Source organism: Channa argus, chromosome 9 (genome assembly GCF_033026475.1).
Source record: "Channa argus isolate prfri chromosome 9, Channa argus male v1.0, whole genome shotgun sequence".
In the NCBI taxonomy this organism is placed as follows: domain Eukaryota; kingdom Metazoa; phylum Chordata; class Actinopteri; order Anabantiformes; family Channidae; genus Channa; species Channa argus.
This window is the reverse complement of record NC_090205.1, coordinates 5707927-5852105: the sequence shown is the minus strand read 5'-3', so window position 1 is coordinate 5852105 and position 144179 is coordinate 5707927. Positions and strand designations below refer to the sequence as shown.

The 144179-nt window shown below is 40.4% G+C and overlaps 1 protein-coding gene across 3 annotated transcripts; it reads left to right on the top strand.

Annotated features, from left to right (window-relative positions):
• The first annotated feature begins 41882 nt into the window (after positions 1–41882).
• cntnap5a (contactin associated protein family member 5a) lies at positions 41883–135065 on the top strand. Of its 3 annotated transcripts, XM_067516688.1 has the most exons (24): positions 41888–42137; positions 63057–63167; positions 64216–64409; positions 74520–74667; positions 78907–79110; positions 79632–79816; positions 82842–82985; positions 85457–85724; positions 90462–90605; positions 90685–90844; positions 93954–94060; positions 95534–95653; positions 99726–99926; positions 104815–104971; positions 106055–106182; positions 108677–108847; positions 109756–109974; positions 113129–113368; positions 115870–116097; positions 121163–121296; positions 123393–123480; positions 123644–123844; positions 126844–126918; positions 130228–135064. In XM_067516688.1, the coding sequence occupies exons 1-24, from the start codon at positions 42065–42067 to the stop codon at positions 130425–130427; spliced, it is 3900 nt and encodes a 1299-aa protein (XP_067372789.1). In that variant the 5' UTR covers positions 41888–42064; the 3' UTR covers positions 130428–135064. The 3 variants fall into 3 exon arrangements, with proteins under 3 accessions (XP_067372791.1, XP_067372790.1, XP_067372789.1); XM_067516689.1 differs by lacking the exon at positions 78907–79110 and having other exon boundaries at positions 41886–42137; positions 130228–135065; XM_067516690.1 differs by lacking the exons at positions 121163–121296; positions 123393–123480; positions 123644–123844; positions 126844–126918; positions 130228–135064 and adding an exon at positions 118727–121156 and having other exon boundaries at positions 41883–42137.
• Positions 135066–144179: the final 9114 nt, after the last annotated feature.

Below are 144179 nucleotides of genomic sequence, written 5' to 3'. Positions count from 1 at the left end.
ACATCAAAACGCTAGTGGTGCATTGAGTTGTACTAAGTAAGCAACATGTGTAAGCTTTTTTGGGCACCCACCACAGACTGGCATGTTCCAGCAAGAATAAATACCACCGTAGACTAAGAATAAAGTCAGTATTATGAGGGCGAACAAAAATTTGCTTGACTTGGACACACACTGAGTAGCCTCAGTAGTAACATGCCCAGTAAAGCGAGCAGCCTTTTTAGCACTCGTGCATCACTGTTCTCTGCTGATCACAGCACGTTTATTGTATCAGATTATCTTCAAATCTTTCCCCCTCTGCCTCCCTGACAGCCCAACTCCACCACTGGTTACAGCACAGCAATGCATCCATGTTCAGAGCAGTTTGTGCCAGATATTAAAAGATATATTACTTTGTAAATAAAGAATATGCTATGCTACGCTATGGCAAATCGCTGAATGAAGATTGGTAGAAGCTTGTAAATGCTAATACATGTATCTGTTCCCCAACATGCGTGGGTTGCCACGTCTTGCGTTCTTGGCAAAATGACATTTAACGAAGAAAGATCTGGGTCATTCTTTAATCCATGTCTTGGGCTGCATGGCTCTGTGGGGCCATTCAAGTAGTGGAGCATTACTGGCAGCGAATAACTCCTTTAGATGCTCACTTTTATAGCGAGTAAAAAAGGCTTCAGCCCACATTCCTTTCAGGTAGTTCAATTATGGGTAAATTGCATGTCTGAGAGTGTCCTTCAACTGTTGTGCATTTTTCTCTTTTCCCTTTTTGACAGGTGCAGCGAGTTGCTTGTCATCTGTCTGAAGCAAGTTTACAAGGTCTGTTTCACTGGCTCCACGATTCAGGAGTTTTATAGATTTACTGGTCTGTGGTGACCTGGATGGCGACTATAGAAGCCTGTGCCCTGTAACTCTGAAACTTTATACCTGAACTGACATTACCTGTATTCAGTGCAGGAGGAGGCTGTGAAGAAATGCACTCTGATAAATTAAACTGCATTTTGTTGCATTGCTTAAACATTTCAATGCACAGAAAAATACAAAACCTTACAAAGTATGTATATTAATGAATGGAAGAACTGATAGTTTGTTGCTGAACACATTTCAAGTCTTAGGAGACATGAACAACTACAGTACGAAGCAAGGAAAACACCACATTGCTGACTCAGTTCATGGTGTGTTTAGTTGTCTTTATTATTATGCATGTGGGTTCATCTAAGCAAAGTGTGCTGCGTTGCAGAATTATGGAAAGTGTGCATGAAGTGCTGAAAAAGTCTGGGACAGGGCCCCGGAGCCTTCAAACACTTTGTCGATTTCACAGTGGGACAGCTTTGAACTGGCATGGGCATGCGCACAAGTCTGTGAGTGTGTGAGTGGGGACATGGGAAATGGGTCTTCAGTTGGACAGTACAGATCTTTGCTGTCAATGTCATTGATTGTAGTTCTATGTGTTGGTTATTGCACATATTCTTTCCTTTGTATTACATATTTGTGTTCGTGTGTAACTGCAGTTTTATCTCTTCCACAGGTCCCTTTCAGGCCTGATAAGGGAGAAAATGTCTCTAAATGTGTTTAAAAACTGTATTTTTAGCAAATTAACAACAACATCAAATACAGGAAGTTGTGTCTTGTGACATTTAGAAGGGAAAGTAATGATACTATGAACAATGTTATGTATGAGGACAAACAGTAAGAACAAGATGTGCTTTCCCAGTTCTGTTACCAAATGTTTGGGCATCTAGGTAGATTTTGTTAGTTTAGTGACGTAAAAAAATGTCCAACCATGAACCTTCATCAGAAAGGTGAGACTCTGTAATGTGAAAGTCATTTGCTGAATACACTTTTCACATTTCTTAGTTTTCATCCATAAATATAATGCTACATTCATTCAAAAAGTATGTTTCCATAGAAAATCGTTTAGTTGTATATGTATATATGAGTCATGCCAAAAAGATCAACCCGCTGGCATCACTTTATTGTTATATGACCAACGTGTTTCAGCCTGTAGCCTTCATCAAGGTCGACTAAAAGCACAGAGTAAAAAGACATTTAAATAGAACTGGGTGCGGAAAAGAAAAGGAAAAAAACAACAACAATAGAAACATATACACTCCCCTCCAAAAGTATTGGAACAGCTTTTTAGATTTAAGTGAATAAGACTTAATGTTTAGTTGGTCGTGTAACAAATAAGTGAATTGGAGCAAATTGCACCACTACGAGTGCAATTTTAAAAGGCGCCTCGCTATGTAGATCCGCTATTTGAACAAACATTCCTGTCAGTCATATGAGAAGGAAGCGACAAGTAATCAATAGAAGTGTCTCGTCAAAAACTGGTTTATTTATACAGCGAAGAACAGGATTAACATGTGGAGCAGTGGAGACTGTGCGGCTTGTCACTTGTTGTGCTATCGGCTTTTTTCACAGCCAAATGATGCACCAACATGTTTAGAACGGTTCTCAGGTGAACTACGACTTAGCCATTATTACCAGTTAACACATGTGAGGGTCATCAGAATGGGTCATTAGGGATAATACCAGATAGTGGAGGACTTTCTTTGACAAATTCCCCCCAAAAAAGAAATTAGCAACAGATTAATATTCCTTTAGAGATATAAATTCTCTGGGCTTGTTTGCTTCCTTTCTCTCTTTTTTTTTCTTTTTAGTGCAGAAAGTGAAGGACCTGAACCCTTGAAGCTGCACTTCGGTGGAACCAATATTCATAAATCATACTGCGATTTTAAAATGGCTCTATTTACGAGTCATTTGGTGCAGCTGATTTGATGTGAGTGGCTTGAGCTGTTCTGTGCAGAAGCCAGACAATAACAGCTTCAGTGTCAAAGTGCAAGTGAGATAAATGACTCACAAGCATCTGTTCTCGAGCGATCCTCCTCTCTCTGTCGCCAGGTCAGGGACATTTCCTCTTTGTTGGTTAAATCCGGTGATGAGGCGAATTGTTTCCGCTACTGTTTTTGATGCACTACTAACAGCACACTACAGCTCTCTCCAAGGCAAAAGATATTTACTTTATAAATCTCTTTTATTACTGTAATTTAGCAGCTTATTTGTGCTCACACACTTGCATTGAGTCACTGAGGTGACTCGATTTTGGGGGGGGGCTAGTAAGTAAATTGTCATAACCAGCAGCAAGAAAATAAAGCCAGGAAAAACCGGCACAACAAATGAGCTCGGTTTGTTTAAAACATCCAGCAGCCGAAGAGATACGATCTGTCAGGAGCAGCTTGGAAACCAAAAGAGAGCTCTAAAGACACTCAATGTTGGATGTGCTCAGCTGCAGAGAAATACTAATTTTGCAGGATGTATAACGTTTTTTCTGCTGACAGATCAGTTTCATAAGACGTTAATGTACTGTAGGCAGAATCTGAAGCAGAACTTCAGACTTTGCTTTTCAAAACCTAACTTCAAGGATAACTCTGGGTTTTTGAACTCTCCGTAATTCCCCTAAAAGTGGGCGTTGTGATTGTATAGTGGCGATTTTGCCACCGCTGCCTCTGTTGTAGAGATTCAGGAAAACAAGATCTTAGCTTAAACATCCGTCACTGGAGCGGAGTTGGGTTGTGGTTAGGTTTCCATCAAAGTTAGCTGAGTATCGTCCTCATAAACAACTCCACCTCCTAAAAGTGATGTTCCTGTACGACTAAACTGAAAAGGCAAATATGTGTTTGTAACAAACGTAATGATAATTTTTGAATGAATGAAAATGTCCTTTCAGTGACGGAATAAAGCTGCCAGGAGGTGGTTTGGGAATGTGGAGGGTGCAGTACAAGTACATTGTACTGAAGGAGGCAGAAAACCCAACAGGTATTTTGCTGCATGGGATATTTTGGCAGACAAATATTTGTCATCTGGTAACATTTAATTGATATGTTCCGCATCAACGTATTTGCAACTCACAATTTTCATCACATGTCAACATATAGTAATTACGTTCACAGGAAATGTAATGTGGTTTAAATTACATTTCTCGGGAGACAGCGTTGCTCATATTAACACATTCCACAAAGCTTCTCAGTTTACTTACAAAGCACAGCTGTAAAAAAAAAAAAAAAAACTAAACAAACCACGGTTGATGGAAAAGTGTGAATGAGAGGAGTGGCTCCCCTAACCCCATTGACGAACGGGGGATGAGTTCAGCCCACACGTGGCCTCAGGTCTACATTTTTAGGCTGCTGGCTGTAATGGCTACGTCAGACAATATATCGTGCAGTCGCCTTCCATCTTACTCAGGGATAAGTATGCAAATGTAGATTTGCTCACCACCTTCTTCTTTTGCTGTATTTCCTCTAACACACCCTCAGGGATCTTTGGCCTTAAGGAGTTAGAATTCTTACCATGCTACATCCACCACAAACCTTCTCATCTCGCAGCCCCCCCACGTCACCACTCCACTGGTCACTAGTATGTAAGAAATTCACAGGGTATGAATTGGCAACGTTACCGAAAAGTTCCCAAACCTGCTGTTTGGTAGGCTTTCCCCTTTCAAAGGTCAATTTGGAGCCGTAGCTCTTAATGTCACCCACTCTCAATGCTACCTCAAGACAAATTATATTTTTCTCCCTGGCACATGTTGATTGCACTTCATGACATGACATTTGTTTCCCAAAGCTCGCAAAATGGCTGCTGGAAGTTTTCCACAGGACTTTATGTTTTGGTGGCTTTTACTTTATTGCGAAAAGAGTAGGTTAATGCACACCTTGGTAGTGCCAGCTGTCGTGCCTATTGTCAGAGACTGAAAAAGAATAAGGTCAGCCTCCCTGTGGCAGACAAGAGACTGTGAGTTGCTGACTCCTAAGAGCTCAGAGAGTAAAGAAAACCAAGAAAGTGGCTCTAACAGAGGCAACAGCGAGAGAAGGTCAGGCGGTTTTTAAAAGGTTGCTTCAGATCAGGGCCATGTAGGTTTAAAGCTAAAGCTGGAGACATATAATATTTCTTTTACTGTCAGCAGAACCACATAAAGACTGATCTTTCTAGCATTTCCGTGACACTCAATCTCATCGCATTTGTCGTAAATTCTTTATCAAATCATTTAACATAAGTAATGTGCTGAAATAAACTGGGCACTGTATTTTTTAGCAAACATTACTCAAACCAACAAGAGGAAACAGTTGATTTTCATTCGTGCAAGAGTAGGCTCAAGTGAGTTTTTATGACAGCAGGGCAGCATATGTGGGATTGACTCATAATAAGCCACAGTGCCCTTGTTTATCATCATAATGAAGAAGCATGTCAGCCAGTGCAACGGTGCTGCTCACAGACAGTATTTTTTACACTGTTTTGGTGCAACAATGGAGCTGAAGCTCTACAGCACAGACAAAGAAGATATACAACATCAGGCTTTAGCAACACAAGCACAAGTAAGATAAATTCATTGTTGGTTTTGGTCTTTGTTATAGGATTTGTTGACATCAGGAACAATACCAAAGTCTCTCTTTTGTCTCTCTCAGCCCCCCAACCCTACTGCAGGCCTATTGTTCTCCGTCCCGCCAGCTTCCCAGACACACCCACTCACTCACCTGCAGCTTGTTGTGTCTTCAGCCCCAGTGTCAGTTATCCGCCAGCCTCCCACAGTCCTTCCCTGCCAGATTATTCATCGAGCTGCACGTCGTCGCGACTTTGCAGCCCTCGCGTCGTGTTGATCTGTTTGTTTGGACTTGGCCCCTGCCTGCCCTCTCTTGTATTTGTAAGACTCCCTTTGTTATGAATCTTGCAACATGTTCTGGGCCCTCAGACATGTCTTTACCTTACGCTGTCCTTTCTGAAAAGATGTTTTTGAGCTTTCTGCTGTGAATGAGCCTGCTCACGGAAGACATTCTGCAGCATCACTTACCTGTGTTAATCCGAACGAGCGGTCTTGAATTTCAGTTATACAGATGTTACAGTGGTAGCCAAAAGTGCCCAAGTCGCACCGTCACAAGGTTACACCTGATGTTTCAATTCAACTCCTTGTACAGCAGAAAAAGCACTAATATATATATATATATATATATATATATATATATATATAGCAACACTACTTGTGATAAATATCAAACAGTAGTCATCATCAGGATAGGTCAGTGTAAGGATGATATGAAAGCAGTAACAGCCGAATCACCAGCTCCCTTTGGCTTTATAATAACTATGAAGTCATTGTCTGCTTCTCTGGCCAAATCATAACTCTTTTTGTTTGCTCAAACCTTGTGGCAATGTTTTCTACTCCAGCAGGCAGCAGCACACTTCCTGCTCATCACATTTCAGTCTTAAAAACATTCATTTTATCATTATGAGACTTTAATAAGCCATAAGTGTAAATTGTGAGGTGTTTTCCCAGGTGCACTTTGAACAGTTTGAATGCTGAAACTGGTTGAAATATGCTAACGTATAAAAGACTTTTTTTACATGAAGTACTAATGTTAACTTACTGAATCTTGACCGGATTGAATCTGACACACCTGCTCAATAAGAGATGAGACAGTGAAACACATTAGGACTAAACCCTTAAGATAAACTACTCAGACTTGCAGGTGTCAGCCAATTTCCTATCAGCTTCCGGCCAGTTTTGCCAGCCTGTCTTACGAGAGCAAATCTTGGAAATTGGAGCAATGTGCATTTAGAAAGTTTACAAAGTGTTGCTCAATGCAATATTACGTTACATCACACGCTGCAGTGTAATGACATTCACCCAAGCAGCCATTACTATCATCAATAAACCTGTGTGTGTGTGTGTGTCTGTACTAACACATTTGCATTTCCAACTTTTCTAATTAAATTCTCAAATAGATTTAAACAACCGACATAACCGACACAACCCAATCAAGGATTAGAAGATCCGGGATTATCCATTTGATCTGGGACATGTTTTGCCGCATGGGGCCCAGTTCCATACCTGCCAAAAGAGGCATGTTTAGATTCCAAAGCAGACACACACCCATTCAAGTGATATCCATTCAGTTTGCTCACAAAGACACATTCATACGTAAACATATTCATATAGATTTATTTACTGTAGACACTTCAGAATCATGTGTCTTTGTTTAAGCATCATAACAGTTTGTTGGATGTTTTTATTCAACCTGAAAATTGTAGTCTGACAAAAACTATGCTGACTCGAGTGAATGTCAAGCCAAGCTCCTTTATTTCATACAACTGCAGCATTTCCTTGTTAGATATAATGCACAAATCGAAATGAAAAAGATGGCCAGTGTGCATGACTCACACATGGAGCCGGTTTGAGAACCAGTGCTGGATGGATTGACATTAACTCTCTGCACAGATATCGTCAGCTTGATTAGAATTTGTCAGCAGCAGAACAAACACTTCACAACACTCTCTCTTGCATTAAGTGATAGTCTCCAGAGACACAGGCTAAAGGTCCTTTTCTATTAAGCTGTCATGATTTTGAGCTCACAGATACAAACAGGGAGAATGCAGTTTATTTCATCTGGCAAATGAATTTGGTTGACAGATAAATTTAATTAAGTGAGCTCACTGGCAGATCAGTCACAATATTGAACCTGATTAACTCACAGTTCCTCTAATTGAGATGCTATGTGAATGCATTTTAAATCAAATGATGAAAACCAGCTGAATGAAATTAAGATGCAATTTGGACCAAGTCCACTTACGATGTGCTGATTGAACATCCTTGAAGCTGTGGATCTTGATAATTTCAAGAAATTGCTTGTCGGTTATTGTATTTATTTACATCAATTTCACTTGGACATTTTTTAAACTTCGCCGCTGGTGTTTTTTTTTCTCAGATAAACTACACAACGTAGAATAAACAGCAGTTTAAATCTTGCTAATACAAAAACAATGCATCCATTGTTTTTTGTTTCTTAGAGCTCTAAACTTTGTTTTCTTCATAGCACTAACTTCTAACACTAAGATATTGAAGCACAGGCATAAACAGCAATGACAGAACAAAATGTGCAACTGCAACAAAATACCGTCTTCATGGTTTTAGTAGCGCTTGATTAAGCACATGCCGTCACTGAGTGCGTTCAGAAGCCCAGCTGTCGCTTCTTTTTTTCAAGTTGTTGTTAGATCAAAGGTCAATCTTGTCAAGCTCTGCCATTTGTCACTGCATGTTTTGTCTGCTGGCCATCTGTCAATCTCATTCTTTTCCTTTTCCTTGTAAGGCTCAACGCTCTAGTTGGTGGTTGCTGATCCATTTCTCCTGACATGTCGTTGTCACCTTCCTTTTATTGTTTTGTTTAATGTTCTATGGTGGCTGGAAGGTGACTCGTTGCCAACACGCTTTTATGTTCACGTTAGAACTTTTGTTCCCATGCTATAGAAGCTTTGGGGACACATGGTAGTTGGGAGTGGCTGTAGCTCAGTGGGTCGAGCAGTCGTCCTGCGATCACACGGTCAGTGTCTGCTAGTTATTTCCAAACTAACGGGAATAGTGTCACTATAGAACTTCACTTCACTGCTTGGAAATACCAAGGTGGTATTACGTGCATCCTTGTGGTTGCATAACAGAAATATCAAGCAATATCTAAGTAATAACAAGTAATGGGCTAATATTTCTGTCATAACAATGTAACAGGTTTATATCAGTAATAAATAATGATATGATAATATTTAATGTAATAAGCAGGTATTTTATCTGTATGAGGATTCGTCTACTATAATAGGAGGCCAAACGTGCGCGCACACACACACACACACACACACACACTCCCAAGTGAAGCCATATTAAGCCTTGGTTGCAGCAGCATCATAGTGTTTCTTTTATTACTCAGATATATCTCTTGTTTGTGTCGAGCTTTTTCCTGGTTATTACTTTAATCTGCAGCCTGTTACACTGTAATCACAGAAATATTACCCCCACTCCCCTTTTTGTCACTAAAACATTAGCCCTTATTTATTTTTTAAAACTTACCCCAAATGACCTTAATATTTCTGGAATATCACATCAATATTGTACATTATTCGATGTGCAGGTAAAATGCTACTGTTTAGGTCTGAATAAACTCTTTTGCTTCAGGTACAAGACTAGTGAGTTACAATGTTATTAGACAAAGCTGCCATTTGTTTTCGGTTCATTTTGAGTTTGGATCGATGTAGTTATCTATAATATCAACTGCACAAATCAAATGTGTGCATTGACTCAGAGATGTGCAGTCCAGCTGTCCCCATCACTACAACCTAATGCAGGGCAGCAGCCTTATGAGTCAAAAGTGGGAGGCCACTGTGCGGTTCCAATCCCAGCATGACCATGGTGTGACAGCCTCATTTCCACGATGAAAAAAACAAAACATGGATTTGATCACAGTGCAGACAACGAGCATGTAATTACCATGAACAAATGCGAGACGTGGTCAGAGGGGTCATTAAATTAGCCGGGCTGTAGATTATAGGGTAAAGAGTGAGCTTATTCAAATGCTGTGTTTGAAACATATCACATTTCAAATTGAGGAACATAGACAACATCAATCTTGGTCACAACTTATTTTCAATTTGATATTCAGGTTTAATCGTGTTAGAATGTGTAGCAACGATCTAAAGCGCAGCTACTGTTTGTATTCGTAGCACAGTGGTCAAAAGGCAAAACACATGCTGTCAAAATTAGCATATTAACTGTGGTGCATATTTTAGAAAAGCATTTCCTGAAAATGTGACAGCAACGTTGAGCAGAGTCCAGGACAATAGCAGAGTAAAAGAATAAATAATAGATTACTCAGAGCTGACTTTTAAACTGGGCTAACCATTTAAAGCATACAGAGTAGACACAACACTGACGGGTTTGAATTATTCATCGTCCACACACACATGCTGCTGCAAAGCCTCAGAAACAGAGATGAAGAGCATCTAGGCTTGAATATTTCTTATTACTGGTAAAGACAAGAAGTGGGAACAACTGAAGAATGATTCATGTGAAGGAGAAGGAGCTGACGTGTCGATATAGTTTTTATAATGGGCCATAACATTTCAGTATTATCTTCAGGATCATTTCTTTGTGCTGTCTTTTCATACACTTATCACTGAAGGTATAAATTGATATAACAGCTTCTTTAAAAGGCCTCAACTAAAGGACAACAACAACAAAAGTGTAAAATAAGCACACAGGCTGCTTCAGATATCGATAGCATCTCTGTAGGTAAACAGATTGGCTGTTAAATCTGCTTGATGTTGATCTGCTGGGGGATAATGGGAAGTCAAATTACATCCTCAGTCCTGTCTCTGTAATGTTGCTGAAGAACACACTTTATTTTGGACTGAACTACTGGACGTCGACCCATCAATCAGCACCACGGACAGCTCTCATTCTGGGAGAAAGACGACTTTCACATTGCTTTCTATTGTTTTCTTCTAAATCATGTGTCGAGATTGAAATAAAGTGGCGTCAAATTCATCTCAGTTCATATGCTCAATGGGAAACTCGAGAAATTGCAGGCAGCGTGGTCTTGGATGCAGAAATGCAGATGTGGCTTTTGTTTGGTTTTCTGTTCTAAATTCACATAATTTGTTTCATTTTGGAAGAAAGAAAAATGGAGTTGTGTGTCTGCTTGTTGTCTTTTTAATCATTTTTGGATAAGAACACAGGCGATTAAGCCAATCCAGGCCACAGGCTAACGAGCGCTAAACGTTAGTAGACGCAATTTGTTGTTGGTTTTAGTGTCTGCGTGTTGAAAACATGATTAATAAAAAAATTTAAATTTCCATCTGAGAAATTACTAATGTGAAATGTAAAAGGATTTTGTGTTTAAACTTTTTTAGTTGTGCAGCTGCTTTCACTTTCTTTCAGAGCACAGAATGGGCTTTAATTGAGATAATGAGCTTCTGTATTTCACGGTCTATTTAAGTGTGATACTTAACGGAGTCACCCGTCCGTGCCTTTAGACCAAGAAGCATTCCTGGAGAGAAACAAAGACACTAAAGGAACGAGCTCTGCATATAGCGGTAAATGTTCAGTAATTAACACATTGTGAGATATTAGGTAATAAAGTGGTAGCAGTACAATTATAAGAAAATGTTCTCATTACAAAATACGTTTTTATTTAAAGTTTAACCTGTAAAATAGTCAACCTGGGAAAAGTCATGATTAGAAGAAACAATGTGTTGTTTTGAAATTATAGGGTAATTGTCAGCTTGAGGTGTCAAATATGTTGGGAATGAGCAACCGTGTTAAAATGAGTCGAAGTTCACGCAGCTTTTAATTTGTGTTGCTTTCCTTCCCATCAGTTTATGTTTTGTCACTGATAAAGTTTTGAGTCACACCATGAAAACCTCAGCCGACTTTTACCAACCCTGTTGCAAATGTGACTCTGCACAGTCTTGTCTGATGTCTTGTACCAGGATGGATTGAACAGGTGCCTGAAAAACTTTATGCAGCCAATTTATCCTCCCAGACATCTGCTCAGTGGTGCAGCAGTGCCAGTTTCTTCCAAGACACTTTGCACATGAACACAGCCGCTTGAATTTAGCCTGACAGTGTTTGCAAATCCAGGTCAGGGAGGACACGGGAAAGTAGGCTCGCACTGAAGTAATGCGCTTGATCGGATGTGTGAAATTAACCCTTAAAGTCCCGATTAGTGCTGTAAAATTGACGTCAAGTGTCTTTAAAATAGGATTGGAACGGTTTCAAAGACATCACAATTAGCTTTTATATATGCTTGTTTCAACACTTGATTAAACCTGTGTGACACACAAATAAACAACACAGTTTTACACCATATGTATCTTTTTGGACATTTTCCCATCTTCTTTGAGAAAGGAAGTTATGTTTCAAGCATTTTCCAATTAGCTACATTCTTAAAAAACCACTGTGTTGGCTTAACATAGAAAAATAAATTGAGACAAGAGTAAGAATTAAGCTTTTTAAGTTATGACAATATCTGCTGAAAATAAATTGAGCCGACAAATCGATTTCCATAAAACAAATGCTGTTTCCTTTAACACGTAATTATTGGCAGCGTAAGAACGAGTAACAACTAAATATAAAGTTTAAAATGAAATACATTTAAAGTCATATATTCCTCATTACGAGATTGTTCAATCAGTTGAAGTAGGTCAAGGTATATTTTACCTTTCAGTTTTTTTCCCTTCTACTAGCTTAGGAATTAAGCACGAATTCAAATTAAGTGGTAAACTTAAGAATTCTATCATCATACTAACCTAACATGTCATAATCTGCAGTGGCAAAATAATACATATACAGCTCCTGTAAAAGTATTGTAACAACAAGGACATTTCATTTGTTAGTGCTCCACACTGAAGACATTGGGTACAGGGTCAAAGTACATTACAAGTTCACAATTACAACTTAATGGTATTTACACCGAGTAGCTACCGTATTTTATACAACATAGAATAAAATAACATGTTTTATTCTTTTTCTTCGGTTGCTGTTGGGTTTCTCCTTTGAGTGTGCTCTTCAGGTTAAATGCAGTATGTTGATGTATTGTGATACCTTCAACTCTGCTCTGTGGAGGTTTAAACAACAATGTGGACTTGAATGTAGCTGGCTGCTGAAAGCAAAACCTGAAACATACTTTTTCTCCCCATGGCACAGATAAAAAGCTCTCTGTAGCTCAGCAAATCTCCCAAATGGCATTTTATTTCATGTTTATCCACTGGTATCTTAGATACCTGTATTTGATGAGCACGATATGGAGATGGTGAACAAATGACTCTATCACCATATTAGAAATTCCACTTATAGCATTTATTCTGTTGGGGAAAATATGAGTTAGTGAAAAACAATTATATTACAAAACCACAATCTACATTTCATTTACTATCTGTAAATTACCAAAATGGGAATTTTAATGACATGTTAATGTAAATACTTCATTATGTCAACACAATTTCTGGATATTTTCACAATTCGAATGTTTCATTCTGTGAAGGTTTAATAAAGTGGCGGTAATAGGTCAACCAAGTTCCTGAACAGTGTGTACAATCTTTGTTTTTTTTTTTTTTTGTTTTTTTTTTTGTTGTGGCGTGTGCAAACAGTCCTCACAGTGGGACGTCTGTATGAGCAACATGACGCATAGTCTCCGGAAACTCCTCTGACAAAGTTACAGTATATAGACGTATGAGCTGAGTGCAGCGGGAGGGTGCTGTAGTCCCACCAGTGTGCAAACACTCTGATAAATATTGATGATGGAAAGCAGGCCTGTTGACATAGCAAGTGGCTGTGACACAGTTACAGCTGGCAGTGAGCTGGGGAGAGCTGCACTCTTGGCACTCATCATTCTCACCGATTGCTCGGAGTGCTGAGCAGTGCAACAAACCCTTCTATTAGATCACAGTAACACATAATAAAATCAATCTCTATTTGTGCCTGCGATGTAAGCAGTTTCTATACATGTAATGCACTTGGAAATGTATGTACGCTACACCTGCATAATATATAGTCCTTTGGACTTTTATTTTGAAATACTGGCAAGTCATTTTGTACAGAATTGTGCAGAACTATGTGTTTAATCCATTTTTTAATTGGTAATAGTAAATCTAGATTATACAACATGTATTAAAAAGTATAATTAGGTTTTTCATATGCAGCATTAATTAATTCTTTACAGATTTACAACTTTTCCACCTTCACTTTGCTGAAAAGGTGACAAGAAGCTTGGAACCGGGTTAGTTCAAACCTTAACCTGGAACAGAAGAGCTCGGGAAATTGTTAGCGTGTGTTTCATGCTGGCACTCGGCGCGCACGAGCCAGCAAAAGCAAAAATACTAGCACTGCATTCATAATTGCAATAGGACGCAGACCTTGAAACATATGCTGCTGCCACCGAATGGCAAGACAACACATTAGAAGGATGCAAACTGAATCATATCACTCAACAAAGCGCCCCCACCTTTTCCCGTGTCTGCCATAAGCACAACCCTGGGGTTTCTCCTTCCAAAACAGTCAATGAATCAAGAACATACCATTGGCAGCTCAGTCAGTGAGTTTCTAGCTGACAAAATGGTGGTAATTATGTTATCCACAGGCCAATAATTGTGTGTACCATTATTGTTATTAAAATATTTATTTTTCTGATACGGAAACAATCATGTCATGTTTTCGTGCAGGGCAGTGGCGGTTCCCTGTGTGATCCAGCTCAGCAGCGGTAACCCTGCAGATGCAGCTTCCTCCACTCGAGGGAACAGCTTGTTTACAAAAGCACTGCCTCTCTGTGCCTTTGGTGTTGTTACGCTGAGATTCGATTTTTTATTGTTCAAAGAGGTCTGATATTGCCATCAGGGTTTATATCTCATCACAGAAAGACATCAAAGGGAGATGAAGCATTCTTGTGATTCTTTAGAGTGTGCCTTCTGGAAGAAAAACCAGCTCCATCTCCTTGGTAAGAGGGACTGCTGAAGGTCCCCTTCCTCCATGAGCCAGTTTTTTTTCTTTGCCTGTTTGGCTTTGCTTTCATTACTTTATTTATTCATTGTGAGTTTGCAAGGGAGAATACAAGTTGTGCAAAAAAATTAAAAACCAGAAAGAAGCCACCATATTTCAGCTGTGTAATATGTTGAGGAAAATGAAATCTCTTGATTTTTGATGGTGATGTTGATCCTTATCTCCCAGCGTCTCTCGGTTTGCTGCACCGTGGGGGCGACGAAGCTCTTCCTCGATGCAAAACGACGTAAACATTTGTGTTAACAGCTCACAGCTTTTGTTGAAGGTTGATTCTGCGAGATGTGACAGAAGTTGCCAGCTGGCTTGAGAATGGTTTTGTCTGTTAACCAACACATATTTACATAGTTTTTATGAAATTGTGACACTTCTATCCTCCAGATACAGATGGGCGATACCCACATTTTTCCTTTTGATCCAATACCAGTAGTTTATGGCACTTTTTCAGCAATACTGATACAATAAAGGAAAAGCACATGATTGCACAGCGTCTCTTAATAACTTTATTGCAAGGGCAATATGAAATATGAATAAAACTCACGAGCACAATACTTTAAAGAAATGTATATACAATGATAATAAAATAGATCAATGAGTAAAATATAAGATGAAAATAAATATTTAAAAAAATATAATAAAATAATTAGATTACGAATTAAGACAAAAGATCCATTTATATTAATTATACTTGTAAATTGAAAGATCAACATAGTGCTAAAGAAAATGCATTAAACCAGTAAAACATCATAACACAGCATCATCATCACCAACACTAGCAGCAACATCCTCCTCCTGAACATCAGCAGTAACATCGTCATCCTCAACAACAAAATGCCAAAGGATAATTTCACTTGTTTTTATTACACGGAAAGAGAATTTGGATGGATTTCTGCTACGTGGCACCACTTTATTGCTGACGGAGCACATTGCTTTACTTTGTGGTGAAAAATAGCTGCGGACAAATGAGGATTGATGCGGTGCTTGACTGAGGCTGCGCAGCGAGCCTTCAGCTCTGACATTTGATAGGCTGCCGTATCATCATGTGACACGGAAGATGCTCTAAAATACGCCCAGGCAAGTTTTCACGCGGAAATATAATGCCTGAAACTCTCAGAAGTGAAAATATTGCTTATGTAAGGCACAACAAAACAACTTAGTTAAAAAGATTGTAGCTTGACTTAAAAAAAGTACAACATTAGCAGAAAAAGCTTCTGTTTAGTTTATAAAAATAATTAATTGTATTTATAAAGCACTATACATTTGTTAACAAATCACAAAGTGCAAAGTTTAATGTTGTATTTAATAGGATGTGGCTCCACTAAAATCTATATGGTGAACAGCTGCCTATTAATCATCATCATCCACGTCATAAGACATTGTACAAGTCTTTTCAGTTTAGTTATCAGGTTGTGTTAATACATAATATACATAATACATAATATAACGCAGCATGTTACTGGACCTTTTCACTTTGAATACAACAGTACGTGACCAACTTTCTCCTTTACCTTGTGTATATTTAAGTGTAACATGTTGCTTTAAGTAAAATGTAAAATGCCACAAAATAATAGCACGAGCCTCAGCTTCCTGTCTGCCTATTGCGAATGACCAAAGTTTCACCACAAAACTTTGTATGACTTCTTTGTCTGCGTCTGAAATAAAGTGTTTATACCTGCTCTGAACCTCAGCCAGCACACAGAGAGAAGGCGGAAACGCATTATTGTCTAATGGTTATTTAATTGTTGCACATTTTCTCTCCTGGAAATAATTGATTGTGTTGCATTTAGTTGTCCACTTAAAAAGTAACGAGTCGGGGCAAAAATGAAAGAGCGAGGTTGACGTTGAAGCCCTTGTTTTGTGTTTCGGCTCAGTTCAGTCGCTCGTAAAGTAAAGTGGGAATGGTCAGTTTCAGAGAAGCAGCGAATGGTCAGACACAGCGTGACAGTCATCCGACACTGGGTCTGTGTGTGGGGAAGCAGTTTCCAAAAGCTATTCATCGATGGAAAATGCTGTTTGGGGGAGTACACTGGCCCCTTTAGTCTTGTTTACTCCCATCTGTGATCTCCATGTACACAGTGTTTGCGAGTTATTTTTGTGAAGCAGGCGCCACGTTTGTGCTGCAGGCCCCCACAACCAAAAAGGATGAAGTAAAAGGAAGATTGCTGAGCACACTCACTGTCAGTGCCTAATTAACCATGCTGCCTCTGGGGACCGTTAGGCTTTAGTTTGCTTATCACCAGAAATTAGAACAAGGCTTTCTTAAAACTGAGTTAATAGCACACAGTATTTCATTCCTTACTAGAAGCCGAGTGCTCGGCTTTTGTTTTTTTTGCGTTACCCCATTCCTCGTCTCATGGATGACTGAACCTTCATACAATCACGCGTCTCAGCGTTTAATTGCCCCCTTTTTTTTCTCTGTGTTCATCAAAATCTGTGCTGACATCCTTCCTTGTTCAGGGCTAAACGCCTTAGAAATGCATACCGCAAAAACACCACAGCCTGGAAGATCAATAAACAAGCATGAAAAAGAAAATGGGAGGGAGAGGAGCAATCAAACGCCGATTTGGAGTCAAATGAAGTCAGCGTGACACCAAATTGAATTGTATTATGCACAGTTTTAGACCCTACTTTCTTTGTCTCTCATTAGCTGGCTTCATTTCTGCTGCTCTTTATCAAATGTGTGTCAATAAATCCCTATTTAAACATGACCTCATTCTTGATCTGATTAATTATTTTCCTTCTTTGTTTTGCCACTGTCTATGGTAATCAAGCCCTGAAAATAGAAAAGCATTTGCTGTAATGAGGACAAAATCCATCTGGGCATGTTGTATAAGTAATAGAGATCAGATGCTCCTTGTGCTGCTGTATGGCACTCTCTTTCACAAAGCAACAGATGTACTGAGACAAGGCGTCGATGGTGATGTTCGCAGTGTATAATCACGCTTAGACTTACAGCATTTCTCCACACGGAGCTGTGTTCGGCAATATCACACACCTAGACAAGTATTAAGCAGCTTCAGAAGTGGCGTTATCGGAATAGACATGTCCTTAAGCTTCTACCTAGCGATGACCCACTGTGCCGACGTTTTAGTAAAGACGATATGCAGCAAAAGCAGCTGGCTACTCAATCACAGGGTTCAAGATCTCATATCGTACCTCTCAGTGTCACAGCTTGAGACGCTGGAAATAGTGTGGTAAATTCATATCAAGCCTTAAAAACATGGGCGTACATGTACAACATGTCACACCAATTAATAAAACCTTTGCACCCTCTAACTTCCAGCAGCTGACAGCCGTGCAGCAGGACTTAGTGACATGAAACAAATTCACACCTTCACTTGGTTGCTTTCTTAAAGTTAACTATTGCATGTCCGGAGTTTTATTAACACCACAGAGGTTTAAGACTCTGCACGGAAATACTACAGAAACTGGGGGAAGCAAGTAAAGCTTCATATTCCAGATGGCAGGAGACAGACTTAGTTCTATACAACGTTCCACCAATAACTGACACCTCAGTGAGAACAAGTCTGCATCTTTAACTTACAACTTGATGGTCGTAGTGAGGAAAAATTGGGTTACAACTATGGAAAGACAGCTGTTAGACTGGTGTTAAGTACTAAACTGAACATGATTGGTTGTTCATAATGTATCTTGGTTTTGCTTCACTTCAGTGATTTCTCATATGACTCGCAACATGTCCTTGGCTTTGTTGACCCATCCATCCAGCCTAACTTCCTCCTTGCAAAACTTTTCTCGGCCTAAACACTAGATGAAATACTACAGCTGCTACACATTGCTTCTGTTGGTCATTTTTACCTGCTTGTACAAACCATTACCGTTTTTTTATGGAGCGGTCTCCTCCCATGGCAGCATTTCTCTTGAAATAAGAGAAGATAAGATTAACTTTATGTCTGTCCCAACCGGTGACATGAATTCATCTTTGAGAGGCTCCACAATTCACATGTACTACATACAACATCAATAACAGTTGACACAGTTAAAAAACAACCATGCAACATAGCAACATAGTAAAAACAACAACCAGATAAAATGTCTATTTATGGCTGTTTAGAATAGTTATTGCACTGGTGATGAATGATTTCTTGTAGATGTTTTGACGGTGCCAGTGGGACTTTGTAACACCTTCCTGATGGCAGCAGTGTGAAGGAACTATGTAGAGGATGCGAGGGGTCCTTAATAATCTGGGTGGCTTTCTTATCCACTGATCGGCTAGAAAGTTCAGATAGAGGAGTCTGTGCTGATGCGGTTATCTTGCTGGCCCGGTTGATTATGCGTGAGAGGTTTTTTTTGTGTGTTTAATGGTAAGAAAATTATAGCATTTTGTAATATTGAAGATGAGGATGGATTTGATAAGTGACCTGTAAATCAAACTTAAAATGCCCTTGCTGACTTATAAGATCCTTAACTTCCTCAGCAGGTGGAGACGGCATTTTGCTTTTTTGTAAACTGAGTCAATATGTTGTGCGAAGGACAAGCACGTTTCAATCTGTATCCCTAGATACTTAAAATTGCAACTCATTTGTCACCAGGCTTCAAATTTGCATCTTCCATGTCTTATAATGGCACCAAAACCAGATTGGTTGGGTAGAGAGACATATGGATTATGATTAAAAACAAAAACATGGTTATGTTCAGTTAAAATGTTATTTTTGGCTTAAAATCACTGCCTATTCAATATTATGTGACATAATTCATATCTATAACCTTAAGTAAAGTATGTTACATCATGGATGTCGTTGTCTTTACTGATTTGAAGTCTGGTCTCCCGTAGGAGAATTCTTTGCTTTGGTAACCATCCACCCCCCACCTGAGTTCATGCTACAGTAGCTACTCAACTGAAATTTGTCTGTGGGTTGTCATATTTTACAAGAGGAGGAGGTTCCCCAGCATCAGCAACAAAAGACAGATCCCTCTTCCAAGATGGACAAACATTCAAAAGATGTTGTGTGCACAGAACGATACAAAAAAAGGAGACTGACGTTATGGACAATCAGAACATTGTTGACCTTTATAGACATTCAATAGAGCTGATTTACACAAGCTCCTCTCCACCATGAAACAGAGCAAACTACACAAACATTCACACATATGAAAGAAACACACACACACAGAAAGAGGAAAAGACCAGAGAGAAAACCAGGGACACAGAAGCAGAGAGACAATGAATAGGTTGAGATTAGCGCAGAAGTGACGATCCATATCCAAACCATCTGGAAGGAGGCACAAGCAGCCAGGAGAGGTTAGACGTCCTAAGAAGGATGTGCTGGCAGGACAACATGGGCTATCCTGTGCTTACTAGGTTCAATAGATTTGTGGTGAGTAAGACCGGTTTGTCAGCAGCAAGGTTATTCCATGAAGTTCTTCAGGCTGAAATAACGATTGCTTGTAAAGAAGTGGCTCGTGTGCCACACTCTATCATACAAACACATTTTTAATTAGCCAGTTTTATTGCATTTTAATGAGAATTCACAACCCTTCCATCTCATCTGTATATTTTAAGGTGTTGAACCTATTAAATTGTGAGATATGTAAAAGGTGGAACATTTGGCAGGGGAAGTTTTATAGAACCTATACACTGATAGAAGCATCAGTATATAAATATCATCTATGTTGCATTATTGACGTGAGACTATGAATCTGGTCTTTATTGCAGTTCACTCTTAGGTGAACAAATCTCCGGTCTAAAGTGACTAAAGTGTCTTTATACTTTTCTTGGTCTTTGCCCATTTGCTTTTAGCCTGGTTTGACCAGGAAATAGTAGGAGTGAGAAAGGGCGAAGGCCACTAAAGACTATTAGCAGGTGTGTATCGATAGAAACTAACTCAACTAGACTCTTGCATAAAACTCTGAGCTGAGAAACAAATGTACTGAGAGACAAATGTACTGAGCAAGTGCATCTGAGTTATCCCAAAGAATGTGCAACATGACACATTCAGTTGGCAGCCTAGATATATCAAATTACCAGCAAAGATTTCTGCAAAGAATATTTTGCAGACACTTCACTGATGCAGGTAATCACCTTTCGAAATAGATTTTCTTCAGCAGTGAGCAACACTGGTGGATGAGAACAGGAGAAAGCAGGTTTAGGTTACAAAAGCCACAAAACAAAAAATTTTGCTTGGAAATAAGACAACACAGAGCCGGCTTTAGTAAACAGTAAGGCGGGGAAGGTAATCTGCAATGTCAATATTGGATGTAAAGCATGATTATGGGAAAAAGGTGCCACTTTTTGTTGAATGGAAACCAAATTACAAAGAGATGTGAAGAGGGAGGGGTGAGAGAGTGGGCTTATAAATCATGATGCACATGAAGCACATGATAGGACTGAACGTACAGAAAAAATATCTACGGGATGATCGGCATCGAGCAATGTAATTCAAATCTCAAAATTTTGGGTAAAATATGTGTTATTTGTGGATGGAAATGTCGCTGTGAGTGAACTGATGTGGCCAAGGTGTAACAGGCACAAGAGTATCTCTTCGCAAAAATGATGGTGAGCTACTAACCTTGGCAGGTAGTAGATACTAGGAGGAAGTGGCTAATTTTGGTAGAAGATGGATGTTAAGATGGAACGTGTTAGAGAAAGCCACTGGTCAAGGCGATAAGTCCCAGAAAAAGAACTTAAGGCCGCGTTTAAAAGTCAACTATCACCAGGACTCTCTGATCTTCGTCTGCAGCCCGGTGCCTCTCCTCACAGGTGAGCCACACAGCAAGTAATCGAACTTAAACAACCATCTGCGGTAGTTTGTGCCTGTGTAAAGTCTTGGTGGGTTATGCATCTAGAGTCAGTCTCTGATTTTTTTTATATCGCCTGCTTTGGAGACCACTTCTGAGAGATTCCATTCAGCAGCCATTAGTAACTAGTATTAAATCAAAGTTCCAGGAACTTGCAGGGAGGAGGGGCAGATGCTTGTGGGCCTGTCTTTCCCAGTTGGCTTGAAAGTAACAGTTGTCTCCTCTGAAGCATTAGCATAACGAGCACATTGTTAAAAGCTGCAGACAGATGCAAACGGAACCAACACAAGAGAAGAAAGACAACTCAGCTGAATAACAAGCGAAGTGATCAACTTCACCCTAGAAGGTCATGGATGGGTCAAGTTACTGTGGTGGAAAGCGCATTACTACATTTGTGTGAACGTTCAAACTTTGTGGTCCTTTGGGGTCTTTACAAAAATCATCTGGTTTACATAGACTTTAAAATACTCTTTGAAAAGATGTATAATTTCTTTTTATTAAAATATTTTCATCTTGAAAAATTTATTTCTTGTTAAAACACATGATGTAAAATTCTTTCTTTTTAATAATACTTCCCTTGTGGGCATTTTGCATGGCTTTAATTCATGGTAATTATTTCTGCATTTTGGTCGCCTTTAGTTACATAGTAATAATTATGTCACAAATTATTAAGTCACATAACAAAGATATAATAATATCATATATTATAGGTCTGACTTGAAGCATAAGGGCCTTAAAGAACCAGATGTTGTAATGTGAATCCACATTAACAACATTTCTGTGTGTGCTTACTCCGGTAAGAGCTCTATACTATGTTTGTCTATTTTAATGAGCCCATTGACCTTAATTTGTATGCACAGTGCAGGCGTGGCTGTCATCCTCTGGTGGCTTTTATCCAGACCTGGTTGTCAATATACTAAACAGTTTATGATGCTTTGTTTTTTTGCCAGATGAAGGTCTGAGGCCTCAAACGTTGTTAACAAAGTGACCACAGGTGAAGGGCAGTGTGCAGGCTGAGAATCTGCCAATGACGAGGGAATATCCATAAGGTTAGTAATGTTTGATAATCCTACATGTACTGCATTCTACTGTTCTCTAAATAGGAAATGGCTGCTTACGTAGTAACTTGGGGTTCTCAAGGACACTTCGACATCTAGCCAGGACCAGGGATCGAACCACTGACCCTGTGGTCCGTGAACGACTGCCTTACCAACTTCATAATAATAGGAGTCTTTCAAATGTCTAGACGTGTGAAGGTAGATTAATATTTTTATCCAAATTATCATGTCTGTAACTGTGTGGCCCAATTATAGCACTTGAGATATAGCAGGACTAAACCTCTAAAGTCCTTTGGCAACAACACTGACTTGAGGTGAAAAATGACAACGCTAGCATAGGTTGAAGCCGCACAACTGTTTCTCAGTATCTGGGATGTTCAAAAGGGAATAATTATCTTCGCCCATGTAATTGTAACTATAAACTGTTTTTTTTTTTTTTGTCTCAGCAAAAAGAGACATTCAGTTATGAAGAGTTGGTGTAATTTGCTGGTGTCAGCTGGCCTTGGTGTAGAATCCCCAGTTGGGAGCTTAGCTGCTCTCAATTAAATCCACAACTGAGCACTTTGATGGTGGAGGGCTGCACTGTGAATTAGCCTCTATATGAAGCTTTTGTAGCTTTGCCACTGGCTGAGTGCACTCACATTGACCTCTTTCGTGTCCTCAAGCGAAGACAGGGAAAATTATAATGAAAAGGAAGCAGTGGCACCGAGAAAGTGTTTTATTATACGCTAACATAAGAGAAGACTGTAAAGTGAAGTAAATTACAGGACACTGTGGTCCATCATAAAGTCATAATGTCATCTGAAAAGTTTTCATCAGCAAGTAGGTTGCGGAACTCAGTGGTGTTCAGTTTTTTTAATTACCATTATGACATCCCAGGGCACTCAACCTTTATAACCACAGTAAGTGAACAAAGCCAGAGCACATTTTCTGTGTCTGCAGATTATTTACAAATTGAAAAGGCTTTGGGGGTCCAGGAGTAAATCCTGAGGCTAAAGTAAATTTAGAGGTGATTAAGCAAGTAAAGAGTTACAACTTAACTACAGATAATCTGAAATAGTTGACTTGATTTGACTGTTATCATACCTATAGTTATGAATCAGTAGGCCACCTACTACCTACTAGTAGGCTGGTAGGTTTATTATTATCAGTATTTGTGGTAATTTGGTGACAGCTGTAGTAAATATCACAGCATCTATACAGGAATGAGGTGGGAGAGAAAACCCAGGACTTGTTTTCCTGTTTCCTGGTTCCTGTGTGGTGTTTTGGCTTCCCATGCTAATAAAGAATAAAAAATAACCTTTCTAACGTGTGATAATGACTTGGAGACAGTCTGCTGCACGATGATTCGAATTCACAGCAGGTTGTAAACTCCGGGAATGTAAAACAGCAGCCTTACGCTTCTCCTCTATTTACTCAATGTAGATACACAGGATAATGCTAATGCTAAACCCACCACCATACTCGCGTTCTGCCCACCCCCCCTGCATTAAGTGATTGGTCAATTCAGCATGAATCCTATTGGTTGGAGTATTTTGATAGTGCCGGCACAGTTTGTCCACAAAAAAAAAACAAAATCTGAGCGCAAGGGCAGACATCCAACAGCAGAAGGTTGGTAACATAGCAGCAGCAGCTGATTGCCGTGTGAGCAGAGTAAATTTGAGAAGAGCAGAGACATCTGAGCATAAAACCATTGAAATATGCTCTCAAATTAAAAAATATTCTCTTGATATTAGAAATCAGTCAATGACCAACAACCTGGACAGGAAGTACAATCACTATTGGCTGGCGGTTGTTAATTTTGGCAGATGATTGTTACAGGCAATAAGGTCGAGTGTTCGGAGTTGGCAAAAACATTAACTTCCAACCAAGTTTCAAGATCATATTGTCGACAATTTCTGATCTTTGTGTGCAGCCAGATGCATCTTAACCTTGAAGATAAATGTAGATTAAACGTTTCGGTTTAAAACCCAGATAAGCAAGATTTGCTATTTTTGCTGGTTGGATTCCCGCAAAGTTACCAAGTGCAATTTACTTTTATACTATTGATTTAAATAGTCGTCACTTTGAACCTTTTTACTGTGCTACACAATTTACTTACAACCTGTCTACAGGAAATGATTCCAAATGATACAGTGCAGCAACAAAGATGCCATTCACCTTAATAAAAGTTAGTGTGCTATCAAATGATGCCGAAGCTGTAATTTTAATGTAAAAAGTTACATACTAGTCCTTTAACACCATCTAGCTACAGAGTCTAAAATCATTATGGGCTCATATCAACAGAAAAAAAACTCAATCAATCATTTATGGACTGTCACACCACAGTGGAAATAAATGTTGATCGCAACAGAACTTTTAAAGTATTCATGAAAACAGTGGTAAACATCAGCTATTATTTGATCTGTCAGAATCAAAGAGAAAAGCCTCAGAATGTTACATCAGTGATAATTATAACACAGGGACAAACTCATCAGAGAAACTAAACTAAAAGAATGCATAAATAGACCGGAATACAATGAAAGGCACCTTTCATGCTACTGTGTGAGTGTAGAAACTAACTGGCATCAGTATTGGCAGTGTTGTTCCAAACGGTTCAGACCCAAAGCTGAAAGTAGCATCGAACTCCCAAAACTACTGATCTTGCCCGTATAGCTTTAAGACTCCTTGGAATGTAAAGCATGTCAACGTTAAACCAGATCCTAAGTGTGTGAGGAGTTAAAGATCAGTCAGCTGCTGTTGCAGCATTAATGAGCTTTTAAACAGGCACTGCCTCAATCACAAAGGCTATTTTTACGGTGGGGGATGTGGTACCTGACCCACAAACAGATATAGCAACACGAGATCACGATTTGCATAATTCTCCACTACACGGCCACGGGCCAAAAACAGGTCAGTGTGTATTTCCCCACACGTCACTCAGATAAAGTCCACCTATCTTTACAGCCTTTAGCATGTGCAATCATCTCAAAATTACATTTTCCAGCAGCTTTAAGAGACTCTTAGCCCAGAACAGTTAGTGTCACTCAGATTTGTGGCTGTAAGATAAAACACTTGCGGCCCCACATTCACAGTGTGTATGTGCCTTTGTCGCCGTCCCCACAATGCAGGACCACACACACACACACACACACAATCTGCTTCTCCGACATGTTCAGCTTTGTGTGTGTTTTTTTTTTTCTTTCAGTCTTTCCACTTCCTCCCTCTCTGTTAATGTATGATGGTAGGAGCCCAAGTATGACAAAGAGTATATTTCTCTGTGTTTGACAGGGTGACCCAGTGGGCGAGGAAAAGCTTCTTCAACTGGGGGAACGCATCTGGCTGGCTTGGTATTATGACAAATCTCCCTCAGAATGAGAGTATGCTTGCAATATATTAAACTGCTGGATTGGAGCCTTGTGGCCCAGAATGATACCAGCAGCTGTGTCCACTTTCCTCTTCCATTATCCGCTCGAGAAAATGACAGTTTCTCCCGAACTGAATAGGTCATATGAAAATGACATTATTTTTAACAAGGATTGTGGGTATTTTTTATTTTATTTTTTTGAAGGTGGGAAGCACATTTAAAAAAAAAAAAAACTTAATCAAAAGAAAGACCGAAGCCTTTGCTTTTTCTTTTTCAACTTTCTGTTAGTGGCGTGAAACATGACCTTGGGTATTCAATACCAAGCAAACATTATGACGTCATGTTGCCTGGTAACATCAAGTCAAATGCAGCTATAATTGAATTTAAAGCAGTTTAAAACAGACCACTTCCTTTTCTTTTAATTCAAATCCGGGTGTTTTGGTAGAAACCGAAAGATATATATTATATATTAGATATAAATATATATTTAGGAATTAAGGGTAAAATATCATATCATTTCAATAACGTGCACACCTGACAGTTTGATATTGAAATCTAGTAATCAATGCAGATTTGAAACTGTGTCTAGTCTAATTTGACACGGCCATGTCGGTTTTTTCATAACGCCTCTTGTCTATCAGATTTGCATTAACACTTCAGATCATCCAGGTTCATGCAGACTGTTGTCAGATGGGACTCTACCAGGGGATTGCGCGAACGGATGCAAACGGGACTTCGTTTTTTTTTTTTTGTAGTGAACGTAATGAGTTAATCATTATGTTACCATGCAACTTATATTCTGAATGGATGAAAGCGTATTTTTATTAAGGGAAAAAGCAAGTCACTGTCAAGCAAATATATTTGCAACTCACCATTTACATTACATTTCAACATACTCTGATTATGTTCAAAGAAACTGTAATCCCGTTTGCAGTTTAGTTGTGAACATAGTTTTTTAGGAGACAGGGTTGGCATAAAGCAACCAACTGAGACATATTAATGCTGGTGATGTCTAGTGGCTTTAGTGAACCTGGTACTGTTACATGTCACATGTAGATTCACAAGCTGGGTCGGGGTGGATGGTTGCTCCCATTCTACCTTTGGAAATTCTGGGAACCACAAGTAGGCCTGCATTCTGAGATCGAAGTGGTCTACTGGGATGATATGGTGCTACGAGGTCTTATATATATGATAGAGCTTGACTGTTCAAGGCTTTACATGTAAGAAGCAGGGTTTTAAATTCTGTTCTAGATTTAATGGGAAGCCAATGGGGAGAAGCTAGTGAAGGTGAAATATGATCTCTCTTGCTAGTTCCATTCAGCACCTTTGCTGCAGCATTTTGGATTATTACAGGCTCTTTAGGGAGTTACTTGGACATCCTGAAAGTAGGGAATTACAGTAGTCCAACCTAGAGGTAACAAATGCATGGAGTAGTTTTTTGGCATCACTTTGAGACAGATGCTCCTAATTTTGGCAATGTTTTAATGTCAGTGTTAATATATTTCACACTAAGACATTAAGATGAACTCTTTCCATCGGTTTGCTAAGGTTTACACGACAGCAACCATTTTAAATACAATACTTTGTTTGTGTGTAAAGTCCTTATTGAAATTAGTTTTTACTAATCATGTTATGTATTTATAATGGGGTCATCATCCAAGTGTGTCCTCATCTTTGCTTAATCAAGTTAAAACAATAGTCACGCAAATAGTACAAAGAATGTGTTGCTGTAAAAGCTGAAACAAACAAACAAAAAGGGGGAATTGTCCAAATCTGAGATGTTTGGGGTCAGAAGGGGTAAAGGCAATATTACTTTTGGCTCTTCTGGATGACATCATCGTGTTGCTATTTGTTCATATAAAACACATTTCTTCTCACTGTTGTACACCAGGTGAGTCATATCGTGATGGGGGTGTGATTGTGGGAAAATTACACAGATTACACAAATGTTGCAAGACTGAGAGGGGGTGTTTTTTGTGTTTTACAACACATAGTTACCCCATAACCATGTACTTAATAATTTTACTAAACATTATTTGGATGATATTTTAGGTGTATTGCAATGTTTTTGTGGGATCCTTAAATCCTCAGTTTCCGTGAGTTCAATCTGGGGAGACAAGGAGGGAGAAGCTGCTTTTAAGTCTATTCACACAACGCTCTCACAATCGCAATATGAGAGGACTCTTTGGTGGGTAGACCCCATTAATTACAAGGTGTCAGGCCATTATCAGTACAGGAATACTCCCTGATGGAGTCTAGACAATGGTGGAGGTGCTAAAGAGATAAAGAATTGATGGCTGATTGTCTGTGGAGATTCTCAGTAATCCAGGTCAGAGTTGTCCCAAAGGTGCTACTCATTGGCAAGTGGACTCTGATTGATTTAAAAGGTTTCCTGAGTTCTAAGTTGCTGGTTGGGAGTCCCGGGTATTTACCTCTCTGGAGGAAGAACTTTCTGCAACTACTCTACTCTGTTGCACTGCTATTCCTCATAGACCCACTCCAAGCTGTTTAAGTGTTCATACTTTGACTCATGTGTGTATAAACCATAAACTTAATAATCGCTTGTGTTTAAAAGTCCAAGTTTGAATGTCAACTTGGTTAAACAAGAAGTTTGTAGAGATGCAAAAAACCTCTACCGTTATTTTGGACTCAGCATTTGTTGTATGTGTATTTATAATACGTCCTGGGTTTTGTAATCAGTGTTGGTAGATTAGATTAGAGCATTAAAATTCCTATCTTTGCATAAAAGGATGGATTAAACCTTTCTGTTTCTCAGTTTTACACAGAACCAAGGTATTTCTTTCCCCAGCCGAACGTAGCACCTTACAGCAGGTACTTATTCTAGTGTGATAGCATTTATTCAGCAGAATAACTGATCTTATCTCACAGCCCGTTAGAGCTATCCACGGCTGCTTATGAGATACCAAGGTGATGCATGTATCTGAAACTGCTTTAATTCCAGCTCAAAGAACTGGAAAAGGTTGTTTTTTTTTTAAATAATGACAGATTGTTTTTTTATTATTATTATTCATATTAACCAGATTTACTTCTCCTTTGTCATGACTTTGTAAGTATGAAATCCTGCACTTTTCTGTTAACACCAAATAGGCAAAGTTAAGATTAATGACAAAGTATAGATATAAAATTTCAGGGATTTCTATTAGAGGTTTTAAACCCTGTTTAAAACGTGTGCAAGGTGAGTCACTGATGACTGACAACGACCTCTTAGGATGTGGTGAAGTACAAGTGAACGAAAAATGAAAAACATCATCACAACAGTGAAGAATAGGTGTTCCCCTCGAAGTGAGAGTGAGGTCTACCACGGATCCATGTAATTAGCGGCTGTGTGAATGCACTGCCGTCATTACGCGTCCTGGAGACTGAGTGTGTGACGTAAGTGCCACACATGTCTATTTTTACCAGACAAAGGACTTTTTACGCTAACAAGAAAAATAACTTTGTGTGCGCAGTGATGAGACGAGGTCAGCGAGGGCAGGGACTTTGAAATAAACATACTGTTATGAATGCTTCCTTTAATACCTCAGACCAAATCTGTTGGGTTTTACGATCTGTAAACCCTGTGTTATGAAAATCCCACGCCCAGTTGCTTCAGCAAATCCCCGGTCAAATATGGTCCTTCTGCCACGTGTACGCTGTGAGAGGAAGGACTATACAGTAGTAGACAGCAATGCCGGTACTAAAAGTAGAAGTCATGGGGTCTTAATGTAAATGAAATGACCAGCACATGAAGTCCAACATGCACATTCATTTAATGGTTTATTTTATTTTCACAGAATGAAAAATGAAACTGCCATGATCTTGTCAAAACTACATTCTTCATTTTAGGCAGTTCACCAAACTCTACGTTCAATCCATTATTAGTTTCCATTGAAGGAACCCATGCACGTCATATGCAGGGAATAAGTGGCAGTGGATGAATAAGCTGCTCCAGTCGTTCCTGTCAAGTCACGTTTCTTGATTTAGTACAGCTATTTGGTATTTGATTTATATTGATTTTCCAGAATGACTTACATTTTTTAATATAAATTGTATTTCTCTTACTGCCATTGGTGGTGGCAGTGGAGCTACTTTTTATTAATTAATACATTTCATAATTAGCTCTGTCTCATATTCAAATTTAACAACATGACAAGTGAAAATAGTCTTTGATATATCAAAGTGTGACAGGCACAACTTCAGAAGAATCATGTTTTCAAATCTCATTATTATTTGCAGTATCTGCTTTGCCCACAGGAAAAGGGTAATGGAGCTGCTCGCTAGAAGTGACTAAAATCCTTGAAAATCTTCTTTTCTGCTTCCACCATGATGGTGAAAACCGGCTCATTGCATCGTCTCACATCTATGGATATGACGCGTAACAACTCGAACTCCTCTAAGCCCCGGACCTTCATACACAGCAGAAAATGCTCACTGAGACCTGTCACATAGTCTCGTAAAATTAGATATAAAAATGGCCATCTGCCGCTGCCACTGGGCGTGAAACCTGGCCTTAGCACAATAATTACTTCGACTGCTGTCATGGAAGATGTTAACTTACGTGATTATAATAAACGTCGTGCTGCACTCTTTGCAGATCTGTCCAGCATTTTTATAGCTGCCAGTCAAACCATTCTGTGGGTTTTGATGTGATTCATTTTCTTACAACCGGCCTTAATCATCCATTTCTGAGTTCAAACTGTTGTAGCTAATAGATTCAAACCACGTCCTTATATGGTCGATACAGGCGTTCCTCAAAAATTAATATTTGTCTCACTGCTGTTTACTCTGTACATAAATAATATTTATTATCCAGCTTCGCACTAGTAAATTCTTATGGTCCTGACACCACAATGTGGGCCATCACAAAACACAAACCAGCTCCTCTCCAGATTTTAGGCTGCCATCGAGCTCCTTGTTTAATTTAAAGCTTCTTCTGAACTCATCTCTGTTTGGATGACAGAGAGACATCATCAACTAGGGAGCATCAGCTCTGGCTCTTCAGTTTTCCTGAAACCAGGGCATCAACACTGACAACCTTCTGAACTTTAATGACCACGTTTCCTTTGTCTCTTAGATTTGCAGAAAGATCAGATCATACCTTTCTGAATATGCAAACCAAGTCATTGTGCAAGCGCGGGTCATTTCATGTCTCTTCTACTGCCCTGTTGACTGATGATCCAGATGATCCAAAATGCGCCAGCACGTAAAATTTTAAATCAGCCAAAAAGCACAAACATCATCCGATCTCTGCACTGGCTTCCAGTAGCTGCTTACATCAGTTTCAAAGCTCCGTCTCTTGTCTAAAAAGTGGTCGACTGAATAGCACCTACCTGCCTGAACTCCCTCATCCAGGTCTACAATCCCTCCTGCCCACTGCGCCCAGCCAACGAACAGTGTTTGGTGGTCTCTTCGCCCCACAGCAAAAAATTCTGAGCAAAGCTCTTCAGCTCAGGCACGATGGTGGGATGAGCTACCAAACCCTGCACACTCGGTAGCTTTATTTCAATTATTAAAAAAGAAATTGTTAAAAGACCGAACTCTTCAGCAACTTCCCATCCAGCTACTAAACCAATAAAAACAAATCCTATAATGCCTCTTCTGCACTTAGGTCTCATAAAATGGAAACATTTTCTCCTTGACTTGCTTTGTATCTCATTTGTATGGTGCTGTGAAAAAAAAAAAGTTTGCCAAATTACTAAATGTTTAAGTAAACTGCAGAAAGACTAAATGCACATTTTGCAAGATGGGGATGTGACTAATATAATGGCAGAGATCCCATGCGAGACACTGGCCTGACACACATTAAGCAACTTGCGGGTTCAGTGTTTGCCCAGGAGCACTTCAACACATGAATAGGAAAACCTGGGGTTTGAAATTGCACAGCATTACATGAAAAGGTGGAATGGTCATCACTGGCATCAACATGTCTTCATAAGGCCTTTGTATCCACGTTGCTCAGTTGAGTTCATAATTGACCAAAATGAGTCAATTAATGGCATGAGTTTAAAACTTTTCTGTTTTATAGTTATAGTATTATAACTGTTTTAATTTATGTGGACGTGTGTGTGCATGTGTGTGTGTATGTAACCTTTATAATTGGTTCCCGGTCTCTTGCAAAAGAAGCCTTGATCTCAGTGAGATTTTCTGAATAAATAAAGCTTTTTAACAAGCAAATGCAGCCTGTCACAAGGTGTTGAGGTCTTTTTTTTTTAAAGCTAAAGCCAAAAACGTTTGGAACATCTAATCTATTGAATCAGCTGATTTGTGAAAGATGTAATTTTCAATTGCAACTAACTTGTCGACCATCTTCTTAGAGACAGATTCTATTAGTAAAGGTCTTTCAAGTATTCTGTCTCGTGCTGTCTTTACTTTCACTGCATTGCATCTTTTGTCTCCATGTGTGATTGTTTGATAAGTTTGTTCTCTCCAACGTTGCCTTCATGCCTGCAGAACAAGCCTCAGCCTGATTTGCTTTTTACACATTTCCAAAAGCTATTTTATGTGTCCTTGTTTTGACAACCGGAGAATATTATGAGAGAGGTTTTTTTTTTTTCTGGTTATAGCAGAGGACAGGGAAACTTCTATTATTGTTGAGAGCAGGAAAACGTGATTAACCAGAAAAAAATAGCTATTGAAAAGGGTTTAAAAGAACTTTCATTTCATCTAGGTTTCTGTGGCAACAAGAGATTGTTCTGCTAACTTGTAGTAAATGGATTGTAGTTAATAATGGTGACCACTTCGTTTCCTATGTGGACATTTTTTCTTGGGGTGAATTTAAAAAAAAAAAAAGCTATGTGATTCATAAGAGGAAAGAATAGATTTTCATTGACTTTTCAGTGTAAAGAAAAGCTTTGAGAGAGCAATGAAGCAGGAATGTAAAAGGCAATGAAACAAAAAAAAAAAACATTGACTTTGGAAATGAGCTCCATAATCCATGCAATTAAAATGAAGTAGCTGCCAATATAAGGTGGCCGTTTCCGATTGCTATTATGGAATCTCTCATGTTCAGCTCCTTGCAGCTACATGCTCCTTTTGATCCTTTCATGACTCTCCAGAGCTCAGTACAGAGGAGGGGAACATTTCAGGAACATTTGTTTCAATAGCTACAATTTTAGGCACTTTGAATATAATGACTGGGTTTGCATTATGCGAACAGAAGAACTCCCATAAAGAGACAGGAACACATTAGGACCATTCAAACTGGGTCTAAATCCCAATTTATAGGCAGGATTTATTTCTCCACAGGAGGTGTAGTGATTTTCATCGTGCTTCCTGTGATTCTAGAAGCAAAGAGATGATTCAGTGTAAGGAAGATGTTTAGTAACTGTCACGTACATGTAGTCCAACTAGAAACAAGGGAAGCGTGTGGAAAATTAATAAAGTCTTCCTTTATTATTACCTGCTGTGATCAGTAAATTAAATCCAGTCTAGAGTGTGGAGATGGGTAATGTTACACCCCTCCCCCATAATAATTATACTTAATTACAATGAATTATGACACGGTACAATTAGAGCTAAAACACTGCCATGACCTTGCAGGTTCATTTGTAATTTGCCTAAATATGACAATGTTGAAATGTTTTTGTCAATCTGATAGATGGAAACATGTTTGGATGCCCTCTCAGGGAACGAGCATGACAACACAACAAAAGAGAATAGTCAACAGGAAAATTACTCTGCACGTGTTTGTGCCTAAACCTGAGTCATGTCTATTAATGAAACCATGCTGCACCATAGCACATGATCGGGACCTACTGAATTGCTAAGACATAGCAGTTCACCTACTGAAGCGTAATTATGGAATGAAAAGAAATGTCCCATTCAGGTGCAGTACAAGTATATTGAACTAGCAGTAGTTCATTGTAACGTGTAAATTTCTGACAACTAAATATTCTTTGATACGACTTTTTCAGAGTTTTAAGTAGATTTATGGAAGTTTTTTGGCTTTTTCTTTCAGTTAGTTCAGTACTCTGAAAAAAAGCCCTCCACCCCCACCTCTAATTGGCCAAAGTATAGTGTATGTATATATGCAATATGTTTAAATATGATATGAAAGAAAGTCTGCTTTTAACACACTGGTTGCTGAAAAGCTAAAAAACTGTTCCGCACAGAATCAAACAATGAAACGGGTAATGAAATGAAATTATCTCAGCAGGCATTTCAGAGGAAAGATAGAAAGGATATTTAAGAAATGCTAGACTTTCATTTAGAGCAGTCATTTTATTTTATTTTTTTAACGTTCAAATGTGGCTTTGCTGTAACACAAGTAATGAAAAGTCACGATTATCAGCCTGCCAGCAACTTCTAACTATCTGTGCACACAACATGTTGCATTGCCTTCACAAACTAATGGCTGTGGGAGATAAAACCTGGGTGACAAAGGTATGTTTTCTTCTTATGAGTTCTGCTTTCAAGAGGACTAATATGTTATTTACCATTTCATAAGTTTCATAGTAATGTTAGTTTCACTTTAACAATCAGCTGGAATTAGGTATCAGCACATCATACTGGAAACAAGGTGCAGGTGCAACACATGGGCAGACACACATGAATTGAACATGTTGCACGATAAATAATAATTCACTGTATTTGTAGGAAGCAGGGAGAGATGTACACCGAGGACATGATGCATAAATGCAGGGGAACATTGTGGAGTTTCTCTGTACCACCGACTCACTTGTTAGATCCACTGTACCATCTCTACCTGACCCTAATTAAAGGGAAAAAGACAACGCAGGAAAAGAAAACTAACTAACTAACTAAGAGAAAGAAACCTGATGTGTGAAGGTTGGGAAATGCTTTCAGATGCGTCTGTGTAATGTAAAAAGTTTGGCCAGAACCAACAGAAATGTTGTTCACCTTTTTTTCTTCCTAGTGTTTCTTTTGTCATTGTTTTGTTTTCCCATCCTTTAAATGTAATGTTCAGGTTCAGCTAATTCTCATTAGCAATGTTTTCTTATGCACTGCAAGCATCGCTTCTGGCAAAAAGACCAAAATATGCTGCACTGTTATAAATATTCTTTCCCTCAGGAGTTGGTGCATAACGAAACCTAAAGCTAATAGGAGGGTAAATATTGGACTTACATTTATTAGGCGAAGATGTGTAATTCCTGAGGAACTGCACTATGTATTGTTAACTTGTCAATAAGCAACTGTGTGCTAATGCAGTCACAAATAAACTGCATCATGGCACTGATATGCTTGCAGATTAAAGGTTGCTCCAATGTGGCACAAATGATCAATACAGGACAAGTTCTAACTTTCTTAGACCCCTAATTTTATATGAGCTTCTGTAGACAACCAGTTTCCCATTCCATGATATTCCAGAACCACTTTGATACCTGCCAGTGCAGGTGAACCTACCTGCTTGTTAGCTTTGCTTTCACTTCCGTGCAGAAAAGAAATTTGTTGTCTCTGAATTTAAATATATATATATTCACTATCAACACAATTGCAACTTGCCATTTGATTTAATTATCCACATATCCTCATGTTACAGAAAAATGTAAAACATTCCCTACAAAATGCATTTGTGTTTAGATGTGTAGCAGTGCAAGGCCAAGTTGCCCATCTTAGTACATATGGCATAATATTCCATAAGATGGCATAATATACAGGAACACGACAAATGGAGCTTTATTTTTTTTCATACATCCCAACGAGAAACTTGTATATGTTTTATTTCATTTATTCATTATTATTCATTCAGTCCACACTAAAACACACTCCAAAAAAAAAGAATATCTATTTCCAATGTGTACATCAACTAAAAGTTCTACAGAGATTAAGAGGTTTTTAAAGTTGCTCTTTTTTCATGATTACCATTATATTTAAATGTTAAAACTTCTGTATGTCTGGTCATATAGCCTCCCAGTATATTTGCAATGATTTATTTTTTTCATTATAAAATACGAAATACCACAAATTCAACACACTCTAAGACCGAAATAAAATTCAACATTTACTTGGGGAATAAACTGACATTGGCAGGGAAGCAGCAATATGTGTCAGAGCCTGAGGGAAAACCAGCAGAACAACACAGAAACTTACAGAGCTTCCTCAAACTCTGCCTCAACTCGTTGTTTTTTTATTTCATTTGATCTCTTTCTGTGGCTGTCACCACAGTAGGACATTTCCTTTATTATATTGGGTTATTGTTGTACAATGAAGTATAGTGTCTAGTATTATGTACATGTTGAATAGTATATCTTTCATACAATAACATTCTTAATATTAACCAGTTTATCTTGTACTGTATTTGTGGAAATGTTTTGCAAAAGTGCACTTAGAGTAAAACCAATAAAGCAAGTTTGAACAAAGGCAGGTAGATTTTATGCCGTTTGTGTGCAAAAATAGAATAGAAACTCTAACTTCATGGCAAGAAAATGTTTTCAATTCACCTCCATTCAAAAGTTTTAATTATTTTTCCCTCTTGAGTGTTTGACCTTCACTGTGCAGACTGGTGTATGTGCAGAGTTAGTCACCGAAAGGATGTTCTCACATTTTTCTGCTGCATGAAAGATAATTGTATTGTAGTAGAAACAAGCCCCCTGCTCACATAGAGTCTGAATTTAAGATGCGTACGTGCAAATTTTCTCTTTTTTTTAATCAGTATGACATTTTTTTAGTAGTTAAATGTTTTGACATTAACAATATTGTCATATTCTCAGAGTCTGGGGTTTTAGAAGAGAAGAAGTCACATATTATATTGTATATACATGTACACTGTGTCTTGAAACATATCTGAAGGGAATCAACAGGAGCACATTAAAAGCCTTCTATTGGACTCAATACTCCAAGTGTATTTTACCAAAGGGATCATAGTTAAAAAAAATAAATCTACATAAAAAACACATTGCGTTCAGCTGAATTGTCAAGTAGTTCGGAAAAGTATCAGTGGGTGTTTTACCATTAGGTGTGTCCATAAGAAGATGGAGAGCTGTTCCCTCAACCAGCTGGTCATGGGGCCCATCCACCTCCCCACCCTCACTATGGAGCAGATGGCCTGCAGAAGAAAGAACACGCACCAGCCCGTGGACATCTGCAACAAAAACTCAGTAAGTAAACTTTAATACTATTCAGCACTGAACCAACAGAGATGCAGAATGGTGGATTTAGTGGGTAGTGTGAGACTCTAGAATCTGAAAAAAGACATTAATCCAAAAAACACAGTGACCATACAAGTGACCACAAATTGGCCATTCAGACTGGCTGTCAGAGAAAAACCTGGCAACCCAGAGAACGCAGACTGAGTCAGTTCTGCCAACAAGATGTAGAGACAGAGCAACACTTTCTAACACACTGCAGTTTGCATGTAGTTGTTCAGCAAAGTGAAACTGAGATACTCTGAATGTGACCTTTTTAAGAGCAAAAGATAAGTCAAGTACTTTCTTAAACTTACACTACAAATCGCAATGAACTCAATTAGTTTCTGCTTTCTCTTTGTAACATTTTATTTTCTGCACTCTAGTTCTCATTTTTACCATTTGCCACATTTAATCGTTAAATTCCCAGGCAGCTCACAAGATGTTATTGAGGGCTTATAATGGCTCTATAAAGAATCAGTAAACTATTTGATTTCAATGAAGCCATTGTCAGTTAAAGCTTAGTAAACCTTAAGGTGTTGTGCCTTAACAGAATGTACTGCTGTACCTACTAAACAACGAATCGTGGTTCACATTACGGAGTCATGACCTTACACCACAGCTAGCCTCAGTTCTGCCAACACATTGTCATCCCTCACCATCAGATAAGGACGCGTCAAAATGCCACAGAGGTGCACATTGGAGTCACTAATGGACGCTTCAGGAGTGCCGCCATGGAAACAACAGTGTCTGATTTTGACACTACAGGCAAACTTTGGCATCAGTACAGGACACTCAGGAGCAGTAGCACTAGAGTCGGATCCTGGTCCCGTGTTTCTGAAGAGTCCCGTGTCTTGTTATACCAGCTATCACCTAACTCTCTGTAAAGTCGTTGGCAGGGGTTAGACTCTTGCCTCACAGAGCCCGTTATCACTCAGGTTCTCTCACCAAAAACTCATTTTTACAGGCAATGAAACAATCTTTCTAGTAATGAGCTTCAGCTTCTGACAACCAGAAGATGCTCCTACAAAGACGACTTCCTGTGGGACTCACTATCACACTGTAGAGGTTATTTAGTCTACTAGGAAAACTTATTCCCTGCAAACAAAACAACTCATTCTGTTTACACTCAACATGGCACAGTCCAATGCAACCCCCCCATAATAAAGAGCTATGGAGTCTCCCACTTCCTGTTTGACAGTCTGAAGCCATTGGCTAAATCGATTGGGTCATATATAACTTTTGGTAAGTGAATTACAAATGAATGAAATTGGATAAGTGTGTGAGAATTATAGGTTATTCCTTTAACATGTAAATTATTACTGAATACGTTTCACAAGTCAACGTCCATAGTAAAATGTAATTAAAGGATTGCTTATACACATGGACTGTATAGCACAGACATGCTAATGTAACTTAGCAAGAAAGGCCAATGGGACAAAGTGTATGAAAGAGTGATGCTGTCAAAAAAGACCCAAGTGAGCAGACGGCAAGCAGAGGTTCAAAGCAAAGGGGTATTTATTATAAAGAAAGAGTGAAGGTGAAACACAACTTAAAATAACTTCATAAAGAGGAACAAGTACTACAAACAGTGCAAACTACTAACAGGAATCCAAAAAGGAGGACAAACTAAATAAACCAGTGTAACAAAAAGAATAACCAAACCTTAGAGCAACAAACAGGAAAACACGAGTCCAAACAAGGCAAACCAACAGGAATCAGGACATAGCATGCAGAATACTGGATACAGGCACAAGAGAAAAGACGAACTGAGGAGAAAGACGGGTTTAAAAGGACAAGGGCACAGGTGAAACAAATCAGGACAAACGAGGTAGTTAAAGACACCAAACAGAGTAAGAGGAAGCGACACAGGAGGACCAACAAAATAAAAGCCAAGGACAGGAAATAAAGCTGGGAAAAACTGGGACAAACTAAACGCAAGGACAGATTTGTGACAGATGCGATGTAGTTTACAGCTAGAATCACAACAGCAGTATTTTGACAGCTTGGATGATTGGAGATACGAGTGTCCAACATACTCTCTACTGGGGATGGGCCACTCCGTGACCATGTGACCCCGACCTTCAAGTCCCAGGTAAAACCCAATTGTTTTGTTTATGGCTTTTTAAACTTAATATATTTCTTTCCATTATTGTTGTATTTTGTGTTTTAGTAGTTTAATTACTTTACCGTTGAGCAGCACTATAGTTAACGCCGGACTTTTAAAAGATGATAGTAGATACCCACCCCAACAAACAGATGAGGTGACAAATTCAAAGAAAATCTAGCAGAGCGTCCTAACAATGTGTTGGGCCACTATGTGCCACCAGAACATATTCAGGAGTCTGTAGAACTGGTGGGATCGAACAATATCATTCCTAATGATGTTTTCTTTAATTTGGTGTTTGATGATGGTGATGGTGAGAGCGTCATCAAACATGTCAGTCCAAAATATCCCATGGGTGGTTAGTCTTTTGGTGATTGTGCCTTTGCATATGATTCATGTAATTTTTTATTTTTTTTTAATCATCAAACCATTCACTGACCCCCTGTGCCCTGTAGCTGATGGCTTGATCTGATTCTCCACTCACTCATTTAGGTTTTCCTTTAATTTTGTCTCCACGCTCTCAGTCATATGAGACACTGTTGAGAAATGATCGGCCTGGGATGTTAAATTAGACGTTCTTAGTTCTGGGATGGAACCTGGACGTTCCCATTTCACCTAGTTACTGTAAATGCACATAAGCATTTCATACAATTAGGACATTAACTTACAGGAGGAAGTTCATCGGGACCCCATTACCTAAGTGCAAGTAAACACAATCATTGTGAGCATGCTGATGTTAGCACTCAGCTTAAAGCACTGTGCTCTAAAGCCTAATAGAACCATTATGCGCCTGCAGACTGCTGCGTGTATATATCAGGTTCTATTATATACCTTAAACACTAGCACAGGTTTTGTGTTTTAAATACAAACCATTAGAACAAATTTGAAATGAGACAAATCTGTAGATTTTCAGCTCTTTGCACAAAACATGACAAGATAAAAAAAATAAAATAAAAGAAAGAAACCTCATTGCAAACACATGTTTCACAGTGGCCCTACCACAAATAGAAATGCTGAAGTTGTACTGAGAATGAATTCATTATCAAGCTGCCAGAACACTTTCCTACTCAAGGCCATAAAAATTTCTGAGCTAATGCATTTTAATGACAAGACAATACATCAAGCTTTTGAGATAATTCAATATTAAAAACTGAATCAGTTATACTCAAGATCAATCAATTATGCCACAATGAACTGATTATCACTAACGTTTTCATGAATAATACATGTCAATATACACTTATTTTATCCAAAGGAAGACCGGGGACGGTAGCTACACTTTCCTCCGTAGCTTTTTCATGGTAGATCTCTCAAACTGTGACGCACGTCTACTACACAATCACACATTTTGTTAACGTATAATTATTGTTATTGTAAAATATGCGGTGTGCGGTAACACGAGTTTGGGTTAGTGACCCCATGTGTTTAAGCACTGACCCGGCTGTATGTAGCTGGCTGCCCCCTGGGTTGCAGGCTTTGGCCCACATGTTTAATTGTAACATTTTATGAGCAATCAAAACCGTGTCCACACCAATCAGGTATTAGCTCACTGTTTTACCACGTGGGTGTGAAGGTAGATAAGCTGATATTTGAGGTTTTTTAAAGCTACAGTTTACAACTTAAAAAGAATAAAGAAATAAAGAAGGACTTGCTCCAAAACGAATCTTTACGGAGAGGTGCTCTCGATTTCGAGACTCCAACAAGAGCAGTAAGGAGACGTTTGCTTCTAAAGCTTTTCTAAAAGTATCACTAGCTTTAGTTTTATTTTGTAGCATCAAGTTCAACCACTGGGCAAAAATGTCTAATATATATCGTTTATTTTCTTACCTAAAATATTTTTTATTTTTGTCATGAAATCCTCGCTGTTGCTATCAAAGACAAGTTACTTCCCCCGTCAACTAGTAAACTAATGGGAGCTTATAGTGATGACGTCATCACAGGATACATTTTCTGTTTCAGAACTAGCCGAGTTTTAGAACACTTCCTGGTCTCCCCTGCAGTGAATGTAAAGCAAGACTTAACATTTTGGCCTAAAAAAAAAAAAATCATAGCACAGCAGCTTTAACATGCTAAACCACTTTACGTCAACGCTGTATTGAATTATAATATATAATGCTCAGAGGTAAAAAAGGGGACTAAAATATTTTACTCAAGTAGAAGTACTGTTAATGTGGTATAATTATACTTAGGTACGATTAAATTTCGGTGTAAAATGTACTCAACGAAAAAGTAACCTTTAAAAAAATGTATTTTGATTAAATGGTGCTTTCGTTTTCGGCGAAAGATCTTAACCAGGCGATGCAAACAGTGGAGGAGCATTTTTGGCTATTGTGATTTCAGATGCCGAATGAAAACATGAACGCAGGTTTTAAATTAAATGAAAACATTACAATGCCAACTAAGCAGACAGCTGATTTTTCCTACCATGTCATCTTTGGAATAGATTTCGGGGAAAAAAACTAATTTTTGATCTAATCATCTCATATTTCATGTTCACATGAAACATGAAAAATTCACTTCCAACCCCCTAAACACCAACATCTACAAAGCTATGTCATTTCCCAACACATTTTTTTTTTACTCAGTAACAAAAAGGATTGAAATTGCAAAGAAATAAAATACTTGAAAATAAATATACTTGAGTACAAGTAAAATGACTTATAAATATAAATATAGTAAAACAGTTCCAATATACAAAAACCCTATTTGTTACAGTAATGAGAATAAATGTAATTCAGTTGAAATAATATCAATTCAGAAATGCTCCAATAAACCTTTTCCCCTCTAAAGATAACAGTGTGCATTCTCATTTCATAATATAATGAAATAGAACGTGGCATTATTAGAATACACTTAATTCCTTTCCAACTTCTCTTTTATTACTTATGCATGCGGTCGGAGTTGGAGCCAGGCCCACTGCAGTGACGTCACCCAGACGCTAACGACTGCAGGTTGACAGGTGATGTGGCACTCCATCAGGTAAAAAAAAAGGTTGGTTTGCATGTTGTTGTTGTTTTACAATGAACTCAGAGGGGCACGCGCGGCTTTTCTGCTTTTCTGCACGTTGGCATCAGTGATCGAGCATCACAGAAATGTTCCTGTCCTTCCAATAAAGACGGAAACAGAGACAGACCGACAGACACAGACAGAGAGAGAGAGAGAGAGAGAGAGAGAGAGAGAGGGGGAGAGAGAGGTGGGCTGTACCTCACAGTGAGGGAGTGTCGGTGAGGGAGCGGCTTGCTCCTCTACATTAGACTCCTTCTATCCCTCCGTGCTGGAGGAGCAAGGAGGATCCTCATCTGTGTTTGATTTGCCCCTCTCTGCGGACACACGGATACCCACACCACGGCTGGGAAAATGTTCTTTCTGTTGCATATGGTTACCTTTTCTACTCTGAGCGTCTTTCGCGGAGCATCCGGAGCCACTCACTGTGAGTAATGCACCTTTACGCGCACCTGTAAGCGCCTCTGCGGGCTGTAAGTGGAGTCTGAAGCCGGCGGCTGCTGTGGGGGGAAAGGATGGATGCTGCTCAGACCGGCTGGTACCTCTCTCCTCTGTCCCTCCTATTGTTGCAGGTGGAGGCATCGTGTTGATTTTGTAAAGCTGTGCGTGCGTGTTGGTCATTGGAAGTTACATTTTTAAGACGAGCTCCTTTGTGTCGGTGTCGTGCAGATGAACAAGTTTCCTTGCCTGTGTTGCGTGTGTGTGTGTGTGTGAGTGTGTGTGCGCGCAATGAAGGTCAGGCAAACAGGTTAATTTCTTTGCATTGACAAGTCGGAGACAGCCTGAAGGGAATCTCTGCGCTCACTCTGCTGCTCGGGGCTATTTGGCACACAAAGCTTTCATGTGAGATTTTTTTTTTTTTTTTACGAGTCAGTTTTCGGGCATGTTTTTGCTGATGTGTGTTTGTGAGGAGAAAGTGCTGACTGGCCACAGCTGTACTGTACAGACCGGCTGATGTTATTATCGCTCCACTCCTACATGGAAATGCACACAGTCTGCTGCAGGTTCCGCTGAAGACAGATTGCTTTTCCCCACGGGGTGATTTTATTTTATTTTTTGTTCAATTTTGTATTTGGACCTGTGCAGTGTTGTGTTTGATTGCATGGGTGCTTCCAGTTATATGTGAGTTGATGACTTGTGGAGATCAGAGCAAATGAGATGATCCATCAGTCAAAGATGACACAAAGTCACTGCTCTCTGCCTCTTGAATGCGAAGGCTTCTGTTTTCTTTGGCTTCTGCTTTGATCACTAGGCATTTAGCTCCATTTGGAGTCAAATTGTGAATTTTCTACATTAGAAACACGGAATAATCACTTATGAAAATCACAAGTTAGATAAATATTGAAAACATCATGTGTGTTTCCCGGCTGCCCCTATTTCCAAACTCATGGTACCTGAATTAAAGGTAAATATGCAAGAATACTTAACTTTTCGGCTACATATTTCCTTAGTAGCCCCACATCCGGCTAATATTTAGCCTACTCTCAGCGCAGTACTGTGGGCAGGTCGGTCAAATTTATTAGAGACACCTCTCAGCATAGCAAAGTGCAATTCAAAAGCACTTAAAACACCCATTCATTTGAATCAGTTTTAACCAAATATGAACATTATACATCCTCCACCAATGCAGGATTCATTGCAGAGGTGTTTTCATTAGACCACATTAGCTTTAGAGTAGCCTGAGTTGCCTTGTAAACTGGCAAACTGAGTGGGCTTTTACTGCTGATTTTACAGTCGATGTCAGATGCTCATAAAAGGTGGAACTTCCGGAAATCACAGCAATATGTGCAGCATTTATACTGTATCTGATTCAACCGCTGCAGTAAAGGTTTCAGTTTGCTGCAACATATAGCTGAACAATGAGTGAAACAATAGTGATTCACATACTAACTGTCAGCATAGGAACAGAAATGACATAGAAAAGCTCATTCTGTCACCGGTGAACATGGACATCACGATTTTTTTTTTTGCCAATTTTATGTCTGTGTGTTTCATTCCTGCCTCTTTCTGATTCCTATTTTTGATCTGGTTTCCCACAATTCTGACAAGTTTTGATATAAAAGGAGGGTATTTCTTTTTTAAAGAAATGAAGGAGAGAGATTCTATCACCGTAGCTCAAATCAAAAAATATAATCAGCCTGTTGCCCTCTGGGTTTCTGGTCATATTTCCTTGCAGACTCCTCTCCACTTTTACACAAAAGCACTGAGTTTAAATTTCACCAAGGACATTCATGCCTCCCAGAGGATGAACCCTTTTACATAAGTCTTGCACTAATTACTCTTTTAAGTACAGTTTCTGATCCAATTCCTACATGCTTGTAAGGCAGTGAGCATTTTATTTATGTGAGCCAATGACCTGTGCTCCAGCTGCACCCTTGGGATAACGTTTTCATTTCTGGCGCTACAACTAAAAATAGAAAAGGCCTCTAAACATTTTGGATACCGTTGCTGTGTTGGATATATGAAAAAGCAATGGGATTTGCTTTCTTTCCTTGTCATGTTAATATGTAAAAGCGACTCCTCGATAAATCAATACACCAGAGGCATGACATCATTTAATCTGTTTGTCTGTGCTCTCTGAGGGCGAGTGTGACACCAGACTTGTGTTCAAGCACTTTATGTTAAGGTGAGGAACTGAGCTAAACTGACAGCTGCATTACTCATTTATGACAGTCCTGTGGTTCTCAAATGTGTGCTGTGATCGGGTCTGACACGCTCTGCTGAGATGAAATGGTGAGATGCTCCTGGAGGTCAAAACGCTGCTCTCATATTTAACGCAGAGAAACAAAAAGAATGCGAGCGGAGATGTGTCATGCCTGCTTTGCATGGCCTTTGTCTGGTGCCGGAGACGCTTCCCCTCACTGGTCCTTCTGCAGCGGCTTTCGCATGGAACAGTGCATCATCAGCATGTAGTCAGGGGTCTTTATTAAGTGAACCTGCGTGGGTATAATCTTCACACTAACACCGAAACTATGGACAAAGAAAACCAATTATCATACAATATACAACACGCAAAAGGAGCGTTTGTGGAGTTAAAAAGGTCACTACATGAAAAATATTCATAAATGAGACTCATACAAGAAGAACTGCTGACTATAATGAAGCTAAGGCCTAAAGAGCATTTAGTTAACGGTAATATTCAATTTACAAATAGAAATTCTGTAAATAAATGGAACAAAATTAAATTAAATAGATCTTGATTGTTAAAATAGCCTATTTTAACATTTTAATAATAATAATAATGTATTAATTAGTTCAGGTTATACATTTACCGGTTCTCGTTTGCATCATTAAGAATCAAGCAACGGGAACGGACCCCGTCAACAACTGTTTATGTCGTGATATAAGTACACGCCATTCTTAATTACTGACCACAAACGGGCACTTTGTCAGAGAAACGAGACCGAAAACGCGAGGGAGGGGTCAGGGGGAGCGTCCCCTTCAGCGCTCACTGTCATTTACTTGTCCCTGTAAGTTGTCCCTGCCAGGGTGATGAGATATAAACAGACTTTTTTTATACTAGTGCCTCATAAACAGTGTGAAGTGTTTAATTGTGACTGGACCAAACATATGAAGGACTCTGGCACATTGTCTCACTTAGGCTGTAATATTTATTAATTTACAGCATTTTGATCTGTTCGACCTTCATCATTTCACCTGCAGTATGTGCACAGAACCTGCCCTCATTCATTCAATGAGAGGGCAACAGGAATGAGATCAGTGACCTGGATCACCTTGACTGAACACACCCATGTTCACATTCATTATTAAAAGATGGGTTCACAACTGGAGTCTGTCTCAAATCAGTTGCCCACTGACACAACTTGGACCTGCCGTAACCGTTTCTAATCTTACAGACCTCTCAGAGGTCCCTCCAAGAGATGCTTCATATGTAAGTGATAGGGGCCAAAATGCTCAGTCCTTCATCTGTGCAAAAAAATTTTGCCACCGCAACTTGCGTGGGAAGCTCTGTCCTGGAAAAAAAAAATACTTCTACAGTCTTTGTATACTAAAAAAGGACTGTAGAAAATATACACTTGATGTGAATAATTCAGGTTACCGAAGCCACGTGTTAGCTTTAGATACGTTTCACTTTTCAGCATTGGCGATGACGTGTGATGTCGCAGGACGTGCGATGTCCAACTTATAATGCTGCAACTTTTTTTGCTGCTTGATACAAAGGAAAAATGTGTTGCTATTTGTTATGATAATCCACAAGAGAAGTCTGTTCAGGCTCCTACTCTTCCCACTTCAGGACCTTTGAATCCTGTTAACTTGCAGCGACTGCTAATCTGCCACCCACTCCTGCTACGTGGGAATTAAAACAAATGCACCCTTCATCACAGACTGCTAATGCTAGCAGCTAAGGCTAGCAGACATGGCAGGGGCCGCTGAGCGGTTTGAGAGGACATATCCGACATCCTAAATGAAAATCATAAGTAGGTAATAGTCATTTTACATTTTACAGAGGTATTTTTACCACGTTATTGTTTTATTGTTTGTGGCTTGGAAGGAATTCCACAGCTCCCAGCCCGTATTCAAAAATCTGCCATTTTTTAAATGAAGACGTTCCGTATTACAGTGGGACTGAAGGGAGGAGTGCATTTCTATGCAGATGAACAAAATAAGCCCAATTATTATGGAAGGATTCATTCTTAATCAATTAGTTAATAGAGCTATTGAGATTATCCAGTGAAAAATTGTTTTTTTTTTCATATTGCAGTTTATATCACAGGGGAAAATAATATTGCAATGTCAGATTTTTTTCCAGTATTGTGCAGATTTTTGCACGGAACAAGGCCTGTGGAGTTTATCACTTTAAGAAGCAATCTTTTGTGTATGTACAGGAGACAGACTTACAGCATGAAAAATGTCTTTCAGGGTTCACACAATGTGGACACAACTTGTGAGATTATGCAAATCAGAAGTATTGACTCATTACCATAGAAGACACATAATAAGTATTTACTGTACTGTTATTTACTATTATTTATTGGACTTTTATTGGAGTCTCTCTCCAGGAGTTGGATAGGATCAGTTTTATCTTTGTGCACTGAGTGGACAGCAGCTTAGCCTGGTGTTTGGCCTGTACGCTGCTTACCTCAGAAGAGGGGGAATACATCTTCTTGTACTTTCCTAATGGTTCAGCTTACACGAAGGGACTTGGGTTTTTAGTTTGTTTATGTTAAAAACACAGTATCTGTCTTTTTTTTTTTTTTCAATTGTCTTTTACTAGAAATATTGTGGAGTTGTACCAACTGACAATGTGTCACATTTCTGTCAGCAAATAGAAACTAAACTAAAGTCAAAGATGGGCATTGGTAGAAAAGTAAGAAAGAACGAGTACTTTGTTACTGTACTTAGGTACATCCTTCACATATCTCTACTTAGGTAGATTTAATTGTGGCTACTCTGACTTTTACTCCACTGCATTTCTAATCAAACTTGCGTTACAATCATGTCACTTTTCACATTTCATAATAAACCACTTTTTCCAATTGATTATGAAAATCAATCACTAGAGAGACAGGTATGCAAAAGACTTATTTAGCATATAAGCAGTACTCAAAGTGAGCTGGCATGCAACAATTTTACTCTTCGGCTTCCCGAACTTGAACTTGGTGTTGCCTTCATTTGACATGAGTAGTTTAGAAATAAAACTGAAAAGAAGCATCAAATCCTTAACCCGTCATTTATGTCCGTTACAATTAATGAGTTAATCTCCCCCAAAACGTGAAGCAGCACTGGTCCACAGAAAAGGACCAAGGAAAAACCCCTTTTAGTAAAATATTAATCATGAATCTTTCTTACTTTTACTTAAGTAGAGATTTCAGCGGGTACTTATACTTTTACTAGAGTACACTATTGTATGTTTATTTGTACTTTTACTTTAGTACAGTTTTTGAGTACTTCATCCACCACTAAAGACAGGAGAATGGACGACTAATCTAATTGTCGTTTTAATGCCTGTTAAGTCTTTTTGACAACCTGCAAGTATCTGCAGTATCACACAATGCAGCTGAGACGCAGAATTAGCTGCTTGACATGTTTTGCAGAGCCATTGACAGCTACACTGCATTCGCTAACATTGTCTTTCAATAATTTTATCTGATGTTTATGGAGACAAAGCACGTAAACATGCAGGCACTGATAGGATGTTATGTGCAGTGAACGTCTCATCAGCGGTACTTTACCTTTCATGTTGCTATCAGAAGGACTGAGTACATTGCAGGATTGATGGAAAGTATAAGTACTGCATTGTGCTAATGCTGCTTGAGCTGAAACGACAGAGAGTGAGCAGCTCTGCTCAAACAGTTTAGAAATGACAGCTGGATTTAATGAGGACATGGACACGTGAGCGTGTACGTAAACAACTACACCGTGCCTTTTCCACAGAACGTGTAACCATGGTAACTGTACACAACCAACAACATCAGCTGTAGCCTCAAAGTATGCACAGCAATCCCTGTTACCGCCACGTATGACTGTCGAAATAAATACGCCACACAAATTTCCAGCTTCCATTTTCCATCAATAATTGAGTATTTGAAAATTTGCAATAAAATTGAGTAGAACATGTGGTAGAACGTGCACGAAATAACAGCGGTGGTGTGGAAATAGCGAGATAAACACCCTTTTATGCTGTTTGTTGCCACTAATACGTCAGTTTCAGTTTTTCACGTGCCCAGAAGACTTTGAAACAGGTGTAAATGCAGGACTTTAAGCTTGCTACAGTACAGTATGTACAGTAACCGATGGCGGCCAAAATCCACAGTCCTCCATCTGGGCCAAAACCTTTAGAGGCTTCAACTTTCTAAATTAGTCACATTAGGTGGAAATCTTCCAAATTTGCAGTGTTTTCACTTCACACTTCCCTCTTTTTGTTACTTTACTTCCACATCAACTCAAGAAGTAAATGCAGTGCAGGGGAGGAGGAAATTCTATGCGAAAAAGCCTTTTATTTCACAAACTCTTAGGTGCTTAGGTCTCGTTTCAGCTTTATATACGCATTTAAATACATTTTTGCTCAGAACAGGGACTATGGATTTTGGGATAATCACTTTCATTTAAAGGACTGTAGGAATAGATCTCTTGACGGCCTGTGTGAAAACGAGCAACACTTACAGCAAGTAAGACCTTGTTCAGTGTTCGTATGGGCACCTGACTGTTGTTTACAGACACACTTCATAAATTGTAAACCTGTCCTTTAATCTAAGTAGTAGGCCTGTTGGTACATTAGTGTTATGATCCATTCCATGATCTGTAGCCACTCATCTTGTTCAGGGTCTCGGGGGTTGGGGCCCATCCTAGCTGTCATTGGAGCACGGTGGTGGAATGGTTGGCGCCGCCGCCTCGTTAGGTCCCTGGTTTAGATCAGATCCCAGCTGGCTGCAGCCTTTCTGTGTGGAGTTTGCACGTTCTCCCCGACCACGCATGGGTTTCCTCCAGCTACTCCAAAGACATGCATGTTAGCTTAATTGGTGACTCTGTATTAAGCTAGTACTGCATAACCAGTGCAGCACCCCGGACACTTAACAGTTTAATGCGTTACCAGTTTCTGTCACTTTTTGCAGATACTAGTGTGCACAGCATTATTGACTAGCTCGCCTGTCTCATCGGATCGTGACCCTATTCCCAAAAGAGAGTTCTGTGATAGCATGCACCATGTTTCTCAGCTTGGCTACAGCTTGTATCTCACCTGACATCTGTGGGTTGGGCACTGTAGTCAAAATATTGTGTTTCTATAGCTCCTATAGCTTCAGACATGCTCTCCAATAATCTAACATTGACCAAATGTGTCAACCTCACGTCTGAATAAGCATCCTGGTCAATTTGCTTCATCAATCTTAGTAGCTTGGACCTAGAAGCATTTTAGTTTTTCTGGTCTGCACGCACTCACATTAACAGAAAGGTTATTGGATACTAAAACAAAAACATGAAAACTATTTGTTTTTAACTATTCATGTAAACTGAGATTAAATGATTTACCAGAATCATAGGTCGAAGCGAATGTATTTCCAGTCAGATTCAGTTCAGGTGACCGTTTCCGTGCTGTGGAAATCCAAAGGAAGAAAACTAACAACAAACTACGAAGTTCATTTAAAGTCACCAGCAAAGGGAACTCACGTTGTTGAAAGGAAAAAGATGCAGCAAGGGAAATGTTAGCAGCAGCTGCAGACTGTGACGCGCTGAAATGATCAGAGCGAGTGGATGATCAGCTTCAATCATCAACCAGTACTAAAAAAAACTCATGGGTGTGTTTATAGAGAATATTACTGTGTGTCGACCAGATTACAATCAAGCTTTTGGAGAATTTAATGTTTAACTCAATCTGAAATTTAAAACTGTGGCATTGCGTGCATTCATTCATTTATTGCATTTAAACTGCAACTTGGTCCATTAGTGTTTTAGTTAAACGCACAAAATTGAATTTGAAAACCCATCATGATGTGAATAACGTTAATCCTGAAGTCAATGAATTTAAATGTCCAATGAAAGAATTGGCTTTTACTCTTTGTGGAATAAAAGGCTTTGTCAAGCTGAAACAAATGCATCACACAGGCTGTGTTAGTAAAGTTAAAGTTGAAATGTCGATTCTTTGTGATTAATTCATCATTTTTCCCACCACATTGGTCCCTGGTGAACTTTTACCTTCAATTAAAAAAGTAAAGCTGAAGCTAAAATAGTCATTTCTGGCGGATGTTCAGCGTGTGTATTGTGCTTCTTTCATCACGGTTTGTCTGAATAAAAGCGTGAGGAACATTAACATAAATGAATATCTGAGTGACAAAAAGTCATCGCTGCACCCAACTGATAAAGGCAACTGTGTTACATATTCCCCATGTGACTTTGGCTTTGATTTATAAGAAATAAAGGATGATGTGTTCTTAACTATAATAAAAATCATACTATATCATATCACGGTGTAACTTGATACCATTGATGCCACGCAAACCTGTATGGCATCATTGACATAAACTCCCAAACCTGTTTTAGGCCATTGTGAAAATTCTTTAAGTGAATATTTCCTGCAATCAGTAGAAACATACATTTTAAAACTCTTGCTTTGGGCTGGAACAAGCAGACGCTTTCATTACTGCCTGATATGACCCTCTTTTACTACGGGTCCTTTGGAGGAATATTGCTACAACTTGAGTGATTCCCTCATAGCAGGTGGAGACCATTGTAGCACACATCCATCTTCTATAAGGTAGAATTTGTTATCCATGTGGCAAAGCATCACACGCACACGTATTTACTTACAATTTCATACTTAAAGTTAGCTCAGCAGGCAGATACTTCACAACTAATTATTTCTCATCTGAAGCACCTGGAATGAGCTCGCGCAGAGTTGGCATTCGGCATCACAGTGGAAGTGTCTGTGTGTGTGTGTGTGTGTGTGTGTGTGTGTGTGTGTGTGTGTGTGTGTGTGTATGTGCACGTGATGGAGATGATGCAGCTGCAGATTCACTCGGCTAATGAATGTGAAGCAGGCATTCAAGTAACACCTAACTGCTGTACACATTCAAGGCCTGATGAATTTATCAAAAGGTAAATGAGGCAGAACACTGCGGTGGGACAGCACTGGCACTTTTCTACACGTTTAAACGTACAGCACACTTCTTAAAGGCAAGAGGAACTGCAAGTAATGCACAGCGTAAAGACTTAGAGACACTGGCTTAAGTACGTGGAATCAAGTTAATGCTATTAAAGTTCATGGCACATGATGCAATATAATGTCAGTATGTAGAAGAATAAAAACTGATTATTGTTTGTATTGATTATTATTGTTATTATCATGAGGATTATGTGAAAGATACTTTATCTGATTTTTTTTACGTAGCTAAAACTGTTTTTTTTTTTGTATATTTTCCATTTTGTTTCATCAATTTCTGTATATTATAATTTATTTTTGAAGTAAATGCCAGGCAAATAAATTACAGACATTATCACCTATGTAACATTTTTTCAAAATAATAATAATATTGTTTTTAAATGGCACCTACAAAAAAAACATCAACTTAATCTTCTTTTTGAAATTACAATTTGACACATTGCCAATCATTAAGGGCATTTTTCTACATTCCAGTACAATGTTGATAATTGTTGTTGTTGGCAGGACAGGGTCACCGTTTTCGGTTTTTACCTGGACAGATTACTGGGTGGACTTTGTGCGAAAAAGTCAGTTTATTTTTCCATCAGAAGCAATCTCCATCTTGATTTTCAAAGCTGACGTTGAATACAGAGCAGTGCTGCCGAGGCCTGTGTTTATTTGGTTAAATCGAGTAAATACAGCATTTCAGAGCTTTCTGCGTGATCCCCGAGTAACTGCAGCTCTGCAGAAACACAAAATAAAGTGAGTTTAGCAGGTTGTATTTTATCTTCATCTCTTCATATCAATATCAATTTAATTGCTTGGCTGTGTGCTGTGGAGGCCGTACGCAGACAGATGCTGCTGTCTTAAACTGTCTTTTCAAGTTTGCTGTATATTGTGTGTATGCATGAAGTGTTATTTCCTTTCCTTCTGTGCCACAGACAGTGTGTTTTTACAGAATATGTAATTTATGTCAAAATCGTCACAATATATTCTCTGGGAAAAAAAAGGAAAACATTGGAATTATTTTAATGCACAAAATAACCAGACATGAATGTCTGTTTTAAGCTAATCCTTTAACCTTAATCCCTGGAAAAATTAAAGCCCATATGCATGTCGATGCAAACATTAAATAGCAGTCTTTGATTTGCAACATTATTTACAAAGGTGCAATTCATTTCGAACATTAAAAGGACAGGTACCGTGGTATTAAATCGCCCATGTTCGTGTGTCTTTCAATATCCAGAGGCTGTTGTCTTTTGCAGATCAGTGTACTGAACAAAATGCTTTTTGATTGTAATGAGTAAGAAAAAAATAAAATGGATACATGATATGAGACTATTTAAAGAGATATTTTCTGCCTGGTCTGTTGGGATTGGAAAAAAATCTATTTTGATGAATGTGGCGCCAGTGGAGGCCTTTTCATTTCCAGCTTTATTGGTCACGCAGTGACACTGCACCAATTCCCAATCTATAGAGTGCAATGAATATGCTTCAGATAGTTATGTAGTCTGTAACTTTCATCTTCTCTTTCTTCTATTCAGTGTTACTGGCAAAGGGTTTGAAAGGATTATCAACACCCACTGTCTATCCACTGTGCCAATAAGGTTCAACCGGTAATCACCTAGAGACGGTTTACTGGGATGAGAATAAAATGATTCCTTTACAAATATTTAAGCTCTCAAATGAACCAAATGTTAAACCAAAGGTGACAAATGGCCCATGTATGCGTTATCTTTTTTATGGCATAGATAATACCTAATAATAATAATAATAATAATAATAATCAATTTAATTTATAAATGTATTTGTATGTCTTTAAAAACAAGTCTCAAAGTGCTCCAAGAAAAAGAAGCATAAAATATATAAACATTAATACTAAACAAAGAAGGACCAGTTATTTAAAAGCTTTTTTGAAGAGGTAAGTCAGGTGCTTTTTAGAAGCAGCTACATTCTGTGGGGACTTCAAATGTTCAGGAAGGGACTTCCGAAAACAGTGGGGGCGGCTGAGAATAAAACCTCAGTCTCCCATAGTTTGTTACTTAGTTCTGGGGGTAATTTAGGAAGTGGGTGCTTGTACAATAAAGAATTGGGGTGTATATATATAGAAGAAAAAGGATCGGTCCGAGGACGGACCCTTGAGGGACACCACAGGTATCAGGAAGCATCTGGGACTAACCAGGCTGACATATTCTGTCCTCCCAGATAGGAAGAAGATAGGAGGTGAACCAGTCCAGGGCCGTACCAGACAGTCCAACTTTGTAGACTGAGGAGGATGTGATGATCCACGGTGTTAAATGCTGTGGTTAGGTCGAGGAGAATGATTTATGTAATTACAATGTGTGATTGTGAGTCAGACCTAGACATGGATGTTCACACTCAATAATTTGATATTGATTTATGTTGTATTCATACAGACCTGAAATACACACACACACACACACACACACACACACACACACACAAACTATCTAATTTTCATTTAATTATTTTCTAGTGTGGTCTTCTACTTAAATTATTGAAATCCTAAATGCCCCGGTCCAAAGGATTCACAATTATTAATATGAATAAATATTTCATTTGAAGAATGTGATTTCTGAAATCAACATGATGCAATCCACTCCAGAGACAGCATAACACTGTAGGACAGTCCACTCACGGTTGATGCTTGTTTTAGCTCAGTAGCTCTAGGTCTTTGGCTAAGTGCAGAGCCTGACTTTAACTAGCAGCAGCTGATGTAACCTGTCACCACCCCCCCGTTGTTTGACTTTTTAAGCACAGAGAATGATGAATGTAGAGAAATACTCATTGCTACTCATTGCTAATAAGACAGCACAAATGTCATCGCATTCACACATTGCAATTAGAATCTGTAGAACAGCAAAACGCCCGTTATCAGGAGTGTCAGGAGTAATTTAAACCCACTGCTAAAACCAGGTAAGAAGGACAAATTACTTTTGTATCTGTAGCATTTCGCTACCAAGTAAAAAAGATAATGCAAACATACAAACAGGGGGTAACTGTATCAGTTGTATCAGTGTGAACGTTGGATATTATAATCTGGGGCTGGTAAACAGAAATAAATTGCTTTGGAGTTCTGTCTCCTAAAAATGTTAAATTACCACTTGAGCAGTTTTCAAACTGCCCTCATTGAGATGTTTCACTGAAATGTGCAGCTGTAAACATCTGTTCTGTTACTTAGCTTGAAGAGGCCATATTATGTTTTTTTTTTTTGTTGTTGTTATAACCTAACAGTTGTGATGATTGTATCCATACTAACCATCACCCAAGTTCCCAAACATGACCTGAATATATGAGCTGAATCAGGTCTTTAGGCCTTTTCATTGGCTCTTAGAAACTTCTTCATACAGTCCAATGAGCAAAAGTGCTCAGCTTGACCACTGGCTGATGTCAGCAAACTGGCCAATCAGAACAGAGCAGACTTGGAGTGGGGGTGGGGCCTTAAAGAGAGGAGCTAACAAATAACTGTTTCACAAAGAGCTGAAGAAGTATTAGTGCAGGTGTATTATAGGAAAAAAAGCAGCTTGCTGGTTGGTGAAACATTCAAAAGAATTTTTGTAAATCTTCACAATAAGAATATGAACTTGGAATTATGCATGACATGGCCTCTTTAAGCAGTGTATTATAGCGGTGCTAAAACGGTGCTGTGCTTGTATTTGTAAAATTAATTGTTAGAAACCTCAGATATTGATTCCACCCTGCTGAAAATACTGGTTCTTCCCCCTCACATTCAGCACCAGACTCCAGTTTACAGATCACTGTAGTATACTGTTACTTCACTCTATAACTTACGTCTCCCATGGCAGCCATTACTTGAGCCGAGGTTTAGATGCGGCATTAGAGAATTTGCATTATTCATCAGGTCGTACCGGCAGCCAATCGTAGTAGATGGATCATGAATAATGCAAAGTTTATGTAAATAGCGTTTTTTCTAACAGCTACTGGAGGATAGAAGAGAAGGAGAGATGTGAGATGCAAGGGAAGATGGGTGTAGGGAAATCTAAACAAGTGTTGGTGAGTAAATGTTTGAAATCCACTCGTGTTTATAAGCCTAAAATATCAGATTTGTAATGCAGCTGTCAACAGTCATGCATTCGCAACCATTCTGCACCGTTGTTAATTAGTAACACGCCTGTTCTTTTCCCCATGTAGGACATATCAGTGCTGATGCTAGAAATCCCCACTTTCTATGACAAACTGAAGTGAACTATTTTCACATTGGGCTACTTGGAGTCATGGTGTAAACAAGGGGGTGAAATGAGCAAAGCGTAAAGCAAAGAAAGGATCAGTATGATCCATTGAAGTAAGCACAAATTGTGGAGTCTCATTGCCAAGAAACCATTTAGAAATGTTTTATTTTGTCATTGAATTCATATTCTTACTGTGCATAAATGTGGTTTTCTGTGTCGTTGGAGCTTTTCGGGATGTTAAAGCAGCTTTGAACTGCCTGAATGCGGCACAGTGACGCAGACATCGTGGCTATAAATGCATCTCGACTTGACTGCCCACAAAATGCTATGTAAAGCACTGGTGTGAAACTCCCCACCATGAGCCAGTGCTTGCTCAGTAGATGGAACTGGCATTCAATTTAATTTTTTTTTAATCTACCCCTTCGCTGGAATTGATCTCTGCAAGATGTGGTCTAAAAAAAAGTCTACTTAATCAATATTGAATCTTTTAACTTCAAAGTAAACTGTGTTTTTTAGTTATTTTTATAATCTGCTGATTCTGAAAATCCAACTTTTGGACCAAGGCACAAGGAATCATGTACTGTCACAGTAAAAGAGTTAAGAGAGAAGTTTTCCTAAACTCTTCTTCTCCCCAGTATCATCCTATTACTTAACCTTTCTATCATCCGTGTTCATTGTTACCCCATTATTATTTTTGATTAAAAAAAAAACATGTCATTATTAATTTATTACCAAGCAGTTATATAAAGTGCCTCCAAAATCCCATAATCCAACAGAAAATTAACACAAATCCTGTTTCACTACAGTCTTGAATGAGTGTTGAATAATTAATGTTGGCAGATGAGATGTGTGTAATCGGTAAAGCTCTCGATATCACAGTAAAACATCCTGGAGGCTGCCTGTAAATTACAGACTTACAGGTCTCTTTAGATAATATGGAGCGTTCAGGAAGATGAAGTGCGACAGTAAACCGGGGCTGTGTCTCTCAATCATTTGTATTGATGTGTGCTTCCTTGAATTCAGCCAGGACCGATTGTCAACTGATACCTTTGGTTCTAACCAGGCTTTCACTGAGCAGAGGTCAGTGATCCCCAAAACCCATGCGAGGTATCATATGGAGCTTTATCAATGCCCCACAGAGGTCTGGGGCCGATCTGTTACCAGATAAAATCACTCTATCCTTTGATATTCTTGACACTGCGGTCTGTTGATTGACCTCTCCAACAGTCTGCCTTTCTTTGTTGGGGTTTGTCATTGCCATACATTTTTTACAGATGTGGTTTTATTGTCCGGCAGCAGAAAGTTATGAGGTCATTATAATACGTCACATGGTTTTTTGGGGGGCTTTTTAATTTTGTTTAGGTTAATATTTGAATATGTGATGTTTCTGATGTGACTGAAAAAAAAAAAAAAGCAAAGAAATGGTTAAAACATGTCCCCAGATGGAGAAAAAAGACATTTCTTTATTTTGATGCCCTGTCTCTCTCTCTCTCTCTCTAATGGCCTGTAGACTTTGTTCTGTGTGTTCTGTGTGTTCTGTGACACAATTAGTCAAAATAATCATTCACCGAACATTAATAGATGACAACTTTGATAAATCGCTTAACTCATTTATCAAGTGAAAAATACAAACACGCTGTGAATTAAGGCTTTGGGACTGCGTGCTGGAAAAAAACAAGCTTTTTAAAAACACAGACTTTTGTAACAGGCATTGGATTATTTAATAGTAAAACCTGTTAATAATAATAGTAGTAATAATAATAATAATAGTTTCTTAAACGTGAACAATCCAAACACCACTTGGTCCTGTATGAAGAGCTTATCTGCATCGTTTTCTTTCTTGTGACAGACGAAACCGTCTTTGCTCTGATTTGAACTCTATCCCAGTGGTTACTGCTGTTTAGCTTTAGCATGATGGGCGTGTTTGTTTTTGGTCCCGTGCAGCACAGGTGGGAGGTGGACACATAACAGCAGATGTGGATGCGGAGTAGTGACACAGCTACAGTACCTACAGTGATGTTAGCACTGCAGTTCTTTCTTTTTAGCGTGATTCTCTGTTAATTTGTGAACGTTTACTGCAGTGCACTTGCAAAGACGGTGGACAAAGACATACTCATAAACCCTCATAGAAAAGTGAGCGTAATCCCAGTATTATGCGTATGTGTAGCCAGGCTCACTGTCGGATTTATCCTGTCAACAGTCATAAATTATGCTTCAGTTAAATATATTGATATCAACATATTTGACTATGTGAAATACCCATAATCATGGCAACCCACAGCTATATCATGGAGGGATACTGGGGGATTTTAATGGCTACTAGCTAGTGAAAATAACAAAAACATCACCTTGACACAAAGTATCAACATTACCAGTTCTGATGTCTTAGCTCAAGATATTAGCTACTGTAATATTACTTACTGGTCCAACAGCAGAACACTATGGCTGTTGTAGTGACGGTCACAAACACTACAGTTGGGTGTAAAAGTTTCCGTTCCCTCATTTTGAGAAATCAAAAATAGTAAAACTGATTTTCTTTTCATTAACATAATATTTGAATGCACATTCGGAAATTGTTCAATTGTTCTTTCATCTGGTTTTTTGTAATTTTCAATATTTTACGCCAGTATAATCATTTACTTCTAATGAGAAACATTTGTACTAAGCTCTATGAACATTATTATTTTTATGGCAGGTTTAGGGTTTTTGGGTTTACATTCCGTTCAATGTCATATTAATGTATAGGGGGATGCAAACCTAATCCTAAACCCAACATATTAATAATGCATATTCAGTTAGTCCAAATGTTAATTATCACCAACTAAGCATTATTCCTCCACGCTCACTCACTTCTTCTGTGGTTTTATATGAAGCCTGTGTTTGCAGGGGCTTTGGGTGTTTACATGTTTTGAGATTTGAAAAACCGTGTTTTGTCACAAGTATGTGTTCAGCCTTATTCGTTAGGAATAGATAAAAGCAATATATTATTATTGTAGTTGTAGTTCATGAATCAAAATGCAGCACTTATTTAAAAATGCTACATAATTTACTTAACAAATGTATTATTATTATTATTATTATTATTATTATTGCTCAGATTGACTTAAACATACGGTATGAATAAAAAATTTTATTTAAGGTGCTGGTGGAGCTACCTGTCATCCAGACTCATTAAATACAATATTTTTTTTGCGAGACTCTGCCCTCTAACCAATCATATAATTACTTTTGCTTTTGCTTGATAAGCCAATTATTCATTAATTTTAATTCTGTTCTGACAGTGAAGCACTGGGGAAGAGAATGCTTGGTCAAGCATTTCAATGCTGGCACTGGCTTATATTACATAGGTTTCAGTAGTGACTGCACAGCTCTTTGAGACTTTATTGTTTGTGTCAACTAGGGGCTGCTGCCATCGACTGATGTCGTAGTTTTTTGAAATAGTTCAATAAAATGTGTACTGAATGTCCATTTAAGCTATTTTCAGTTTGTTCCAGCCAATGAAGACGATCAGGCCAGATTGAGAAGTCTGATCTACTCTCCTCTACCTTTTGATCTGTCTCTATTTCATATTCTATTTTTACAAAATCCCTTTGGCTTTTTTTTTTTTTTTTTTTTTTTTTTTTTTTTTTAATATCCAACCGTTGGTACATTTCCCGAGAATTGATATCCAAGAGGAGACTCAGGCTTCCTCCTATCTGGTGAATCATGTTTATTTGATTCGGTCATGTAGTCATCTTCAGGTGCAATGATTCCTTTGCTACTAGAGCTTAAAATATCCAGCCCATGTGTGAAACAAAAAGCACTTTGTAGTGATAATTGATTTCTTTGTGGTGCAGCAACTGCTTTGTGCATCCGGATTAAGCAGGCTTCTAATGAGCACAGCAGAGCATTGGAAATAAAAGGCTGCATGCACAGTTTGGCTGAGGCGATTCCACTGTCAAACACTGAATCTGATTCCTAGCGTATGATGAAGAGTAGGCAATTTCAAGGATGTCTTGTTATCCCACTTTAGTGAAAGCTGCTGTGACACAGTGTTAAAACGTGACTTTTCGGACCCCTTATGCCCTTGAATTCAAAAGATTATTTGTATGAAATAAATTTACCTGTATGAGAAATTACTTTATTTAGGATCTCAGAGGTCGAAGAGAAGAATAAAAGCTCATCCTGAGCATGTTTGAAATCACTCGGTAGGGACGGAATGGTGATGTGTTATATTTTTAAGGAGACATGAAAGTTAATCGTGCAAAGATATTGAAAAGCAGCATTAAAGGATGAGGTTGGCAATATTCTATATAGTTTTTATTGGCCGCAAATCCCGTGGAAAAAAAAATCTACACAGAGTTGATCCCTGTAATAAGCACTGTCTGTGTAACCATGGCTGATTTATTGTAGCGTATTCCTCTGTGCCACAGAGCTCTATTGTCCAGAAACGATTAAAAACACATCAGTGAGCTACACAGTGACAGATTCGTTCATATTCCAACACTGTATGTTTAGATTTTTTTTTTTTGGTCACCCACATACTGTGTTCTAATACTGTAAATACACACTACAGCACCAAATGTGTATTAATCCACATCTGAAAATAGTTATCAGCCCACTCTGTCTCCTATGTTGTTGTTTTTATGCAACTAAACTGATGTAGTTTTTGTATTAAGCTGCAGTTTGCAACTTAAACCAGAGCTGGTAAAAAAACTTAAAATCAATGCACTTTGCTCCATCCTGTTTCTCTATGTTCTTGTACCGACTACCACCAGGCTCTGCACAGCCCCTCGGGTGTTGATCTTTATCACATTACACTAAATTAAAAGGTGCAACACGTACTAATTAGGCAGAAATTGTTGAGATTCCCTGCTTGGTCAGAAGGGCGAGCATTGCTCCAAAACATTCAGGAGCCAATATCTCTGCACTGCTGCCAGTTCTGTTCAATGAGTCTGACTTCAGGGGAATATATGATCAGCACCATTAGACACACAAGATTCGTTTTGGAGCATATTGTGTACGTTACCATGCAATGTATTTTTTTTAAATCAACGCTAGATTTAGAAATTGAAAGCAAGTTGCTAGGAAGTAGTTTGGGTGAATGTCGGGCATATTGTGACCAGTTTGACTTCAGAGTGGTTAAGTTTAGGCAATAAAAGTCCGTCAGTTAAGGTTAGTGACAGGGTCTGGTAACTGGTGAATTATCTCTATTAACCCAGACCACATATTTTCCCAGATCTTAACCGAGAGCTGTGCTCATAATACCAGTAATAACAGTGTAGTCAGACAAACTGGATTTTGTGCTGCTGGATCAGATATTGAAAATACATTTGTTAATTAGGCTCATTTCATTATATGATGAGTATCAACACATTCGTCTCTTTATGTTTAGTGTCATGATAGTGATATTTTCATTATATTTAGAGCAAATGCAGTTGCAGTCACATTCCTCACAGAGTGTGTTTGCATTTCTATCTATACATTTAGTTGTGTACAAACACAATAAAACATAACTATCGTAACTATAAACTTTTACATTGAAGAACTTACATCATCAGTAGGGAACAGTTAACTCCGGCTAGGATGCTAATACAGTCCTGATAAATTAAATAGTAAAGCTTATGCACGCACTATTGCATGCGATTTGATTTCAACTATATCTGTATGTCTCAAATATGACTTACAAAAATGTAGTGGCTTGGAGTCAGTGTGCAGGTGATGCGCTTTTTCATCTATTATTTTTATCCCAAACACAATCTGCGATAACCTCTAGTGTGCTGCAAGCCCAGGAGAAGCCAGATGACACCTCTGTGCTGACCTTCCGTTGGTCTGCACAGGGAAGAAAAAAAATACGAGCACTTCTGCGACTCCAGCTGAAAGCTATAGCAGTTGATGTACTTACTCTAAGATTTTAAGAGATTAAATATTCCCTCTCAGCAAGCGGTTATGCCCGTGGGTTCAGATGCACGTCTGAGTTCATTTGGCTATGAGTGCCGGCTCTCTGGGACTTGCATTGAGATTGCGAGTCAGCTTCAGAGGATTTTCAGTCATCCCACAGACCAAGGAGTAAGCTTTGCAGACAAATCATCCTCCATCCATAAGTCTTCCTGACTGGCAGCCAGGCGTCTGGCTCAAGACCAAGTCTGTAAACAACAACAGGGTCTGAGAGACGCAATCTTTGCACATGGAAAAATGGTCTCTGCGTTCACACAGCCAGTGAGTTACAGTTCACCTGTCAGTTTGAAAACCTGTTACACCATCAAAAATTGTTTGTTTAGCCCTTTTATATCCTGTCAAGGTCTCATTTGTTGCATATAGTGGTGAAAAGTGGAGATGCAGCGGAAGAGCAAAGGATCCGAACATGCTTTTGAGGTGTAAACTCAGAGCTTTTGTCGGCTTTTCAACTACAGATGAATCGTTCAAAAAAAGGGTGGAAGAGTACAGATTGAAAGGGAGATAAGAACAGTGAGAGGTATACTTTAGACATCAGAAGTAGAATATGGGAGACAGATTGAGAGTGGTGTGCTTGCATAATAACCCCAGCTCTTGTAGGGGTGCATTGAGATGCCATGCCAATTCCCATTTTCCAAATAAACATCTGCAACTGCATTGCAGCTCAGCCGTCATTTGAGTCTTGGACAAAACAGCTTTATCCACTTTAGTCACACTTGAAATCAGGATTAGAAAAATCTCTTGGCAAGCGATCTGAGAGCAGTCAAATCAGGTCAGTTGAAATTCATCAGGACGCCCAAAAGGAGAACGAGCCCGTGCTGTTGGTTCCGCCGCGCTCGTGTCCGTCAGACCGACGGCCAATCGCCCCTCCAGATGTGCTCCGAATCCAGCTGAGCTCCGAGCAGAATCGCACCCAAAAACAAAAGCAAAAAAACCTCTTGCACTCCAAAGTGTGAACTGCGAGCTGATGGAGAGAGTACAGGGATAATTGTAATCAGGCTGGTGCCAGTTTTCATTATGTTCTCAGATACAGGCCCTAATGCAGCTCTGGATTCAAGTGAAGCCAGACAGCGGAAAAGCTGTTGTTGTATGACTCACTGCTCTTATTGTGATGGGCAGGTTGGATGAGAGGACGATGGGCCTGACAGCTTTACATCACTGGACTCTTAATCTGCTCTTGCCTGTTGGACGTGTTGTAAGCTCATGCTGTGGGATTAAAAAGGACACACTCGTACTTGCGCACACATGCACACACACACTAACACACACACATGCACAAAAGGAGTCGTAGCGTTTTCGGTGCTGTTTTCAAGGGTCACCGCATGGGTTAATAGACTGTTTGAGGCGTCTGAGAACTGGATAAGTGAGGCAGCCCTGTTATTTTTCCCACTTCTTGCTTTAAGACTCCACCACTGACAGGTAAAGGTGCACTTTGAACTACTCGGGGATGCATTTTCTATTATTACTGTCAGTTGAATAACTCCAAGCGAGCGGTGAAACCCCTCTACAAGCATTTTTTACATGTGAAGTATTTGAACAACCTGCAGGATTTAAACAACATAGATGTTTTTAACAGCTTCTAAAATGTCTCTGTTTGCCTTCGCAGATATCTGCAATGGTCCCTTGGTATCAGCGTTACCCCATTCATCCTTTCAGAGCTCCTCTCAGTCCTCAGCTAGTTTTGCTGCGTACAACGCCAAGCTCAACAGAAGAGATGGTGAGTACAATACTCTTTCTAAATGCTTCAGATGTGCACCACCCACCTGCTGCAACAGCAGTTACCAGTGAACATTAACAACTGAGGCAGCAGACCAGAAAATGCTCATATGAACAATTTTTTGTAATGGTGATAGAGGTTGTTTTCGAAGGCAATGAGCTACGACGTATGAGGACTTGATGCATTTGCCACATGTTGCAATTCAGAGGGACACTTTTCCTTATTTTGAGGAGATGAGAAAGAGATGGCTGTGTGTATTTACTGTCACACTGAAATGAAAATGGCATCAAACAAAATACCGTGGCCGAAAGAAAGTTGCTCCTGGCTGAGTCCTGCCTGCCACTGAGTCCTTTGACAAGGTTTCGTGGGTTGGTGTCACGGGGGCACTGGCCCCTCTTTGACCCATCCCCGAACAGCCCCAGTTGTCATATAAGCCGTATGAGCCAACCCCACTTTCCTCTGTTTTTTTGTGCAAATCAAATTGCTACAGAAACAGTCTGTTTGCTTTGATTTGTGTCGAAATGCAGTGTGACGCAGTAAACTGTTTTATCTTTTCTTCCCATGTTTGTCTCAGTTACTCGCCTGACACAACTCTCAGCCTCTCAAGTAAAAAGAAACTGCTGTTGAATAAATAACTCGACTACCACAGCTCCCGTGAGCTTTGGATATGCTACATGTGTAATCAAAACCTAATCAGAGCTACAGTTGGTGAATGCTAACAAGACAATAATTTTTCGATTGCACAGGAAGTAGGTGCATTAGTCGATAGTGTGTAGTATGAACAGAAAAAAAAAAAACAGTTGGACTGCAAACAGAGACCTTTTAAATCTCTAAATGAATCAGCTGTTTTCCAGGAACTGAGGACCTCCTCTGTGGCTCCTGGAGTCTAGCATCACCTCAAAGCCTTTTATCTACAAACACTCCCTGTGTACACATCAGGAATTTATATATTTCTGCAATCTGAGCCCAGTGGCATAAACTGCAACAATCCACCAATCATCGACAGAATCAATGTATAATCCCCTCTGCCTCTGTTTCCCCACATCAGGAGCAGGCGGCTGGTCTCCAATGGTGACCGATCAAGAGCCCTGGCTCCAGGTGGACCTCAGGGAGCAGATGGAGGTGACCGCTGTGGCCACACAGGGACGTTATGACAGCTGGGACTGGGTCAGCATCTACCTGCTGCTCTACAGCGACACGGGCCGAGCGTGGAAACAGTACAGGCATGAGGACGGTGTGGGGGTGAGTCTACAAACTGATTTTTAATTCCATCGTCTTCTGGTATCACTTTGGACTCACTTCTGATTTGTTGTAGACTGAACCAGAAACTGTCTTGTTTTTGCTTGTAAGAGAAATTCAGATTTGTGGAAATGTGCAGATGTGTGTCTGAGGCTTATTCCAGACTATTTATGGCCAATTGTTTGACATTTAAGTCAATAGTTAGAAGAAAATTAGACTACTCATGTGTGCACTTATAGCCAAGATTCCTACATGTATATACAAAACCCAAATTTAAAAGTGACAACTTGCTGTTTCCAGGCAACATGAACTGGGACTGATTTTTTTTTTAAGACTCGAGCAAGACTTTGTTATTTCCTGCATTTTAGAGGATTGTTATGGCGAGACTCAGATCATAAGCTGACAATATCAATTCCATTTAATTCTCTGTCGCATACAGTGCCAAGAATAAGTATGTGAACCCTTTGCAAATTACTTGATACAAACACAAAGTTCTAAAGCTAATGACACAAAAGTAAAATAAAGTAAGTGAACCCCTGGATATAAAGAGGTAAGTGTATAGTCAAAGGTGAGGTGAATGTGTGTTTACATGCTCGATGCAATTAAAAAAAACTAGGTTTTACTGTTGTTGGCTTGGGTTTAAACAGTTTTTTCCTGCATACCTGTCAGTATGGTGTACGACCATAGCCGAAGTCCATTAAAGTACAGCAACAGGAAGAGCCTCACCAGCTGGCCAATCTGAAAAGACCAAGCCAAACAGATCATGGAGTGGGGAGGTGAAACCAACCATTTTACTCACTTGACCAGATGAGCAGCCTTTATAAGATAAATGAGAACTTTTTGAATTCAAAATCATACAGTCTTGTTTCAATAGAGCCCCTGAATAAAATATAAGCCCTAATTTATTCATTATATGGCTTCTTTAATGACTGTTTAAAAAGCCCCTTTGGGACCAACCACTGTACCTCAAATAAGCGCCTCTGGTAGCAACTGATTAGACCTGCACATTATTGAAGAGAAGGCTTGAACCACCTTCATTACATATGGGACTTCATTTTTCCCTTTATGACGGCAAACTGTCCAGATCCAGAGGCAGCAAAGCCCCAAATCAAGATGCTCCCTCCAACGTACGCCACTGTTGGGCTGATGTTTGTATGTTTGTATGTTTGTATGCGGTTCCCTTTTTTTTTTTTTTTTTTTTGCCACATGTAGAGTTTTGTGCTGTTCCTGAACAATTGACCCAACATTTATTCCAGTAATGTGGTGAAGTGTAAAAGTGCAAAACAAACTTCCAGCACACTGCACGGTAGAATCATGAGCAGAGATGATTCCGGCCTCTCCTGACCGACATCAAGGTGTATTACATCATCTCTGTTTGTGGATCGTTTTTGGAGTAAGAAATATCTACAAAAACCTGGCAAAAAAGTTCAGCTTTTGCAACATCAATTCACAGCATCATTCATAAACAAGAAAAGATCACATTTTATGACGATTAATACAGAAAACCAGGAAATAAACGTACTTTCTTCCCCTGTATCGGCTCTTTTTCCACGCTCTGAGAGCTGGGGAACAGCCTACTGTACACATGACATTGCAGGTCAGTGTCACATAACACATTCTCTCACATTTTTTGACACATTTCAATGTGTGGGAAGTGTCGGGTGTCAATTATTGCTGCTTTTTATATCCTCCATGTAATGTCACAACATGTTATGCCAGCCTGAACAAGGACTCGGTCTAAAAAAAAATAAATAATAATAATAAAAAATAGCCTCGTGTTGGCACATGTCATTAATTCTTTATTGTGTTTGGCCCAGTTATGTCAAAGGCTGCTAAGAAGATGTTAAACTGTTCTTTTTTGTGTGTGTGTTCTCTAATTGGCAGTCCAATTAGCACAGTGTCTAATTGCCCACTGGCACGTCACTGCTGCAAAGTGATCCTTTTTCATTGTGTTGAAATTAAAGGGGCACACAGATGTGAGGGGGAGCATTCAGTCTTGTGCTGCCTGAATTATTTATCTTCCTCCCATCTATTTAAAAATGCATTATCTAAAGTACATTACAATGTAGGAATTCACACATCACGAGGTTGAATAACAGGGTTTTAACTCGGAGCCGCGTTGAACCTAAGCCAGAACTTTCGTTCATAAGGCCTGTAACAATATTATTCGAACTCAGCAGTACGGTAGCTATAACACAACAAATGCCAATTAATGATTTCCAAACAACATGTTTATCTTTACTAAAAGCAATATCCTCCAGCTTTATTAGAACATTTCTCTGACTTCCTCAACGAAAGTATGGTGAAGTAAAGTTGGGTAAAATCCAATTTTAGATAAAATTTGCAGAATGCAAATGTGAACAATCAACTTCAATAGAAATTGCTCACCCAATTCCAACGAGTTACTAAAATTATATTAATTAATAGCCTTTTTTGTTTTTCTGAGGGTGTTAAACATGACCACAAATAGGTCTATGTAAGTGGGATTTGCTTGTTTTGGGAGCCCTAAGTAGCAGCTGTGCAGACGCCTCAGTCTGAATGTTTAAGATTTCATGTACCATCTGGAAAAAAAGTGTTAAAGAGCTTTTTGTCATTTTAGATTTATAACCCAAGGTTAATTTGTTTATGTAAACGAGAGGGAAGTAGCACAACTCCATGTTGTATTAAAACCAGGCTTGATTGGTCTCTGTATTCAGTGTGTGAACTACAACATGGCTTTCAGCTGAGCTCACGATTTTTCACTTTTTTGTGGCTATAGTCAGAAATGACAGATCCAGCATTTATGAAGCACCTTTAGCATTATTCTTAATATGAATATCAATAGGAAGAAAACAGATGGAATGTAACCAGTGATGAGTGTATTTCACAGATACCTTGAGAGAGCGACTAATGCACATTAGTTAATCTAATTATTTTTCAAACAGGCACAGTGGTCGAAGTGGGTCTTTGTTGCATTTATCTGTTACGATTAATGACCTTATTGTTTGTTGAACTTTTAGAGTCATAGCACTATATCATCCCAGTAGACCACTTTCATCTCAGAATGCAGGCCTACTTGTGGTTCCCAGAATTTCCAAAGGTAGAATGGGAGGCAGAGCCTTTAGCTATCAAGCTCCTCTCCTGTGGAACCAGCTCCCAGTTCAGATTCAGGAAGCAGACACATAGTTAATTATAGTTATGCTACTATAGGCTCAGACTGCTGAGGGACCCCCCCCCCCCACCGATGCACTGAGCTCCTTTCCTCCTCTTGTCCCTCTCTCCTCTCCTCTCACCCCACATTTCTTTGTCACCACTGTATGACATTAACTTAACTAACTCTCCCGTAGTTGTCTTTCTCTCTCTCTGTCCCTTCCTGCAGGTGTCCCCGGCTTTGAAGCTGTGTGTCTTCCAGTGTGCAGCTACTGGTCCTACCAACCTGCCTGATGTTTTATTGTTGCTTTTTGTTGCCCTTTACTTTTCTCTCTCTACTATCCACTCACCCCAACCGGTCGAGGCAGATGGCTGCCCACCCTGAGCCTGGTTCTGCTGGAGGTTTTTCCGTTAAAGGGAGTTTTTCCTCTCCACTGTTGCCTAGGGCTTGTTCAAGGGGGAAGTGTTGGGTTCTCTCTATACATCTTTATAGTCTTGACTTTATTCTGTAAAGTGCCTTGAGATGACTTTGTTGTGAATTGGCACTATATAAATAATGTTGAATCAGTGTTTGATTAGGCTAAACTTACTCAAGATCTTCCATGAGTTATCTGAAATTGACACTTTCCACTCAGAGAGTTAGAGAGGGAGAGAGAGCTAAGAGGCCAAACAGGAGTGACAGGAGTCTCTGAAGCTGCTGATAATAACGACCAAGCTACAAATGTTCGGTGACCTTGAAACTTGCTTTATTCTGTTTGAAAAATCTCTCCTTCTGAAGGCAGCGGGGAACGTGCACCAAGGCACAGCGCCATTACGCACAACCATCCACCGTGTGAACCTCAGTTAAATCAGGTGGAGATGACCAAAGAATACTACATAAAAACCACACACACCTTAACATGCCTGACAGTGCGAATCCTACTGTAGTCTGTCACTGTGTGATCATGGTGTGATGTTATGAGGAAGAAATAAAACTAAACAAACACACACACAGGCACATATATGCATACAGTTAGAATGTGTGTGTGTGTGTGTGTGTGTATACACACTTGGTGAAGCCACGTGTGCAACTCATTATAAACTCATTTTGAATTTCTGCATAAAACATCAGCCTCAACGAAGCTGCTGTAGCATCTCACCAGTGACAGGCCCTCTACCCAGGGGCTGTATGACACTGAGACAGCTGCTTGTGTACTGTAGTTTAGCTGTTTTAGGACGTAACTAATATTAAATTAAGGTAGAAAAGATGAATTGTGTCTCAGCACAGTGGAGAGCGTTCAGGTCGCTCTGCAGATCTTGCTGCCTGTATCATTAACAGCAGAAAAATCCCTCTCGGGCTCAGATGAGGTGCTTGCTGTACAAAGCCGTTCCAGCATTTTGCCTGGTGCATTATCTTTTCTAGCTTGTTTGCACAGTGTTTTGGCCTGTGCCTGTAGGATTTTTTTTTTCAAGTCGGAATGATTATTAAAATGAAGTAGTGATAATGCAAATAATAATAGGTTCATTTTTAAGCCTGAGCCGTGATGATGAAGATACAGAAAAACAGAAATCCGTGACAAAAATGGCCGATATTTTATCATGTGTGTTTAAGGCGCAATCTTACAGGAAACTCAAACCACATGCCTCCCTGCTCTTCTTTGGTGTTCTTGGTGAACCTGCATTTTACCATGGTTCAAGATGAATGGCAGCCAATTAGTCTCCAATCACAAATGAAACTCAGACCCAACCCCGACTAACTACAACTTTCACCGAGACCTTTGGCTGATACCAACTCACATCCATCTGGCATCTTAACAAGTGAAGCTCAAAGGTAACAGCTCACTGCCAGAAACAGACCTATGGGGTACTAATGAGAGAGCGAAGCAGCTGCTGATATGACTGCTAGCTCACAGCCACTCTGGTCTAATGTTGAGCCAAATTAACTCCATCGAAATATCGGCTCTGTAAAAAACCGGGATAAAGGTCAACAGTCCTGCCAACATGCCCCACATGTAGCAGTTCTTAAAAACAAAGGTGTTAGGATCAAATTGCTATTTATAATTTTTGATTTTATATTTTTAAAATCATTAGAGTCATCTGGCTTAAAATTGTCGCCAAATGTTACATGCGGAAGCACGGTTTGAAATTAAACTCGGGATGCACCCTGTAAACACAACCTTTGACAGAGAAATGCTGTTGCCCTCAAATTTCAATGTAAGGACATATTAATATGTATATTATCAGATAATGTCTAGTGTAAGAAACAGAGAACACAGCGTAAGGTACTCTGCTATGACATAAATCATTAAATGACTACTACAGGTAGTTGCCATAGCTACGTACATAAAGGATGTTCAGTTAAACACAGAGCAAACACTCGGAGGAATTTCCATGCACCAGAGACGATGCACTCCCTGGTGTTCACACAGGTTTCTGAGTTGGCACCTAAGAGTGTTGTGTTTTGACAAACAGCACAATGACATGATCTGTTTGTTCTAGTGTCAAACAAACTTTAGACCCAGTGTTCAGAATGCAAAGTGATGGAGTAAAGCTCAGCTCATCCCCGAGCCCTTTAAGGTCAGGGCGGCTACTAAAATCAATCAACTTTCATCCGAGCGTCAGAAATATTTATATAATGTCACAGCAACATACAGTAGATGGTTGTGGAGACATGCTCTTGACTGAAATGGTAAATGAAAAGATCAATGTCTTCATCATAAAACAGTTTGTAATGACAAATCACATATAAACTTGCACGTATCCACTTCTTCCACAATTTCATTTTGTTGGATCCTGTAGCTTTTCCGCGACTTTCTCGAACATCTCCGCTGACCTCAATAGCTGTTGATATCCCATCCATTGCTGTCAGTCCTCTGTCTGTGGCAGTGTTCTCGGCAAAGCCTTATTAAGCACAAGAGGAACATGTGAAACAACAGGATGGCACTCCTCTACAAGCTGATAATAACCTAATTAGTGCAAGCCAGAGGAGAACATTTATGAAAATGACTAATCTCTAGTCTGACTAGTCTTTGGAAGCTTTGAGGAGAAGAAAAGTGGACGTTTATCACTTCATGCGTCATCAAGAATGACTGATTTACAAGACTTACTCTTGAATGTGTTTCCTGTGTGATACAAAAGGCTTCTGAGTTTAAACTTTTAAAGCAAAGTCTCCAGAAATGGCAGAGCCCCATTAACCTAATTCCCTGTTTAATATATTCAATCTACTCCGTAAATTAGCTCAATAGTCTTTGCAAATATTCATAGGTGGGAAGAGGAATGTATTCTCGCAGGGGGTCCAGATTACCCAGCATTATCCTTGGAAAAGCCTTATTTAAAAGTCTCTTTTTAATGCAGCTGTGAATAAGTGTGTGAAACAAAATTGCCTCCTTAAGGGGGGAATTTAAACATAAATTTTCTTGCATGTTAGCTGTTCAGGTAGATGGGGATCTAATGAGGATTAAAATGTGTTTGTGTGAGAGCTAAAGAGTAATTTTCTGCTCCCAATGGTATTCCTTTTAATAACACAATAACAATAACACTTTAGATTGGACTTGTATGTTGATAGCACTTGTAATGTTATACAGCCTGATCTCAGAGGAAATGTAAACAGCAATGGTATAAAACAAGCTCGCTTATTCAGGGTGTTATTAGCCACATTGGCTGCGTTGATGAGGGGATGGCAGTGGCACATGGTCAGTTAGCCTGCAAGCGCCTCTAGAGTCCAGACTGAAAACACTGAAAATGGATTGTAAGTTTACATTTTGTACAGAGCAGTAATCCTACTGAAATCCTCCCACCAATCGTAGCATAAATTAAAACATCGTCACTGTGACTATTTTGCCCGTAATGACGCTTCAACAAGTTGGCGGCTCGACTCTCTGCGACATAAACGAAAACACAAGGAACTAGACGAAACAGCCTCATTCGCCAATTTCACGACACGAAAAAGAAACATTGCAAATAGGAAAAAAACGCACGGAGCAATTCAAGTAAACACGAATTTTTAAATATCCGAATGATGTCATTAGAAACATACATTAGCTCGTTTCCTATGACCAGCGGCCTTCGGTTGCTAAATAACTCACCATAGCAACAGCAACAGCATGTCCCAGCCATTGTCGATTGCAGACAGATCCAGTGTTTTTGGGTTGGGGGTGGGGGGGCACTGCAACCCTAATTTCAGACCTCAGTAATTTCCGAAATGCTTTATTTTTCTTTGCTGAAGTCAACACAAAAACACAAACAGCCACTGGCAGAATGGTCAGGGTAAGCTGAACACTAGAGGGTTTAAGTCCCCCCCCCCTCCCCAAGTGCTAGTGTCATTGAACATCCCGGGCACCTGCAGAGCCACCACCCTGGGCAGTGGTTGTGACAGTTGCAGTGCTGATGTTTGCATTTATCTCAAAGCATCACTGAGCAACTGTAGGCTTACTGAGCCACTATTATGGCTGTACACGCTTCTTTTATTAAAGATAAAACAGTGCAGCACACACCAGCTAGTATAAACCAATATAGCCCAGACAGTATCTTAATATAACTATAACTCAAAGACCTTCTAACTTTATTCAATAGGTGTAGTAGAGAGTTTTCGTCTGGAGATCAGTTACTGAAGTCGTATTTTCACTCATGGCAAGGTCACATACTCATAGCTTTCTCTTCCCTGCGTGTTCCCCGAGGCTGTTTAACTGGCCAATGACCTCACAGAATATACTGTAGCCTCCTCTGTGCCGGCAGCGGATTTATCCCCCAGTGAATTGATTAAAATAAACTTATGTGCCTGTGCTGTGTGCAGCATAAAGTAAAACTGACACATGGGAGCTCATCACTGGAGAGGAAGTAAGGAGTCTTAATGAACGGGAGGGAGAGTGTTCCACTGTGACAGAAACATAAATACAAATAATGAAGTCACTGTGGGGTTAGCGCTGTTTATGCAGATAAGGGCCAACCCCGGTCGTCTGGCCCCTTGGAAAATCCTCTGCACCCTCAGGCCTTAATTCAGAGACTTTGTCTCATCTCCCAGCAGGAACACACAGGATGTTGTGTTGTTGAGTTTTTCCGAAAAGGAAAAAGAAACGTCACAGCTCAAGACGGCCTCGGTGGTGTTCTTGTAATGATATTGCTTTTGAATGCTAATGACTCACGCTGACGTCCGTGTGAGTGTTGTTAGCTAATGAATTGATAGAATGACTGCACTGCAGCCCCATTCAGACTTCGTTTGCTTTATTAGATTTCCCACATATTCAACTGGGAGACAAATGAAAAAATGGGGTTAATAATTATAGTGATAAGACGGGTCCAATTTTAAAGACCCAGTAAAGATTTAGTTCAGATTGTATTTCAAATGAGAGGTTTTTGTATTTGTGCTCTTTGCCTCTCACACCGGTTTGAAGTGGGCAGGGCTCCGTCAGAAAACAGTGATGTAATCCCTCATGTGGACTTGGTTTAATATTATTTGAATCAGAATTTAGTGACAGGCGGTAGCTTGTTTGCATTGGCAGCATTGTGAGTCGAATCAGACAGAGCCGTAAACCACCAAGTTTTTGGCTGTTTTTCGACCAATAAATAATTCCTAAGGATGTTTTTATGTCCCGAAGTTTAATTTGGATTGTTGCTTATCTAGTCATAAATATTTTATGACCATGTCGTAAAAAAAAGTAGCGAGCATTTGAAAGCATGTTTTACAGCGTTTGAATGCGGAACAATCGAATAATCTTCCACTGCAATGTGCCTTGCACAAAGCCTTAAACTAACAAGGTCATGGCTGGAGCCCTGCATGACAAGCACAGCAGCATGTTTTCATCCCCAGTAAATTACTAATGACTGTATTTGAATTTCTGGGTGAGAACATTTAGAAAACCCAAGTATTATGAATATGCATGTGTTGTTGGGTTGTTTTTTGGAGGCCAGCACTGGCTCCAAATGCTGTTTGCAGTGCTAAAATAATACATTGTCCTCAACCATGTCACAGTGCCATTTGTTAATCCCTCCTGTGCGGACATGAATCACTGTGCATGTATAAATTAGATCAGCTTGTACATGTTTTAAGATTTAACCGCAAGGAGCCACAGTCATTAAATGTGTGAAAATTGGAAAGCCGTGCTATAAATCACAACAACAGCCTTAAACAGTCGCCTTGATTATCTACCAAGACGCAGAATACTGGTGAATATAATGAAGCCTCTGCTTTGCTTTCCACAAGCATCCGATGGTCATTTGCGCCGCTGGTCATTGTGCTTCTGTTGGTGGAGAAGGACAGCTGAATTATTGGCCCTGTCTCACTGTGTTGAACGGCTCACAAAAGCCCGGAGCTCCGCTGTCAATGATCTATCTTTTTTGTTCTTTATAGTACGAAAACGTATTGATTTGATATGTCACCTGCCCAGAATGGGTTATGAAGAAGCTGGTAATCAGTCATTTGAGAGGAGAGGCCGTTTGTCTCCCTTTCTGTTTCCATCTCTCATCCTCTCTCTATTTCTCTGTTTATGTCCCCCAGCATTGTCTGTTACAGACAGAAAGTTGAGAAGAGGTGGAAAAGAAAAAGGAGACATCTCGCAGAGGTTTTTGTTTTTAGCTCTGCGGGGAGGAAACACAAAACGAGAGCCCTCATTTCGCCTCTGGGTGCCTCACTGGTCATTTTTCCTCCATTTTATGGACCTGTTTCAACGGATATTCTCATATTTCCACACTGCACGATGATTCTTATCACTTTACATCAAATAGTATGTTCAAGGATAGGGAGAAGACATTGCCCTTGGGTTAGCCTTGTCAGCACTTTGTTACTGCCTGTGCTATTCAATGATTTAGATTTTTATTCCACTTATATTTCAAGTATTCAGCTAAAAACAGACTTTTCTACTCCCTGGTGAAAATATTACTATTCACTTTGGAAATGAGGTCATTTTGTTTCTTCATGGAGCCTTGGTCCCTTATATCAGTTTTTTTATTTATTTATTTTTTTCCCTGCCACCATAACCACCATTTTTGTCCCTGTCTCCTGTCCTGCAGAGGTTTGTCGGGAATATGAATTCAGAGGCCGTTGTACAGAACAAGCTGTCCCACCCATTGAGAACGCGTTTTTTGCGCTTCATCCCTCTGGACTGGAACCCCAGTGGATGGATTGGCCTCCGAATGGAGGTGTACGGCTGCTCCTACAGTGAGTACCATGCACCCTGCAGTTAATAGCACACTCTGAAAGCACATGAAACATCTGTAGTTACACCTCCTACAAGGATTTCTTCATTTATACATCCAGGATTTGCAGCTCCACTCCTGATGGAGGGTAATAGGGACTATTTTCTCTTCACTGTTTTTAACACTGGTTTTAACACTCTGCAGATAACCCTGCAACAACAAGTCAAAAACCCGACAGCCAGGCTGTGAAACTCACTCACCTCACATAGTTAAACTTAGTCGAGTGTAATGTGCTATAATTAAATGTATTGTCAGCAGCTTAAGACTAATGTTGCAACAGTGTTGTGACACTCGTGCTCTGGATTTGAAAGAAAGCAGAGAACTTATTTATGATGAACAACTAGTGTGATCTCCGTGACCTTGTTGTAAGTGAGCTACCACATTTTACAACTGTTTTATATAAGGAACAAAAGGCTTTATTACCAAAACCCTACATTTAATGGGGTGTAATTATGTGCATTTTAAATGTATAATGTTTAAAATTATATATAATAATATTTATTGCCAATCTAGAAGAAAGTGGTTAGGGTTAAACATTATCTAATCGTTCATCCATTTAATTAAAAGACTGACTGAACATACTGTATATCAGAATGCACATCAACTTTCATATGTATTTTCTTATCACATTATATCCACAGCTGAGCTTCAAAATAATTCTAACATAATAATATTGTGTCCGTGCCTTGTGTGTATTTGTTTTTCAGTTTAATTACATCAGATTTATATGTTCACTGCTGAATATGAGAGTCTGCTGAAAAATTGTAGTGTGGTGACAATATACTATTATCATTACAATCATATAAAACTGTAGAATACAGAATTTGTTTTTTTTTATTTACCATGACTAACATTAGTAGTGTAGGTAATAACAGTCCGGAAATACTGAGCAGTAAAAGAATACTTTGAAATAACCCCATTTAAAATCGGACTGGACCTCTGTGAGTGGTCAGTGCATGATAACAGGAAAACCTGTTCAGGCACACAGTGAAATTAATATCCTGAGCAGTACTCAATCACTTACAGACCTCTCCCACGCATTGTGAAGCAGCACTAACTAGATGAGCCAGTGAATTACTGCACTGTGTCATATCCCACAATGAGCAGTTTTATGATGTCCAACCACCACGCAGTAGTAAAATGTTGGATAAGCAGGTATAAAAATTATGCAGCCTCATATACTCCTACATTGGCTAATATATTTTTAGATTCATGTGTCAGTGTATGTATAAAAGTGTCCTTAAGTACCATATGAATTGCATACAGTATAATCAATGGATGACTTAAGGTACAGAAAATACTAATCTGCAAAAAAGGAACGAGAATGAGAGCTAGGTAACATTTACATGCCTCGTCTGATTCCTCCAGTGCGTCTCTGTGAAGCCTGATTATATAAAGTTGACACTGAGAATGCCCTGTGCTATTAACTGATCTCAGCCTTATTCTGTAGCACTCCCTGGGATCAATTGTGTATGAATGAGGAGGCTGAAACAAAGCGCTGAATACTGAGATTTAGATTCTCTTTATTTTTTTCTTTTTGCAGACTAGCTGTGGGTCATGAGTAGAGCAAACACATTTGTAAACAGAAAAGCCCTCATCCCTGTGTAGCCTTGTTCATTTAGTCTTTCTGTCTGCTGCAGTGTGACGACACTGAGCTACAGTAGATCACAATCAGACGGTGATCGACAGAGCTCGTTGTGAGGTCCGTGCACTTAGCTGGTACGGGCGATTTTAGACAGCAGACGCTTTGACTTGTCAAAGCAGGAAAAGCACAGGTCTGAATAATTAACAATGGCTTCATTCCAATAAGCGTCCCGGCAAGCCACGTCATCATGCGCCGTGCCAGAGCCCTCATACTGGCTCACCTAAATGGGATACAGCTATTATTCCTGTGGTTGCCTCCACCTGTGCTTTTCCTGCATTGACAAGACAACATGTGTGCTGTGAAATGGTCTGTTGGCTCCACTGTACAGGAAACCAGTTTTTAATGGTGCATTGAACTTCATTATTTCCATCACTGTAAAGACAGCAAGTCTATACCTGTGCTGTAATTTAGATGGTTTAATTTTTACTGACACCGTCACATTGTCATATGCTTTTTAGATTATATTTTTTTTATGATTTCATTCAACTGTTGTATTGCAATGCAACCGCAAGGGGACAAATGGTGGTAGACTTTGCAAAGAGAATGGAAATGGCTGTAATGAACACTTTCCCTCCAGAAAAGACAGGAACATAGGGTGACGTATAAGAGCGGAGGGAGAAGCACTCAGGTAGACTACATCTTTTGTAGATGTTGTAATCTGAAAGAGATCAGTGACTGTAAAGCATTGGTAGGGGAGAGTGTAGCCAGACAACACAGGATGTTGGTGTGTAAAATGATGCTGGTGGTGAGGAAGATGAAGAGGACTAAGGCAGAGCAGAGGACCAAGTGGTGGAAGTTGAAAAAGGAAGAATGTTGCGTAGTTTTCAGGGAGGAAATGAGACAGAATCTGGATGGTTTGGAGGTGCTTCCAGATGACTGGACCACTACAGCTAATGTGATCAGGGAGACAGGTAGGAGGGTACTTAGTGTGTCATCTGGAAAGAGGAAAGCGGACAAGGAGACTTGGTGGTGGAAAGAGGAAGTTCAAAAAGAGGTTAGCTAAGAAGAAGTGGGACACTGAGAGGACTGAAGAGAGTAGACAGGAGTACAGGGAGATGCAGCGTAAGGTAAAGATAGAGGTGGCAAAGGCCAAACAAAGAGCATATGAGGACTTGTATGCTAGGTTGGACACTAAAGACGGAGAGGTGGATTTGTACAGGTTGGTGAGACAAAGAGATAGAGATGGGAAGGATGTGCAGCAGGTTAGTGTGATTAAAGATAAGGATGGAAATGTATTGACAGGTGCCAGGAGTGTGATGGGAAGCTGGAAGGAGAACTTTGAAGAGTTGATGAACAAGGAAAATGAAAGAGAACAAAGAGTAGAAGAGGTGACTGGTGTGGAGCAGGAAGCAGACAGAGACAGAGATTGTGACATCACACTGGGAGTGTATAGAGACAAGCCCAACCCCATGTCCACAGCAACACTGTTGAATGTCTCAAGACAAGAGTTTACACTGTAGTTAGATGAGGAGGAAGGCAGGACATTAGAAGTGTGATTTAAACACTACACACTACTGGATGTGCTAAAGCTAAGCTTACTGCCTTCAGTAGCCTTTGAACTATGGGCTTTTTAACACCTACTTGTTTGGTCCAAATCAAAATAACAGGTGTGAAACATGCCTTGGAGCATTGTCCAGACCAAAGAACCAAGTGTACAAACAAAACAAGTGCCGTCAGTTCAAAGCAAACTGAACCATGGATTGGGTTGTGTGTACTGTGGGATGGTTTCCAAAGCATGTTATCATCACCCCTTAAACAATAGATGGAAAAAAAGAACAGTATTAAAATGAGCCACAGGAGCAACTGAGGAGAGAATATGAGTTATTTATTTTCAACTTGGTCCAAGGACGGTCAAGCAGTATGTTCTGCTGGAATCAAAGTCCAGTTTACAAATTACCTCATAACTACTGGGCTACTCTCCGTTTATGTCTCTAATGGCCGCCATTATTTTGCTGCAGCGTTAGCATAAGTGAAATTGCATTAATTATTAGGTTGTGTTCCTATTGGGTGCAGTTGAATGTGAGACCACACCTCCAGTCAGACAGTGTTGAGGCATGAAGACAAAGGGGCATCTGGACTGTTTGTAAGGATGAATTTAGAGAAATCTAAACAACTTTGGCTGAATAAATAGGCACAGTTATGAATAAATACACTAAATTTTAACAGAAATTAATCAAATAAACCTTAAATGCCAGCTCTTTAAAATCAAACTAATTTTGGGTATGTAGCGCAATAAAATAATGAAAGGGAAAAAAAATTGGATTACTCGAACATTATTTACAGAGCAACCAACTTCATTGTACTCTATGCACATATTTGTGGTGGGGAGAATGTATTGTTGAGCTTTTCTAAAGCAATAAAGCTGCTATAAAAGTATCAAATCGTCTCCATAAATGTAAACACATTTAATTTGCAGAGTGGTCTGGGTCATTGTAAACGAAGCAGACTAAATTATAGGGGCAATTTTCCAGACAGTGGCACCACAGTTCCTATATTTTCGAGATATTTCTCTTCCATACGTTATTTCTACTTTACGAGCTGCTCTGCGTTTTTCAGAGTCGTACGTTGCAGACTTTGACGGCAGGAGCTCATTGCTGTATCGGTTCAACCAGAAGTCCATGTCAACTGTGAAGGATGTGATCTCTCTGCGGTTCAAGAGCCACCAGGCCGAGGGGGTTTTGCTGCATGGAGAGGGGCAGAGAGGAGACTACATCACCCTGGAGCTTCACCGGGGAAGACTGGACCTGTACCTCAACTTAGGTGAACTCTGGTGAATGTTTCCAGGGGAACGGGAGTCTTTGTCTTTGACTGCAAGCTTGAGACGATATGAAGCCCTTTACTGGAGATGTAATTCAGAGGATGTTTTCATGATTGTTAGTCATCACATCTGAACATCAGACGTGGTGGTTTCATTTTCACTTGGTATTGGAAGAATTCTTTCATAATATGTCAAAGTGATACGTTTGTGCAAAGGCACTTGATTCAAAGTTTAAACCAGTAAATATTTCTTGGGTTTGTTCATTATTCAATTATTACTTGATCACCACCGACTGTTCAAATAACTATTTTAATAACATGTTTCTTCATACCAGTGTATCCGTTTCTACTTCTCTAGTATACATCATCTAAACGAGTGGGTAGAACAGCAAGTGTGTGTTTGTGTGTGTTTGTGCATTTTCTTTTTTTCCCTTTGTTCCACATCTGAGCTCTCCCCGTCTGCCCTCACATAGCTTCACTGTGGAAGATGTAAAGCTCCCGCTGTTTTCTTTGTGTTCCTCCAGACGACAGCAGCCTGAGGTTCAGCAGCAGCCGTGTTGCGGTCACTGTGGGCAGCCTGCTGGATGACCAGCACTGGCACTCCGTTCATATAGAACGCTTCAACAAGCAAGTTAACCTCACCGTTGACTCCCACACACAGCACTTTCAAACCAAAGGGGAAGGATACTCGCTGGAGGTGGACTATGAGGTGACTACCTGGGGTTGATTAAATTACATAAACTGGAAGCGAGCTAGAAAGAATTGCTTTGGAAATGGGAGTGCACAACTTAATGAATTTATCCAGTGATGACCTGACAGCGTGTGGTTTATAATACACAGATGAGCAGTGAGAAAGGACATTCCCACGATGAATGAATAAACAAATCACACAAATAGTTACAAACCCCATTTCCTGACCACCTTAATTACATTCTGTAAATATAAGCAAATTTATAGTTGCCTGCAACACGCTCAAAATGATGTTGAGACAGAGACCTATTTACCACTGTGTTACATCACCTTTCCTTTTAGTTCCCCTTCGTAATGGCAAAGTAAACTGAAAATACCGATTGGGGAACTTTCATGCTGAATACAAAACTCCCGCTGCTCCGCAGTCTGCAGTCGCCATTGTCTGATTCTTCTCTACATGATGCTCCATGCATTTTCAATAGGAGACGGATCTATACTACTGAATATTAATACTCTACTATCTATACGAAAACTGTCTAATACTGAAACATCCACTGACGTTGCCTTGATAGCGGCATATGTCTTGTTTAAAATCCCGATACGCACCCCAGCATCACTGGTACCTTCACACATATGCCGGTCACACTATCCGTGAGCCCTGATTCACCCTGACACCATCACAGAATCCGCCAGGAGAACTGGAAACCATCAAGATTTTGCACAAAATTTAACACAAGTTCTCACATTGCATAATGAAATGACATTATTTGCTGTTTGCAAGAACCTTTTTTAATCACAGTTTTATCATTATTGAGCTTGAAGCCATTATATATTTTAAACATTAAAGTTGACCTATATTTATGTATCATAAGAGACAACATTTGGACTATGTTACTCCCCCTTTGTAGCATGTATGATCACTATATAAACATTTAATAACTGGTTTAGATCCAATCATTGCCCCTAAATTGCACATTTTTACACTCCCAAAGTCTGTTGCTGTACAACCATCAATTTCCTCCCGTGTCTAATCAAGCACTTCCTTGTTTATGCAGATGAAAGCAGGCAACCAGTGAGGACATTTTTATTCTTTATTAATGTGCAAGTAATGATGTTTTCTCCTATAAAGACTGTGTTTTACGTTATGTATTAATACAATGCATTTGCAACGGCAAATAGATCTTATAGTAAATATAATTGCTAATATTTTCATGTTGGTTGTTTTTCAAAACTAATCACTTTTGTTCACGATCACCCTACAGATGCTAAAATTAAGAATGAATCTCCTTTAATCCCGTCGGGTCTCTGTCAGTCTGCACTTATTTACATTAGCTGATTTGTCTTTGCCATAGAGCTTTGTTGTTGTCCAAAAATGATCAAAACACATTGGTGACATATTTCTCCATTTAAAAAAAAAAACACATATTGTTTACAAGCAAAACCCTATATGCTCAGAATCTGCATTACTTTTTAAAGCAGCCTGAAGTGTGTCGGTCCACTGCACATGTGTGACAGTTCACATCGGTTTAGGCAAAAACAAACCTGTTCACACAGGCAGCACAGTGGTGGAGTGGTTTGTGTTGCCGACCTCAAAGCCATAAGGTTCCTTGTCCGAATCCACTGGCCAGCTGCAGCCTTTCGGTGTGGATTTTGTGTGTCCTCCCTACGCTTGTCTGGGTTTCCTCCCATGGTCCAAAGTTAATGGGTGACTCACAATTCCCTCTAGGTGTGAATGTCTGTGTGTGTCTCCCTGTGTTGGCCCTGAGACAGACTGGAGACCTGTCCCCATAACTCTGGTAAGTAACTCTATAGGTGGCTACAGATAATGGATGGATGTTGTTCACAGATTTTGCCATAAAGAAACATTTTAGTCAGTGCAGCAATGTGTTTTTAATTGTTTTTGGACAATAAGTCATGGACCTTGGCACAAACAAACAAGTCAATCCAGGCTGCAGACTGACAAAGACGGAACAGAACTGAATAGAAGAGATTCATTGTTATTTTTAGCTTTTGTATGGAGAATGTGAACATTCAAATTAATTTAGAAAATAACCTAAATTATCCTTTAATTTATGCAACTTGCATTTGGCAAATTGTAAAAATACGAATGCTTTAATCAGGAAAACCATTTGATTCCTGCCAAAATCCATTTGTGCAGACACCTACAGCTCAGATTGTTTTTTTGGCTTAAAACAGAAAAAGTCCACAGTGACTCACGACAGAGCATGTTTTTGCTTTTATTGCCTAAACCAAACTACAGATGAGACCGAACTGGACACGAACTCCAGTCTCTGGTGTGACAGTCATGTGCTTTGTATCACCTCCAAAAATCCAGTTTGAATTGCAGCCAGTGTTGAAATGCAGCATACACACGTAGTCCTGGACCCATGTGGAAACCCGAACATTACAATAATGTCATTCTAAAACCATGGGCATTAATCTGCTGCTGCAACTGCCTTCACTCTTCTGGGAAGGCTTTCAACAAGATTTTGGAACCTGGCTGCAGAGATTTGCTCCCATTCAGCCACGAGAGCATCAGGGAGGTCTGGCACTGGTGTTGGGTGATAAGACCTGGCTCGCAGTCGGTTTTCCAGCTCATCCAGATAGATTGGGGTTGAGGTGAGGGCTCCGAGCCGGCTGGCCAAGTTCTTTTGCACAAATACTCTTGTGCACGAGGGCGCTGTCACGTTGAAAAAGGAAAAGGTCATCCCCAATTTGCCGTGGCATTAAGATTTCTCTTTGTTTCACCAAGCCATGAAAAAAAATGCTGCATACCAGAAGGTCACATACAGTACGTATCCACACAGTCGCTGTTCAGTTTGGACCCAGTGCGTGGGTGTTGTTTTCTTACTTGCTGACTCACTGGCTCAGCTGCTCACTCACTAACTGCTGAGAATAATTATGGGTGCACCATTATATTGTGAAACTGAGAATACTGTTGTTTCACCATACAGTAAAATACAGTACATGTGCTTGTTGAGATGGGCTCAATGTCTGAATCTAGTGATAATCGATCTTCCTCTTCTGTTTCGTTTTCATCCAAGCTGAGTTTCGGAGGCATCCCACTGCCTGGCAAACCTGGCACCTTTCTGAGAAAGAACTTCCACGGCTGCTTGGAGAACCTCTACTACAATGGAATCAATATCATCGACTTGGCAAAGAGGCGCAAGCCACAGATACACAGTGTGGTGAGTTTGATATATTCTCAGTTCCGATTTTAGGCGGCGTTGTGCACCACACTACTGTACAGGTTCACATGCTACTTGTCCACCTACATCCAGTGTATAAACTAGTTTAGAAAGTACTTGTTGAAGTCATTGTTTTAAATTAGAAAGGCAGTTTTACATTTCTGTGTGGTGGTTTCTTCAAACTTGACACAGACACACATGGCACCACATCTGTGTTGAGCTAACATCAACCTCTTAGTTAGCTCTGACGGTGACACGGACAAATGCTCTGTTGCAAGTCAGGACAAATCTTCAGGTTCTCTTGTAGAGCGACGTTAAATCTGTTCAATGACTTCCTGGAGCTTGATATTTTCCCTCTGCTTCGGTTCCAAGAACACATTTACTGCATTCAGCAGCTCCGAAATGTGAGAAAGCACTTTGCCATTTAAAAGCCATCTTACAGTGTAGAGCTTCTCCATTAGGGATGGAAATTCATATAATGATATTTAAAGAGAGAGGGAGTGAAACATAAAGCGTTCATGTGTGGGCGAGCAAGAGAAAGGGGGCGAGCACAAAGAGAGGAGAAAAGTGGAACTGTAACTTAGCTTAATTTGGTAATCATATATTACATTTCAGTGTAATTTTACAGTTTTGCAATATATATATATATATATATATATATATATATATATATATAGTGTGTACATGGAGAATATAGTGTAAGGGTATAAAGTCACAATTCTGCTGCAAATGACAAGCAGAATTTACCATGTGACAGCTGTCTGGTATAAATGAATATATGCTTATATAAGCACCAATTGAAGGACAAGCTTGTAAGATTCTTTGTTCTGTAAACTCAAGTACTCAGCTCTCATCAAGCAACTATTTCTAAACAAGAGGTTTCAGAATACAATACTCCGTAGGGTTTTGGTGAAGCTGTAGTTCATTTGGTGGTTATTTCACTTTGAGTTTACTACTAGACACTTCCTTTCTGGTGTATTCAAAACTAGCCGACACACCAACAATGTCAGCAATTCGTATTCACAAGGATCTGGAAAATGTTACTTGGGAGGGGGATTTCTAGGCTGCCCTGAGAGTGTGACCAAACAGCAGACCATCGATGGAGAATGTTAACTGCTTCTGTAATCAGAACTAAATACAGTGTAGTCTGATGTGGATGTCATTTGTGTTAGAGGTCATAAAGTATTAGACGCCTTAGAAGTGCTACGAGACAATTCAGGTCCAAAGTGTTACGGGTGGGGAGGGTGGATGTCTGAAGAAGGCTCATTTGTAATCTGTCCAATAATTATGATACTTTAAGAAAGGAGGAAAACAGGAAAAGTCAGTGGGAACCATGAACGTCTGTAGAAAAGGCCGTGGCAATCTACTGTATCTCATAGTTATTGAGATGTTTCAGTTTGTGACAAAGTGATGGGCCAACAAACCAGCTAGTTTAATGAGTTCTTTAAGTCAGATTTAACACATTCTGTTCAGAAACTGGAAGATGAGAATAATGTGAAAACAATCATTACATTCACTGTGATCTTAACTACTATTATTAAGTTCAAGTGTGTGAATGGATTCATTTAGAGACTCAACCTCCTACACAAATCAGTGGACGGCCAAAGAGCCACAAGCCACATCTCATCTGAAACGCCCCTTTGCCTTTAATGTCTGATTGCTGCATTTAAAAAGACCTTCACTGACAACAGAGGAGGGGATGTGCAGAAGGGAGACCGTGATGATGGAAGCTGTAATGGAATTTCAATGGGACAATCTTCCTAAGGTTGATGGAGGAATCACATTGAGAGTCAAAGAGCTGTGATTGCTCTGTGCTGCCCTGCAGGCACCGGCACTGATAGGACTCTGACCTCAGCAGACACGACCGGCCTGTGTGTGAATGTACCCAACACGACCGCTGCGTGGCACAGGATTAAACTGAAATGTAAACTTGGATGGATTTTTATCTCGCTGCTCTGCAAGATTGGCTTGGAGCCAACACATTTCAAATAATTTCATGGATTCATCTTAGATAACACTTTTCCTGTATTTATACTCTGGAGTTTGCACAGCCTGCGAGCCACGTGGATTTCTTAATTTAACAGGGAAACATGGTAAAACAACAAAGGAAATGAGAATTATTTTGTTAGATCTTCTTCCAACTGTATTTAGCATTTTTCAAATGTGGCAGCTATATCATAATGGTTGTAATGAATTCATATTTTTTATCAAGTAGCACACAGCCAATAATAATTAATTTATAGCTGATGAGGGAAAAAAAAACTGGTTAAAGGTTTCTTTTAATTATTTTGTTTGGGGTTATGGGTTTAAAGTTTTACTCCTGGCTCTTTAACCATCTGCTCCCTTTTTTGTGCATATCCATATGACATTTCTTTCCACTCATGTGGCAATGAATGTCACAGGAGACCAGTCTTTCCTAACATAGCTGAAAATACATGTAAATCAGCGTCCTTGGCTTTGTCATTCTCCAGGGCAACGTGACCTTCTCGTGCTCGCAGCCCCAGCTGGTGGCCTGCACCTTTCTGAGCTCCAGCAGCAGCTTCCTGTCGCTTCCATCGGCAGCGTCTGCCACCGGGGGGTTCTCTGTTCGTTTCCAGTTCAGGACGTGGAACCCGGACGGGCTGCTGCTCTCCATGCAGCTGAACCAGGAGCCCCAGAGCCTGCAGCTGCAGATCAGTAACAGTCGGCTACACCTGACCCTGCACAGCTCAGGAAGACAGAAATCAGAGGTCTCTGCCGGTGCGTCCAAAACCTCTACATATGCACACACATACAGGCCAAATCATATTTGAAAGTCAGAATTCCAATTTCTAGTAGGAATGTCCATGGTTTTTTTATTTAACAAGAAACTCCTGAAGTTTAGACCAGTTGAACTTTAGCCTTAGAGGTTTGGTTATTCAATAAATGTGTAACATAATTGCATGTGTTGTGCATATTGTGGATTTGATAAACACAGCTACTGTACATATAAACAGGGACATGCATAGAGTTTCTCACCACCATGGGCTCAAAATATCCGTTCAGAAGTCCTTTCTGCATATGCAGTCACATTGTAGGCATTTCACCACAAACACAGTGTGTGGTTTACATTCACAATTAAAAACACAAGTGTGCTCTTACCATCTAATGGTATTTTTTCCTTGCTAGAAAGTTATTAGCAAACTCTGCTTACACAGAACCCGTATGGTTCATTGATGTTGAGAGGAGCACCTTTATTTTGTGGGGAAAAGAGCAGGGACTTGAGCCCCCACAGCCCCCCTCTCTCCACGTGTCTGTGTCTGAAGCGATAAACAAAAAGCAGTAGATCCTCAACTCTCACATTCGAGTTATTAAAGATTGTGTTTTATACGCTAGACATTTTTTGCCTTAAAGATTCTTTGTATATTGGGTATTAGGCATTGGGTTGCCACGTGCCACCAGAACGGCATCAGTGTGTCTCGGCTTTCATTCTACAAATCTCCAAAACTCGAGACGGCTGGTTTTCTGTATTTTCTGTATGATGCGGGCAACTGTGTTTTCACTTCAAATTCTCCCATATATGTTCAGTTGGGCTAAGATCTAGTGATTGTGAATGAATTACATCATTCAGTGACCCTTCATGCCCTTTGAACGGGGGCATTGTCACGCATAAGGCACGTCTGTCTGTAAGTGGAAAAACTGGGTACAGAGAAAGCTTATGTGAACAACGTTGGATTTAAAGTGTTTGCATTCCACACATTGCAGTGAGGTCAGTGACGTACACAACACATACCTTATGCTTGCTCACAGTTAAAATCCATCGGCCACCTTTAGGTAAATCCCTGAGATAATTTTCCGCATGATTGAAATAAACACTAAATTTTGAAATGGTAGAAACCTGCAGCTCGAATACAGCTGGGCATGAGATGAGCGTACTGGTGTACATGACACATTTACCTCAGCATGTTGACCTCAGAATTCCCAGTTTGCACAATGAAGTACATCCTGCTGCTTGTTTGTGTGCTTCGCTGAGACAGTTTCACCCTAATCTCATAATCTGGAAGCACACTTGGCAGCTGCACATAATTTTATCTGACTCACTTTTATCACCTTTGTCCTCAGTAAACTAAGGGGGGGAAAAAAGTTTATTTTCTTGGAATTACTGGAAGAAAAATATCAACCAATTCTCTGTATGGGATTGCTTAGCAGAGATAACACAGATAAGTATGATTGTGTGGGTAAGCCAGACTTCGAGCAGGTGGCAGGCCGCAGGGAAATATAGATGGAGAAGACAACCACAGTTAGGGAACAGTATTCCCTTTTATATAATTTACTGCAAGTTGCATTAAATAATGTGTAATACTCAAGGGTCTATCAGCCTTATAGCTATGGCACATGAGCAGTATGACCTGGAGTCCTCTTGGTGTTGAATCTAATAAAGGTTAATCGCAAATAAATGATGCAGAGTAAAAAGGTAATCTAAGTTTGCTTTAATATGGATTGACTTTATTTTCTCACTTTTGCACAAAGTCACTGTGCTGATGAACTGATTAGATTGTGGAGGTTGAATATTTAAAATCACCTCCTTCCCATTCTTGAAAATGTTGGCGCCCACAATAGCCCCAGGTCTCGAGCATGACCCGTTTGGATGTTGATGGTGAATAGTTAAAGTCACTGTGACTTTAAACATCCAACCTGGGCTCATGAAGGAACTGATTACAATTTGAGTCTGTAGTCCGAAGTAACTGTAGTTGGGATTTATTCAGTTTCTTTTTCCTTTTTGTTGAATTTGTGGAGGTCACAGGTAAATTGTTATTGACCAAGTGGAGAGTTATATCTTGGTTCCAAATTCAGGAGGGCTACTATATCTACTCAGCAAGAAGACCATTAACATTTTAAACACACTGAGACATAATCCCTGGGATCTAGTCTGTAAATGTGTGTAAAACACAGTCTTATCCTCTGCATCAAACACAGACATAGGGGGTAAATTCCTTAATTACACCGGGGTCCCGAAAATAATAGTAGTCCAAAGTGAAAAGGGTGTGTGATACTGGCCACAGCTGGAAGTCTTCTCTGATAGATGTGTTAAATCATAACCAAACAGTCAGAGGCAAGCAGAGAAAACTGGACTCACTGCTGCTAAATCTTTATTTGTCCTGCAGTGCATAAAGATCAGCTGGCTCGCAAACATGAACATGCTGAGTGGGGTTTGGGTGAGTGAAGAAGTTACCTGTTGATGCTCTTTTTAGTGTTTTTGTTTTTTTTAAATCAGCTGCAAAATCGCCAGAGTCGTTAGGATGATTATGTATGCTTTGTTAACACAGGAAGTGCTACTCCAACTGGTTTTAATTAAACATAAGACAAGTTAATAGATTTTTGAGCATCCCCACCTTTCCCCCCCCACTCTCCTCTCAAGGTACAACAGTATCACATATCTCACTGGAATGTCAAATTTAATGCAGTTGGGGGGTGTCTCTGCGCAATCATTAAACTGAGCCACAGGGCTCGCTAGAATTGTTGCAAATGAGATAATTTTTCTATATTTAGCCTCCTGTTCTGCCTTCGTCCCGTGTTTATTTGAAACTTCACCTGGTGGTTTTTAAAACCTTCATTTTCAGCCTGACACGTAGACAATAGAACAGCTTCGGGAGACGTGTAATTGGCAGCGTTTGATAAAGTGCTGCACTTAAGCTACGCGTACAGGAGCGTCGATGTGGAAACCGTATCGATCTGCATCTTCCATCGCACAGCTCAGAAATGATCTGCACCGACAGTGTAGGCTTAATTTCCACATAAGCAAACATCTGTCTAGCTTTCAACTCGTAAGACGTGCAGATGCGTACAGTGGGCAACAACCTCTGAAATGAGCTATGTTACATTCACCTCGCTTTGCATCTACTGTCAATTAGAGCTGTCAAGGGCTTGAGGCAGCTGCCACTGCAGCTTGGTGCAGTGATGACATGTAGCTGTCACATGAAACTGTGTATTTCCTGGAGGCACTATCCAGGCGCAGAGATGGAGTCTCAGACATGAGAACAATAGGGAAAGGTTTTATTTTCCTTAACTATGGAGCGACAGACATGCAGATCACTTTTGATTTGTGCCCTACAATATATAGGACTTTTGTACACTTTTAGCTTGGCCAGAGAGCAGAGAGATTGCAACACACATATAAGCTGAAAAGGGAGGAGCGGGAAACTCCCACTGATGCTCACCAGCAGTCCCCTGTGGCTACACTCTGTAGTCCATGAAACAGTCAATGGAGTGAAGAAGAAGGAAAAAAAAAAAAAACGCCCCTGGCACTCATGGTCTTCCGGGATAAAAGGTTCTGCTGTAAGCGACAGGCATCAGTGGACTCGGCGAAATTGTCAAGTTTTCCCCAAGAGCTTGGACAGATCTGATTTCTAAAATAACTCCCAGGGTGCACTGTGCATGACCATCTGGTCTCCTCTGAGCTCCCAAGCTGCAGCACAGCTCAATCTGGATGCTAATTTAGTCGGGGACCAGCACAGTCAGAGCAGAGGTGTGCCTCAGTAATTTCCATTCACAGCTGCCATTGTGGCGATGTCCTCTTTGAAAGCTGTAGCTCTGTGAAGACGAGCTGTCACTGTCAGTTTGAAAGACATGTTTTGTAGATCAAGCTCAGTTATCCTATTACTAATCTTTTTTGGGGATTGGACAGATTTTTTTTTTTAAAGATTAGCTTCATGCAGATGTTCAGTGTGATTTTTGGCTCCCAGATACCGGAAAAACTGAATTCGGCAAAAGCGGTGGGTTATTTAAATAAAATGAGAAGGATCCCAATTAAAAAGAATAAAGTGAGAGTTTTGTGAAATACAATTTTCAGAAACCCAGCAGGACATCTGCCTAATGAGCATCGGTTGAAGTATATGTGGAGGAAAAAAAGTAAACCTTTATGGCTCCAAGTAAGAATGTAGGACACATTACACTTAATACACTTAATGAAACTTATCCTAAAATAACATCCACAGCCGTCCTGTTTATCAGTGTGGAGGAGTAAAGTACCAAAATTGTCTTTAAACATGACTTAAATGCTCTCTGGGGATTATTATTATTAAGGAGGGATTAACATGTAAGAATTACTGTAATGTTGCAGCTGTTGCACATAAACTTTTATCAACAAGATAATATATGCGGCAAGAATTTTTATTGACAAGTGAAAGAGCGGAGGAGGGAGAGTTTTTGTTTGAGGATCAGAGTGTTGGAGGAGGCTGGAAGCTCTGTGCCTGTCTCCTGTGTCAGTGATGTGGAAACAACTGTGCTGAGAGGAAATTAGGGGATTGAGCAGCAGTGTTGGCAGCTATTACAAAACTAATAGCTTATCAAAAAAAAAAAGTATCTTTAATTAAGCCCAAATTAATAATCGACAAACTTGTCTTGCTGCCCGAGTAACGCAAACACTTTTGGCTGCTAAGGAAAACTCTGCCTCTACATCACCCGGTGGCAGTAGACATTCGTCCCAGCTGGCTAAGCTGTGCAAATGTTCCCCTTTAGGTTACCGAGTCAACGATGGGCTGTGGCACACCGTGAGTCTCGACACGAGGAGTCTGCAGATCGCTTTGACCATAGACGGGGAGCCGTCCTCCGTGGTTGAACTGTGGGAGCAGCTGGAGCCGAGAGGCAACCTTTACTTTGGAGGTCAGTGGAGTCGCACTGCGTGTTTCCTGAGAGCTTTGTGTGCGTGCACAGTGAAACTAAAGGTGGCGTTTCCATCCAGGCTGTCCCAGCACCGACTGTCAGGCGCTCGGTCCGACCTTCCAGGGGTGTATGCGGCTCATAGTCATCAACAGCCAGCCGGTGGATCTCAGTCACGTGCAGCAAAGATTTCTGGGAAATTACAACGAGCTTCAGTTGGATACCTGCAATATAAGAGACAGGTAATGTAGTTAGAATTTCTTATTTACACTTTGGATTTAATCGAAAATACAGTCGCCGGAGATCTTATGAAAGCCCTCAACGTGGCACATGAAAACCTTTACATTACCCAAGTTGGCAGCACATCTCTTCCCGCTCACATTCTTAATTTGTGGCTGGCAGTGTGTTGTCTGCACAGCAGCCTGAAAGTCACTGACATCTTGTCCTATAGAGACAAACATGCTGACAGGATCATCCAATTAAATTGCAACAGAAACTCTGTAACACCCTCTCTGACAGAGGAATATGCTAACAAGCTGCTCCCTACTGTCCTGCGTGACGTGCTATCCCTCATTACCCTGCACAGCTGTGGGCCCTGTGCGCGGCATCGGCACACCTACGAGCTCTGTAAATGTTTGCATGTGGCTCGGGACATTTAAAGGTAAGACTCAAACATGCAAACTGCCACTTTTTCTTTTGTACTTGCCTTGAGGAGTGTCTCTCCTTTGTCACATTTCAAACTAGCTGCTTTCTAGTCCAGATTGTTCGCTGTCGGAGGAAACGCAAACACAACAGCGCTGCCAGTCTGTTATGTCAGTGGGCGAAGGGACGCACTATAGGAAATGACACAGTGATGGAATGAGATGATTCGTTTTACCAAGCTGACATGGATGTTCAGGTTTTCCCTCAAAGAGGAGAAATAGTTCTTGTTTTCGTTTTCTAGATTAAATCACTCTTCTGGTAAAACACACACACACACATAATAATTTTCACTGTCCATCCTTTTCTGCCCACTTTGGAATGAAACATCTCCACAATGACAGATCCTAGAATTTTTTTACCCTGAAACGCGTCCAGCTGAATAAACTTCAACTTAGAGCAGAAAAGCACCTGATGTCATTTTGCAGTATTGTCTTATCGGGTAAATTGTTTCCATTAATTGAAACTGTACTTGCATGCAGTGGGCTGAGTCTACAGTAGGTAGCTCACTTTCAACGTCTTTGGCATATTATGTCCTCGTGAGTAAAAGATGCATGATCAGGGAATTAAAGAGGACATAGCAGAGGACAGCGCTGTGCATTAATGAGGCTGATGAAGAGAGATTTCCATGATCGCTTCTCTTTCTGAAGGTCTCATGTGCACACACGGATCTGTTTCCCCGTGTCCAGCGTATTTTGAAACGCAAGCCTCGCAGCGTCGGTCAGAGCCGCAGCAAACCTTCTGTGTAGATGTTTAAATCGTCAATGTTTATAAAGTGTTTAAATAGCAGTTGTCTCATGAAAAAAATGTGAAGATTTTTATTGTACTTTTTTTCTGTATTGTAACAAAAAAAACGTTTCTGTCTGATCAAGGCCTCACACGTAACTAGCTGAGAGACACGGTTTTAAGACTCTTTAAGGTATAAACACTAGTGTTTTATTATCATCTTTGAAACCCGATATGAAAAGTGTATTGGCAAAGAAGACACGGAAAGGGTTGTATTTTGACAGTTTTCACTCTGATTTGGTCCCCACCAACTCCTGAGGGAACAGTTTGGTGGCGTGTAGGTACAGTCCAGCTACTGCTGCCATTGTTGGAAACAAGGTCGATGAGGACAGCGAGCAGAAAAAACCCAAACCGATGTTTAAACAGCAGACTGGCCTACTGTACTTTAATGTGCTCTTCATTTTCAAGTGGGACGTTCTCATAAATTTCAACAGAGAAATTGTGAATGATGGCAGGGAAAGTGCCCGATTTATCTTACAAAAAAAACGCATGCAGAGATAAAATAAAATCTGCAGGAGCGTAACACTGTCGACATTTTTTTGTGCTTTGTTTAACATAAAGTCATCTGTGATATGTGAGGACATGACATGTGATGTCATGTGATGTGCTGGCTATGGCATTAACTTTCATTCCACATACTGTGTCCTATTAATCATCCCCAACGTATGAGAAAATTAACTTTTATCAGAGGTAATTTCCTTTTCTGTGGGTCTAATTAAACTTTGTGACTCAATTTCTGGTTAGTGTGCTCTTAGATGTTCTGGCTACTGTAATTTCATGACCCGTATGGGCACTCATGAACACAACAACAGAAAATAGCTTGATGGTAATTAAACCAATGGGTGCAACATAATCCGTGTTGTGGCGGGGCCCACTCCACTGCAGTTAATAGGTGAGAGATGAAAGTGTATGAAATTATAGATGCATGCTTGAAAGGCTGGCAATTATGTGAAACTGAAGGAGGCTTGAGGAAGGGACTATTAATCAGAAGAGTGCGGTTGAAAAATTTCCTATGAAGCGCTCATTGTGGTGAAATCCCATTAACAGCCATTCTAGTCTGAAGGTGACAGCGATGCCTTTACTTTTAGAGAAACACCATCACGTGTCAGCTTTTCCACATTCAGACAAGGGCACAGTATGAGGCGCCATCATTTCACAGTTGTTTGGGTTTTTTTTTTTTTTTTTTTTTATGCAGCTTCACAAAACACGAGTAAACAGCAAATTAGTCTTTTGGGTAAGTTCCAGAGCCGGTGTTCAAACAACACACAAAAGAAGAAAGGGAACAGTGAGCAGGGGTCTTGCCTGCCTGATAAATAAAAGATCAGCTTTGTAAACACTAACAAAAGAAATAGCTCGACACTGCCTAATGAAAAACGTCTTGGAGGTTTGTTTGATCTCCTGTTTTGCTGTCAAGGAAATGCCACATTTTTAGCTGCTCATAATGGCTTAATTTCATTTTTTATTCCTACCTGAGGTGGGAAAGTTGTAGCTGGTTTAAGAGTGATCGAGAGCTAAACCAAGGACTCGAAATCAAAATGAATCAGAATCTTTTCTGATAACCGATCGGTTGACGCAAAAACTTTTATCTAGTTGTAGCAACCAAGAGGATCTGGTGTTTTTCTTTACCCATTCTATATCAAATGTAGATGAAGTCTGTCAATCACTTATGTATGTTTTCCATTTTTAATTCATTTATATTATTTTGTGGAAATCTCTTTATACTTTCACTTAGAAAAAAAAATGTGTAAAAAGCCAAATAACATTGAACACGATTCAAATAAAAATAGTGGAAAGCGTTTCCCAGCAAGGGAATTGAGTGTTGATGATGCTGAAGCGATTAATCCGGTGAATGAAACTTTCTTCCAGATGCCTTCCTAACCTGTGTGAACACAGAGGCCGCTGCTCTCAGACGTGGAGCTCCTTCTCCTGCGACTGTTCGGGAACGGGCTACTCCGGGGCGACCTGTCACAACTGTGAGCACTTCTCCTCGCTTTCATTTCCTCACCTTGTCTCGAACCTGTTATTAGAGCCTCTGCACTTCTCCGTGTATTTTTGGGTCTAGCGAGTTGTGTCATTTGAATCAGCACACACATCTTTGCCCGTGTCGCTCACAGTTTTCTTCCCTGTGTGCACCTGTGGGGCAAAGCAAAAAAACTGCTTCAACCTGACGTGCCCTTACAATTACTGCTGCTATTCTGGCTTTCATATTTCTGGGAATCTGTTTTTGGCTATATCTTTAAATAGCTTTAGTCTGGCTGACATTAGACTGACTATACATGTAGTTTTTTCCTCACGAGTGTCATTTCTTGACATCCTGCAACATCGCCTTGATGTGTTGTTGTGGAGTCGGATATTGAAAACTATGTGTGAAATTCCCCTCCCCCAGAATACTGATTTCCTGTTTCTATGCAGGTGTCTGTGCACGTCGAAGTGAACAGGACAGAAAAGAGTATCCGCTGCATTAAAAATAGGCCTTTTTTTTTCATTAACTTTCTCAAAAAGACATCAAATAAGCGTTTTTATCTACAGCTCACACCTGAATATTTGAAACTTGACTATCTGACTGTTAGGGTTAGAGTGACTCACAACAGGAGCAAATGTGTGCCTTATGTCCAAAACAAAAAAAAAAATGTTTTTTCTGTCTGTATATATATATATATATATATATATATATACAGAGAGAGAGAGATTTTGTGGGTGTCGCCATGTTTGTCTCAGGGTGGTTTCAGCTGCTGTTCGTGTTTATGGGGAGATAAGTGGAAGCATCTGTTTATTCCTCCTCGGATGATTCAGACGCTGCTTTGCTCACATTTAGTCTGTGAGATTTCAAGTTTAGATTATAAATAACAATCTAAATTTGAAACACAAAAAAATAACAATCGCATTGTTTTCTGACACCTCTAAAACCAACCAGGCCTCACAAGCCCTTGTGAAGCTTCGCTCCCCGATGCTCTAAGCTGTCAGAAAATTACATTCAGCTCATCCATCCCATACAAATATTGTCAAGATTTTATTGTCTTCAATTCAATTACATTTTTGTATTGATATAACACCAATTTGCATGAAAAACCATCTCAAAGCACTATGGAATAATAGAATTGGAGAGAAAACCCAATAATTGTCCCTTAACGAAGCGCCAGGTGAACTCCAGCAGAAACAGGCTCAGGGTGGGTCGCTGTCTAATTCTGCCTGTTGGGGTGAGCGGAGAGTGCAGAGAGGATAGAAGAGCAACAGGCCCTTTAGCTGCAGAATCTATTCAGGGGTGAATGCTGCGCCGTATGCTACATCAGAGCACGATTAGAAAAGAAATGTATGTCATCAGCATGAAAACATGAAAATATAGGCCACTAAATGGTTCGATAAGACATGTGCAACAAAAGCTGTTGGAGTGAGGGCTAATTCTTCATGGAGTGACTGATTCCTGTCGCCCCTTTTGCTTCTTCCAGCCATTTACGAGTCGTCCTGTGAGGCCTACAAGCTGCTAGGCAGCTCCTCGGGTTTCTACTCTATTGATCCGGATGGGAGCGGTCCCCTGGGGCCCACACAGGTTTACTGTAACATGACAGGTGAGATCACTTTAGTCCACATGTTGTCACCTTTGCTCTTTTTTTGGGGGGGGGGGTCTGGTTCACTGAGGGCTGGTGGAAAGTTCAGAGTAAGGAGTTCACCCACTTAGAGATCACTCTGCATTGATCCATACAGCACTGGCTCCGTCCTGTGAGAAATCATTACGGCCACTCAGGGCAGTTCCTCCAAGTTTATCTGTGTCAATATCTTTTTGTAAATGTCCGTGTGGTTAGACTGCATCAATTCTGCATCTCAGAAAGTCCTTTAATCTATTATGGGCCTATTTTCTTAAAACACCTGAAAAGAAACGAGCTGCGGCAGCGCGACGAGTCATACATCACCCAGCGCTGTGAAGTTATCACACAGCCCCGAACAAATAATAAAAGTAGACTTACTGTAGCATCTTGTGCCTTTCAAGTTTTACTGAAACCAACCATGAAGAAGTGAAGGCAAATTAAAACTTGTCACGGCGAGATTACAACCTAACACGCTCAGTTAAAAGCCCCGCAATAGCCTCTAGAGGCTGCAATTTTCATTAGAGCATGGGGTCATTAAAGTCAAAAGGGTTAATCCCCTGGGGAACATTAATCTGCTCAGTAAATTTCATGGTGGTATGCCAGAAAGTTGTGATATTTTGTGAGCAGGGCTGACTTTTGGAACTAATATTTACCATATAACCCATAATCCTCAGGAAAGCATATACAGAGTGGTGGGCAGAGAATGGCTTCTCTTTTTGTGTGTCTCAAACAAAACTGTAAAATGTAACATAAAACAAAGGCAACGAGAGCAAACACAAAATACAAGTTGGAAATGATTATTGGATTTATCGAAGCAAAAAGGTGATGAAATAATAACTAGGCCAAACCCAAAGCCGAAAGCTATTTCTCAGGCTGTTGGAGTCCACACGCCCACAAGCAAGAGACACTGTGTACAAATGGACTTGGAATAATTGTGAATCTTTCCCAGTTGTGGCCGACCGTCCAAATTTAGGGCAGGAACCAAGTGATGACTCATCCAGGAAGTGACAAATCATCTAAGAAAAACATCTATTGAGCTTTCTTGGCTCAATAAAGGTCAGTTTTCATGACTCTACTCTCCGTTAAACACGGGTTCAAAATGACCCAGAAAAACAGAAATACTCGCCTGAATTCAGCCACAACACGCCTAGATGACCCCCAAAGCTTTTAGCAGAGCCCTCTACGGACTGATTAGTTAAAAAGATGAACACTCTGGAAGACGTGGCTCCAAACACAGATTCCCACAAAGATGCTTTGCTGTCTGGAGAACATGGTGTGGTGCGGCGACCTGTATGACTTCAGTTTCTGAACTGATTAACTGGAGGAACTTTTGGCTCACCCATGCCTTAATCTCCTCCAGACAACTGGTTAGGGTGGACAGCGGTGATGACAGTGATGAAGATGACAGGGCAGCAGAGGGGGTTGAGTCGGTCTTGATGTAAAGCTGTGTGTCATCACCGTGGCATTGGAACGAGATTCCGGCTGGTGACACTAGCAAGGGGGGGCATATATAGAATCGTCAAATACCACGTGTTGCTTAAGAAGAGATTATCGATCGCTTGGTGAAGGAACGTGAAATCCAGTGGCTACAGACTCAATGAAATCATTGCAGATCATCCTGTCAGCGGCTCAAACCTCCACGCTAAACTAGCAGTGTGGGGCTTTTGAATATGGAAACTCTCCCCCTTCAGAGCTGCTACACCACCGTGATCTTTTGAAGGCAAGAACACAATGTGATACGTATCACCCGAAGTGTCACATGAGATGTGACATTTGACAGGCAGAGAGAGGGACACAACCTGATCCACAGTCCCGGTGACATACAGGACAAAACATATTGAGTTAAGTTTTGACACTCTGGAGACAGTATTCATCACATAGCTGTCACAACTTTCCCAGCTACTTTGTCCTTCGCAAGGTTAATGTACCGGTGATGCCATTGCAGAGGAGAGCGCTGCCATCTATTCCTGTCTGGCTCTGGCATTTTGTGTCTTCAGTCTTTCCCCGCACACACCTGAACGCTTCGGCGGCAGCCAACTCGACCTCAATTAAGGAATCTATTAGAAATGTAAATAACTCTAAGCCTCACAACCTCGCAAGCGAATAATCACAAAGTGGAGAGGGATTCACTCTAACGCAGAGTAAACATGAAATCCACATAATGAAAATTGAGTGGTGATGGAAATAGGATGGATTCCTTAGCAGATTTTATCGCACAAACTCGCCTCCCGTCTCTATGTAAATGTATCCAAACCAGTTTGAAAGGGTTAGAAAATCTAATTCAAGCATTTACTTCTAGCAAAAAAGAAAAAGAGCTCCTCCTTGTGCCTTGTGGAACGGTGAGGTTTGTTTTCAGGGTGTCGAGGTTTTAAAGATGCATTAAGCAGAGAGGCGGCACTCGAATTGTTGCCTGGAAACAAATGCATTTATTAAATTTTCGGTGATGCAAAACTGCAAAGATTTGTGAAATGCCACCTGCAACGCTGATGGTTCAGCCAAGAACACAGAATGCCTCACTGACTGACTAATGAACTTGGCTGAATGCTGAGCTGTATAGTAAATATGACACACACACACACACACACACACATGGGTCAAAGCTATCACCCAGCAGCGTGATAAATCACAATAGCTAGCCAAATATTATTTGTTCTTATCAGCTCATTAATCTGCCGTATTCTGCCGCCTTTAAAAAGTAGCCATGTCCTGCCTGCTCGTGCTTCACCACTCTTAATACTTACACCACGGCACTTGGATTTATCATGTCCCGCTGCTTAAATGCAAAACATGCAAGGACAAAAAAGTTGACACGATCATCCTCAGACACCGTTTCTGTGCAGGGCAGCTACTTGAAATTAGAAATGCCGCATTTCAGATTGAGATTTAATTATTTAACGTAATGTACTTGCTCTAAACTTATCTGATTTGCCATTTGGAATGAAAGCGCTGATAATGTATAAATGCTGAAAGGTTATCTGTGTGGGCAGTGTGCTAACGGAGTGACTGTTTTTGCCGATAGTTGGTGCAGCGGGGTTAGGCTAACTTTGTATTTTAAGGACGTGATGAGGACATAGTGTTCCTCAGGGTGTGTGTGTGTGTGTTTGTGTGAGAACAGGCCATCACACTTTTTTGTGTTTAGAATAAAATGTGTGAACTGGGGCTTCAGGCTAACACACACACACACACACACACACACACTGGCTTCTAGTAGTTTTTTTTTTTTTTTTTTCAGTTAGTTTTGTAAATTTTGTTTTTTAACTTAACAAAAATGCTGTTTAGTTTAAAAAGTCATGAAACTGTGAGTGAGTAAGCTGAGCCACGACGCCCAAGCAGCTCTCTGTAGATCCACAGTAACATTTTGTGATGAGGCACGAAACCGTTACTTTGGATGTTCCCTGGAGCCCCTTGTTAATCCTGAGGGTCAAACTAAAAATGAAGAAGAGTGGTGGTCAGATCGGTGACCAAGAACCCAATGGTTACCGTAAAAGAGCTTCAGAAGTTCTCAGCAGCGATGGTAGAACCTGCCAGGAGGACAAACCTTTCAGTAACTCTCCACAAATCAGGCCTTTATGGTCGAGTGGTTAGATAGAAGTCAAGTAAAGGGCATTTGAAAGCCCGCCAAGCAGCATTTAATTGACTCTGATAGCATGAGGAAAAAGAACTCCGTGCACCCAGTGACCGGTAACTTTTCATGCAAACAGCCGAGACCATGCTGGAGTGGGCATTGCGACTGTCCTTAAGCGTTCTAGACAAACGCTCAGGCTAACGTGGAGAAACCTGGAAATGGCAGTTCTCAGATAATTCCCGTCCAAGCGGATGGAGCTTGAGAGGATCTGCCAGGACGAATGGGATACACTACACAAATCCAGGTGTGAGAAGCTTGCAGATCCAAAGCTGTAAGTGCTGTGAAAGGAGCTTCTACACACTCCTGAATTGTAGGTCATGTGTTTTGGTTTGTTTTGTCATTTCCCAATTTTTACCATTGAAAGTAAAAACTACAACACAAACTCCTTCCTAAGTCACATTCAGAGGATATTTCATTTTCTCCTTTTAGAGGAAAAGGTGTGGACGGTGTTGACCCACAACAGCACATCTCCTGTCACAGTCCAGGGCTCCTCTCTTCAGAAACCTCACATCATGAGGCTCAACTACAGCACGTCGGCCGAACAGCTGCGCGCCGTCGTGTCAGCGTCAGAGCAGTGCCAACAGGAAGTGGTGTACAACTGCAGGAAGTCCCGTCTCTTCAACACGAAAGGTAATTGTTGCATCCTGAATGTCAAACTGAATGTCACGGAGCCGTCGGAATAACAATGAGCTGCGGCTGCATCATTACGTCAATCCAGCCTCCCACCACGTGTTGAATGTGATGAACACATCCACAGTTTTCCAGTTCTTAGCTGTTTTTCTGCTGGTTTGGAGACTTTTTATTTTCATCCAGAGTGGTATTTTTATGCCTCCACCAGTCAGTCAGGCTATAATTTGCATGCATCAGTGTCCAGACTGCTAATACACAGCATGTAGTGAAGACTTCGATGTAACGTGATGAAAAATATTAAAATGAAAGTTATTGTTATATTGACATTTATGATGAATTTTACAGAGGCGTTGACCGTTGGATATAAAATGTTATCACTGTTGTTTTATCCTATTCAGAGAATCGTACGACGTTTCCGTCCCTCCTAAATTTAACAGTCCATTCTGCAAAGCGACAGTAGTTTCACTTTGAAGTTTGTTTGCAATAAAACTGCAGGAGAAAAATAGTTGCTACTGTTTTGTATAATTCATTAAAGAACAAAGGCAGCTTGATCCAGTGATTACAACGCTCGCTGCTCTGAGTGTTTCCGGCAACACCTACACATGTGATCGTGCACGCGCTCACACTGTCTGCAAACAGACGTGCACGCCCGTATCACTCTGTGAGTGGTATTATACCACTGTTACTACCAACCATGCTTCTTTGATCCAACTCTCCTTGATTCCTTCAGCACTGGCAGTAAACAACAGCCTCTGCCTCTGTGATTTGTCTCCCCTGTCGTCCCTGTCATTCAGCCATTGTCCAGGTTTTCTTTTGCAGCAGAAATGTTTGTCAGGCAGTGATTTATTTTGGTTTGTTTCACCACTATGTTGTTCCCAGTGCAAAGCAGTTTACCCTCACTTTCGTGCAGAATATCATGTAATTGTGTTGCTTGGTCTTTGCAGACTTTCCTACTCTTCTGGATGTTGTGTCAGTCATGACATCCACTAATTACATAAAATATATCAGAAATGTGATATATCTTGTTCTATCATTTACCTTTATGGCAGAAAAGGAACACTCTACATAGTATTAGCAAGCTCTCTGACAGCTGTGGTGTGAGGCATTCAGGGACAGAACGCTGTGGCCAAATATACAGAGAATTGGCAGTAACTGAAACAAATTGCGGCAAATTCACGGGGATTGGCTGAATTTGCATAAATTGTTATAATCGCATCCCGAAGTTCCAGGATGGTCTGAAGTGTAGTCATGAGGCTTTGCGAGGTCACGGTGACTTTTGACCTTTCAACAACCAAAGTTCAGTACATCCTTGAATTCAAGTGGGAGCTGGGGTTTGTGCCACATTTGAAGAACTTCCCTCCAGGTGCAGAAGCATAGAAAGAGATAAATGCCAAAATGTAGCACTTGATGGTGCTTTACCAACGTGTGTTACTACTCTGTGCAGTGTGGCCGTACGTCTAATCCCTGGTCACACTGATCATTAGGTAGAATTCAGTGTTTCCGTTTTAAACGCTTGCACATATTTGTTTGGCCATGCTGTGCCTTGACACAGGATGTGTTTGCCCGGCACCCCTTACCGCAGTACCACCCCGCCCAAATTCAAATGAATATCCAAGCTGTGTCTTTTTTACACAGGGTAGAGTTTGTCTAAACATGGCCTTAGTGTAGCATCAGGGGAGTGATTGTTGTTACATTGTGAATTGAAAGTCAGGCTGTTTGAGCTTTGTCACACTGGGAGCTGTTGCCCCTTCAATACCCTCCCTCCCGCTTCGCTCTCCTTGTTATGTTTTCATAATAACTGGAAAGGCGGACTCCAATCTTTTTGAGCGCGCACATCTTGAAATGTTCGGGGCTCCTGCGGTGTCCCAAACATCCAAAGATTTGCTCTTAAATCATGAAACATTCATGAAGTCCCACATTCTGCCATTCCCAGGGTAGCATGTGTGTGCAAACAAACAAAAAGTTCATTATCACACCAGACTTCAAAGAGAGACAGAAAAGCTATTTTATAGCTGTATGAACACTTTCAGAAACTGCGGCTGGATTTTCTTCACGGTTACCTGTGTCTCTTTTAAGAGGCATCGCTTTTCTTAGCTTGCGTGTACAGTGCATCCAGAAAGGATCCCAGCGCTCAACTTTTTCCACATTTTGTTTTGTCACAGCCTTATTTCAAAATGGATCAAATTCACTATTTTCCTCAAAATTCTACAAGCAACACCCCACAATGACAACATGAAAGAGGTTTGTTTGAAATCTTTGCAAATTTATTAAAAGTAAAAAAAAAAAAAAAAAAAAAAATCACATTTATCACAAATCTGCTTTGCTTAAGACTTTGTTGAAGCACCAACTACTTTCTGGTGCTACTCACCTATTTTGGGCAGTTTCTCCCGTTCTTCTTTGCAGCACCTCTCAAGCTCCGTCAGGTTGGATGGGGAGCGTTGGTGCACAGCAATTTTCAGATCTCTCCAGAGATGTTCATTTGGGTTCAAGTCTGGGCTCTGGCTGAGCCACTCAAGGACATTCACAGAGTTGTTCCTTTGGCCGCTCCTTTGTTATCCTGGCTGTTTGCTTAGTGTCGTTGTCCTGTTGAAAGATGAACCGTCGCCCCAGTCTGAGGTCCAGATGCTCTGGAACAGGTTTCATTTGTTTTTCCAGAAGAACAACCATCTCTGGAAGAACAACAGACAAATGCTGGAGATATTTAAGAGTGATAGTCGTGTTCTTGGTCAAGTCCCTGACTAAGGTCCTTCTCTCTCGATTGCTCAGTTTGGCCCGGTTCTAGGAAGAGTCCTGGTGGTTAGGGTTACTGGTTAGGGTGGTTAGGCAAACGTCTTACATTTACAGATGACGAAGCCCAGTGTGCTGATTGGGATCCTGTTTCGGAGGCCTACAGATCAAACCCTACATAACAAAATGTGGAAGAAGTGCTCTGAATACTTTCTGGATGCACTGTACCGACTTTATACCTTTTTGACAATAAACGTAAAGCGTATGCAGATTAATCATTGGACAAAATAGCACATTATGTGCTAATTTAGGGTGATAAAAACAACAGCAGCAGCTGTCTGAAGGGAGCCTACTGGGCTTACACATGCAGGTATGTGCCAAGAACTGCTCAAGTTCACATCCATTTGTGGGGTTTAGCTGTATAACACGCCCTCCCCTCTGCCATGCCTCCTGTCAGTCTCCACCGTTCACTCAAAACACAGATGTTCAGTCACATAATGTCCTTGCAATAGTGCTTAACTGTGGTCTGATTTGCATTGTCAAACACTTGTTTTTTTTCTTATCTAAGACTCATAATGAATTAATGTTGCAGAGGGATGACTCCCTTAACAGTTCGGAGAGAATGAAGACTCGCAGTGGCCTCCTGCTTTTTATTTTTATTTATTTATTTATTTATTTTTAAGTCCTATTCTTCAGGCTTGTTTGTCATTTCCACAGTTTTATCCAGCAGCACATTGGTTCACCTGTGTTTCAAGTGTCTACACAAGACTTACTGTTTCTGTGCTTCCCTCGAAGCTGCATGAGGCAGCTTGACATTTAGAAAACCTTCATTAAAGCCTGCAACACACTCATCTTTATTTACCCGACACGTCCGGTTGCCCCAATTCGTGCAAAATGACACCAGCGTAGTGAGAGAGCCAGATTTCACGCTTGTGATTTACTATTTTTAAACGTCTTTGCTGCATTTGGTGATGAAAAATGATGTTGGTGGCCTGTCCAAGCAGTGGCTTCTGGGGGAGAAGGAAAACATTTGTACTGTAGCAGCACGGTTAGTTGTTTTCTGAGATTGATGCACTACTAGTTCTTCCTTTTCTTTTTTTTCTTTTTGGAAACAAGGATGCATTTGCCTTCTTGCTGTGAATAACTCCTGTCAATAACCAGGCAATTTAAGGGAGAGAGTGAGACCGACCTCTCCTTCAACAAGTATTGATTGTTGCCTTTTCTTATTTGTGTACCTGTTCAGTGTTTGAATAGCGTTTTTTTTTTTTGCAAGAGCAGAGATGGAGGGTAAAGATGATGAAGGTCTGTGTCATTTGTACTTTTTAGGGTTGTTTTAACCCTCATGCTTCACTTCAGATCTGACTGACTTTCGGTCAGTCTGACTGACGGTTTCAGATCCTGTTTGGAGAAGAGCGTTATCTGATGAACTAACGGCATATCACACCGTCTGCTGTCTCCGTGACTAATATGACATGTGTACCCATACATAAAACCTTAGCCTAATGCAGCTGTAATGTGTGGGCAGGAAGAAAGCACCATAGCATGTGACACGTGATTATGTATTGTGACATGTAGCTTAATGGGTTTTCCCTGCTCGCTGGCCTCATCTCCAATGCAGGGTCACGTCGTGTGACAGATGATTGAAGCTGGACCACTTAACCTCACAGCGGAGGTAACGAATTGTGCCCCTGACTTTTTATACCATATTATGTTTATTCATTTTTAATGTTAAGTGATTATCTTGGTCTGAGTTTGACCGAAGAGTCTTTATGTAAAAGCTTTTAGCTTCCAGCAACGTTTTTTTATGTACACGTGCCTATTTAGTTGCAGTTGTGTAAGATGACTATTATCCTATATAGCAAATGAAATAAGAAGACCACAGTGTTGCTGTGCATGATTTGTATTTTCCCTTATTTCATGTGTTGATTTAAAAGTAAATGTTTAATTCTGTTATTTACTCACTTTATTGCAGGTTTTGTTTGCTCACTTTGTATCATTTCAGCAATTTCTCCCACATTTTAGGATAAAAGCCAGTAAAGTAAAACGTGGTGCAATCCTCCAAATATAACTCATGACCTTGACCTACTTGAGCAAGAGCTCTGGCACTTGCAGCCATCGGGCCATTTGCAGCGCTGACCGACTGTCTGGTGTATTGTTGCAGATGGCAGTCCGCTGTCCTGGTGGCTGGACCGGGAAGGGGAAAAGAGGAGTTACTGGGGAGGCTATCTGCCTGGAGTCCAGCAGTGCACCTGCAGCCTGGAAGAGAACTGCATGGACATGAACTACTTCTGCAACTGTGATGCCGATACAGACTCATGGTACATGAAGCAGAAGCTATAAATTGGCATTTCTAGTCCCGAAAGAATAGTCCAGAAGAGCTTTTTCCTTTCTTGCAGGAAAAACAACAGAAACACGTGTCTGTATGATGCACCACAAATCACATCCTAACAATGAACATATAGTTTAATCAACACCTGTTTAAAACAGCTCTGAGCAGAAAGAGGTTTATATGGACCCTGTTCCATTAATTAGACGCTCCACAAAAATCACACAATAGTCCAAATGAGCTCACTATGAAACTGCATCCTCTTATTTTTTACCTCAAAAACTGGCATGTTGATGGAATTATGCCATTTGAATTGGATTAATGTTTTTATTGGATTTCTGGCACAGTTTAATGGATTATTAAGATTTAAAAAAAAATTTAATTGTCCAAAAACAATTCATTCCTAAATTGCCCTATAAATATGAATATATATATTAATAAATATTAAATTAAGGCGTTTTCATGTTTTTGGGGTCAATCTTAAGTTTTTTGCAGTATAAATTTATTAAACCATGACAAACCTCTATAATTAATCCATTCATTTATTTTAATCTAGTTATTATCCTTTATTTTCGCCATTACTAAGTGTGAACCCCTGAATTTAAAAAATTTAATTCAAGCTAACAATTAAGGTTTGATTGTTGCTACATTTATAATAAATCCATTTATAAATGGATGTAATATATTTTAAAAGTTCCCAATAGTAAAGGGTTAGTTCTCACTAGTCTAACTCCCAAAATGATTAATTACAGCCCAAATATAATATTGCATCTATAGCGAAACAAATGATATTTTCTAAGCCCAGAAATGAAGAAACAAAGGCTGTGGTGGAGTTTGTCGTATCAGACGTTCTGCTGTAATCCACTCCAAAGCTCCTCTGGATTCAGCTTGGTTTGCATATTTCCAGAGGCACTTGTCTGCATTGTGATAGATTGCTCCCTTTTTAATGTGTTTACTCAGAGTTCTTTGCTAATGTAGAAGAATGGACGCCTTTATCTGGACCCCCGTAAAGGCGTCCAGCCCCCGAGGGCTCTGTGTTACTATTTATTTGTTTCCTTTTTTTCCTCTGCCACAGGGCTAATGACACGGGAATCCTCTCCTACAAAAACCACCTACCAGTGAGCCAGATAGTGATCGGAGACACCAACAGAACAGGCTCGCAGGCGGTCTACCACATCGGCCCTCTGCGTTGTTATGGAGACAGTAGGTGATCACCTCAATGTTGAAGCTACTGTGCCAGATTTGGTTGCAGATGGAGGATTAGTGCTGATCAGAGACAAACCGTGTCTTTATGCCTTGTTCTTTTGTGTTTATCTGTGGATGGAGAGTTAAAACCTCATCTGTTCTCAGTCTGATGCTGTCTGTGTGCACTGTAACCTGCCAGACCTACCGATGGGTCCCTTTTTTTTTTCCTTTTTTTTTTTTAACTAAATCATGTTGTGCAGCAGAGCAGGGGTGCCAAAATGGAGGGAAGCTCCGGTGGGTGGGGGACAGAAGTGGACAGCAATAGTGGAACATGAAAGAGATGTAGATATTTACTGCTCCATGTCCCACAGTGAGCTGTGGACACAGGGCAGAGAATTTTTAGTAGCTCATCTGCAGTCAAATGTAGTTTAGACCCCCCTGATTTGATTTTAAATTCAAGTGGAGAGAGTTTCCTAAAGACATCAAATATGATCAAAGGTTGAATTATGGATAAGATGTAGAAAATGATGTAAGACACATCTACAGTATTAAAAAAAAACACTCCACCTGTGATGTCAAATACAGTTTCAGTCTGACTACATAAGAATTTTTACACATCAGGAGACATTCTCAGCATGGCCTGCACTGTTGTACTGTATGCATCATAAACATACATGTACTATGAATGAATATAATGAAAGTAGTGTATGTAACACATTTATGACGTACAGTATAGTTTATCTAGTTTCTGAGAGCTCTGCTAAACTCGATGCTGCATTATTACCTTAAAGTAGACCTTGGGTCTTTAATGAGCTCTTTGAACAGTTTCATAAGAGCCCCAATAAAAGAGCTCATTAAAAAGCTGGCACCTGGTGGAAATTGTCATGTTGGTACAAAAATTGAAACTGCTATTAGTGCAAACACCGTAAAATGCTTCAAATTAATGGAAGTTGTTTGTTTTCACAAAAACGGTGGGTTATGTTTATTTTTCCCACAGTTAAAATAAATTTATTACAGAATGTGTCAGTCTTTACACAAAGACACTCACACGTACAATACAAATGGTTTTTACCAGATATTCTTTGTTGCACCTGAATTAAACGAAACAAAGCTTGTTCGGGTGAGAGCAGAAGATGAAAGCTTTTCCAAGAGCCTCTCCTAGAGCTTCGGAAAATAACAAACAATGTAATGACTCTGATGATTAAAATACCGAATAAAACTACAACCAAAGGGAAAAAAAAAAAAAAAAAGAACGAAGGAAAAAAAATAATATACACAAAGATTCATTCAACTGATCAGCTTCCAAAGACAAAACTAATATGTTTCTTAAAGTGATGAGCACCATATAAATATGAGTTCAACAGAACTGAATGTAGATTTAATCTGATTACCGAAGCATAATTAAAGAGCTTCAGTCGCAGAATATGAATGAATGTCCGAATTTGTTTGGGCGTGTTCTCCATATTCACACTGTTTACACACACACTCAGAAGGAAATAGCCTGATCTGCAAAAATATGCATTTGCTGATAGAACTTGGCTGAACAGGCATTTTCCATTAAATTAATTTAAATCTGGAAAATTGCATATTTAACATTGATGTGATAGAGTTTGAAGAAACTAAATGTACATGTAGGCAGTGTGAAGTAACTACCTGCTGTGAGCCATCTTCAGATCTCAGCTGATATTCTGTTGCTTTAAATCATGTCAAAAACTTCCTGTTGTATTATTTATATATTTTTATATTCAGCTCCCGAAACTTGTGGCAAAATCTTTCAGTGTGATATCAGAGCTCACCGAGAGCCTGCAGCCTCCTCTGTGTGTGTGTGTGTGTGTGTGTGTGTGTGTTTGAGTGCGTGCGTGTTGCACAGCCGCTGACATTTTCAGAATAAAACGATGGCTGACATTAACAAACGGCTCAGCTGGACGAGCTGTGGCTAAATAAATAATCCTCATTTCTTAATGACCAATGTGCAGTAATGACTTGGCTGTTGATCCACTTCTGGAAAGTGGGAGAGATGGTGTAAATAGTCAACACTTCTCCTGCTGACTCCATGTGGAGTTGAAATGGCAAGATTGTTTACAATGTGTAAAATTATCGGTGGGGTCGTTTCCCTCCTGTCAGTTCCATGAAACTAAAATCTCTTTTCTTGACAATGAACTCCTTGCAATTGTTCAAATGTTGTCTGTGCTCTGTGAGTAGACGAGGAGCTAGAGTGATGTTGTTACACCATCACAGAGTCTCCTAGGGAGGAAGCTGACATTTGGGTATTCGAATTGTGTGATTTCTGACACCGGAGTTCACAGTTTGCTTCCAGTTTCCTCCCACAAGTCAAAATTGGAAATACAGGTGATAAATCTAATCGCACATGTTTCGAAATCTCTCTGTTCTTGTGGTTTCTCGATAGAAATGTGAGGAGAACCTGCGAGCGAGGGAATGCGGGAACTAGCTCGACAAATAAAACATCTTTCATCATCTTTTTGTTATTAAATCTCTTCCCTTTCTCTTTCAGAGTCTCTGTGGAATTCAGCCTCCTTCTACCAGGAGTCCTCCTACCTCTACTTCCCCACCCTGCAGGCCGAGCTCGCCTCTGACATCTCCTTTTACTTCAAAACCAGCGCTCCTTCAGGGGTCTTTCTCGAGAACCTGGGCCTCAAGGACTTCATCAGAGTGGAGCTCAGCTGTGAGTCAACATTCAAAGCACAATAAGTGCAGCGAGCATGAAGAAGTAACTGACAGGGACATGCACGCAGATTGCAAAGAAAGAGTAGCCATATGTAAGAACACCTACAAAAGCTGTCAGTGATATTTTTGCTTTTCTCAGATGGAAATGCCATCTGTACTATAGTTGACAGTTTAATTTCCCATAGAAGCATGCTGTCGGGTCTGCGCAGCATGATGTAATCCTAATGACACAGTCAACAACGATGTCATGCTGTTGTAGGAGATGTTAAAAGCATTTCCTTATTACCAGTGTGGTGAAGCTAAAGTCCCTCTTGGATAAGAAAGTTAGATGTAATTTTATTTCATTTAACAAATGAAGTAGATCGAATTCGGCAAGTTAGATAAACTTTGCTACAAACCGGTGCTTGTTGACTTGAGTAAAACTGTCTCTTTCTAGTCTGTTTGGGGCGGGATTGCATTAAATAATAATGGACGCACCAACTTGTATTTACAAAGCATATTTAATAGATGGACTAGCTTGGAGTGCGTTTCCACCGACTGGAGAGCTGCAGTTCAAACAGCAGTTTATTTATTACAGATGTTAAGACGATGGGAAATTGTTGATTGCAGTGTGTTTTGTTCCCAAACCTGAAGGAGGAGCTCTCAGGATATTTGGAGTCATTATGTATTACTGCAGCATCAGAGACACTGTGAAATATTGAAGAGCTGTCAGCTGAAGCTCTTATAAATCTATTCAGGTCATCAGGTTTTCCCAGCAGCATTGTATCACATTGCATCAGAAAGGGAGGACAGAGGAGAACATAAAAAACCCTACTGTAATATCACATTGACTCTGCCACGCTTGTGTGTGTGTGTGTTTGTTTGTGTGTGTGTGTGTGTGTGTGTGCGTGCACTCTGGCCTCCCAGCTCCCTCCGTGGTGACTTTCTCCTTTGATGTGGGAAACGGTCTGGCGGTCCTGTCCGTGAAGTCCCACCTCCCGCTGAATGACAGACAGTGGCACTACGTGAGGGCAGAGCGTAACGTGAAGGAGGCCTCCCTGCAGGTCGACCAGCTTCCTCTCCGCTTCCTTGAGGCTCCAGCTGATGGACACCTCCGTTTGCGTCTCAGCAGTCAGCTGTTCATAGGTGCGCTCACTATTAGAGGCTCAGAAAACAGACACTAAAACCAACAGTGAAGTGCGTCGGCATATGTGGAACCCTCCAGTCCGCAACCAGGGTTAGCTTGTTCATCAGTGCTGCAGACCTCATAACTTCAGAACATGTGTGCTTTTATTCTGAAAGAGCTGTAAAAGTTAAAAAAAAAATTTAAAATGAGAGGAGCCCCAGTATTTCAGGAGTTGAAAGCTCATTCATTTCTGAATAAGCAGTGCTACATGACTCACATGTGGCTTTTCATCTGACAGACAACAGCTGCGGTTCTCGTTCACAAACCAGCAGCATTTAGGAAGAATAAAACCAAACATTGTGGTCGGAAACAACATTTAACATGTCATTTAAGATCTCGCTGGAGGAATTAAGAGCACCAGCGGGTTGTTTGGCCGGTCTGCAGCAGCACCTGCCCATGTTGAAACTGAAACCTCTCCTTTGTTTTTGCTGTTGTGTTGTGCAGTACACGTCCACTCATGGCACCGATGTCTCTTCCTGTTTGGTTACTGGGAACCAAAATTTTAGCCACCAAAGCTTCCGATCTATTACTAAAATGCGGTTCTTGGTCAGTTGAAGAGCCCTAACAGTCCCATCTTGGACAGTTCAGAGGTAAAAGATGAAACAACAGAAACATAACTTTTGAACTCAACTGTGGGTAAATTCAACTAATCCAGCTACGTTTTGCTCTCGACTGTAACGACGCTCTGATGCACGTTCTCATTGGACTCTCTTACTGCCAATGTGACGGGGGTGTGATGTGTGATTTCCCAGAAACAATAGCGAAATAACTAAACATGAATACATAAGATCATTTCTTTGTTGAGGAAAGTCCTTCGTTGCCGTCGAACAAACTAAATGAGAACACAGAATTGAAGGATCCACAGTTTTGGGCCAAAATTGCATGTGAAATTACAGCTGAACGTGAGGCTCAGCCTTTGTCCAAGTTAATATATTCCCCCCGGTCCCCACTGTGCTTCACGGGAGGACACAGACACCCACTTGGTTTTTCTCAATCAGACTACAGATCTCTAATAATAGCATTAGCTGTGCTAATAGTACATGCACAAGTACATATTGCACCGAACAAGGACCATAGATGTTGGCCCTTATCTCTCACAATATAGTCACACACTCTACAGCCAGAATGGAGAGAAGTGCTTACAGCTAACAGGGATTCTTTAAATGGACATGTGTCCTGTGCTGGTGCATTAATATAGACTTTAAAATTACAAATTTATCCTTTGAGCTAGTGTGATTAAATTACTTCTCAGTGGCTGTTCGCTATCTCCTGTCACATTTGCGCAGCAACCTTTCCCCTCCTGATATTTTAATGTGTCTCTTTATTAATACAGCAGCCCTCTGGGAAAGACAGAGATACTAGAAAATAATGTGGGGTTTTTTTTTTTTTTTTATGTTTTCTCAATTTTAGTCTTTATGCGTGCACTTAATGGATCATTTACTTTAAGAAATAATTCATCAGAGGAATGAAATGAAATGATAAATGATAGCAATAACACTTGTCATTAGGTGAAGATTTAATTTCCATAACAAGGTTCAAGGTGACATTTTATGAAAGGACTCATCCATTCTTGCAAAACAAAGTTAATAGGAGTGGGTGATTGTGTTGGCTTGAAAGGCCTTTTTCTTGTCATTTCACTGTGATTGGAACTTCGGATGATGGGAAACGATGGAAAATGACTAACGTACAGTAGGAAGTAGAGTTTTGACATAAACAAACATTGTTTTGATGGTTTTCAAACAAACCTCCCATGAAATCTTTTTCATGCAAAACCACCATGACCTAACCAGACAAACAGCATTGTGCTGGTTCCACTCGTGAAGTTGATCACATCCTTAAATACACCAGTATTTGGCAGAAGACGGACTATAAAAAACTGTGGTGAAGGACATCGTGATATCAAGATATTTGAAAGGGCACTATACTGAAATTAATGTTTCACAGGTTTTTCATCTCACCATGTGATTACAGCTGTAAACATGTTCAAAATACAGGAACTCAACAGTATATCATTTAACACAGAAGGGCTGCTTACTATTTACTTTAAAAGCTCTTTCTGTTTACCTTAGATACCTGTGGTTTCTGTGTAATTACACGGTAATTGCTCTCAAAGATGGAAGCAGTATTAAATGCCACAGATCCAGTTTGCATACAAGCAAAGGTGACGGCAATTCAGGGGCAGAAATGCCTTTATATGAACACATTTCAACCTGCACCGCAGAAATAAAGTAACTCAAATGGAAATAAGTAAAATTACCTCTCGGAGATAAATGCCTACGTGGTTTTGAACTCTTCTTTTGAACTCGTAACAGCGCGGTCTGATGGACGGACATCTGCTGGGTGAAGCTGCTGTAGTTAACGTGACGCGGAGGGATTTTAGGAAGCAGCAGCTGTGGGAATTATTCGACCGGCTTGGGGGGGGGAGCGGGGGGGGGGAGGAGAGAGGAACGAAAATAAGAGCAGCAAGAGGCAACAGACTAAAACACTGGGCAGGTTAGTGAGGCTCCAAAGCCGGGGAAGCCTGCAGAAAGGTGCAGATAGGGAGTAACACTGTCATGTACGATGCTCTCTGACATATAAACCTGAGCTGCTGCAAAGAAATTAGGAGTGGTAGCATTATGGCCTCCCTGCCGTTCTTGCCGTCAGAATATGTAAACATCCGACGTACGGCAGAAATGCAGGAGCTGTATGTGCCTGCAGTGTCCACAGGAAGAGCTTCCCTACTCAAATGGATTTAACAAGTACCATTTTTGAGCCTCCAGGGGCTATGAAAGAAGAATGTACCCACTTGCGTTGGGTGATGCTTTCGTAATAGATGTCATTTTCCATCCCAACTCTCTTTGAAATGAACAACATCTTAGCAGCTGCCACAAACATTTTTTTCTGTGTGCATCTCTGCGGCGTCTCCTGGAGACCAGTCTAGTCCATTACATAGTATATTTGCAGGCATTTAAGGATAAACCTTAATATTAATGCACACTGAAATGAAGCAAATACTTATACTGTAAATCCTCATCAGGCTCTAGGGCCGTCAGGGCTGGAAGTCATCAAAGATAAACGTTTTTAGCACAGCCACTGAGTATTAGATATGACTAATGGCCATCCACTTACTAGGGGGAACAGCATCCCAGCAGAGAGGCTTTCTCGGCTGCATCCGCACTCTGACCATCAACGGCGTGAGCTTCGACCTGGAGGAGAGGGCCAAGATGACACCCGGGGTGAGCTCCGGTTGTCCCGGCTACTGCAGCGGCTCCAGCAGCCTCTGCCACAACAGAGGGAGGTGTATCGAAAAGAGCAACGGTTACATCTGCGACTGCTCGCAGTCCGCCTATGGAGGAACCACCTGTAACCAAGGTGAGTCCCGGTCAGTGCATGTTTAATCAAAAGCTGCGTGCTTTATGTAATTCTTTGGGGATTAATGTTGATCGCAACAAACAAATAATCGATCATTGTCAACGTGATTCCATTACGCCGCACCAATAAAAATGCAAGTAATGCAAGAGGCCATTAATACTTGTCCAGACTTCGAGAACATTTAAAATGCATTAGACCAAATTACCTCCTGCTGCATGGGAGCACAGAGCACAACCACCAACCCACAGCACACACAGAAGAGGAGTAGGCCGAGCAAACAGGAGGATGTAAGAGAGGAGTGTTTTAGGGCACATTCTGATGAAAAATCTGGCTGCAAATGTGGCTCAGCACACTGCAATGTTTACACTGTTAGTTAAATATGAAGATGGCATCTATGGCGGGAAACAGCAAATCCTGTTCACAGATACTCACAGTATCCCTGGATTTCCAACTTGAAACATGCAGCACCACAGATTTTGTGGTGAAGAGTCACAGCAGGTTGTCAGTTATAGACTCTCTCATTGATTCGTGTCCTACGGGTCGGGTTAAAGTCCACGGAGGAAATGCTGTGCTTAGACAAATGCTTTGTGTGGTGGTACAGTGGCAGATTGACAAAGCTTTGACATGTTGTTGAAAATACTTCACACAAGCCAGACGGTTTTGTTTCAACAAGGCACGAAACAATGATGCAAACACCTGAGCAGCGTGCAGGAGATTTGGTTTCTACTCCTTTCATTCAGATCATAATCTCTTTTTCAAGAAAGACCTGAGGACAAGAAACGTTGAATTATACATATAAAACATCAGGTACTACATTTTAAGAATTGCTTGAGATTTAACCAACGATAAAGACCAATTTAACAGGTTTTTAATCATTTAATCTTAAGAGCAAGTCGGTGAAGATTTGCTCTAGATGCAGCACCGCACGCTTCAGAGCAGCGATTCCAGGGAACTGGAGTCTCTGAAGCTTCAGGGAAAAACAAAGATGGAGGCTAAATACTGTATCGTGGCCATTGCTGCTCCTTTCACACTGCAGGACTCCAGACCGGGAGCATTAAGTTTGACCAGTTGGGCCAGTAATCGATTCTGACCAGTCTCAAGTTGGAAATCATCCTGCCCGATTATCCTGTAGGGAGCGTCCAGTCTCAGACGATGGGCCACCAGCCGGGGCTACGTTTGCGTCTTTCACTCCCCATTAATCCCACAAAATGGAGTTTAATGGTAAAACAATTACAGTCACCTATCAAACCAAGCCACAGATGACCAGCTTGTTTGCTAAATGGAGTTTTAAATCTTAGCATCTGTTGACGACGTCTACTCTTGGAAGAGCTTCTCCCAACAGCTTGTGACTGTCATCGGTCGGTGTGATTGTTTTTTTTTTTTTTGTTGTTGATTCAGTTCACTCGTTTTTCGGTGTCTTTGCAGCCTTATGTGTTCCCACATTAACGTGCTACTAGTGTTTTAATTATACCCATCCATTTTATACCCCTCCACCATATGGGTTAAGTAACAACAACGCAACTTTGTTCCTGGAGTTTATCCTCGAGACTTAACTTCTTCCCAGGCTCGGTGCTGGTTCACGGTGCTACGACTGCCGGAGAGAACAAGCTGCCTCGAAAGAGAACAATGCCAACTGTACACACCAAGGTCTGTTTACAAGGCTTGAGGAGCACCACTGCACATGTGAAAGGAAAATAGTTGTGCGGAGCCTTTTGCGGCTCGACAAAGATCTGTGTGAAGTCTGTTAAATCTCCTGAGGTGATAAAACAAAAAACACAGATAATATGAAATACTGTTTTGCTGCAGCCTTGAAGTGAAAGACGGACGCTAAATCTGGTTTTCTTTTTTTAGGGGTTACATCATATCTAACATCAGCTTTGTCTGTAGGATCCGACGTTACGTTATAGCCGGTGTGCGGCTCTTCAAACATAGCGATACGGTGTGAGGACATTACCAACCGAGACTGGCTGCTTGTGTTTCCCCTGCCTCTATCTGATAGCAGTGAAGTTTGTTCGGCCACATTCCAAGAAGGAAGAGTCTGTACTACAGACATCCAACTGAACAATTGCACTGTGACCACTGTCCTGTATGAATAACAAACATATACTGTACAAAGACTCTTTAATGAGGCAGTGAAAAGCAAAATATTACCTGGCTGTAATTCTAGTTCAATAAATACAGTATGTAGAAGCAAATGAGTGACTATGGAGAAGTTCATAAAGCTTGATACAGCCATAATGAAAATCTCCGCGTGTCCATATGCACTTCTTTCAAGTTTAACAGGGAGTACGTTTGATTTAAGCCCAGTGGTTTTCTTCACTGTTTCTGCTCAAAGTTAATACCAAAAATGTTCATTAATAAATCCCATGGCCTCCCCTTTACCTGCACCCAAGATGTAAATTACATTTATCATCCCACTACTGATGACAGGATAAGGTTGTGTGAACATTGCAGTGTCTGTTGGCTGTGAGCTACAGCGGGTCTTTTCTCTCTGTGTGCAGAGGTGTCGGTGTCCTTCGACAGGGAGTCCTCAGTGACCTACACCTTCCAAGAGCCTTTCTCAGTGATGCAGAACCGAAGTTCACACGCCACCAGCGTCTCCACGGAGAGCAGCAGCAGGGCCAGAGAGGACGTCGCCTTCAGCTTCGTCACTTCCCAGAGGCCGGCGATGCTGCTGACCGTCAGCACCTTTGGCCAGCAGTACATCGCTGTCATCCTGGCCAAGAATGGTACATACGGCTTCTACGCTAATACAGATTGAATTATTTATTATTTCATTTTCACTTAAAGCAAAATGGAGAAAAGGGAAGAGGAACCAAAGGTCTGTTTCTGTCTGAGAGTTTCTTTTCTCCTAAAGTTTAGGAACCTTCCTTGGGATAAAGGCCCTTCTAATGCCTGGTGATTTGCATTTTCACTGCAGGGCCAAAGCCCCAGGATGTTTGAAGGATGTTTAAGCCCCCCACTTTCTCAGCTCACTGCAGACTTGGTGCTTACTTTCTGCTACCTACATTTGTATTTCAGTGACCACTACAGCAATAATCTATAGTGCTGTTACTGCCCTGCTAACTTATGCAGCGAGCAAAACCGAACAGCCGCTTTGCTCAGCCTTAGGTGTGAAGTACTGGGTGCTTTCTGGCCCCAAAGCCATATATGCTGAACCTTCAGAAAAAATTACCCACAGACCAGGGACTTCTTTAGGGGTATAACTATAGTTCAGAATGGTGTCCTAAACAAGATCTGGAGCAGTTCTGTGGTGAAAGTATAATTTGAATTCAATCGGACCTAAAGTAGCAGATTTTAGCAAAACAGCTAGTTAACAACTCATCATCTTTGTGTTAAGTGGTGGCATTAATGTTTTTTGGATGTTTATCTTTGACATTTAGCATCTTCTGCAGCATTTTGCTTGAGTTATTGCCCAGAGAATCACCACGGTGATAGCAATTCGTTACTGTTACAAACCTTCACATGTACACGGCAAGATCCACTTCCTGTGTTTTATGTTCCTGCCCCAGATCCCTTTTCCCAACAAGCGACCGAGACAATTCTTGCAAGACTTTTTGTGACGCATTTTGGTTTGTCACGTCTCCTACGTGTGAAAGGAAACCAAGCCAGAACAAAGTATCAGTTAACAAACTGGTCCATTGATTTAAATCAGAAACGCCCTTAGATGTTCCTCTTTGGCGGAAACAGGGGTATAGTCTAGCAAAAGTCTCCGGTGAGAGCAAGGCCACTAATGAATTCCTCATTTTTGCTATAACACCAGGGGACAGGTGACCTCCCAGTCGCTATATAAGGAAATCTACATCACTGACCACCTTCCCAAGCAGGATGGATGCAACATATGCTGCTAAACATTTTCATTCAGAACGGGTTTTGTGTTACTCATTTGTGTCTTACATTCATGCAGAAATGACATATCTATAAACATATGGCTTTGAAACCATTTCAAATCCTGTCAGATGTAAAAATCCTATAAAATGCTGCACAATTCACATCATCATATGGTGGCAAACGTTTGGATGGAGACATTCTGTTAAATGTATAAAGATCTCGGTATTGGCCTCAAGTCTTCAGTCTTTGCCTGAAATGACAATGATTAAACGTGATAGCCGTGAGTTTAATATGTTGCTTTATTTTGAAGGGTTTTATTCGTACATGGCACAGGTAGTCATAGACTTTTATTTCCAGCTTGCTGACTAAAACCAGATTTAGTCACCGGTTTTTACTGTTTTTGCAGCTCAGTTGTTTTTGTTTTTCTAACCATTTTCTTGTCGATTTTTGCCTTCATTTGTCACGATGAGAGACAGGAACGAGGAGGGAGAGTTGTCAGAAACAGCACTGAGAAATCGAACCCTGCAACTTTTTTCCCTTATTGTCTAATTCCACTTTGTTGACCTTTCTCTTGCAAATTTGCTCTATTGACCGTGAGCAAGCAGTCAGGACAGCGCTGACCTTTGAGTGAACAGAGGGCACGATGGGGGCGCTATTGTAGCTAATTTCCTTTATTGCACTATTCAGTTTTCTGGCTATAAACTGCCTCCGGAGATTTCCTTCTAAATAAACTTTTAACTTACTGGTCACTTAGAATCGTAGACGAGTTAACGAGCAGTTGGCTACTGCTAGCAAGCTTGTCAGTTGTGCTTTTTTCCTGTCTTCGGTAACTTTACATTGAAATTGGATCATGTGCAACCGAAGGCAATAAAACCGAGAGAATGTGCACACGGCACCATAAGCTCGCAGAAAATTTCCTGACAAAGCAAACATTTGAGGTTTCACAAGGTTTGACAATGCCTGACAAAGATCTCCCCAAAATCAAAGTGTTGCTTTGTAATAATGTTTTGTGGGAGCCTATAGTGCTGTGTGCACATCTTTTCAGGTCTTTTGCCTTTGGTTTGCATTTTTGGTCCAGCAACTGGAAACTGTTTTTCTGTTTTCGATGTGAATGCGTTAAGTTCTGTTCTTGATGTGCCACTGAGAAAAAGTGAGAAAAATATGTTGTCACACTTGCAGTGTGGTTTAAAGAAGGAAAACGGGATATCGTTGCCTCGTGGTTCTGATTGACACCGATCACACTGATTAAAAACAAATGACAAACATGAGCAGACAGTTATCTGCAGCACCACAGTAGGGCTCCCCAACCCAGGTCTTCAAGACTCTTTTCCTGCCTGTTTTCCAACTATCGCTGCACTAGCCAGTGCACATTGTCTGGATTAGCTGTGTTTAGTCAACCAGAAGCTGGAAGATTGCATCACAGATGAGGGTGGGGTGGGAGAAGACAAAGCAAATCTGTATTTTCCTCCTGCTTTATGAAATCTCCTCTAATGTATTAAATTGTATGTCCTCCCTTTGCCTTTATAGCCTCCTCCGACTTTGGGTTCCATATGAGCAGCCTTCGTATCCTTTCAGGTGTGATTGTCGCCAATTCCTAACTCTTAATTGCGTGATTTAAAGCTTTCTTTAAATGTGGAAAATATGGAACCATGGTAAAACATTTCCCTTGTTCTTTTTAAACCGTTCCTGAGATGACTTTGCTTTGTCCTTTAGATTATTGTTTTGCTGAAGGATCCACTGCCTCTTCACTTTTAGCTTTTGTACTGCTGGTAGGAAGCTTTGCTTAAGAACCTGACATTGGGCTGCATTCATTCTTCCTTCCTCTTTATGCAGAGCTCCAGTGGCCGATGCAGATATACACCCCCAAAACACAGAAGAATAGATTTATTGTCATCGTTGAGGGGGGGTGGGGGGCTCACGGGCTCCTCATTTTTTCCTGTAACCACACCTAAATGTGCAAGTAATTCAACTTTGGTCTTGTCAGACCAACTAACCTCGTATCAAAACTCCCCCCCCCTTAGTGGGTCTGTGTTTCCTTCATTTTTGAATTCGCTTTTTCACAGCTGGTGCGGGTAACACTAAACACGTTTTATATCCCTCTCCAGCTTTATCAAGGTTTACCAATTTCATTTTGAGGTCTTCTGAAAGCTGTTTTCCTGATCCCATTGTTTTTGTTGCTATCAGCAAACAGCTTGAGTCTGCCCCTGGAGGTCTAGCCGCGTGCAAATTGCAAATTTAACACACCCAATGCCACTCATCAAGAATGAAGTGTTAACAGACTCCTTTTTTTTGTTGTTGTTGTTTTTTAAAGATCAGACACCTGATTTTACATATGAAAGTTAATTAAGTTGAAAGGTTATTCGAGGGGGATATAAACTTTTTACTTAACATTTGTACTAAAATAAATTGTGTTAAAAATTTTAATAAATATTAAATAAACATTCTTTGTTTTACTCTTTCTGCCACTGGAAAGTGTGGGTATGCAAACTTTCCACTTTTTACTTTTTTCATTATCACGGAAACATTTCAAGGAACTCGCATGCTAATCTTGCATTATCACACACGAGATTGCTGCGTTGACAGCAGGTTGGTTTGCTTCAAATCAAGACACATGAGTTCACGTGGAAGCAGCCAGAAATGATCCTTTCTAGGCAGAATAAAATGGAATCTGGTAAAATTCAATCACAGCATCCAATCATAAATCCATTTAACCTCCAGCAAGAGCAGAGTTCTAGCACATGTGCAGACGCACCAGTCTCAGGAAGTCTGAGGCGTCTTAATTAAAACTTGAAATCTGAAATCGAGCACAAATTTTTCTATATGCGTTTATCTTTCAAGTTTATTTGCATGTTGAATTGTTGACAGATGAGGAGCAGAGCAGAAAATGAAGTTGACTGTGAGCACGGAGCTAATGTGTATCTTGCTGCTGCCACGGCAGCTCGCAGTAATATAATACCGGAGCCTCCCCCACAGCTTTGTGCAAACTGATTATAGGCTAATGATCAGATTTAACCTCCGCAGTTGTGCTCCTCCTCTGCATCTTTAAAAAGATTTGCTCTGTATTGAAAGTCTCATACTGCAATAACTTCAGTCAGTGCTCATGCAAAATCAAAGTCCTTGTTTATCCAAAGGAAAACGTTTGACAGTCTTCACATCATAAACGCACACGCACGCAAATTCAACTTTGATTAGACTAAACTGTCTCACTTTAAGCCCCGAGACATATTCAGAAAAGGGGGCTTCATATTTAACACTTGTTACAGGGTATTTTGTGCTGTCATCACACTGTTTAATTCAGCTTTTGACACAAGAAAAGCCTCAAAGCCTTAAGCTGACGGCCTTTTAAGCTGTATCCAAACCGCGGAGCATCATATTGAGTGACACCTATGTGCAGTCGTTAGACGGGGTCGGCGTCCTAATACACTCTTTTTGTGGTAAATCTCGACGCCCACGCTCCTCGGGTCTCTGTAAACACCGAAGGGCACAGGAGACACTTCATTCACGCTGACCTTCATCTATAGGAGTACTCGCAGGGTTTAAAATGAATCACAGCACAAAAGCCCTTCACCTAGAGACTGGGAATTGTAATATTGACCCAGCTCCACTTGACAATGCATAGCTTTCTGACTCTTTTATCTGGCGGCGACTGTGTGTGTGTGTGTGTGTGTGGGAGAAACGCTGAGCACATATTGACTTATTCAGTGTGGGAGTGAGAAGCTATGAGATAAATATTTGTACATCTCAAAAGGCAGTTGAAGACAGATATAGTGATCTATTTATAAACAAGCATCCCCATCGTTTTAGCAGATAGTGTTATGTATTGTGCCCATTTGGCATTATAATGCCATATGCACACATTTTAAACCATGCAGCTCATGTTTAAAGCAACACGGTGATGAATCAATCATCTGAAAGAGGTCAGGTGGGGATTCCTACATGTCTTTTTCCCCCCTTTGTATCCAGGGAGTCTGCAGATCTGGTATCGCCTCCAGACAGATAGGAGTCCAGATGTGTTCAGCCCCGCTCTCAGTAACCTGGCAGACGGACGTCTCCATCGAATCAGAATGCACCGAGTGGGCGACAGCCTCTATGTTCAGGTGAGTAATGGGCACGTGGCGTCTGCAGTGAGGGTTTGGGTTCTGCAGCGATATTCAGGAAGCAATGTACAGTTCCAGTTGTGTGCTGTTCAAGTAAAGCAAGAGGTGTGTGTGTGTGTCCCGAAGTCCAAGGTGAATCTGTTTCATCCTAGAAGCTTAGACAGATTATGAGAAACATAATCCCGCTTTTCTTTCTAGTTGTGTTGCTTGTTTTTGGTTCTTTTGTGTCAAATTGTGGGTAGTTTCCACCTATTCAGTAATTCAGTCCTACGTATAAGCGCCAGCATTGATACTATTTATAGAGTCACTTAACGCCAGATTTAAAAGCAGGTGTGAAAAGAATTTCCCATTTGTCTCACAGCATGTGAACGTGTTGAATTCATGTGAATCAAAGGTTGAAAAATGTCCCAGCATTTACACCTTCCCCCTTCAACGTGAGGTGTCGTCAGCCCATCCTGCCTCCGGGTGGTCTGATAATAAGTTTATACCTTGTTATATCACATGAAGGAAATTTGAAATGCTCAGTTTTATTCGATATTTTCAGTGATTTACAGATTTGCATAAAAAGATAAAAAGCTAAGTTGGATTAAAATGTATCTTTAAATGGAAAATAAAAACTCAAACGTGACTCGATGTGCTGTCCAATCTTGTACGTATGGCAAGTATTGAGTCCGTACTGTGGTTCTTTCCATCACGGTCGTGGTTATGTCTGGATGAAGCCGTGAAGACCATTAATGCACAGTGACCGATGTCTGAATGACAGAAAATCAGTCTGAGTCTTTAATGGACTGATGAATGCAGCGTTGTTACATATCCCATGTCTTGAAAGGGCTTTTGAAAGGTTTAGTGCTTCACTCTGGCGTGGAAATAAAATTAGAAGTAAGCTAGATCTCCACAGATCTTTTCTTAGCCTGATTAGCAAAAAATGTAGACACCATTAGACCTGACGCTCACCAAAATCAATGTTCCCACGGTAGCCAAACGTCAAATCACTTGGTAGCTTTTTGCAGCAGTTTCAGGCCCATCGAAAAGTCTTCATTAGATGGAATTTGACGGCACTAAAGAACAGCACTTTGCACTGGCAGGAGTTACAACATCCCTCTTGTAGAGTTAGTTAAGCTTTATTCAAGTGAGATTAGGAGAAACCTGAGATCATTACAGACATGGCCACAGTTGAAAAATAAAAGCAGAATCTATCATTTTCTCTGAAATAACTTGAAACTGACAAAAGTAATAAGCAACAAAAAAACAAAAGGCAATTTCAGCTTTTGCTTTTATAATAAAGCAAAGGCCAAAAGATTTGGTTTGAATAAAAAGAGGCTAAATGACGGATTACAAGACTGAAGACATGTGATGCTGCATTATAGGAAACCATTTGAAAGATCACTATAATCCAGTTATTATCTTTTGTTCACGTATGATTTAAAATATCCTGCTAAGTCAGAATTGTATTCATATTCAAATTTCTCAACATTGTTTTTCTTTTATTACTTTTGTTTGTTTGTGCCTCTAATTGTTTCAGAGAAAATGGTGGCTTTCCTTTGTAATAAAGGGGTATCAATTTCATCTCCACAACGCAATGCAAATGAACAATGTAAGATAACAGTTTATTCATATTTGTAGACAGCTACTTAATAAGAAGTTACAACTGAAAAAAAAAAAACAGAGACTGAACAGAAACAATGTGGAACACACACAATAATTCTGTACAATTAAACAACTTGTCACATCAGCATGTACGTACAATTACATTTTGTACAAACACTTAACAGAAGAGCAGGTCTACTGTCAAACCCCTGTCTGCATTTTATAAACAGCGGTGCGCATACTAAAAAAATCATGCACAAACAATTGCAGATCATCAAGTGAAGTGATGCATCTGGGTCAGCATTGTAGAGCACAAGTGAAAGGTCTAAATCACTTCAAAGCTAACTGTGGGTGGATATGGTTTTGTGTGATGCTGCAGAGAACACACTTCTCAATCTATAATGTATTGAAATATGCTGCTGCTGCTGCTGCTGCTGCTGCTGCTGGTGTTACCTCGGTTCAGATTTCTTGTAATCGCCTTGTTATTTGATTTCTCTCCACTCAACCAGATCGACCAGGACATCCACAGAAAGTACACGCTGTCATCTGATGCAGAGTTGATCTTAATCAGATCCCTGACATTGGGCAAAGTCACCAGTAAGTGCTCCCGTGATGTTTGGAAAAAGTGCTGAAAACTCCCACTTCATGGCTTTGTTTTTCTACTTCTTCCCCACTTTTGTGGTTCCTACCTTGGAAACTCAGAATATGAGTAATGCACTTCAGTAAACCACACACGCTTCTGTCGCCTGTGTCCCTGCAGGGACGGAGAGCTTCAGTGAGGACGTAATGCAGGCGGCTTCGAAAGGCTTCGTTGGCTGCCTCTCCTCCGTCCAGTTCAATCATGTGGCGCCGCTGAAGGCAGCGCTGACAAATCGAGGAAGCTCACTGGTCACCATCCGCGGTCCGCTGGTCCAGTCAAACTGTGGAGCGCTGGCGGAGTCCACCTCACACACTCTGCAAGGTGAAACACAATCACACGCATGAAGCTACACACAACTATGTGATATACAAAGTGAAAACGTGGACGCAATGTCTTTGAGGTCATCTGTAGGTCAATTGACAGTGATCCCGAAAGATCTACAGACGTGATCTTCATGTGATCCTTGCAGTTATTTGTTCAACAAAAACTTCAAGGTTCTTAAATGTGTGGATTTTTCTCATAAATGAACAAATAAGTGACAAAACAAGTCATAAGGGCAGTTTTTACTTTTGTCATTTTGTAGATTTAAGATTAAGTTTTAAAAAATGACACAACTGACACATCAATTACCCACATTTCTGAAAATCTGGAGCCTGATCCTGGAGCGTACTGTCCACCATCTCAGACAAACTGACATCCACTACAGCATAGCTGCTTTTAGAAATACGAACATTCATTGTTTCAACAAAGTTAAACCAAAATTGTTTGTGAGCACAGAAGAAATGCGTCATGTGTCGAGCAGACTCAGCTCCTCTGTCACACTGTAAGATTTAGCTTATCAACGTGGGGCCATAAATGAATAATGAGATTATCATAATTATCTGTATGTAATGCCACTCACACAACATGCTGATGAGAAAAGCTCTGCTCCTCGGCTGAATTTTATGATCATCAGACACCTCATATATGAGTAATTACCCAGAGGGTCTATTAAGGGAGGATGCAAACCTCTACAATAATATAGGGTTTGTTTGTTTTTTACACTCAATGCTATTTTTCTTTTGATGATGACAGAACGTTTGGTAGCATGTTTTAGTCATTCTGAGTAGTCGTGCACCGTGCTGACGTCTACACAGAAAGCAATAGGTGTGATGCACGGAAAGGAGTTTGATGTAAGGCTGGATCTGATCCTCTGTACTTTCCCTGCTCCACTGTTTGTTACACTCCATCACACTTTGCACCAACACTTCAAATATTAGTCATCATCGAATTGCAAAGATGAGAAGCTGTAAAACTTAAAACAGAAACAATCTGAATTCTCTGATTGGTCAGAAGAGTGAGCCTCTCTCCAAGGCAATTAAAAGGGATTATTTCTGCTCTGCTGTTCAATGAGTCTGTCTTCACGGGAGGCATTGACAGCACCTCTCCACACAAAGATAAGTTTGGGAACATATTTCTACTAAAACATGTGTTCTCCACTGTAGCTGTGTGATAGCAGAAACACGAGATAAGCTTCAGTAAAGCTGCTATTTCACGATGTTTCTTTGTGGTGCAGGCCTCAGGCTTTCTGACTATAAACAAATCAAAGCGTACCAATCACACTTACTGGCTTCCTGTTGAACTGTTACAGCGTTGAAAACTGACTTTTAACCACTGACTTGTGAATCCAGCTAATTGCAGACTGCTCAAGGCCGACACGCGTCAGCCGTCTGACACAACAGATGCATTATCTCTGTTTTCACTGATGGAGATCTCAGAGAAACACAAATGACTTGAAAGTTGTTTTGAATTTGTGTAAGAGCGTAATAGTGTTGTTGTTCCCTTTTGAATGATGCACTTGAATGGGGAAGACTGTTATGGTTGGAGGGTTTTATTAAGGTGCTGCATAAAGCACAGAGTCTCCATCCTACGTCTGGAATGACCCCCGTGGGGGTGGACAGTTAGATGTAAAATGGGAGTTTTACACGAAAATGTTTTCTTATTTGTCTTTACGTGACTCCAGAAGCTCAGATAAAATAAAATGTCTCCCCTCAGTTTGAAAACCAACTTGCACACACACACTGACACTCATAGGTGTGTGTTAGGTGCACCACAGCATGATGGTCATTTTGTGTTTATTTTTGAAAGTTTGCTGAATTTATATATTTGTTATTTGTCTATTTTAGTCATTGTTTTACTGTTTGGGATCATCAGTTTATATATTTGGTCTTTTGTGTCTTTTTCTCGTCTGGTTTTTGTTCTCTTTGGATTGTTTTGCTTTTTTTAAATTTTCTTTGCATCCATTTTTGTAGCTTCATCAGTTTATATATTTGGTCTTTTGTGTCTTTTTCTCGTCTGGTTTTTGTTCTCTTTGGATTGTTTTGCTTTTTTTTCACTTTGCATCCATTTTTGTAGCTTTGTCTATTTAGACATATTGTCATATTGTGTCTAATGCTGTAAGTATTCATCTTCACGATGACATCGTGGGTATATTTATAATCACCGTGTGTCTCTGTTTTTATCAGTGCTTTTCTCTTTCTTCGGTTACCGGCGTCTTTATGTGTGATTTTGTTTTTTGTTTTTTGTGTGTGTGTTTGGGATGATTTTTCAGGTCTTTCTGGTCCTTTTGCATCTTTTATCTAAGCTTTCTGTAAATATTAACATGCACTTCATGCTGGAGGACGTGTGGATCCAGGGTCCCCCTAGGCCAGTGCCTGGTGGGCCTGTACAGTAATTCATCTTTGCAAGGCACATGTGTGAGTGTGTGAGTGTGTGTGTGTGTGTGTGAGAGCTATATTTTGAAGGATTATTAAGTGCTAATGCTAAAAAACTGAAAAACAACACAAATGTTGTGTTCACATTTAGATACAAGTGGGAACTAGAGTTTCACAGCCACCAACCACTTGCTTAAAGGCTGCTTCGCTCTCATACCCCACTCACTGTGTCAGCACACACCAGCTTAATCCTCCCCCCCCGACTTTGACTGACCAATCCTCTCTATCAGGGATTAAAAACCCAAATCGAAGATATTGAGACGTGATGATGTCGATGACATTTAAATGTCATCTAGGCAGCCAGAGAGGCGGCTAGAGAGGGAACAACAAGAGCAGACATGGTGGCGCTTACAGTAGGCGAAGAGAAGGAGGGAACTGAAAGTGCAAATCAACATGATTCGGTTATCGTGTAACCTAATGTGCTGTAATGCTGGAGCTTAGCAGGGGAGCTATTGAACAACACTTCACTGATAAAGGTGGTATCCAGATTCCAGAGATCTCCACATCACACGTGTGTCACCTGTTTGATAGAGGCATTAATTAATTTGTCTGTTTCTGCTTTTCCAGATCAGGCAGTAACAGCCAATAAAGATAAGGAGCCACGTGGTGCTGGAACCCAGAAGGATTTGCGAGTGATAGCCGGTTTGTTTTTTTCCTCTCTCTGCTGTGCTGGTTTATTATTCTCTGCCTAATTGAAAACGAGTCCCGGCTGATTGTTATTTGTCATTCTCTCCAGTTGCCTCTGTCTTGATTGTTTTATGTTTTGTTTTGTTTTTTATGTCTCAATAATTCAGTCTCAGCCGAAACTCATTTTCATCATTTTGTGGCATTTCATTTAATTAGTTTGAAACTGCATTTCACTTGATGATGTTAAAGAATTTCAATGTACATTATAAACCGGGAACCTTTGCACTTTGTCGATGCTAAAGATGTTCAGGGTCGATTTGCAGGGCCAGTATGAGACCAACAAAAGAATTCAGATATAAGGGGAAGAGATATGAACTTTCAGGTGGAGTTTAGGGATCAAGGTTTAGGCCTTGATGTTTATGCAATATTTTGTTGGGCTCAAAATGAGCTAAAAATGAAAACCTATTATACCAGGTGATGGTGCCTACTGTTGTGGACTAGATACAGCGTTTAAACCAGCTTAACATGAGTTAGAAAAACTGCCATTTTTGGAAATGTACTTAAAACCCAAATTTAAATAAGACTGTCTATATCACATTACTGTCAGGTATGTGGCGAATATATCACCAGAGTCAGGAGATGGAGACACAGGGGGTAAAAGCTAGTCTGGCTCTGTTCAGAGTTAACAAATTCAGCCCTCCAGTGCCTCTGAGATTCACTAATTAACACATTAAACACTGTTTGTCTAATCACGAAAAGCTAAGTGTAAAAGCAACAACTTCCTGTTTAACGGGGGGTTGTGTGCTGTATTTTTGGCTGGGACCAGTTTCCAGGCAACCAGTGGAGACCCTAGGGAGGAAGTACCCATGTAAGACTGGTATCGAGCTTCTATTGTAACTCTTAGCAAGTAAAGGGAACAAGCATGTTTGACTAAATGTCAAATTATTCCTTCAAGGATTAGATCAATTAATTCTTTTCATTTATTAAAATCAGCTCAGTGAAGAGTCAATTTTAAACGTCTGCACCATTTATTATAGAAACTGTGCAAGATAAGATATAAAACCTTATACTAATGCTCTAATATCAGTACAAGGCTCAAAGCTTAGGAGCAGGGTTCAAGTTTTTCTACTGTGGGTCAGATAGGAAGGGAAATGGAGCAGGAGTTATCCTGAAAGAGGAGTTGGTGCAGACAGGTTGATGAGTCTGAAGCTGGAAATTGAAGGCGTGATGTTCAATGTTGTTAGTGGTTATGAACCACAGGTAGGATGTGAGTTAGAAGAGAAGGAGAAATTCTGGAGTGAGTTAGATGAAGTGATGCAGAGCATCCCCAGAGGTGAGAGAGTGGTGATTGGTGCAGATTTTAATGGACATTTAGGTGAAGGTAACAGAGGTGATGAGACTGTTATGGGCAGGTTTGGTCTTCAGAACAGAAACGCAGAAGGTCAGATGGTGGTTGACTTTGCAAAGGGGATGGAAATGGCTGTAGTGAACACTTTCTTCTAGAAGAGGCAGGAACATAGGGTGACGTACAAGAGCGGAGGGAGAAGCACTCAGGTAGACTACATCTTGTGTAGACGCTGTAATCTGAAAAAGATCAGTGACTGTAAAGCATTGGTAGAGGAGAGTGTAGCCAGACAACACAGGATGGTGGTGTGTAAAATGATGCTGGTGGTGAGGAGGTGCTTCCAGATGACTGGACCACTACAGCTAATTTGATCAGGGAGACAGGTAGCAGGGTACTCGGTGTGTCGTCTGGAAAGAGGAAAGTGGACAAGGAGACTTGGTGGTGGAACGAGGAAGTTCAGGAGTGTATACATAGAAAGAGGTTAGCTAAGAAGAAGTGGGACACTGAGAGGACTGAAGAGAGTAGACAGGAGTACAGGGAGATACAGCGTAAGGTGAAGATAGAGGTGGCAAAGGCCAAACAAAGAGCATATGAGGACTTGTATGTTAGGTTGGACACTAAAGAGGGAGAGGTGGATTTGTACAGGTTGGCCATACAAAGAGATAGAGATGGAAAGGATGTGCAGCAGGTTAGTGTGATTAAAGATAAGGATGGAAATGTACTGACAGGTGTCAGGAGTATGATGGGAAGATGGAAGGAGAACTTTGAAGAGTTGATGAACGAGGAAAATGAAAGAGAACAAAGAGTAGAAGAGGTGACTGGTGTGGAGCAGGAAGCAGACAGAGACAGAGACAGTGGCACTGAAGAAAAGACAGGAGGCAGAGCTGGAGGTAGCAGAGCTTAAGATGTTGAGGTTCTCTTTGGGAGTGACGAGGATGGACAGGATCAGGAATGAGGACATCAGAGGGACAGCTCATGTTAGATGTTTTGGAGATAAGGTCAGAGAGGCCAGATTGAGGTGGTTTGGACATGTTCAGAGGAGAAACTGTGAATATATTGGTAGAAGGATGCTGAGGTTGGAGCTGCCAGTCAGGAGGTCTAGAGGAAGACCAAATAGGAGATTTATGGATGTAGTGAGGGAGGACATGAAGTTAGTTGGTGTGAGAGAAGAGGATGCAGAGGATAGAGTTAGATGGAGGCACATGATTCGCTGTGATGACCCCTTAAAGGGAACAGCTGAAAGGAAAAGAAGAAGAAGGAAAGGATCTTTGTGACCACCATGAACAAGAGGAATGATCACAGCATGTAAAACTTCCTCCAGTGTTCATGTGGACACCAAGATGTTGTTTTAAGGCACATTTGGAAAAAAGGGGAACCTGTCCTTCAAATCTCATTCAGCATTAATTTTACTGTATGATGATTTTATGGACATGAACTTTAGATTTTTCTACAGTAAATAGGAAAATATTTTCCTCATTAAAATAAAAAAAACTTTCCGTCTAATTCAATGCACTGTTCAATGCATTATGTTTACAACAAAGAGGGAATGTTTTATATGCGTCTAGGTTTTCTGCAAGTACATTACAGTCAAAAACGCTGTAATTACATTGTTAGCACAAAAACTAATTCACAATTTCAACAAACTAACAGAACGTCAATAAGTCAACACTGAAACGACTCATAGTAATTATGCGTCTCTGCGTGGCCGCGTTGTCAGAGGAACGAGATGTGTTTGCAAGCACACGCTGACACCGTTTGAATGATCTGTGTGTCCAATAATTAACATCTAGACACCGTGTTAACGTGGTTACGGGGTCTGCGCTCTGTGTCTAAGCGCAGTATTTTGTGTGTAACGGTTAGAATATTACATTGTGAAACTCAGTGATAAACTCAGTGTAGATGATCAAAATGAGGAGCCTAATGGGAACAGCGCTGCTCCTACAGCCTTGTCTGATGCATCCTCCCTGCTGTGTCCTCAGGCGTGGTCACGGCAGTGGTCTTCATCGCGGCGTGCGCTCTGGCTGTGATAAGCCGCCTCCTCTACCAGCAGCGGCGGGCGCAGAGGAGCAGCAGCAGCAGCATCAAAGAGGAGCACAGGAACAGCATGTACACGGACTACAGGACAGAGTTGCACCTCCACAACTCAGTCAGGGACAACATGAAGGAGTACTACATCTGACTTCAGTGCGCACTCGGTGGGCCTAAACTTACCTCTCTCCTATACAGAACCAACAGGTGAACGTGCCCCTCGCAGCATCTCTCGCAACAAACATTTCTCGTGCCCTGGGGGTCTCCCAGGGACACTGCAAAAAGCCCAATCTTTCAATGCTCAACTCCAAGCAAGTGGCTCAACCTTTACAGTGTATTTGATGTTGGTGAAACTGTGCGAATAGAGCTGCTGTGGTTTCTGTTGTTGCAAAATGTGTAAAGAAAAAAGACGATTGTTGCCCGCAGGGGTGGACGGATTGGACGCCGCGGGTGCGGTGAGCAGAAGCCGCCGTCCATCCTGAATGTGCACAACTTCAAATGTTTTGTTCGAAACCCTCAAATGCTGAATATTTCCACATTTCAGTGGGACTCACTAAACTGTACTCGCAAGTCAGGAAATGTAGGCCAGGCCTGTAAGATATGCGTACATTCGCTGCTGTCTTTATTTTTCTGGTGGTGGTGAGTGCCGTAGAGGGACAAACGGGGACAATACTGCCTATACTGTATGAGTGCCTAATTTGCATACAAGTTTTTATTTTAACATTTTAGAAGTTATTCCTTTGATTTGCACTGAGGCAGTCACATTTCCATACAGAACAGCTTATTGTCATTCCGTCCCGCAGCCCACATGCACTGAATAAAAGAGATTTGGAATTACCCAGCCGTGCACGTCGGCCGGTTGACCATTAGCAACGAGCGACTGTCGCTAATGTTTCCTTTCCGCTGCACAGTTCAAAGTAGCACGGAGATTTGACGAACTGAAAAAGTCCCGTAAATCCAGGAAACTCTAGTATATTGTTGAAGACAAGATGGAAGATTTGATCATCTGTAGCCAACATTATCTTATGAAATCATGGAGTATTATATTTATCAAACTGTGCAAATCCCTGGTGTATTAACAGTATAGCAGAAGTAAGAAATGAATGAACGTGAAAAACACTAATACATGCGATGAGGGGGTTTAACTATTTACCAAACGGACTTTGGGAGCATTGACAAAATGGCATTGATGGGCTTAGAAATCAGTGCCCCTCTGATTTGGGTGCAGGAACAAACTAGTGCGACAAACACACACTCCTGGTACAGGGGACTTGTACGGGCACCGCAAACTCCAGGTGAGGTGAAAAACGTTTGAGTAACATCCTACCTACTACACTTTGTCACAGCTCTCGAGTGAGTTTGTACCACTGCTGAAACACATAAGGGGACATGCAAACGGCGGCATAGAAAGTTAGGCCTGTGTTTGTGGCGTTGGGTGTTATCACACCATTCGATGGCTGTTATCCGTTGTCATCAGCACCATAGGTATCGGCCAGTGTCAGCGCTTCAACCTTCTCACTACAAAGACTCTGTTGACTCTAACTTACGTCACCATATGCAACTCAGGCACCTGTAATATTTACCACATCCACTAGATGTCCCAGGTTTTCCTCACATCCCATAATAACCACAGACTGTCAGTAGGGAGTAGGTGGCCGACCAAACCACGACTATGGGCTGATGATGACTAATACCTTTACCATTCAATGGCATGATAATGATCCCAACTGAGGCTGGGAGATTTCTAATACTACTACTACTACAGACCATATAGACCCAACATTTACTTTGTCCGTTGTTTTACACACTAGCCAGCAGGTCTTAGAGCTTTTTTTTTTAATATGCTAACTGACATTTTTGTTGTGCTGTTTGAAATACAGGGATACGGTGTGTTTTCTATATAGTTCAAGCTGAATACTTTTATACATCATACTCTGGTTGATCCTAAGAAGATAAACATGCGCACACACACACAAGCAAAGTCATGACTGAAGTCACCTACTAAAGAGGTTCTCTGCCTGTGATGCACATGACACTGAAACAAGGGTTTCAACAAAAAAGGTGAAGCCAGTTTGTTTTCAGATTTTGGCCATGAGAAAAGCAATGTTACCATAATGTCAAAAGTCATTCAAGTCCCCATCCACCGCTGCTCTTCGCTGCAACATTGAGTTTAACATGCTAGGCATCTGAGGACTCCCACAGGAATTCTTTTTACAGCATCTTGCCATGAGCTTAAGTGTTGGACAAGGAAAGCTGTCCAACATAGTGAGTCTTTCACTCTGATTCCACTTTTTTCACCAATGCACTGATGGACAGATGGACGAAAAGACTGATAAACAGTATCACCCTCGCTAGAGCCCAACAGTTAAGGAGTATGCGACTGAAAGTGGCACATGGGAGCGGTGAGAAGATGGGTTCTCGAGCCTCCGGACTCTATCTGTGCATGTCCTTGTAATCTTAAGTATGTCTCAAGATGTGAATGTGAAGTGTGAGTATCGCCTGTTCGAATGTTACCACTGCATTCAGTAATATGGAACAAACCTCCTCCACCTCCCCACGAGCTTCATCATCCCGTGAGCAAGGGGACAATAACTTGATTGGTCAGGTTTAGGAAAAGATCAATAACATGGGCAATCGGTTTGATTTTGTTGCTCTTTGTCACCAGGGGGGTGATAACATTCGAATCAGCTGATCTGCAAAATCTCCAGTGTCAGAGAATGAATACTTACCTCTCAGAGTGTTTAGGTTATACTGCAATGGTTAATATCATGTGGGTACTTCTTCTTAATGATTTGTATAGCTGCAGTTTTATTAAGGATCTATTGTATAGATGTATAATTTAATAATAAAAGTGAATATATTGTTAATCATCTGTTTGCGAAATGGCTTGACTTCAACTTGTTGCTTAAAGGCTTCATAAGTTTGAGCGTTGACATTAATCAAAAGTCCAGCATCATTCATGTTGTCTGCAGGTGGAAATGCTCAAGCCTTCCGTGCTTGTGGTTGGCTTGCTGTTTGGGGGGGGGGGACATCCCGACCCAAGCACTGATTATAACATGGCAGATGTGTTGCTAAGGAGCAAACGGTCCGCGAGCAACAACACTATCAGGAGCAGGGCAACACTGATTGTTGTGCACTCAGCTGTTTTTGCTTCTTTTTCTAAAATGGGGGCATGTGTTATTATGTAAGCTCCTCCAGTGGCCGGCTGACCCGAGCCTTGCACAGCTACAAGAGGGTTTTATAAGATTTGTGTGTGCAAAAAACCAAAAAAACTAAATCGAATTAATTGTCATCCATTTTCTGAAGTTTTCGGTGTATTTGTTGAACGTCTTCGGAAGTTTTAATCAGGGTCAAGAGAGATGACAGTTTATACTTCACACCTACACTTTAAACATAGCATGTGGTATTTTTAAACTAATTATAAAAAGCCACTTGGGGGCAGTAAAATGAATTTCCACTTGTTGCTGCTAATTTCCATTAATACTGCCTGAATTTTTGTAAGAAGAGTTTGAAAACTGACAATGTCCTAACTGTAGTTGCTAATGACTTTACTAAATAACAACATAGAGAATAGAAAAGAGTTTTTGTGAGAAAACACACAGCGGCCTCAGTCATTGCATTAAAAAAATCAGTGATCAGTATCATATAAAGCGTCGCACCGATCTCATCGCGCACTGCAGTGACTTGCCACATACACACTGTCCCGAACCCCACAACTGCAAGACTGAATTTTATAGATGGATTTTCAGGAGCACTCTCAAAGTGAGCCGCTATGATTACGTAAAATATTCAGTGACTCCAGCAGCGAGGTGCACTTTATTCCCAGCAGTGGTAAAACCATAAGCAGCTTGTACCATTAGTGTCAGTAGCTCTATAGAAGCAAGCCGTGTCTTCTGAGTGCACACGAAGGACTCGCCAAAGTGACACTTTAAAAGCAGCTCTCGTAAACACTGTGTGTGCATACACTACACAGGGCGTCAGGACTGGGAAAATCACCATAGCACTCTATAGATTTTAAAAAATAAAATAAAATAAAGATGTTTAGCATGTGGTATGTTCTCATCCAACCCTACTTTTTTATGTCCTAGCAAATCAAATGTGACCGTTTTTACACATACAGTAAAGTACAGGACCACAGTGCGTCCACCTCTTCCATAATTCAAACAGTTTTACAAGGTGTCTACACGACTTGAGTAAAATATACCATTGTAATGCCCCTCGAGGAAGCGGTGGTGGTTTCCACTCGCCCTCTATCTCTGAGGCCTCTGATTTCACCAACATGAAACCTTAACGCCGTCTCCAACATGATGAGGCCACATTCCAGTCAGTGAAGTTGGAGCGTTTTTCACGGACTGATTGAATTCTGAAATCCCTTCTTATGGATGTCAGAGAGCAGAAATCTGCAAAATCAACAGCCTGATTATTATCCAGAAATTAATTTCGTGTTTTCAGCAAAGTTCAAACCCCTGCAGCCACTGTTTCCTACAGGTGATTTGGTGATGTCGCGATCTGTGTCTGGACACTGAAAATTGTTGGGGTGAAAAAACCTTGTCGTCACTATGGATTGAATGATTTATTGCTGACTAAGGCTCTTTGCTTAATTGAATGAAAGTAGATGCCTCTCGATGTTTAATTTGATCTAATGTGATGTAAAAATGTGCTTTGCTGTTACAGGACCTCTAGTGTACAGTGTTTTAAGTTCTGTTTAAAGACAAAAACTACTCATTCAGTCTCTGTTTTCTCCTGGGAACAAGATTCAAAGTTTTGTTCGCGACTTGCTTCAGACTGTATTCACGGCCCCGTTTGTATGTATTTATTTTTCGCATTGGATTGTGTTGCAAATTTAATTATACAGGCGAAAGATTCTTAAAAAACAAGCTCATTCACATTCAGATGTGTTGCTGTGGCAGGTGAAGCCTTTTTGCTTTAATTATCCTTGGGATGTGTCTCGAAGTTGATTGCAGTCCACCTGAGGCTCACACTCGTGTATATAAGATGCCACCGAAACAGCAACCAACTTAAGCTAAACTTGCATTTGCTATTTGTGCATCTGACTTTTTTATTTTCTGCGCAGTAAACTGGCGTCGCTTACTACTGTAAACAGCCAGTGCTACACACACACACACACACACACTTAACATTGGCTATATAATTCAATGGATGGTAGCACTTCTGTGTGGATAAGTGAGCGGCTCACACACTCCACCCTTCATAACATAATGTGGCTGTTTTCAAGACTTCAATCACTGAAAGCTTTGAGAGAAGTCGTTTTATGTTTAACACTCGTGAAGTCCAGTCAACAAGTAGCATGTGCGGCTGGTCATCACTGGACTCCACGTCGGATTCCACGTCGTTCTTTCTTCCTCAGATCTTCGCGGACCTGATGTTCTCCAGCTGTTTCAGCCACCTCCACATCTGTTAATCACCCATAGTATATACATGCACCAGCCATTTGCCAAACTGTCATTCAATCACAGTGACAATATTTATCCATAAACAAGTGCAATCACTGATGCCAACTGACAACTGTGTTTTCTATATGTGTGTGTGTGTGTGTGTGTGTGTGTGTCATCATCCAGCATCCATTAAATGGCTCATTCAAATTTTGTCCATGCTGTGACAAACGTTTCCTACCTTCTCTGTGGACTGTGTCTCCCTACAGTGTGTCGGCAATCAATGTTAGGTCCCTTGTACATAAAGCCAAATTTCCTTGACCCTCCATGACAGTGAGGTGGATGTGGTTTCAGAGGACAGGTAGCAGTCTCCAAACCACCTGACAAGATGGGAAACAAGGCCAAACACTTGTCCTCTGATACCACCACTAGACAGTTTTGACGGCACTCTTGCTGATTCGACTGCTGTGTTATTTATTTAGCAAATTCTGTATTTGTGATGACAAAACTGGATCTTTTCATTCCATATTTCGGTAAATAAAATTCTTCATGGGAATATAAAAGATTTTCAACAGTGTACATAAATATAAAGTACATTAGACCGCATAGGTTGTGCTTTGTTTGTATAGAAGTCATAGTAGTACAGATAGTTCTGTATGCCAGAGTCAATCTTATTCACACCAAAGATAGTCCAAGTTGCCATGGTGACAGCAGCTGCAGCCTATGTGCAATTATACATTTCAGCTCTTATAGATCACCTCTTAGTGAATTTAGTGTCAACAGGCCGGTGCTCGTAGGTGTGAGAGCGTCACTATATGGTTTCTGTCCATGACATCCCGCTGTGCTTTTCATCTGCTGCACTACACGACCTTTAATGGGCTGCGGTGACGTAGCTGTCAGGTCTCTCACGTGATGTCGGACGACGAGCTCGTGTTGAGTTGAGTGGTGCTACAAGAACAACCCTTAATCCTATGAATGACATCCACGTGCAGCTCTTTGCTTTTCTGTCCGCCTGTGTCACAACAGGTTGACGTTCAATTAAAAAGATGCCGTCGCATTTTCATCGTCTAACCAGGGTCATCATTTTATCAGCGGCAGCAAGTTATTTATTTTTAACGGGTAACGTTTTTACATTCACATCTTGTCATTTGGCAATTACTTTTATCCAAAGAGACCTACAAGTGACGTACAAATCAGCAAAACAAAAGCTAAGTCATGAAGAAGAAGCAAAGTTCAGTTTGGAATATGCAATATTGGTGTTATGGACTGTCCATGCTGGTAGCTCTGACAGCAGGGTATGGAGGTAGTCGAGATAGAATATGACCAGTACCTGCAGAATGAGTTGGATTGTATAGTCAGAAATGTAGGGTCTTATCTTTCTGACGTTGTATAGACGTGGTCAGTAAAGCTCAGTTGGTCATCGACGACCCCCCAGATTTTCCACAGACTTTGTCCGGACAATCACTGAAAACCCTTTCCTGATGCTGTGTTGTGTGTTAGGCCTGGGAGGGAAGATCCAAACTCCTGTCTTGGAGAGATTGAGCTTAAGGTGTTTTTTTTTCTTTCATCCGAGCAGAAATGGGCAGAAATGTGTGATTTACATTTACATATGATGGCAATAAAGCACTGTTTTATGATAAAGACAAATATACAGAAAACTGCATTATAGTACTTTTAGAAGTAAGAGTATAATCCAAAAAAAGCCCTCAACTTTACGTAGCTCGTTGTGTTTCAGCTCTTTGTTTAGCTGGCCAGACTTCAACTTTACTGTTTTTAGTTCACTCCCACCACTCTTGATAGTTGGTTTTTTGAAACACCAACCGAGATCAAAAGCAATTATAGAAGCGTAAAATTGATCAGTGAATGCTACATTGGCTGCAAAACTACTGGAGTAGTAAAGAGAAAACTGCTGACCCCGACTTACCCCAACTTCTAACAAATAACCCATATTAGGTGTTAGTATGTGTTATAGTCACAAGGTGTTTCCATTGCCCTTAATGGGCCAAAAAGCAGTTGTTGTAGGTTTAACGTTACTCATCAAGGTCACTTTGTGTGTGTGTGTGTGTGTGTGTGTGTTGTACTTTGCTTTTTGCACAGTGTGGATGAAGATTTACGTTTGTGCTTTGCAAATGCATCAGGTGCACTTCATAAAATTCAGACCAGAGCACAACAAAGCCACTAAACTCGGATGCGGGAGCATCTTTCACACAGCGACTCCTTTGGTCCTGCACAAAGCGTTTGTTTCGGCACAGCCTGACCCACTCCAAATTAAAGTAGCTGCTGTGAAAGTAATGCTGGTTAATTAACTACTGCAGGCTGAGCTAATGTTGTGTTTATGTGGCCTTACGATCGAGCCATATATCAAAGGGTCATGCTTCAAATATAACCTCCTCAATACGTGTGCACCAGCATGCAGACAGCTTTATGAGAGGGCTCCATCTGTATTTATAGAGGTTACTATGCATAATTATCCGCACCAATCAGGCTAAATTGGGCAGAAAATATACAGTAGCAGACACCAGTGGTGATGAGTAAACCTCTGTCACTTTGATGTAATGAAATAATAGATGAGAAGCGATGACTCCGTGTTGGTAACAGCCTCACAGCTGGTACGTGCTTTTAAATCACCCCAGATGGATTCACATGTGTCCCATTCACCAAATGTTGCCCCTCCATGTGTTTGAATGTCTCTCTCTCTCTCACACACACACACACACACACACAGAGAGACACACACCCTGTCTAACAAACCAGAGAAATGAGATTAGAATCATCTCTGCTTATTCATTACTTTCTTTTTTTTTTCTTCGTGGCCACCTACACAAACTCTTGGGAGCACGGTTACTGTTTTTAGCATTAGGAGAAAGTTGCAGACAAAGTTTCTTTCCACAAAAAGTCTGCGTTAATGAGCTGTGGTGTATGGGATGCTCTTTTAAGCACAGTTTTAACTTCCTGTGTGAGATCTACTTAACTGAGTTTGCAAAGTAAATTATTAGAGGATTCAGTATACAAGTGTGTATTGTGACTGCAGAGCTGCTGTATTTTCACAGCATGAACCTCTCCATCAAACAGCACATAAAATGAAGCTGCACTGTGTGTGTGTGTGTGTGTGTGTGTGTGTGGGTTCGTGGAAAGGTTTGTGACTCACAGGAGGAAGCAGTATCTTAGAGATTTCTGCTGGTCAACTATTATTTCAGGTACCTATTGTATATCTAATGACAGCCTGCAGCTACTGAGCCAGCAGGGCTGGGGATGGGGCAGCTTCTGAAACTAATTACAGTCCACTAAAAATAAGCAGCAGCCAGTACAGCTAATTGATGCTTGTACAGGCTTCAACAACATCAGAATCTGAACACAGACAGGCAATAAACCACCAGAACATATTTCAAGTTTTCAGAAAGAACGACAAAAAAAAAAAAAAAAAAAAAAAAAATGTATGCAGTGATGCGGGTGGACCTGAGTCTCTGCAAGTGACAGAGTGGGACTTTTTCAAATATTGAAACGTTTCCTGTGGAGGATCCACAATCAGGGTGGTAATACACAGAACAGCGCCGGGCCACCGTGAGCCTCCAACGACTCCCACACTTGGCTGTATCCATCGAGCCGTCAATCCCAATGCAGTTTACAACTACTTCCACACTCTCTGTCTCTCTCTCTCACTCTTTAGAGTTATTTAAGGAGCTGCAAAATATTTGTTTGTTCTAAAATATGTGACAGTCTTCTGCCCTCATTAACAGTGTACTGTAGGTGTGCTTAGTCTTTGTTGCCTTTACCTGAAACAGTGATGAAAATAGGAACAAACGCGGTGGTAGAAAATTCCAAACACAGAAAGTGAGACAAAACGGTACAAGAGTGCAGAAATGAGAGTAGTGGGTTTACAAAGTATACTGGCACTAGCTGTCATGCTGGTTACGTCGCCCAGTATCACCAGTAAACAAAAACACAGCTCACGGGGAAAATCACAGAGCTGAATAAATAAGCTAATTAACTCATCACACCGTGGCCACATTGTAATGGCTGACGTTGTTCTGCAGCTTGTTAACCTGCAGAAAAACTGCTGCTAGATCACAAATCAACAATCACAAAAACAGCTATAAATAAAAGAGCACTGATGCTTGGAGCGTTACCGGTAGCTACGCTTAGGGCTCGGTACGACATATTAATCACAGAATATGTTTAAATTAGGAATTAGTGGGAGCCAGGAAGCAAAGAAGAGACCAAATAATAGGAAAATGCATAATAAAATACTAATTTGTGCCAGTGTATTCATGCTCCATAAGGGGGCAGAGACTCCTCCATTAAAGAGTGATGGGGGATTTTTCTCTTTCTTTTTACATAAAACCCTTTTTGTGTGTCTTCAAACTTACTGCTTTGTGCAAAAACACAGGACATTAAAGGATTAGTCTTCTCTTGACCGTGTGTCCTTGAGATCCCAGTCAAACTGGGTCTGTCCTGCACACGCAGCACACGGATTTTAACGTAGGACGAAGCCCAGTGCATTTATCCATAAGTGTTAATGTTGATTTGCACATGCATGTGGAGTCGGGAAAGGTAATCACCTGACTGCTTTTACAGTACAATCAGGGACTGGTCTTAATGGTTTTGGCTCACTCTCACGCTCGCTTATTATCTTCCCATCAGATCCCTCGGCGTAATAATAATAATGACAGCAATTACGAGCACAGAGTGGACAGCTATCAGCATCTTTGCAAGGCCAGAAACTAATGGATTTGTGTGTGTGTCCTACTCCTGTCACAAGCTTGCATGTCTTCCCTTATTTGCCACAGACAAAAAAAAAATTCCAATTAACCAACAGCTTGCTCTCAAGTGAAAGTGAGAAATTGAGAAACTCAGACAAGAGCACAGACACAGAGGAGACTGGAATAACAATAATGTAGGAGCTACAGCAAATTTCTTTACCAACTAACACTAGGATGAAGTAAAAAAAAAAAAAAACACTAGGTTTACTCTGGTACAGGTATAATAATGAGAAGGTAGATTAGAGCTGCACTGAATGATGTTTGAACATGTGCAAAGGAAAACTGACTATAAATGGTTTGGTGAGAAATGTACAGAAAATCATCAACCAAACATCAAATCACAGCAGCGTGTGGGAATCGAACCTTTGTTTTCCTTATGGTTTACACCTGTTCTGCAGGTCCTTTGTACCACCGGCACATACAGTGCATTGCAAAAGTATTCATAGCCCTCGCACTTGTTTTACGTTTTGTCACGCTGCAACCACAAATGTAAATGTATTTTATTGGGATTTCATGTGATAGACCAACACAAAGTGCTGCACAATTGTGAAGGGAAAGGAAAATGATAAATGGTTTCCAAAATATATTACAAATAAATATCTGAAAAGTTGGAGGGTACATTTGTATTTAGCCCCCCTCTGAGTTAATACTTTGTAGAACCACCTTTTGCTGCAATTACCGCTGCAAGTCTTTTTGGAGTTTGTCTCTACCACCTTTGCACATCTAGAGAGAGAAACCTTTCCCCGTTCTTCTTTACTAAATAGTTCAAACTCAGTCAGATTGGAGACTAACAGGTTTTCTTCTCAGATGGTCCTGTATGTGGTTCCATCCATCTCCCCATCAACTCTGACCAGCTTCCTTTTCCCTGCTGAAGAAAAGCATCCTCACAATATGATGCTGCCACCATCATGTTTCACGGTAGGGATGGTGTGTTCAGGGTGAATTTTGCCTTTAGGCCAAAAAGTTACATTTTGGTCTTGTCACAAACTGCAAATTTGTCTTTTCTTTTTTAGTTTCTTTACTTTTAATAAATTTGCGTTAAAACTAACTAGAGTTAAAACTAACTTTTTTCCATATTGTCATTATGTCACTCTATTTGGAATTTGGAGGAAAATAATGAATTTGAACATAACAAAATGTGGAAAAGGTTAAGTGCTATGAATAATTTCTAGATGAACTGTATTTGGGATATTGTTTTGTATTTGTTTCTTTACTTAATTTCTCTCTGTGTAGATTATACAGCATTTGCCTCAGATAAGTCATTTCAGATTCATAAATTCTTGCTTAGTTGAGAGGAAGGTTTTGTTGGTAATTGGCAGCTTCGTGGTTACATTTTTTTTTTTTTCAGACAATCTGTCTTTGTGTACAGGACAAAACAAACCACTGTCAGGACCGAGAGTCTTTTTTGGTCCCAGCATCTACCAGGTTGACCTATTCAATCTGTCTTATATTGTATAGTCTGAAAACTCTTAATTAAACCCAGAACAAACATATAACCAAAACTATAAGAACAGCGATAGCAGCAGATATAAAAACATTTTGTTTAAAATCAACTTACAGAAATTAAACTGCATTAAAACTCAGTGTTTTCTTATTCAACATGATAAATCTTGAGGGTTCCTAACAACCAATGTGCTGACTATACAGGGCGGTAACGTGAGTGTCATGATCCTGGCTCCTGGACTCTGGTTTGACTTTCCCTAACTTTCTCTTTGTTTTTTTGTTTTTACCCACCTCGTTAGTCCTGATTACTTTCACCTGTGCCCCTGCTGATTTAAACCCAGCTCTCAATGGCTGCAAGAGAAAGTGGGACTAATTAAAGAGGGGGGGGGGAGGACGGTGAATCTGCTTTTGTAACTTGGGGAATTTTTTTTTATCATTGTTTTGTTCCGAAAGAACCATTTTCCAACTTCAAACACCACCACGCGCTTTGCAAAATATTTCCTAGATTACCTGACACACGCTCCGAAGCCTCAGCGTGGTACAACCCATGACCATGTTCCAGGTCTTACCCTTGTTGTTTTGTATGTGCCAACCTCTTTCAGTTAAATGGCTTCGTTGTTTCCCTGTTTAGTTTGGCGCTTTATAATTCTGCCCTGTAGTTTTCGATTCCACAGAGACTGGTTTCTTCACCTCCCCTCACTCCCTTATTTAGGTTAGTGTCCTGAGTTACTGTTTAGCCTGTTAGCGTGTGTTTCTCTGTTCTCCCTTTGGAGTGATTTTCCGTTTGCTTCTATCGATGAAACCCTTTTACCAGAACCTCTCCCCTGGCTGTCAGAGCCAGGTCCCGTCGAGGTCGATACAGCCAGCAGCCCCGGGGTTTTCAGCCATCACTGTCAGCCTCCAAGTGGTCGAGCCCGCCACCGGGTGCCCCTCCGCACCAAAGCATCTCCCCTCGCTGTCTCCTCACTTGGGTCCTAAATATAATATATACAAATTGTGACAGCGAGTGATGTCGGCAAAATACCTCCAACACCAAATCAGAAATAAACTACCACGAAAAGATCGTTATAAACTGAATAGTGAACTGACATGAAATCACAAATCAAATCTGATTTTGTGGGGAAATACTTGCTTTGTTGGAGATACTTGCTCTTCGAGAGAGTTTCTGTTTGTTTCCTTGATGTTTTGTTTGGTTCATTATTTTTCACACACTTTCTCAGCACTCAAAATAACTTGGCATCAGTAACTTATTGGAAGGTTTCATTTAGTCGACACATTTCAGCACTGAACCCTCGAGGTGTTTGATTGAACTGGTGAAGCCTATATTTACTCCACAGGATGAGTCAGTATCAACCTGATGAGAACTAAAAACAGTCACTTCTGAAAGATGAGGCTTCTACAGCGCAGAGAAATGTGTATTTCAGATGGGAGTAGATTTGTTAGGGTTGATCATTAATTAAATTATGCGGTCGTGTAATAAATGCTATACATTATTCTCCAATTTTCGTTGCCGGTAAAACTTTCAGATGTTTGTTTTATTAACTTACTCAGCCTGACTGTGTTCTTTGCAAACATAATTAGCATCCAGTCATGCCTAGCAGGTATCTCAATCCCAGCTTCATGCTGGAGATGTGTAGGTAGAGCTGTTTACTCCATTTCTCAGAAAATTATGTCTACAGGAAAGTCATTTTGTTTTCACAACAAAGTCGCTGGTTTGTGATAAGAAATAAATTTTTCTGTGAGTAACACACCAAGTTGCCAGACAGTGAACATGGAATAATTATTTTGTTAATGTAAATGAGCATGTTTCATTGTGATAAACACATGGCAACAAGTGGGCACAAACCGTGGTGTGTGGTGAACGAACAGAGACATTAATTAAATCACAGAGAATTCTAGCATATTTCTGCATTGAAGCATTGGGGACAGTCGGAAGTAAACTCGAAAGATCTGGTCAAGAAATGGTGCCTCTGGAAGACCCCACCGTGTTATTTAGACAATACATAACATAACGATGCAGGTGGACGGACTTTTTCATAAGTGACTTACAAGTTTGTAACAGACACTAAGGAAAACTTAGGGGTTCGGTGTCTTGTCCAGGGACAGTTCAACATGTAGCCAAGAGGACTGGGACCAGCGGGCATCTGTTGACATCACAAACGTTAGGCACCAGGCACCCAAACGCCACTTCCACGTCTTACAATTGCACCAAAAAGTCAGCTAGCGTAACTCTGTTTTACTCGAACCAAGCCTTCAAAAATGCTGCTCCATCCACGCTGTTCACCTTTTGTAATGTTTTGGCCGCCT

Coding starts and splice junctions, on each gene's coding strand:
- cntnap5a (XM_067516688.1), top strand. CDS start 42,065: ATGTTCTTTCTGTTGCATATGGTTACCTTTTCTACTCTGAGCGTCTTT. Junction 99,927..104,814: donor CCGTCTCTTCAACACGAAAG/GTAATTGTTGCA, acceptor GTATTGTTGCAG/ATGGCAGTCCGCTGTCCTGG. Junction 108,848..109,755: donor CATCAGAGTGGAGCTCAGCT/GTGAGTCAACAT, acceptor CTGGCCTCCCAG/CTCCCTCCGTGGTGACTTTC.